Here is a 125658-nt window from a genome sequence, read left to right as displayed (position 1 = left end):
GAGGGGGGGGACAAGGACCCTAAAGCACGGGGCACGGGACGGAGGCACAGTGGGAGTGCGCCCTGAGGTTCAGGATGATCTCTGTCTTTATTTCTTTGGATGTGGGACATGCCGACTGCCTGGAGATGCAGCCAGAATCTTCCGTTGAACCCTCAGTTTGGTCTCAGCAGGGACCTGCACAGACACGGACGGACACTGAACCGGCCTAAAGTCAAGGCTCAACTGGCTCCTTTCAACGCAAAGGAGCCGCGGCTCTACTCCGAGTTCCTCACGGATGCTGAACTTCTCCCCCTATCCTGATGTGTCTATAAATATTATTATTATTATTATTTCCAATAGATAGTGCGACTTGTTGCTGCTCATGGAGGAACTGTTGTGTCTCTGTGAATCATAAATAAGTCACAGAGTGTGGTTTTGACTCTATATGTAAAGTGTCTTCAGATCACTTTTGTTATGATTTGGCATTGTAAATAAAATTCCACTGAATTGAATCGAATGAGCCTCAGTCGTCCTTACTTGAATATGAGAATACAAATATGGGTTGTGTGTGTTGTCTGCGTGGGTTTTCTCCGGGTTCTCCGGTTTCCTCCCACAGTCCAAAGACGTGCAGGTGTTCGGTTCATTGATGACTCTAAATCACCCGTAGGTGTGAATGGTTGTCTGTCTCTGTTCGTCTCTATGTGTCCTGTGATAGACTGGCGTCCTGTCCAGGGTGGACCCCGCCTCACGCCCGATGTCAGCTGGGATCGGCTCCAGCCCCCCCGCGACCCCGACAGGGACAAGAGGCTGAAGATGAATTAATGAATGAATGTTTGCATCGACAAAGAACAAAGAACATGACATAATATAGAGAGTCGTCTCAAGGGCCGTCTTAACCGCAGAGGAGCCAGAGTTATAAACAACCTTATGTTCAAACCCTGGAGACTTGTGCATACGTTCCAGAACGACTGCTTTCACTAAGGTGCCTGATCATATCCAACATAACTCCAACAACTCCAAATTGTAGGCGAGCCAGTTGTATTTCAGCATGTTATTATGATGCCAACATGCTCCGTGCATCAGTCCACAGCTCTTCAGTCGTCTTACGGAGGTCTCATCTGAGCTTTCAGCGTATGGATTTAGCCTGACTTAGTATTCTCAGCCTTTAAGGCTCTTTGCCCGGAGAGTATGATATCCTCTGGCTTCACAGATACACCCGTGAGACTTCCTACCAGAGTACATCACGTCTGCTCTCATTGTTCAGCTCATGTGGTTTTGCAGTTGTACGTACAGACAAATATGAAAAGTCTTCAGTGTGTGTGGTGGGTGATGGCTGGACTGGTGTTGCTAACGCCAGTAGATATCACACAGTTAGGTCATGGTTAGTGTTACACAAAGAGCCTTAAAGGATCAGATTAGTGAGAGAGGATGAATCCACCCAGTGAAGGGTCCCTGAGGTCCACAGAAAGGGGGCGGAGAGTGGAGGTGTCTGTGCAGACGTGTGACGCACCATGTGCACTGTTCTTGTGCTTTGTTAAATGCAAACTGAAGATACTCAAAAGCCTCAGCAGGAGTGGGTGCAAAGCAGTAAATAACAGTATCATCAGCATAGAAATAAACGCTGAGTTTGGTAACTTCTGCCCAAGGCAATTGGTGTAAATAGTAAATAATAGACGGCCCAGAACTGAACCTTGTGGTACCCCTTTGTGGACTTGCAGTAGCTCCAAGATAGCACCCTCTAACTGAAGCTGCGTTCTGTCTTTAAGATAGTTTGCACACCATCTTTAAGTGATGAGCACTATTTAGTCTTCTTCACCCAGACACGTTAGATCAATCACCCGGGCGACAGACGACCAACTGATCTGCAGCCAAGAATAATTTAAGCCTTTAAAGGATTATGTTTAACGCCTCTGGGTTTAGGATTCAAACATGTGTGACTTGGGTGACACCAAGTGGCACAATCATAAAGGACACTGAGCCTCATAGGGCGACCTATGATACCTGTTTCCAGGTTCATACATGTGTTTTATGTTTCTCCTGCATCATGTTCACATGCTTTAATGTCTCATGCTGCTCATGGCTGCTGCACCTGTATTCACCCTCTGTCTGAGATGCTCTTTAGCAGCACCTGTCCCTTTAAGACCCCTCCCACTAAAGCCCGGTCTGCTCTGATTGGTCAGCACTTCCTGGTCTCCATTCTGCTCTTCCGTTATCTGTCTCTGTACAAATGCAGAACTGTCGGCAACTGAGTGTGTAGCGGGATTTTTAAAAGTTAAAAGTTACAAATAAAGTGTTCTTTGTACCCTGCATCTCGGCTGACGAGGCACACCTGCTGCCATTCAATCAGTACCCCCTCAATACACACACCTGGTCTTGGCCCTGCTCCCCTGCCAGAGATTTCCATCTTGTCGGTAGAGCCGACCTTCCTCTCCTAGTGAGTTTTTGCTGCAGTCTTTCCAAATAGTGTTGATGTTTTTCTTTGTGAGCCCTCTCAGTTCTTCGTACCTCGCTGCCTCGTTGCCTGAGTTTGCCCTGAGTTGCCTCGTTGCCTGAGTTTGCCCTGAGTTGCCTCGTTGCCTGAGTTTGCCCTGAGTTGCCTCGTTGCCTGAGTTCGCCCTGAGTTGCCTCGTTGCCTGAGTTCGCCCTGAGTTGCCTCATTGCCTGTGTTCCTGAGTTTGCCCTGAAGTCCGAACCGACTTCCACCTACGACTGGACCAGGACCAGAACCAGGACCAGGCTGGGACTGAACCAGCACTAACCAAGTCCAAACCAACTGCCCACCAATGACTGCCACTCTAACGACGGTCGTTGGCACTTGGAGCAGAAAGGGTTCCAGTGACATCATCGGCCTTGTGAGAGGTTAAATACCTGGATCTCACACCAGTTAGTTGGACCAGTCCCAGCCTGGTCCTGGTCCAGTCCCAGCCCGGTCCTGGTCAGATGTGTACATGAACTGGTGAAGCCTCTTGGATGAGAGGTGAAACGTCTTCCTGACAAATAACCAAGTCCAGTTGCTTTGGACTGAAATTGCTTTGAGGAATCCGACACAGCGTTCACCAGGGGAAGGATCACAACGGTCCGGCGCTGCATGCCTGTCAGCTCTGGGTCTTTATAGTCCTCAGGTGATCAGCGTAACAGGCTGCAGCTGGGTGAGGACACGCCTACCGGACCTGGACAAACTCACACAAGAGGGAGAGAGGAGGGACTGACAGAACCAACTCCTGACTAAAAGTGTGTAAAAAGAAGCGTTGACAATATAATGTCATGACCCTAGGTCATTATTATGTGTGTGTGTGTGTGTGTCTGTCTGTGTGTGTGTGTTAAACATTTTACACTCACTTGTTTTCCAACCTCCTCATTGACTTTTTGAACCTTCTATATTGAGACTTTTGTGCGATCACATCGGATCAAAACGAGACAAACGTCCGTGTTTCCAGAGAACAAAACTTCTCACAAACAACAAAACACGCTGACGAACAAACTCCAGGAAATTCAAATAAAAATAAAACACCAACGCTAAAGTTTAAAGTTCAGTTTATTTATCGAAACAAAAACAAAACAACAAGCACGTCATGAAGAGACTCAAGCAAACAGAGGTACAGATAAAAATAATGTCTTTGAAAAGGTCACTTTCTCTTTTTATTATAAAACCCCAAACATGAATTTAATGAGCCCTCACACACACACGCAGACACACACGCGCACACACACACACCTGTTTAAGCTACACTACTGCGAAACACAGACGAGCAGGTGGTCAAAGCTGCCGTCTGTTAGAAATAATTAGTGTTTGGAGAATTCACCAAAGCCTCTTCCCTTAACAACAGCCTGATATACGTTTCTACTCTTCTACGCTGAGAAACCACACACACACACACACACACACACACACACACACACACACACACACACACACACACACACACACACACACACACACACACACACACACACACACACACACACACACACACACACACACACACACACACACACACACACACACACACACACACACACACACACACACACACACACACACACACACACACACACACACACACACACACACACACTCTCACACACTCTCACACACACTCACTCACACACACTTTGGTCACGATGAGGGGGGATGGCCGTGCTCCAGAGCCGTCGCCTCACGCCTCACACGCGCACATCAACAAACTAAGACACAGAGATCGGAGCGTTCGTTGCAGCGGGACACAAACACGCGCGTCTCGGCCGGTGACGGGAACAAAAATATGCTTTCAAATCTCTCGTTTCTCGTGATCTCTAAAGGATGATTTCTACAATTAACCGGGGAAATAGATGATTACAAGTAATACTTTGTTTAGCGTGTGATTAGCCGCAGCAGAGACTTTATGGCCCCGTGATTGATGAACAACTTAAACATCAGTTAAAGGAGGAAACGGTTTCAGAGTCAACGCCACGACTGATGCGAAGAGAACGTATTCGTGCGACATGAAGCTCGACATGAAGCCGTTTCACATCGAGAAGTTTCCGACGGGAGAGGAATTTAAACTCCTGTGCGACACAGCAAACGTCACGCAGACGGACCATGAAGCAAAAGGGGCTTTATCAGCTGTTTGGTCCACAGTCGACGCACCGGACCGTAAATAACCATCGATATACATTATAATCCAAAGTGGAGGCTCCTGCTTACACACGCTCGAGCTAAAGACGTGAACGAGACTCACTGGAGACATTTGGAGCTCGTTGCTGTATGACTCTGGTCTTTGGTGACACTTAAATTCCTCTCTTAACACGTGAAGAAGCAACAATACCTGAATCTGAACTCTTCGTACAGCACGCGGAGGAGAAAAGCTTCAAAACGCAACGTCTCGGCCGTGACGCAGATGAGCTGTTGACGCCGCCCGAGGCTCCGAACGTCCACGTTGCATTTTGTAGCTTTACCCACGAAGCTCTATAAGCTCTGTTCTAAGAAGACTCGCCCTGCGCGTCGTACGCGTCACAGAGAGAAACAGAGTGATCTGAAAAGGTGGAGGATGGATGAAGTGAGAGAAAGCCGGTTGGGAGACCTGAGGACGTCTCGCACAGCGCTGAAGCGTGGAGGTGAAGAGAGAAAGACCAAAGAGTGAAAGAGTGAAAAATGTCTCCTTCCTCTTATTTGTTCAGCACGGGGACGGGGACAGGGACGCAGCTCGGCTCGTCTCGGCGGAGCGCCATCATTGCCGCACCTCCACGTAGTTGGCGGGGAAAAGGCCGTAGTTGCCTCGGCACACGCCTCGCCACCAGCCCTCGTCGATCATCTCGATGTTGGTGATGATGTCGTCCGGGTCGAAGGAGATCTCGTCGTCACCGGCTGAAACAGGAACACACAGATGAGTGTCAGAGGATCTTAACGGAGCTCAAATCAGAATCAGAAAGTGAATCCCAGGAGTGTTCGATTCATGTGGAATTGAGGCCGGTTGACGGAAATGATCCAGAAGAATATGAACTTCACATTAATGGATATTTTTAAACACTACAGCGACATAGAAGTGCGTATATTCTCTTTAGCAACAGGCCTTTAAGTGCAGCAGCATAAGAGCAGTGACAGGCCGACTCAAAGCAACAAGCTCGTCCAAATCCATCCTTTCTTAAAAGGTGAACACTTGTTTGGCGTCTAGGTAAGAATATAAACACTTTAACATCATCAAAGCTTAGAAAAAATGAAGAAAATAGGTTTTCTTTCACTGAAATACGACAAACAGCATCACTGAATAAAGGCTAAATCAGGGCTATTAGGGCGCACTCATGTCCCAGCTTTGTGTCTCACCTGCTTGGTAGTCGTACAGAGCCACCGCCGTCACACCGACGTCCTCGCCATAATCGTACTGCTGTGCATCTGCGAGAGGAAGAAGATTAGTTAGTGATAGTGAGGAGACTGCAGACGCACTCTGGCTACAAAGATGTTCATGTTTCTCCCCTTTCTGTTTGTGTTCTTGTGTGTGTGTGCATATATGTGTGCACTCAGAGGTAAAACTAGTCTAAGGGCGCCCTCCCACTGTGCGTGCGTCCCGTGCCCCGTGCTTTAGGGTCCTTGTCCCCCCCTCCAGGCCCGTTTGTACTCACACTACCTGGGCCTTTTTTCTATGTCGCAACAGGCGCACAGGAAATTACCTCAGAACCGCCGTAGGCCTCGTGCTCGTACACGCGCGCACGCTCGTGCTCGTACATGTGCAAACGTGCTTTACAAAAGCCCACCTCTCCCAAACGGGCCGTGGACAGCAAGCGTACTGCAGCTAGGCACGATACGGTTGCACTCACACTGGTCAAAGGAACCAGACTTTAGCTGTGAAACCTGTTTGGGCACGGTACGGAGGCACAGTGGGAGTGCGCCCTTAATCCAACAGTCCTGCAAAAAATCCTCCTTCATGAAGGTTGAAACTGTCTCAAACGTGTTGAATCAACTGGAGGCTGCAGTATGAGCTGCTGTTGAACAGTACTGTGTCATACTGACACGTGTTTCTATTATAAGTAGGTTCAATAACTGACGCACCACCTGCCATTAGGACAAGGCAGTCTGAAGTTTGTGGTTCTCTAATGCAGCGCGTGCTCCGCTTAAGTGATTCATCCTAATAAAACATGAATCACGTATAAATGCCAAACATTTGCTTCCATATGACATCCAGGTTTAAGTGAGAGGCTCAGAGTCAGTAATGAAGGAGCGTCACCTCCTGGTGCCGTCTCCGCGGGGGTCTGGTAGAGGTCCTCCTGCGGGGCGTCCTGGTTCTGGGGCTCCACCTCGTACAGCTGCTCGCCGTTCTCCTCTGCTGCATCCTGGGACACTTCCTCCGTCTTCTAACGAGGGACACAAGATCAGTTTAATGACGTCTTCTGCAGAGAGTCAAGCTGAACAGAAGGTGGTTTATCTTTCATGTTAATCAGCTTCTATCTTACTTTAACTAAAGTCAGTACGGAGTTATCTTCAACCTAAAGAAATCAACAAATCTCACCGTTAAAAACTTAAAAACCTAAAAGTTACGAGCGATGCACAGCTCCGCCTTTTCCCTGATAGCAATACCAGAGGTTAGGGGTTGTCTCTGGGTCACAACACAGAGACAGACTGTGACCGTGACTCACCTGGTATGCCGGGGCAGCAGCCGGCTGGACCGGTGGAGTCGGGCTGGGGGTGGGACTGGGACTCGCAGCAGGGACGGGAGACGGGGCTTTGGCCTCCTCTTCGATCTTACGGCGGGCTGCCTCTTGCTCCTGCTTCTCCTTGGCCTGTCGCCGCACTCGCTCCTCCTCCGCCTTCTTCCTGTCCTCCTCCTCCTTCTGCTTGGCGATGTTCTCGAAGCGGGCCTTGATGCTTCCTGTGCTGCTGCCAGCTGATGAGAGAAATGACAGGAATAAAGAAATGACGTGATGAGGTCTTAAAGCTCTGACTCAAACAAAGATGATGATGATGTTGAATGCTCACCGGCCTCCACAGGTTTGGTTTTCTGGTAAGACGGGGCCGGCTTCTCCACGTCCTCAAAAGTCCCTGCGCTCTGTCGCCCAGAGAGACAAAGACGTGACAGTTTTAAAGCTACATTTAAGGCCAACGTGTCGTTCTAGCTCGTCAGGAAGGAGGCTGAAAAAACGCTATAAAGTTAGATACAGTTTTGCAGAGGGATAAAATGTCCTGTCCATTTTCAAAGGTGTCCTCAGACCTCCAGTCTCTGGGTCAAGATGTGTGGATGTAAACGGGTTCTCCGGGTCCAGATGTGTGGATGTAAACGGGTTCTCTGGGTCCAGATGTGTGGATGTAAACGGGTTCTCTGGGTCCAGATGAATGTAAACCTGTTCTCTGGGTCCAGATGTGTGAATGTAAACCTGTTCTCTGGGTCCAGATGAATGTAAACGGGTTCTCTGGGTCCCCACGAGTCTCCTCTTTACAGACACGCCCATGTTCTGCTCCTCCAGACCGTGTTTCTCCTGCAGTACCGGTTCTAAACTGGACTGTTGTAATATTTGTGCACACTGGGGTCCATAAACACGAGACTCTTGTGGACTCATGAGCCCAGTTGTCTTCATGTGTGATGACGTCCGTCCTCAGAGGAGACGTTTCATCGTCTACACTGATCTGCTGCGACCTCGAGGAGAATCACAGCCTCATGAAACTTTACAAACACAAACTGGAGACAGAGGGCGTTCAGAGTCTGGATGGACTTTACCAGGAGAGTCACAATAAGGGCCTTTCTCAACACAAGTGACAAAACACACAATCAACCACAAAGGACCCCAAATCACAGCATAGATCTGACTCCGTGTGTCTTTATGTGGGATTTTAAAACCATTTTTATCGATTGTTGGTGGTGTTTTAGTACCAAAAGGTATCGACCCAAACAATCCTGCAACAACATATGAGACATAAGAGCATCATTGACGCCTAAACATAAATACATATTAATGACTAGAAGTCAACACAGTGTTGAGCTCAAGTTAATCTTCAGGTTCCAGCTTTCAGACGACTTCTACGTGGCATCAACTGTGGAGCTGCTGTCTCTACTTTAACATGTGTGGTAGGTGGAGGACAGGGTGTTCATGTTAAGGGGTTAACACAAACACACACAAACACTGCTTACCTTATCCATGCGGTCATTCTGGACTCCAAATTTCCCTCCAAACCCTTTAGAATAATCTGGAAACAGACAAGAGATAAAAAAAAATGATCAGTTTGGGTTTTAACTGCACGGCCCAACAACAGTCAGCTTCATCAGAACTTGGTTTTCAGACCAGAAACAAGTTTGATTGAACCTCCTCATTTCACTTTACTGTGGTGAAACTATCGGAGACACACAGATTAGAGGCCGGTCTGTAAAAGTTCGGATGAAGCCGACTGCGAGTTGGTGTCACAGGATCAAAGGACGCGTGGATGAGCTCATGCAAACCTGTGGGAAAGGAGAAACAAAAAAAGTGAACGCAGACGGCGACAGACGGGGGAGCGACAGCAGGAGCTTCATGTGAGCCGCACAGTCGGGGTGAAGCATCCGTCTCGGCTGAGATGCACTGAGGCCGTACAACGTCATGCACAGAACGGATGCAGAAGCAAACAGAAAGCATCAGGGTAGAAAGAGCGGGGAGGGGGGGGTGATCGGGGAGGAGGGCCGAGGTGATACACGAGACACGAGCAGGGATGCACGCCGCTGCTTTAATGTAAGGATGGGGAGGACATGCCACAGGAAGACCTCCGCGTTTCTACGTCCAACTCTTGGGCTTGTTTTGCTGGTGATAAAAAAATAAACGTACAATAATAGCGAAAAAAACAAGCCACACCTGAGCAGCACACGCCCGACGAACAACCGCTTCACAGGAAAATGCAAATATTACTAACTGATGGACGGCCATCTTCTTATAAATACTGCGGCGGTTTGAATCCAGCCCCGTGTTTGGCTTCCCTCTCCTCCCTTTAAAATCTGATGGACGGACTTGGCTCAGCGTCCGCGGAGGGAAGCCAAACACCGTTCATCTGAGCACGCTGCCATGACTCAGAGCTGGATTAAATCCTGCAAGATCTGACTTTAAGTGCACAGCTAACATAAGTGAAATAACACCCTGTTTATTTCATATTAAAGGCTCAGTTCACCTAAATAACTAAAAAACCTTCCCCACTTAATCGAATATGATAACTGACTGTGACCTGATCCTATCCGGCCGTTAAGACGCCACATAACACCCTTTCAAAATAAGATTTCCGGGTCCAAGCCTTGTTTTTCTACAACGCTGCAGTGACGAGTTCCCCGTTGTTTGAACAGATCTCATCTTATCTTCAGCCTCTTATCTGGGGTCGGGTCGTGGGGTCAGCAGCTTTAGCAGGGGACCCCAAACTTCCCTTTCCCGGGCCACATTAACCAGCTCTAACTGGGGGATCCTGAGGCGTTCCCAGGCCAGTGTGGAGATCTAATCTCTCCACCTGGTCCTGGGTCTTCCCCGAGGCCTCCTCCCAGCTGGACGTGCCTGGAACACCTCCCTAGGGAGGCGCCCAGGGTTCATCCTTACCAGATGATCCTGAACCACCTCAACTGGCTCCTTTCAACACAAAGGAGCAGCGGCTCTACTCCGAGTTCCTCACGGATGCTGAACTTCTCTCTTAAAAAACATCGTAATTGTCATTTGACGTCTTTCTCATGGATGAAAAAGAGTCTAACTGATGAAAGAGGTGATCGATTGTTCACATGTTCGACCATGTTGTCTGTTTTGTTTGGAGCGTTTGGACCCAGAAATCGTATTTTGAAAATGCGTCAGACTGAACAGCATGATGACGAGCTCATCTACATAGTTCATTCAAACGGGCCGGTGCTGCAGAGGTGGGAGGGTGTGGGACGGTGAGGCGTCATCTGTCAGGAGAGGAACGCGTTACAGCCGTTACTGAGGATGAGAGCACGGTGCCAAAGAAGGAGTGACAAGCCAGGAGGGAGGAGTGCTCTGGCAAAAGGATGGGAGATAATAATAAGGAGGGGTTTTGAAGTGGGGGGTGGGAGGTGGGGGTGATCGGGGGAGTATCTGTGCCTTTCTGGGACTCGTGCTTAGCCAGGCTCTCCTTGTGCTCATAGCCCAGGGCACACTGGTCCTGCTTGTCCACCTGAACCCCATACTGCCCTCCAAACCCACGCTTATAGTCTGCAACATAACACACACACACGGACAAACACACACATATATAAACACACACATTAAAATAGACAAACACACACACATATATAAACACACACATTAAAATAGACAAACACACAGAGACGGGCCTTTCAGGGTTCATTAACACTCAGTACACACCGACATGAAGGAGACACGTTATGGAAACTCAGTACGTTGATAACACACTCCTGTGATTATGGAAACAACACACACTCTCTGCTTACAGCTAGAATCCGTCATCATACAACATTTCTGTCTTTCCGACCTTCACCAAATCATAACAAAAGTGATCTCAGGACACTTTACACATGGAGCAGGTAAAGACCACACTATGACCCATGAGCAGCAACAAGTTGCACTATCTTTAATAATAATTATTATTATTCTAGGTCCTCAAAGCGATTTCAGTCAAAAGCAACTGGACTTGGTTCTTTGTCAGGAAGACGTTTCACCTCTCATCCAAGAGGCTTCATCAGTTCATGTACGCATCTGACCAGGACCAGGACCAGGACCAGGACCAGGACCAGGCTGGGACTGGACCAGGACCAGGACCAGGCTGGGACTGGACCAGGACCAGGACCAGGACCAGGAGCAGGAGCAGGAGCAGGAGCAGGCTGGGACAGGAGCAGGACCAGGCTGGTCAGATGCGTACATGAACTGATGAAGCCTCTTGGATGGGAGGTGAAATAACCAAGTCCAGTTGCTTTTGACTGAAATTGCTTTGGGGAGAACGACGACCTGGACACACGAGAACATTCACAGACTTAATAATTCTACGTATTAATTACAGTATTGAAACGCCACATTATGTTGAAACCCTCACACATCACATCGGGCTACAAACTGCTGTAAATCTTTTCTGCTTGTATTGTAGGATATTAAAATTAGAGCGTATGCTAAAAAAGTAACAAGAAAGTAATTCAGGGTAAATAAATAAGCTTAATAAAGCTGAAATGACTGTTTCACGCCAACAGAACAGAGACTTTGTGTCTCATCTGCAGCGGCCACGTCTCAAATCTTGTCTCTCTCATCTTGTCTCTTCTCAGAGAGGACGAGGCCTTTATCGCTCCAGCTGCAGAAGTTTGAATGCAGGGAGAAGAGTGTGTGAGGCGATCCTTTTCTGCATAATGTGCATAATATTCTGTCTTTTATTCTTATTTTATCTCTTAATCTGTCAGATTAGGAGTTGCAGATCAATGCCGGCCGCACTAAATGTCTAAAAATAGAATAAAAAAGGGTTTTAAGATGCGTTTGATGTTTATAAAGTTGGTTTTACTGCTGCACTCACTATAACTTGCTGTGAATGACGGCAGCCTGACTCGCAAATATAAATCTGAGCTGTGGTTTCACTTCCTCTATCGGAGCCTTTTCTGAGGAAGTCGTCGGCCTTTGAAAGACCACATCCAAAGCCACAATGAAACCACATCAGAGCTGAAGTTCACGACCGAAGAGGAAGCAAAGGTTTCACAGTGAAGACAAAACTGTGCTAAACTCAGAGCAGATACCTCGTAAAGGCTGAGGTCTGGGGGATTTTCCCCACGTTCAAAGCTCCAGCAACAGTCAAACGGAGGGTTTGATGTGCAACTATTTAAACAAGACAAACGTGTGGCTGTCAGCTCCATGTAGAAACAGTTGCTACAGAGGAGCAACTGTTTTCTGTCCGTCCCGTGCCCCGTGCTTTAGGGTCCTTGTCCGTTGTTTGAAATGTCCGCGCATGGTCCCTCCTTCTTTTTTCTACGTCCCAACAGGCGCACAGGAAATGACCTCAGAACCGCCGTAGGCCTCGTGCTCGTACACGTGCGCACGCTCGTACACGTGCAAACGTGCTTTACTAAAGCCCACCTCTCCCAAACGGGCCGTGGACGGCAAGCGGGCCTCAGTTAGGCGTGGTACGGTTGCACTCACACTGGTCAAAGGAACCAGACTTTAGCCGTAAAACCTGTTTAGGGCACGGTACGGAGGCACAGTGTGAGTGCGCCCTAACTTGATACTAAACCTGATATATTTACAACAGAGCCCTTTATCAAACATACATCGAGTAGAGTTTCAACTGGAGATGATTAGTGTTTAGCTGCTGCTGATTTTTCTCCCTGGTTCAGATCATTGAACACTGGAAACGTTGCCTCATAATTGATTTGTCATTATTAGTCTGACAATAATAACAATAATAATCAGACAATCAACAGATAATCATGTAACTGCGTCAGGCTCCTGTTTGGCTGCGTCTCACAGGTGTTAAAGCAGCCTGTAGTGTTTATTTAAACTTAACCTAAACTCCATGTTTTCCCGACAATACGTGCGTAAACTGGAGGTTGATGCCCGATAAAGAAGCTGAATAATTATATTTATTTACATTTTGCAACCTGGGAAATTTGATCCAACAGACTCTCTTCACTTTTGCAGCTGGGAGGCAAAAACACAGGATCACTGAGAAGCTGCAGTTTTTGTTCATGGACATGCTGTATCCTGCACCGTGCATCGACTGTTAAGTTCAACGTCCGTCATTCGGTGCAGCGTTTCCCCCAGAAAGGTTGGACTAAAGTGGTGCTGAGCAAAACTCTGAGGAGCTTAAATTGTCACTACATTGAGAATAGTTGGTCCACCTTAAAGGTCGGTGCAGTGAGCGTCAGCTGAAGTTGTCGTTAGCTTGGGGGCTAACTGCCTTTCCTTTAATGTGCAGGTTGCAGCAAAAGACACTGGGACTAGACTTGGGTCTTGAGGCGTTGACGCGTTTAATCACTGACAAACTGCACACACACGACTCTGCTACATTCACAACATTATCTCACTGGCAATAAGATCCTGGTACCTGTGTATATATATATATATTTATATTATTTTGGACTCAAACAGAGCCGTGTCGCGTAAAACCCACAGAACCCAAATGAGCAGCCGTACCTTTCTGGGACTCGTGCAGCTGCAGTTTCTCCTGGTGGTCCCAGCCCAGCGCAGATTTATCCTGTCTGTCCGTCTGAACGCCAAACTTGCCCCCGAAGCCCTTCACGTAGTCTGCAGAGACAGAACACACGGGGAGAAGCAGACATTAACGCCCCATACAGGTTCATGCACAGAGTTATATCATACAAACATATCAGATGTTTATTATGTAGTGAAGTCAAAATTAACATTTCCTTCTAAGGGCGCACTCCCACTGTTCCTCCGTCCCGTGCCCCGTGCTTTAGGGTCCTTGTCCCCCCCTCCAGGCCCGTTTGTACTCACACTACCTGGGCCTTGGAGAATGCTTCTTGCTGCCTATACGTCATCACGCCGTAACACGTCACACGCATTGATGACGTCATGGCGATGCGTGGCTTTGTTTCCAGATCTTTCCGTAGACCTCGGAGTTTTTGTGCGTCTTGTCGACTGTTTTTGAATCTTTTCATCGACCAAATCTGCAGTAAACACTCCACCTCCGCATCACACCAACGTGAACCTTTCACCGCCATTGTTTGAAATGTCCGCGCATGGTCCCTCCTTCTTTTTTCTACGTCCCAACAGGTGCACAGGAAATGACGTCAGAACTGCCGTAGGCCTCGTGCTCGTACACGTGCGCACGCTCGTGCTCGTACACGTGCAAACGTGCTTTACAAAAGCCCACCTCTCCCAAACGGGCCGTGGACGGCAAGCGTGCCGCTCCTAGACGTGGTACGGTTGCACTCACACTGGTCAAAGGAACCAGACTTTAGCTGTGAAAGTGCTTGGACACGGTACGGAGGCACAGTGGGAGTGCGCCCTAAAACTCCATGAAGTGGAAAGTACTGTTCAGGTTATTTCCTTTTCCTTGTGCCACTTTAAACCCGTCATATTAAATTAAATCAATATTTAGAAACACAATCACAAAGTCATGTGTGCAGCATTAAACACAAAGGCTGGTTTAACCCTGGTGCGTTACAGTCCTGTTATCAGAGCATGTTATCACAGGCGCAAACACAGCCCTGGTGCATTGTGGGGAACTCTTGAGGTCATCAGCCCGTGTCTATACGCTGCAGTCGGGCTAACAGGCGCTAAAGCGTGTGCAGTTTGTCAGACAAGAATCTACAGGCAGAGCTGCTCCACTGTGACGCAGACAAGTCAGGACAAACCTGAGCTCTGATGCAGAGACACATGAGTGAACACACACACACACACACTTTGGAGCGTCTACTTCAACCAGAACGGCATTTCAAACAAACACTGCTCCAGCGGTCGTTTGGGTATTTCTCTGGTTCTTCTGTCGTTTTACATTAAACACTGTAAGAGCCATAACGTCTGACTCCATGTGGGAACAGAGAATCAACTGGCTCAAATGGAAATCACTGCTGATACTGTGCTGAGAACACTCCTGTGGCATTTTCATCACAGAAGCTCCTCGTCCCCGTTAATTTCATTTAATGACAAAATATGTTTCTTAACGACCTTTTTTCCCCATGAAGAGGCGACGCAAACTGTGTTAGTTCACTGTCTGTAATAACAGTGGGACAATCCAGTGTCTGTGGTTAGTTCAAGTGTCTGTGGGACATTCTAGTGTATGTGGTTAGTTCACTGTCTGTAATAACAGTAGGACAGTCCAGTGTCTGTGGTTAGTTCACTGTCTGTAATAAAAGTGGGACAATCCAGTGTCTGTGGTTAGTTCACTGTCTGTAATAACAGCGGGACAATCCAGTGTCTATGGTTAGTCCACTGTCTGTAATAACAGTGGGACAATCCAGTGTCTGTGGTTAGTTCACTGTCTGTAATAACAGTGGGACAATCTAGTGCCTGTGGTTAGTTCACTGTCTGTAATAACAGTGGGACAGTCCAGTGTCTGTGGTTAGTTCAAGTGTCTGTAATAACAGTGGGACAATCCAGTGTCTGTGGTTAGTTCAAGTGTCTGTAATAACAGTGGGACAGTCCAGTGTCTGTGGTTAGTTCAAGTGTCTGTAATAACAGTGGGACAATCCAGTGTCTGTGGTTAGTTCAGTGTCTGTAATAACAGTGGGACCGTCTTGTGTCTGTGGTTAGTTCAAGTGTCTGTAATAACAGTGGGACCGTCTTGTGTCTGTGGTTAGTTCAAGTGTCTGTAATAACAGTGGGACAGTCCAGTGTCTGTGGTTAGTTCACTGTCTGTAATAAAAGTCGGACAATCCAGTGTCTGTGGTTAGTTCACTGTCTGTAATAACAGTAGGACAGTCCAGTGTCTGTGATTCGTTCAAGTGTCTGTGGTTAGTTCAGTGTCTGTAATAACAGTGGGACAATCCAGTGTCTGAGGTTAGTTCAAGTGTCTGTGGTTAGTTCAGTGTCTGTAATAACAGTGGGACAATACAGTGTCTGTGGTTAGTTCAAGTGTCTGTAATAACAGTGGGACAATCTAGTGCCTGTGGTTAGTTCACTGTCTGTAATAACAGTGGGACAGTCCAGTGTCTGTGGTTAGTTCACTGTCTGTAATAACAGCGGGACAATCCAGTGCCCGTGGATAGTTCACTGTCTGTAATAACAGTGGGAAAGTCCAGTGTCTGTGGTTAGTTCAAGTGTCTGTAATAACAGTGGGACAGTCCAGTGTCTGTGGTTAGTTCACTGTCTGTAATAACAATGGGACAATCCAGTATCTGTGGTTAGTTCACTGTCTGTAATAACAGTGGGACAATCCAGTGTCTGTGGTTAGTTCACTGTCTGTAATAACAATGGGACAATCCAGTGTCTGTGGTTAGTTCACTGTCTGTGGTTAGTTCACTGTCTGTAATAACAGTGGGACAATCCAGTGTCTGTGGTTAGTTCACTGTCTGTAATAACAGTGGGACAATCCAGTGTCTGTGGTTAGTTCACTGTCTGTAATAAGAGTGGGAAAGTCCAGTGTCTGTGGTTAGTTCAAGTGTCTGTAATAACAGTGGGACCGTCTTGTGTCTGTGGTTAGTTCAAGTGTCTGTAATAACAGTGGGACAGTCCAGTGTATGTGGTTAGTTCACTGTCTGTAATAACAGTGGGCCAGTCCAGTGCCTGTGGTTAGTTCACTGTCTGAAATAATAGTGGGACAGTCCAGTGTCTGTGGTTAGTTCACTGTCTGTAATAACAGTGGGACAGTCCAGTGTCTGTGGTAAGTTCACTGTCTGTAATAACAGTGGGACAGTCCAGTGTCTGTGGTTAGTTCAAGTGTCTGTAATAACAGTGGGACAGTCCAGTGCCTGTGGTTAGTTCACTGTCTGTAATAACAGTGGGACAGTCCAGTGTCTGTGATTCGTTCAAGTGTCTGTGGTTAGTTCAGTGTCTGTAATAACAGTGGGACAATCCAGTGTCTGTGGTTAGTTCACTGTCTGTAATAACAGTGGGACAATCCAGTGTCTGTGGTTAGTTCACTGTCTGTAATAACAGTGGGACAGTCCAGTGTCTGTGGTTAGTTCAAGTGTCTGTAATAACAGTGGGACATTCCAGTGTCTGTGGTTTATTTGTAGTTAGAATGAATTACCAGAATATTACTAAGACTGCTCATGGTTAAATGGCCGATCTGTTCTTGTTCCTGTGATGGTACCGACCTTTCTGTGACTCGTGCCTCTCCGTTTTGCCCTGGTACTCGAAGCCCACAGCGCTCTTGTCCACCTTGTCGGTCTCGACACCAAACTTGCCTCCAAAGCCTTTGGTATAATCTGCATCAGGAGCCGCAGCAGAGGAGGGGGAGATGAGGGAGAAAATACAGAGTTAGGACAGGAAGAGGTGGAGCAGAGTTAACCCACTAAATGTTTCTCTCCCTGTTAAACTGGTCCTTCAACAAAAAATCAGACTTTCCCAGTGCAGTGTATCTAATGTCTCATGTTACATAACCATAACATAGGGTCTAATATGATGCCTACAAAGCATTCTGAGCATATTTCAGTTGTATATCTGTCATTTTAAGAGGAGAAAGAAGAAGTGAACAGGAAGAAAACTGATAGAGGACATGTTTAAAAGGAGAAAGTAAACCAAATTAAAATATCCCACTCCCCCAGAACACAAGCTGGGTCATGCCCAAACCACAGAGCAGCAACAGACCGGAGGGCGTTGGTGAGTCTGTGCCAATGACCTGAAATCTGAGACGAGGAGGGAGGAACACATTAAAGGAGACAGAGAGGAGATGGACATGTGGACTCCTGTGTCCTTAAAGTCCTCTGAGACTAATAAGAGCGTATTATTTGACACTTGGGAAGACAAACATCACGCTACTGCACATGCGACTGAGAGCTAAAAGGAAAACAAAGCCACTGTTTGCAACATTATATCAGGAAGCGAAGGCTGAAGAATGGAGGAAGGAATGCAAAGTAACATGATTTGTCTGGACCTGCGTGAAGCTGCGCTCACTAAGGAGTCAGGCCAAGTAGTTATCGTGTGTGTGTGTGTGTGTGTGTGTGTTCTCCTTATCTCTCCTGGTTAATGGATTGCCACACGGCAGGAAATCTCGACAAACCTTTCTGGGAATCGTGTTTCTCGGTTTTTCCCTGGTAATCGAAGCCCATTGCGCTCTGGTCCACTCGATCTGCCTGCACGCCGTATCGCCCCCCAAACCCAGTGGTGTAGTCTACACAGCAAAGCGGGGGGGCAAGGGTCAAAGGTCAGGGTGAAGCAGCATGAAGCAGTGGTCACAAAAGCAGCCCAACTCCAAATTCCTCATTACCGTTTACCGGCAGGAGCCTGAGATAGAATCAAAACACTGCAGACATTCACTGCTGTCGTTATCGCACCATCATGTCAGGCTGCTTTTAAATCCACTTCCTTTAAGGAAATACACTTAGAAGTACACTTAGACTGTGTGTGTTGCCCTGTGAAGGATCTGCACTCTTGTTAAACAGACACTACTGAGGAACCCTTGGAGTTGGGCAAATGTTGAACGCAACACAAAGGTGATGACAGTATGCGTTTGATGTGAACGCAGCCTTAAAACACTAAAAGCTAAGAAGCCAGCGTGGACTCCCACAGCACTGGGGGGACTAGAGCACAAGTGCGGAGCGTGGTCGTGGTATCAGTAGCTGCGTTTGGACTCTTATCCAGCACATGGGACCCCAAACATTACAGTGACTGTGAGGTTTAAAGTGTCGAACCCACAGCTCCAGTTACATTTACTTCCTCCCCAGGGGTCAGAAAGGGCTACGATGTCACACTTTAATACCCTTAAAGCTGAAACGTTAAACTTTAAAACTTGTTTCAATTCAATTTCAATGTGCTGGAGTGCAGAGACACAGAGACACAAAAGGTAAATCATGTGTCTGTTTTAACACTTTCAAACTGCAACGTCACTTATAATGGTAAAACAGACAGAAAACCACATTGTGAACACATTTTCAAACACAGAGGGCCTCATTTATCAATCCTGCGTGAAAACGGGCGCAGATCTGAGCGCAGAATTGGTCGTAGGAAAGGACCCACGCGTGATTTATGAAACATTCGTATCGGACTAATTTCAGCGTACGAATGAGCGGACCAGACGTGAGATTGGATCGTAGCTCCCGCTCACGTCCAAATTGATAAACGCCGCACGTTTTTCTGCCGTACGTTCATTTGATAAATGAGGGCCAGCGTGTGTGTGTGTGTGTGTGTGTGTGTGTGTGTGTGCAGTAGGATACTGGCAGGCCACGTCACATGAGCACGTGAAGCAGCAGTAAAATGTGTCTCCTGCAGACGAGTTTGAAAATCTTACGCTGCTGACAAAAACCCGACAGTCTGATGAAACGGGTAAAGACGTATTACTCCCGTCCGTGTCCTGGATACAGCGGCACGTTAAACTGAACTACAGCTGATCTGGGGATGAAGCAGACGAAACAAACAAAACCAACAAAAGTCATGACATCACCTTTCTGCGAAGCATGCTTCTCCGTCTTCCCGGCATACTCAAAGCCAACCGCTGACTGGAAAGACAGAGGAAGAAGCAGCAAAGTGAGCGCTATCACACGGACATGAATATCCTGGTTATGATCACAGCAGGGCAGCGCTGTTATACCTGGTCGACGCGGTCAGCCTGCACTCCAAACTTCCCTCCGAAGCCCTTGGAGGTATCCGTCTGGGAGCAGTGCTTGGACAACTTGCTCTGGTAGTCGTGACCCAGAGCAGACTGAAGGGAAACACGACAAAAAAGACACAATTTCAAAACAGAAAAGTGGAAATAAGGGAGGGTTTGAGGAGGGGAGGGCTCCTGAGAAGAGCAGTACAGCTGGAAACAGAGCCGGGGGTTTGAAGTGGTGACATGTGACTCATCACAGACGAACACAGTGTGGTGTAAACTGTGCTCGCTCATCACATTCACGCTGCAGTGACCGCACGGCCCACAGAGAGCAAAGGTGGGGATGGACGGAGCTGCGTGCCAGGAAAGATTATCGAGTGGGAAAATGGCCACAACTGACTCAGCCTGTACACACGCACACACGCACGCACACACGCACGCACACGCACTGTAGAGGCTCAAAGGACTCGGAGCATTTAGGTTTGTGAAAATTAAAAGGTTGAACATGTAGAAACTCTATTAAAGCTATTTTTTTTAAACAATACACCTGAATTATTCATTCATTCATTACTTCATCTTCATCCGCTTGTCCCTATCTGGGTCGCAGGGGACATTGGGCGTGAGGCGGGGACAGGACGGCAGTCTATCACAGGGCACACAGAGACAGACATCCACGCACACTCACACCTACGGGTGATTTAGAGTCATCAATGAACCGAACACCTGCACGTCTTTGGACTGTGGGAGGAAACCGGAGAACCCGGAGAAAACCCACGCAGACACGGGGACAACATGCAAACTCCACACAGAAGGGCCCCAGCCGGGATTCAAACCAGGAACCCTCTTGCTGTGAGGAGACAGTGCTAACCACCACATCACCGTGCCGGCTAGTCTCAATTAATATTTGAAAAATTTTGATGGGTGTGACAATGACTTTCTGTCCCATTGTGTTTCCATGGCAGCAGACAATAGCATCGAGCGTTGCTCATTGCCAGGGTTGTCTGTTGTTTGGTGCAGCTACTATAGGAGAAACAGCTATGTTTCTCTTTGATGGGTCAGCTGTATCCTGTATGATTCATCACTTGACACGCTCAGCAACAAACCTGGCAACCCGGCTGCTGGGATTCTTTTTGTCGTACGGTCTTGAGACTCTAGGTAGCTGTGTTTCACTCATTCCCCATATTCGACCCTTTAAATGGCCTGTTCACGTCATCAAGAGCCCTCTTTAGCATGAAAAGCTATAAAATGTTGAATATTTTATACAAAACAAGCAGGTTTATATTAAGCCTCAGCTGCAGAAAAGGGCCCAAACTGTTCACATTTAGCCTTTATTTACTTTTCGCAGTTTTTTCGACTGTTTAGCTGTTTTAAAGTCTGCTCCAGCTTCATCTAACAGTTCATCTGTGACTCTCCTGGAGCCTGTTACCTTGTCCATGCGGTCCTGCTGCACTCCAAATTTCCCTCCGTATCCATGCGAGGCCTTGGGCATGGTGTCCAGCTCCTTCTGCTTCAAGCTGGTGTGCTCCGTCGACACCGTCTCACGCAGCCGGTGGATGCTACGCCACGGGAGGAAAGAGTTAGGACGCACATTCAACACTGCGTTTAACACCACACCAAAGATGATTTGCTTCCTCACTCTATGTGCTCCTGATGTCCTGAGCCCGCCACCGTCTTGGCCCCCCACCGCTGCTCTTTCTCCGATACGTCATTCTAAGAAAAACCAGGAAAATCAAAAAAAGTTTAATATGTAAAGGCAAAGAACGGTGATGACAGTGAGGGAGGAAGGAAGGTGTGAATGTACCTCAAAGTCAGGGTCGGTCTCCCAGTCGTCCCCTTCGTCGTTCACAGCCACGCTGACGGACTGTCCTGCTGCTGCCTTCCACATCTTTAGTGCTGAAAAACAACAACGCTTCATTAGAGAAAAACACACTTTCTCAGACAACGAGTCCAGATTCAAAGCTCGAGTCTTTCAGGATACGCTTAAGGATGTTCCACATGTAGGTTTAACATTAAAACATAATGTACAAATAAACAAACGTGTCAGTTATTATTACTGTAATAATTAGTGTTGTATGCACCATAAAAATGTATGTATATAGGCTTTAGGCTGCTCTACACTTTATTGTAGGCTCAGTTCAATATGCAACTGTTCTTTGTCCCAGCAGCTGAGTGAGCGGAGACGGGCAACAACCAGAGTCACTATAGGCCGAGCATTCACTCCATGGACTGAGAGAAAGGAGAGGAACGCCATTCAAACGCACGCCCACATGGCTACGCTGCTCCTTGATGCTAACATCACTTTCATCTGCACTTAGCTGGAACGGCTAATGCTAACGGCTAACGCTAACTGTCAGTCAAACTCCTCTAATCCTTGTTTTTATGCTGTGATTTTCTGGAGGGGACGGGTTCAAACAGGCTCAAACAGACTCCGGTCTCCTGGAGCTACTGGGCCGGGTCTGACCAACCTGGCAACCCCACTGCTGGACTTCTTTTTTGTTGTTGCGACGACGATCTTGAGGCACTTGATTGAGCTTTTCTGCTCATTCTACATATTCAACCTTTAATACTGTAACACACTGCTTTGTTTTACATCACTTTCATCTGCGCTTAGCCGGAACGGCTAACGCTAACGGCTAACGCTAACTGTCAGCCAAACTCCTCTAATCCTTGTTTTGATGTGTGATTTTCTGGAGGGGACGGGTTCAAACAGGCTCAAACAGACTCCGGTCTCCTGGAGCTACTGGGCCAGGTCCGTCCAACCTGGCAACCCCACTGCTGGACTTCTTTTTTGTTGTCGCGACGACGATCTTGAGACACTAGATGGAGCTGTTCTGCTCATTCTCCATATTCAACAGTGTTTGCGTCTGGTTCTGGGTGATCTCAAGTGATCTCTGGCACCGAACTGGAACAAACTAATCCCAATTACTGACTCAGCACAATGTGGGCAAACCAGCATCTGTGTTGAATCAGGAGGCCGCAGGAAACGTGGCTCCGTTCACCTCATTTCAGGGGAAAGAAAGGGAGAAAACGTCCCCCGGACAGGACCAGGAAGCAGCCTGGCGAGTCCCAACTTTAGTTACATGACAGACAGGAGCGTGTGCCACAACACAACCACACCCATCCAAATGTTTGAGTCCCTGTGGTCACCTCAGGGGGAGAGGGGCGCGGTGAGGTGTGGCTGACGGCTGCAGGTCAACCTGGATGACAGGGAGCAGCTGGGAGACTTTAGGTGCATTAAAGCTAGTTAGTTAGCTCGTTAGCTAACGTTAACGTCGGTTAGTTAGCTCCAGTCAAAGTAGGTCACGTATAAAATGACCTCCACGCGCTTATATGGGAGTATAACCCCCCACATTAAATCACAGTTAAATGTGTTTAATGTAGCTCCATGTTCCGGGCAGTGGGAGTCCGTCTGTGGTATTTCCTGTTCCAGTTTCCCACTTAGCTAACATGCTAAAGCTAACGAGCCTTCTGGAATGATTAACTGACTCAGCGCGAGCGAACTTGAGGCGTTTTATTGCGTTCACGTTTAAATATCCTCCAGCTGAAGCGTCATTTAAACTCACCGTCTGTGACAAAAGGTAGCTCCGGCCACGGTCTAGTCCTCCCCGGTGGATGTCGGTCCGTTCACACCTCCGAAGCGCTGATGGAGAGACCGGAGAAACGGTGACTGTCGCTGGGATCCGCTGTTCCGGCTTCTCCCTGTATCCCGAGCTCCAGCCAGGGATGACGTCACGACGGGGCGGGGCGCGTGTATTTTATTTAAATTTATTTTTAATTTATTTTATAAATTGTTTGTTGGCATTGTGTAGTGTGTAACTCTAGATTATGAAAAAAAATGTTTGGATTTAATTTTAAACAAAAAAAAAAAAAAAAAGTACCCCGAGCTCCAGCCCGGGCTGACGTCACGAGGGGGCGGGGCATGTTTGTTTTATTTTAATTGATGTGGTTTGTTGTCATTGTTTAGTGCGTAACTCTGGGACATGTAAGAAAATAAATGTTTAAATTTAATCAATAAAAAAGGGATGACAGGGAGCATATTTTTGGCAAATGCAGTCGTCCATGATGCACGTGATCACCAAAATAAAGTATAGTAAACTGAATCATTTTGGATTCATTACAAACAAACATTACAATTATTGCACAATTTGTCAAAATTATCAATATTTCAAAAATAATGCAATATTCAAATTTGATGCCGGAAATTATTTTCTCTCTCACACACACACACACGTGTGCGTATGTGTGTGCGTGCGCATGTGATGTGTGTGTGTGTGTGCGCGCATATGTAGGTGTGTGTAGGTGTGCGTGTGTGTGTGTGCGTATGTGTATGCTTGTAGGTGTGTGTGTGTGTGTATTATACAGTAACCTCTATAATAATTCTGTCACTTTACTTTTCTGATATTTCATAATTAATGATGTGGAGTAACATGTAGAATATTTCACTCTGAATTTTAGTGTAATACAAATATAAAGTGGCAGAAAATGGAAATACAAAAGTAAATTAAAGTTTGTTAAAAGTTTCTCAAAATCTAAGAACAGTTTTTCACACATCACCCCGCACAACTGTGACATGTCACTGTGTTGGTCTTGAGTGTTAGGTGGTATTCATACAACTGAACTTGTCCAAATTTAAATAAAAGTACTAAAATCTACTCATTAACAGCATTTCCCCTCTTTAAAAAAAGGTTTCAGACTTTCCTTGATTTAGATAACTAGAAGTTGAACAGAGTTAAGTAACGTTTACTTCATTTCCTCACAAATGTTTTGTTTAAAGACAAGAACATTACACTTGATGTTGTTGAGTGACTTGTTCTTGATATTCAGCAGGAACGTTTAAGTGAAACATTGAGTGCATATTGTTACAAGGATTTTATTTAAGGAAATCCTACAAGTTTTTCAGTGCACCAGGACCTATGATGTCACTACAATAAAGGACTGGCCTGGGAACGCCTCAGGATCCCCCAGTTAGAGCTGGTTAATGTGGCCCGGGAAAGGGAAGTTTGGGGTCCCCTGCTAAAGCTGCTGCCCCGGAGGCCCGACCCCGGATAAGAGGCTGAAGATGAGATGAGACTAATCATGTGACCTGTAATCTGAAGTTGAGTGTCCCTCCTTCCTTTCTAACAGGCGTGACTCACACACTGGGTTTGATTAGGTTTTAGAGCTCTCAGCGGTCTCTCACCTTCCTAAATCAGTCCTTTAGTATCTTTTCATACAAGTCTCCATCAGAGATCACTCTGCAGGTTTCCTGTTTACACCACATTAGGAAAATCACTTTTTTTTACTTTAAAACCACCTGAAACTCACCAAACTCTCATCAGGACAATTATTTTTGAGGGCAGCCGGTGGCACAGTGGTTAGAGGGAGGGGTTGCTGGTTCGACCGGTGGCTGGGTCGACCGGTGGCTGGGTCGACCGGTCGCTGTGTCCCTGAATGGAGCGTGGACTGGTGGCTGGAGAGGTGCCAGTTCATCTCCTGGCCACTGCCGAGGTGCTGTTGAGCAAGGCACCAAACCCCCAACTGCTCGGGGCGCTGAGGCATTGGCAGCCCCCTCGCTCTGACATCTCTCCATTAGGTGTGTGCGTATGTGTTTTTGTGTGCATGTGCGTATGTTTGTGCGTGTAGGTGTGAGCGTGTGTGTGTGTATGCGTGTAGGTGTGCGTGCGTGTGTGTATGCGTGTGTGTGTGTGTGTGTGTGTGTGTGTGTGTTACAGTAACCTGTATAATAATTCTGTCACTTTACTTTTCTGATATTTCAGATTTGCTCGTTTATTTTTCAAATGTTTTCTGTTTCATCTTCGTCCTCAAATGTTTGGTTTTTGTCTCGTCTGTTGCAAACGAGGTCGCTCCTCAACATAACCCCCAGTTTAAATAAAGTTTTAAAGTAAATAAATGCATTAAAAACATTGTTTTCATGAGCAATAATCTGGATAATGAATGAATTGTACAAACTAAAGCAGGTCTGGATTCCCTCTGTAATTAACACCATTCAGGAAACTTCTGGGAGCTGATTTGGAAAATACGGAACCCGTAAAATAAAACGTTTACGACAAACGCCGACTCATCAGAGCGATGAACTCGTGGCGCTCATCACGACCTCGTTAAAGGGACAAGACACCAAAAGCATGACATGGCAAAAACAGAGATGATCAAAAGACACGCGTGAAATCTGTCTGTTTTTATCTGCAGTGGAAAATGAGTTTCAGTATTTTATTGAAAGTAAGCAAATAAATAATATTGTGATAAAAATAGTTTATAAGTACTCAGACTGTACATCATTGTTACAGGGTGGGGAGCTGCGACGGGGGAGAGGGGGAACGAAACCAGCAACAGGATTTTGCTTTGTGCAGAAACGACTAAAAATCACAAACAGGAAACAAAAAAAAAGCAGTTCTACGTTTAGCTTTTAATCACACGAAGGGTGAAAGAAACAAAACTCTTCAGTTCCTTCTCCGTCGCCGCCAAAGCCGACGTGGGAACCCGTGTTTGGGGACAAGTCGACGGGACAGACGCAGACGTGAGGAGCGGAGCGAACGGGGGGGGGCGGGGGGGGGCTTCGGCTCGGACAGCACAGCCGATTGAACGCAAACGCGGGCGAGTAATAATAAATAAGAACGAGACGACAGAGAGAGGAGTTAAGAAAACAATAAGGCTTGATATGAAGTCTTCGTACAAAGTGTTTTGTTTTTTTTTAAAAAAGGTGGAGGGGTGGATCGCACCGCCTCGAGGGTTCATCGAGTCACAGCGGGGGGATCGACTGAGGCCTCGGTGAAGTTGGTCCATCGAAGGAGTTTCCACACGTTCAGACTCGTCCGCGAGTCCGTCTGTGTGTGTGTGTGTGTGTGTGTGTCTCCGGAGGTGAGGGAGGTCGTTAAAGGGGCGAGCAGGGGCTGGTAGAGTGTGTGTGTGTGTGTGTGTGTGTCTGTGTCTGTGTGTGTGTGTCTCCAGAGGTGAGGGGGGTCGTTAAAGGGGCGAGCAGGGGCTGGTAGAGTGTGTGTGTGTGTGTGTGTGTGTGTGTGTGTGTGTGTGTCTCCGGAGGTCGTTAAAGGGGCAAGCAGGGGGTGGTAGAGTGTGTGTGTGTCTGTGTGTGTGTCTCCGGTGGTGAGGGAGGTCGTTATAGGGGCGAGCAGGGGCTGGTAGAGTGTGTGTGTGTGTGTGTGTGTGTGTGTGTGTGTGTGTGTGTGTGTGTGTGTGTGTGTGTGTGTGTGTGTGTGTGTCTCCAGAGGTGAGGAGGGTCGTTAAAGGGGCGAGCAGGGGCTGGTAGAGTGTGTGTGTGTCTGTGTGTGAGTCTCCAGAGGGGAGGGGGGTCGTTAAAGGGGCGAACAGGGGCTGGTAGAGTGTGTGTGTGTGTGTGTGTGAAGTTTCTTCATGCAAGGTCAACGAGAGAGAAGCTCTAATTCTGTTTTCACTTGCATCCGAAAGAACAAAGCCCTCTGTGTTTGTTTGTAGTTGTTTTTACTCGTCACGGTTTTTATGGCTTTAATTCTTAAATTCAAGAGTTTCATTTTGGTTTTGCAGATGTGGAAAATAAAGGAAATAAAGGAGAATATACTGTGTGTTTCACATGATGTACGTCGTCACCGTCACCCGGCTTGCCAGCAGTTAGTGTAAAGGTGACGCACGACTCACAGTGTTGAGCAGTTATTGCGCGAAACGGTCCGACAACATCTCCGGCGATCCGTCCGATATTCACGCGTCCGTCGACCTTAAAGAGCCGCGTTCGCACAAAATCACAGGTCATAGGCTACGAAAAGGACGACAGTTAAAAAGGACAGAGGATACGAATTAAGTTATATCAAATATCAAAGTCACTTAAGCTTAAATTGGATGATTAGAAATCAAAGAGGAGGAACAAAAAACATACATCTGGTCAATAGAATCAGGATTATATATATAAAAACAAAGATTAGATAAAATGTCTGTTGGTAGAAATATACAAACTCCAGACAGCTGAAACGTTCAGTTACACACACGTGTCTGAGAGCGGAGCTTAATACGGGCACAGTGGAGAGAAGTGGGTCGATTAAAGGGGATAGAGGCAAGAAAGGATTACACAGTAATTCTAAAATCACTTAAATGTCCCACTGGTTTACATAAATATAATAACAAATGTCGATAAGTCTAAAAAGTCTCCACTGGGGATACTGAGACCGGTGAGCGAGGTCGTTCTCTGTGACGACGACGACAGAACCAGAACATCTTTTTAGTGTCTCTGCGTCGACGTTCTCAGTTCATCATCCGGGTCTTGAACGCAGGGAACTCCCCGTCATCCTCTGACCAGCGGTTACCTATAGAAATAATGAGGATAAACTGAGAAGGGGAAGAGAGAGAGAGAGAGAGAGAGAGAGAGGTGACCGGACACGAGAGGAGGAGCAGGACAGGAGCCGGAGGTGGAGGTGGAGGTGGAGGTGGAGGTGGAGGTGGGGGAGTGGATGGGTGGAGAGAGAGAGAGAGAGAGAGAGAGGCGAACATCATGCGTTATTTAAGCGTTCTGAAGAAGAGAGGAGCGGCTCTGCAGTGAGCTGACGGCACAGGCTGTAGAGAAGAGAGGGACGTGGACGCGCTGACTACCGCTCAAGTTTGGCTTTTGACCCGACCCCCCCCCCCCACCACAGCGACTTCCTGTTTGATCCAATCAGGAAGCTCCGTCAGCGTCAGTTCTCCGAGTGTCCACTAGGGGCAGGTTTGATAACAGAGCAGTTTCTCATTGAGCCCCATGTTAAACAGGCCGTTTTCACAGCATCATTAAACCTGTTTAAGGACAAAAGAACATTCTAGTCTGTGTGTTTAGCTCAGATCTCCATGACAACACTGAGGGGGAGGGGCTAGTTTTTATTTTACTGGAGGTTAAAGTTTATGAGTAATTAGGGGCGTGGCCTCTTGAGTGACAGCTAGCCTCTGGCCCTCACTTCTCCTCGGAGGTAAACGTCAGCCAGATGGACGTACGCCCCTCCCCCCAACGTCACATACATGCCGTTTTTGGTCAGAGGAAATGAGGCTGAGTCAACTTCTGACAAGATGGAGACTCCTGTAGGCGAGGACGATTGGATCAAGTTGAGAGAACGGACCTCGACGGAGACGCTACGTCCATTTTTTACACAGTTTATAATTTTGCGGTGTCCCCATCTTGTTTTTTTTTTTTTTAAACGGACGTGACCATATTTGGACAAGAAAGCGAAACTGAACACTAAAGAGGGAAACTGTGGGTGAGCAGGAAGCTCTGGGTGACACAGAGCCTGTTGAAAGTCGTTTTGCTCTTTAGCGTTACCGGCTAACGTTAGCTCTGTTAGTAAAGCCCCTTTTGCATGGCCTATTTGTTACGGGGCTGTCGCGCCAATGTCTGAACGTGACACACAGCAGTGATGACGAGTCAATCCACAGGAGGGTCAAAATGTGACAAAGCAGTGTCCACCGTCTCTTCCGCTCTCTCGCACGCTGCGGCCCATCGGTCCTTCCTCTGCTGACAGTTGTGCTTCTCTAACATATTAAGTTTGTGGGTCGGAACAGTTTCGAGCGGTTGATTAACGGTGCAGATAGACGCCGACGCCTCCTCCGCAACTGGAACGCCAGTGTTCTGTGGGAAAATCATAACTGGGGCGTTGTTAAGGCGCCACAAAGAGCGGTTGTTCCTTTATTGTGGCGCTGTTGCGGTATCTCTGTGTAAAACGCTGAACTGGAGAAGACTTAAAACTAGAGACTGATACAGAAACTCATTATGTTTACTCAAACGTTTACTGAGGGAATAAATCAAGAGGGAAGTTTAGGGCGCACTCACACTGTTCCTCCGTCCCGTGCCCCGTGCTTTAGGGTCCCTGTCCCCCCCTCCAGGCCCGTTTGTACTCACACTACCTGGGCCTCGGAGAATGCTTCTTGCTGCCTATACGTCATCACGCCGTAACACGTCACACGCATTGATGACGTCATGGCGATGCGTGGCTTTGTTTCCAGATCTTTCCGTAGACCTCAGAGTTTTTGTGCGTCTTGTCGACTGTTTTTGAATCTTTTCATCGACCAAATCTGCAGTAAACACTCCACCTCCGCATCACACCAACGTGAACCTTTCACCGCCATTGTTTGAAATGTCCGCGCATGGTCCCTCCTTCTTTCTATGTCCCAACAGGGACATGCTCGTGCACGTACATGTGCAAACGCGCTTTACAAAAGCCCACCTCTCCCAAACGGGCCGTGGACGGCCAGCTGGACGCAGTTATGCGCGGAGCGGTTGCACTCACACTGGTCAAACGCACTAGGCTTTACCCGTAAAACCTGTTTTGGCCCAGTGTGGAAGGACAGTGTGAGTGCGCTCTTAGGCTCATTTTCTCATTGACTTCTACACAATCACACTTCTTTATGGAGCCAGAGGAGTCTCCCCCTGCTGGACATTAGAGAGAACGCAGCTTTAAGACACTTCACTGCCTTAACTTCTCAGACCCTTCGTCCGTCTCTTTTATACAGCCTGTGGGTAGTAGCCATACTGCATGCTTTGAGTGTACAGTGCTTGAGATCTTACCGTTGTATGTTAACAAGAGTAGGTCCTGACTGTGGCAGTGTCCAGCCTCTGTATAGACTGACTTCCTGTGTTTCCATGTTGCATGTAAAATCACATGCAGAGACATGCCGTTAGTCACAGTAATACATAAACGGCACAGCAGCAAAGCCAATCAAGAAGAATTAAAGAGTACGTGAAGAGTCTGGGCTCAATCAGGGCCCGTCGGAGAAGTTACACACACACACACACACACACACACACACACACGCACACACACAAACACGCGCACACACACATGCACACGCTTCTGGCACTCTTTCCTCTGCTTACCGTCCATCTGGCTCCTCTTTGGCTGCGTGGAGGGGGATGCCGCGCTGTTACCGGTGACTCTGAAGTTGGCGGGCAGGGTGTCGGACGCACCCAAGGACATCCCTCTCATGTCTTTGGGCCTGAACTTCTTCCTCCATGAAGGAGCTCGGCGGAAGTTCTTATCGTCGTCCTGGAAGAGAGGCGGTGTTGAAAACGGAGGGTGGAGAGAACGAGAGAGGTGAGTCAAAGACGAGAGGTCGGTTTCTTATTTAGTTTGTGCTGCTGTGTGTGTAAAGTGTGTTGTGTGTCGGAGTTTGTCACCTCTTCCATTCTCCTGTCCGTGCCCATGGCCAGCAGGCTGTTGTATTCACGCTCAAGAGTTGCTCTGGCCTACGGGACAAGAGGGGGAAACTCTTACTCACTTCAACCATTCAGAGTAATAATCTGGAAGATTATGTCGGGTTGGTGCAAGAGTTCAAGAGTACCTATTGGATAATGTCAGTAGTACCGATTCATGTGGGTCTATATCTAAAATAGTTGCACTCCAAACAAAAGAATTGTTAAATGCAGCGTCTACGGCAGGGCTGGGCAATTCCAGTCCTGGAGAGCCACTGTCCTGACAGTTCACAGTTTGATTATTGTTAGAAAACCTAAAACACGCTGGACAGTGGCTCTCCAGGACCGGACTTGCCCACCCCTGGTCTACGGTATCAAAATAAAGGACGCTGGATCGATCCCAGTAACTTAAGCAGAGGACAGACCTCTCATTATAACCTTAAGAGACTTGAGATGTGCAACAAATCTCTGGGATCCAAAGGGAAGAGATCTTGGAGACTGTATCTTTAAAGTGTAAAGAAAAGACCCCATGGTCTTTTCCATAGAGTCTCCATGGCTTATTTGATGGATTTTCATGCTGAAAAAAGACCATGGGGTCCATTTTCCCTGGACACACACTCAGTAGAGACTGACTTACGTGTTGACTTTGTGCTTCTACCTCAGAGGATGTGACAGAAGTTGGTGAAACAGCCGTGTACCTGTGTGTTCTGCGTGGGGATCTGCAGCAGCAGGGCCAGAGTGTTGTGATCGAAGGTTTCATCCAGGGCGAGCAGCGCTCCATGGACTCCGCTCTCATAAAGGTTACTGCTGTACTCCTTCAGCCCGATGGCCTGAATCCAGCCGATCACTCGCTCATTACTCCACACCAGCACCTCTGCAGTGACGCAAATCCAGCTCGGGTGTCACTCACAGGTATGAAGTTGTGTTTTTTTGTGTCATTAAAAGAAGGATCAGCGGGGAGTGTGTTACCTTGAAGCTCCAGCTGAGACTCTTCCCTTCTCCTCTCCAGCTCCTTCCTGTCGTAGTTGAGCCTCCGCAGAGACATCACTCCACACTGGAAACTGTTCCTGTTGCACACAAACACAAAGACGGTTGTTTCTTTGGATCCCCCTCAGCAAAATCTACCTGTTACATTGATGTATATTCATTCTTTCAGTACATCCCAATGCAGCAGTATGACCCTGAGGGCACGTCCACAACAACGATTTTTTTCTATCCACTCGGCCTCGACTCCTAAACCTCTGCGTCCACAGGAAACCAGGTGCAGCGACTCCAAGCGCTGTAGTACCCGTGCCAGGCCTGGAGGTGGCGCTGTAACTGCCACAGAAATACACCAACAACGGAGAAGAAGAGACGGGGAGACGCTGTGGAGAATCCAAACACCGGAGAGTTTCTCTCCAAATCCTCCTCCATCCTAGAGACAAACGTGTCCCTGGTTCTGGTCTTAGTGGAGACTTTGGTGCTGTTCTGGACTCTGATGCACCCATCACTCTGCAGTTAGTGTCCTCACTGAGCAGAGGGGGCTGCTGGGAGCCCCTTCACTCTGCAGTTAGTGTCCTCACTGAGCAGAGGGGGCTGCTGGGAGCCCCTTCACTCTGCAGTTAGTGTCCTCACTGAGCAGAGGGTGCTGCTGGGAGCCCCTTCACTCTGCAGTTAGTGTCCTCACTGAGCAGAGGGGGCTGCTGGGAGCCCCTTCAGTCTGCAGTTAGTGTCCTCACTGAGCAGAGGGTGCTGCTGGGAGCCCCTTCCCCGTCCCAAAGCACTCCCAGGCGCCACTTTCTCACTACATTTAGAGACTTTTCACAGCTTCTTAGAACTGGATTTAGAAACAGAGCCTAGAGCAGTTTAGCTCCTTATTCAGAGCATCAGGGAAAAGGGAGAAATCTGTGCTGGGCCTCATTCAGTCCCATGCATGTGGCTCAGAGTCCAGTTCAGTCAACAGTCTCTGGGTCCGTCTCTGTCCTCTCACGCAGCAGCACTGTTGTTGTTATGTGACGCTGCGGGGTCGGAGGTCGGAGGTGGGGCCAAGACACCATCCTTTAACAAAGTCTGAGGTTTCACCGTCCAGACCACAACGCCATGGGGGACGTTTTCAAATCTTCACACTCTGGGACCTGGTTTCTAAAGATCCAGTTTTCAGGCTCCGATAACGCCGGCTGCTGTGGACGGTTGACTGAACCAGACTAAAGTTGTGCAGGTACAGGAAACCGCGCCTCCGTGTGGACGGACCCTCGGTCTTTTTGGACGACAATGGAGGTTTATGGCGTAGTCGTTGGTAACGTTCAGTGTTGAGCAGCTAAAAGGACGATCTGAAGCACTCATTTTTCATGTGAAAGAAGAAAATATTAAAGGTTGTTTCATAAATTAAAATAAATAAATAACAACACATCTGTATCTACCCAGAATTTCACAAATGGTGCACCTCGACCTTACCTGTGGAAGCTATCCACCATTTTGAGCTGTCCTCTCAGGTCCTTCTTGGTGAGGTGGTCCAGCATGCGGGCGTCCACCAGGGACTCCATGAAGTAGGAGCGGTACTGAGGCAAACCCAGGCTGGGCAGCCACTCGTTACCGATCCACTCGTGGTTCATGTCTCCGTACGCCAAAGTCTACGGTCAGAGGAGAGGCGGCTTAACAACGATGTGTGAGTGTGCGTTAAAAAAGTAGCAAGTGTTGTTAAAATATAAGGAAGCAGTTCCTACGACCGGACAGTTTTCTGCTCTGAGCTTCTGACTAAACACAGTTCGCTCGCTCATGAGCTTCTCACTGTGTTGATAAAGGTTTGCGTCGTCATGATGGCCGGTGCCAATGAGAGCTGAACCCTTTGTGGTGGTTTCATGGATCATAAGTGGATTAATGGATTTAAGAGTCAGACACACGGCAAAGACTGTTCAGTGAAGTCAATACAGTACATAGACAGCTGTAGCTATAAGTGTGATTATGCAAAATGAATATTACAGTATATATAAAGTTTAATGTTTGTTAGGATAAAACTAAATAATAACTGAAAGTACATAAAGATCATAAACATATTTTTTTACCCGTTATAACTTAAAGCAAATCTTTCAGGGAGCGTAAAAACTTTGACTGGAAGATCCTGATTCACGCAGAAGCTTTGATAAGTGGAACTTTTGTGGCCTTTACCTACTCTGTAAAGTGTCCTGAGATAACTTTTGTTATGATTTGGCACTATAAATAAAATTGAATTGAATTGAAATCACTTTTTGTAACATTAGACACAATTTAATCAAATATCACATCATGCTGAAGGTAGACAGTTTAGATTTAATTCACGTTTTATGCTTTTAATGCATAAGTTACATGTTAGTTATAGTATGTGCACAACTGTTGGTTCACTCTTCTAATGCATCTATTCTCACTGGTTTTAACAGCATCACATTACTCCACTCCTGGCTCGACTCCACTGTGTTCCTGTACGTTTTTAATTGATTTTAATATTTTGCTGATCACTTGTGAAGGTCTAGCCCCAGAACACATCTCAGACATGCTGACCCCATACGAGTGTGCTCGCAGCCTTAGGGTGCACCGACACTGTTCATTAGTACCGTGCCCGTGTTTCACGGCTAAAGTCTGGTTCCTTTGACCAGTGTGAGTGCAACCGTATCGCGTCTAGGAGCCGCACGCTTGCAGGTCACGGCCCGTTTGGGAGAGGTGGGCTTTAGTAAAGCACGTTTGCACGTGAACGAGCACGAGCGTGCGCACGTGTACGAGCACGAGGCCTACAGCGGTTCTGAGGTCATTTCCTGTGCGCCTGTTGGGACGTAGAAAAAAGAAGGAGGGACCATGCGCGGACATTTCAAACAATGGCAGTGAAAGGTTCACGTTGGTGTGATGCGGAGGTGGAGTGTTTACTGCAGATTTGGTCGATGAAAAGATTCAAAAACAGTCGACAAGACGCACAAAAACGCATCGCCATGACGTCATCAATGCGTGTGACGTGTTACGGCGTGATGACGTATAGGCAGCAAGAAGCATTTTCCGAGGCCCAGGTAGTGTGAGTACAAACGGGCCTGGAGGGGGGGACAAGGACCCTAAAGCACGGGGCACGGGACGGAGGCACAGTGGGAGGGCGCCCTTAGATCCGATGGAGCTGCTGCGATGCAAAACTGATTTCAGACAAAGTCATATTGTTTTGTATTAAAACGTTGCCTTTTTAAATCAACACATTTGTTATTGTGGAACCTCACGGTGTGTGGTGCAGACCTTCTTAGTTCCCTACATACAGTATTTTGCCTTTAACAAATATTGCTCCTCCCTGCTTTAGGGTATCATGCAAATTGCACTTAATGTCCACTGTGGCACATCAGAGCAGGTTTAAGAATTATATTGTGGGGTGTAACGTCTGTTTTTAGTGAACATATGACAAAAATAGATTATTTGGATGATTGTTTGGCCCTCAAATGTTTCTGCTTTGAACCAAAGTTACGGGATAAACCTGCACGCCTCAAAAACAGTGATCTGGGAAACTGTGACGTCTCCTCTGTGAGATACTGACTAAGAAGACGGTGTTAAAGAGAGTTGAGACGGTGAGCGTAGGTGGGGTTTGGGGGGTGGAGGGGGTGAGGGGGTGTGCAAACCTGCGCCCAGCTACCCTCGTCATCCTCCTGGTGTTAGCATGGTTAGAGTGAGCATGGTGAGAAGAACAGAGAGGTTAGGGGTTAGTGAGGCAGCAGTGCTGGTTAGAGCAGCTCAACGTGGAAAATATAAACGCAGAAGAAGAACATGCAAAAAAGATTAATGCTAACAAAATGACAACAACAAAACAAAGTGTAGGAGTGGGCGATATGGACCAAATCCTCTGTATTATTGTTATTGTTATGTATTAAATTATCTCCTAAATAAAGAATCCGGCTGTTAAGTCTGACGTAACACCCTTTCAAAATAAGATTTCTGGGTCCAAATGCTCCGTTGAAACAAAACAGACACAAAGTTCAAACATGTGAACCATTACATCACCTCTTTCATCTGTTAAACAACTTTTTAAATGATGAGAAAGAGGTAAAATGACAATTACGTTGTTTTTTAAAAACTCAGATCTGTTCAAACAACGGCGAACATGGTACTGCGGCGTTGTAGAAATAAAAGGCTTGGATCCGGGAATCATATTTTGAAAGGGCGTTACGTCACGACATAACAGCCGAATAGAAACTGTAGAAAAACAGACAAGAATGTTTTTCATATCAAGCAAATTCAAAAGTCACATAAAAATAATCAACTATGGCAGTAAAGCAGATCTGCTCATTGATTTGCAACATAACGGTAAAATACAAGGAAAGGAAATAAAGAAAAACCTACCTCAGTGACAGAGCTGCAACTATTTATTAAATAGTTAAAGTACCGTATTTTCCGCACTCTAAGGCGCACCACATTATAAGGGGCATAGAACAGACGCTACAGTGGAGGCTGGGGTTACGTTCTGCATCCATTAGATGGAGCTGCGCTAAAGGGAACGTCAACACAACAGTCAGGGGAGGTCGTCTTGTTGCTTCCTCCACTTCGGCACCATTGATTGGTTCATGTTCAACTCTCTGGCTGCTGCTCTATTCCCGTGTTCTGCTGCGTGACTAATGGCCTTGAGTGTAAACTCTGCGTCGTAAGCGTGTCTCTTAACAGGAGCCATTTTGGGCTCTTTACACAAACACACACATGGAAATGAAACGGCACGCTTCACACAGTCGTATATCTCAACATGCACCGCGCGTTACTTCTTCTACGGGGAAAATAGAGTCGGCGGCTGCTCACCGTAGTTGGAGACCTGTTGTGGCTCAATATTGGTCCATATATAAGGAGCACCGGATTATAAGGCGCACTGTCGGCTTTTGAGACACATGAAGGTTTTTAAGTGCGGGAAATACGGTATTTTGATCATCTTTGAATCTGTTTAAGTAGTTTCAGCTTCTTAAATGTGAATATTTTCTATTTTTTTCCTGCTCTGTGACAGAAAACTGGATATCTTTGAGTTGTGGACCAAGAAAGACGTTTGAGGACTTTGGGAAACACTGATCCACATTTTTCAACTCATCCCTTAATGGAGAAAATAATCAGCAGGTGAACTGATAATAAAACGTTTACTCTGTAAACATTAAGGCGAAATCTCTGACAGGCAGCAGACAAAAGTATATTGTCTCGTTGTACAGTGTATACCTTCATATCGCCCACCCTAACACACTACACTGCTCTAGAAACAGTTTCTTTATTAAGAAACAAACAGAAAATAAACATTTGAGGGGGCAGTGGGAGGAAGTCCTTCATGCTTACACCCTCTGCTTCTTCTGCCGTCTAGAAAGCTCATTCTGGTCGGTCAAACACTATTTACTCACACAGAAACACACGCACGGACACAAATACACTCACAACACCAACTCATGTTAAAGCAAAGACACAGACACAGTTCGTACGGCCTAAAGGAAGCGAGGGACACTACTCACACCAACGCAGGAGAGACACAAACTACAAACTAACAGAAAGATCGAGGCTTTGTTTCAAGCTGCCTGCTCAGACTCCATGAAACCACATCAATACGACAGTAAATAATATGTATAATATTAAGAAATGCACGCAAAGAGTGAAGCCAGGCAGCTTGGAACGAGCCCCGACCGTCACCACAGGAGCGCGGAGCCACCAGTGTCCAGCCAATCAGGGTAGACTAACCGTGGGAGGTGTGGCTGCCAAACTTTCCATTTCTTCGTGTGTGACCCAAACGTTTCCTGTGGTCTGATCATTTCACACACACCCCCCCGCCCCCGATCACAAGAGAGAGAAGTGTGCACAGAGGGAAGAGTGATGGAGGAGGAGAGAAAGGGAGCGGGATGGAGAGAAAATCAAGAAAAAGGTTTGTTCATTTATTGTTAGCAGAAGAATTCAGTGTAGTCCGATCCCCTCATTAGTGCATGTTAAGTTTATAAGTCGTTAAAATGTTGTCATGCTCGAGAATGTGTAAAGGCAGCGTCAACAAGATATAAGGTCTCACTGTGATGGACACACACTGGGGATAAACGAAGAGCAAAGTACCGTTCTGGAGGTTGGCGGGGCCGACGGGCTGGTGAGGGACATGATCTCCTGGATGGCCAGGCGCAGTTTCAGGCGATGTAGCGGGTTGCTGATTCCGATCTCCCTTTGGATCTCTGTGTCCGACAGCGCCGACATGATGGCGCCGCTCTTCACGTTGGCGCGGCACGCGGCCACGTACCAGGCTGGCATGCCCACCCACAGCTGGGGGCAGGAGAGACAGTGGCGTCAGTTCACCTGGATAAATGCTGAGTCAGGGTTCCAACACATTTTCCGTTTTTAGATTTTAGACTTTTCCAGAATCAGAGGATTTTTCGGTCAATATTTAACACCTGAACACAGATTTTTAGATGCTTATTATGTAAATAAATGGTTTTAAAATCCAACTTTAACACGTATGTTAAATTCTGACTGTATGTCCTTATGTTGCAATGTAATTAAAGACATTTTTAAATACGTGCTGTAGCTCATATAAGTGAACAAACTCACTTATATGTTCAACGCGCAGCATTTTATCCAAGCTAAATGCTAAAAGACTGAAATAATAAGTGAACCTGTAACTCTACAGACAGGAACAGTAGAGATAATGAGGGAGCTCTGACCGCCTTTATCATCAGCTAAAGGAAATTCAAACAATGTTGAAATAATTTTCTAAGGGCGCACTCACACTGTCCATCCGTCCCGTGCCCGAGCACGTTTCACTGCTAAAGTCTGGTTCCTTTGACCAGTGTGAGTACCACGTCTAGCTGCAGCACGCTTGCCGTCCACGGCCGTTTGGGAGAGGTGGGCTTTAGTAAAGCACGTTTGCACATGTACGAGCACGAGCGTGCGCACGTGTACGAGCACGAGGCCTACGGCGGTTCTGAGGTCATTTCCTATGCGCCTGTTGGGACATAGAAAAAAGAAGGAGGGACCATGCGCGGACATTTCAAACAATGGCGGTGAAAGGTTCACGTTGGTGTGATGCGGAGGTGGAGTGTTTACTGCAGATTTGGTCGATGAAAAGATTCAAAAACAGTCGACAAGACGCACAAAAACTCAGAGGTCTACGGAAAGATCTGGAAACAAAGCCACGCATTGCCATGACATCATCAATGCGTGTGACGTGTTACGGCGTGATGACGTATAGGCAGCAAGAAGCATTCTCCGAGGCCCAGGTAGTGTGAGTACAAACGGGCCTGGAGGGGGGGACAAGGACCCTAAAGCACGGGGCACGGGACTTCACGACTGGAAATTTGAAGCCTGGATTGTTTCCCATGTTCTCCAGGATGTGTAGGAACCCTGATGTTACTGGTGTAAACGGTTCTCAGATCAGTCGTGTCCGTGTCCTACCTCGAGCCAGACCACGACAGTCGGTCCGTCCCACTGGGCGAAGGGCAGGCCCTGCATGCGAGCCTCCTCCAGCAACTCGTGCCTGAGACACAAAACATATTAAAACCAAAATGCAAAAAAAAGAGCTGCCTAACACACATAACATCCCCAAAACCCAACAATCCATCCTAAACTCCCCATATGCACCTGGAGCAGATGTGCACACAAAGCCAGAGACAACAGCTGACATGCACACTGAAAACAAAGAGCAGGAGTTTGAGAGAAAACAAAGCAGGTGAAACCCAGAAAGACTCAACAGAGACGTGCTCATCTGGAAAACCTCGACAGAATGGCCTTAGTTAAAAGTAGAATATGTCAAATTATTATATATTTGGTTAAATTGTGTCATTACATTATCTCAAATGTTTCTAACGAACCAGAGAAACGTGTCACTTTGTTCAAGGTAACACTCGTTACATTCAGTCGCCTGTGGGTGGCGTCGTATCCTCATTGTGTTTGTTTGACAGAAGCTTCATGGATTTACCTTTTTTCCTTTTTTAAAGACACATTTTCACTAAACACTTTTTTTTTTCTAACTTTACGCAGGATATTTTGGGATCTGAAGCTATCGGAGAAACAAGCTGAGCAAACTTTAGCTTGAATCGGCCGAACGCCGTCGGAGAAACGCAGATTTTTAACGTGCAAATGCTTTATGGATTTAATCAGCGTGTCCGTTTGTTGCGGAGAGGAGGAGACCTCTGCATTACACTTCTCCTGAACGTCTGGATCTTCCGGTATGAGAGAAACCAGCTGAGTGAACGTCAGCAGCTGCACGTCGTCCAGTACGTCCGTCAGAGAAACGCAGTTCTTTTTCTAACTTCGTTCGGTGTTTCACTATGGGAATCGCCTTGGTGTGACCAACTATGGAAGCTCCAATGACACAACGTCTGTCTGTGACAGACAGGTCAAACTGTGCAGGGGTCACGCCCCCTCATATTACCACAGATGACCGGCCCTTCCTAAATCATTCTCGCTTTCTTCCCGTGAAGAAACTTGGTAAGCTCCCTCAGCTTATCTAGGCTAGCTTGGATATCTGCTCAACTGTTCATAGACGAACCGTAAAGGATAGCGTCGTCGAACGCAGTTCTTGGCGTAAGTCTGGATTTGCTGAGTAAGTACTTCGTAAGAAGTTTACTTGCCGTTACACAGGTTAGTTCGAGCAGTGACCGCGTTAAGGCGAACTGCTCCTTTAGCTGCCCTGTATTTGTTTACCGGAGCGGTTGGTGACAGTGTAACGATAGCATACCCGCCGGCTAACGCGCTACGGCGAGCCGACCGGTCTCGGTTAGCATTAACTTGTTAGCTGAGCCGAATACCGAAAGTTAAGCTAACGTGTTACGACGAGCTTACTCTTACGGTACGCAGGTAGCTCGGGCTAAAACCCCGTCTGCTAGCGCTACTGACCGACAGGCCACCGTGTTACGACGCGGCTTGTACGGCTGACTATTTATACAATATCCCCCTTTCCAGGCACTATGTCTTCGGCTACTACCCCCGCCAAAGGGTCGGAACCGAAGACTAAGGAGGCTGCATCCCGCCTGTGCCCTGCGTCATGCGGGGCGTCTATCTCGGGCAGGGACCCTCACCCGATGTGCATATGCTGCATGGGCGCTAAACACGCTCAGGCATCTTTGGCTGACCCCCAGTCATGCTCTCACTGTGCGTCAATGCCAGAGAAAGTATTGGAAAGGAGGCTGAGAGTGGCTGTGTCCAACAACCAGGACCCCTGTCTGTCAGGAGCCACAACCAGCTCCCATCTGCCGCGAGCCACAACGAGCTGGGCGGACATGATGGACGCTGAATCCCCGGTCATGCCTCCGCTTTTCGAGGAGCTCCTCGAAGTGGGACCGGGCTGTGAGGACGCAGAGGGCGACGCCAACTCTGACATCCTCGGCTTGGACGAAATGGAAGAGGAGGAGGACGACTCCACTTTTCCTGTTCAACAGTCCAGACCCCCCAGTGCGTCCGACGCTGTCCCCACAGTGGACGGCAACCTGTACGAGGTCTGCAGACGGGCCGCAACCAAATTAGGGATTCAGTGGCCCGCAGCCCAGGACGCTGGGGGGGCAGAGAGAGACTTGTATGACGGTAAGAGGCTCCCACCAGCCCAACCGCCATCAAAGCAACTCCTGCCAGCAGTGCCTGCCTGCATGAAAGAAATGAGCAGGTACTGGTCCAGTCCTTTTAAGAGTAAGCTCCCCACCAAAGGCTACTCTAAGCTAGAGATCCATGGAATGGGGGCTCTGGGGCTGGCCGAACCCCCAGTGGTGGAGCCTTCAGTGGCTTATCACCTCCACCCTAACCGTCGCTCTCTCTCAGCTTCATCCAGCATCTCTCTGCCCAGTAAGATGGAGCGCCTCACCGCCTCCACCTTTCAGAGGATGTACAGGTATGCAGCGCAGTCAGTGTGCTCTCTGAATGCTATGACCTTGCTGTCTGCGTACCAGGCGGAAATCCTGGAGGAAATGGGCCAACAGCTGGATGGTGGGGCACCTAACCCAGCCCTCTGGGATGAGATCTGTGTAGTGAATGACCTCATCCTGCGCTCCTCACGTGGCGCAGTACAAGGCTGTGGTCGTGTTATGGGACTGGCAGTCTCAGGTGAGAGAGCCATGTGGCTGAACCACTCAGGCTTGAGTGATGCACAGAAGGCAGAGGTTATGGACGCAGCATACGACCCCACCAAAGGTCTTTTTGGTCCAGCTCTGGAAAAGATGAGGGAAACTAGCACCCTCAGAAAGCAAGAAGGTGAAGCCTTTGACCTCTGCCTGCCCCGGAAACAAATCCCTAACGCCCCCTCTGTTCCAAGGGCGGGCTATGCTGCTGCGGCCGCAGCAGCAAGGGGGAGACAGGGTGGTGCCAGACCACAGAGACAGGCAGCTGGTAAGCAGTCTAACCAACAGCCTCGCTCAGAAAACCCTAGACCATGGGGCAAACACTCATTCGCTGCAGTAGCAGCGAAAAACCGCCCTTCCCACCCCGGGGACGGCAAGAAGAAGCGTCCAGCCTAACGCTTCCTGCTTCTCCCTCTCCCCCTCCTGCAAAAAGGAGGAGGGCAAGGGAGGTGCAACAAAGCCCTGCAGTTTGTTGTTCAGAGACCCTGGTAGGTTCCAGTTCGCCAGGTGCGGTCTCTCATTTTCTCTCCCCTCATGTTCAGGGGGAAGAGACTCAGGGGCAACGAGTAACACAGTGTCACCAAGCACAGCAGTGTTCCAAATTAAAACATGCACTTTCGCAGCCAGGCCCACAGCCAAGGGCGAAGTGCTGTCCCCAAAACAAAACAAAAACAAAAGACTGTCATGGCCTTTTGACCCCCGCAGGGGGAGCTCACGCTCCTCAGGAGGGAGAAATCTCCCTCCGGCTGCCGGGCGTGACGTCACTGCAGTGCGACTACAGGGGCCCACTCCCCGTCCACGCAGACCGCTGGCGCGCATGCGCAGTTCACCCATGGGTCCTGTCCACTATCTCACAAGGGTACAGGCTTCAGTTTGCCATGAAACCACCCAGATTCAACGGTGTGTTAGTTTCAGTGGCCAGGGGAGACTCGGCACGTGTCCTAGAGGACGAAATAACGTCCCTGTTGCACAAACAAGCCATCAGAGCGGTCCCGAGCGCGGAGGCTCAGCAAGGGTTTTACTCCCGTTACTTCCTCATTCCGAAGAAGGGGAGCTCATCCCTCCGTCCCATTCTAGATCTCCGTGTGTTAAACAGACACCTACGGAAATACACATTCAGGATGTTGACACACAGGGTGCTTTGTCGATCTATTCGTCCGGGAGACTGGTTTGTAACGATCGATCTCTCGGACGCGTATTTTCACATAGCCATTTATCCCGCACACAGGAAGTTTCTCAGGTTTGCTTATCAGGGCAAAACCTACGAATACCAAGCAATCCCGTTCGGGCTGTCATTAGCCCCGAGGGTTTTCAGCAAGTGTGTGGAGGCGGCTCTGTCTCCGTTACGGAACAGCGGCATCAGAATATTTTCGTACATAGACGACTATCTGATATGCTCTCACTCCCGAGAGCAGGCAGTCAAAGATTCCGCTACGGTGATAAATCATCTCGTGGATCTGGGGTTCAATATAAACTGGGCAAAGAGCCGAGTGGAACCCATGCAATGTACGGAGTATTTGGGTCTCACTATAAACTCCCTCTCTTACAGAGTCACGCTGTCAGAAGGGAGGTTAGCGTCTATCGCGCAGTGTCTCTCCCTCTTTCAGCGGGGCAAAGTAGTGTCGTTCAGGACGTGCCTGCGCCTGCTCGGTCTCATGGCGTCAACAATATCTGTTGTACATTTGGGGCTTCTGATGATGAGGGATTTTCAGCGCTGGGTCGCAGCGCTGCGCCTGTGCGCACGCCGTCACCTCAGCCGCAGGGTGAAAGTGACGCTGGCGTGTGTGGCGGCTCTCCGCCCGTGGGGGGACTCGACGGCGCTAGCGTCGGGTGTCCCGCTGGGTGCGGTGTCGTCGAGAGTAACCATGACGACAGACGCGTCCCTGTCAGGATGGGGTGCGACAATGCTGGGCAGGGCAGTGAATGGCACATGGAGCCCAAGGCTGGCTCAAGCTCACATAAATCTCCTGGAGCTTTGGGCGGTGTTTTTTGCACTGAAGCATTTTCACCAATTTGCCCAAGGCCGCCATGTCTTGGTGAAAACCGACAACTCCACGGTTGTGGCATACATCAACCGTCAGGGCGGCACTCGCTCTCTGAAGCTGCACAAGTTAGCTCGGGAGATCATACTGTGGAGCAGCACCAGGTTCATGTCCCTTCGAGCAACCCATGTCCCGGGCGTGTTGAACAGGGGTGCAGATCTTCTGTCCCGAGGGAACCCCCTGTACGGAGAATGGACTCTCCACCCACAGGTGGTAGAGCAGCTCTGGCAGAAATTCGGCCAGGCAGCCGTAGATCTCTTCGCCTCGCAGGAAAACGCTCAGTGTCCACTGTTTTTCTCCCTGTCAGACGTAAATGCACCTCTGGGTGTGGACGCTCTGGCCCACCCGTGGCCGAGAGGGCTGCTCTATGCATTCCCCCCCCTCAGCCTGATCTCCCCCACTCTAGCCAGGGTGAGGGAGCAGGGCTTGTCGCTAATCCTGATAGCACCACGATGGTCGTCCAGGCATTGGGTAGCGGAAATAATTCAGCTACTAGCGGGCGAGCCATGGCCTCTCCCCATACGCAGGGACCTTCTGTCCCAGGCACGCGGAGAGATCTACCACCCTCACCCAGATCGTATAGCTCTTTGGGCTTGGCCCGTGAGAGGTGGAACTTGAACATTGCAGGCCTGCCTGCAGAGGTTATTGACACCATTCAGAGTGCAAGGGCCCCGTCCACTCGCTCTCTTTACAGTGGTAAGTGGCGGGTTTTTGAGGAATGGTGCGTCTCTAAACACACCATTCCTTTTCAGTGCTCGGTGGTTGACCTGTTGTGTTTCCTGCAGGAATTAGTAGATAAGGGGAAGGCCTTCTCTACAATTAAAGTATACCTAGCGGCCATCTCAGCTTGTCATGTGGGCTTCGGAGATAAGCCGGTGGGGCAGCATCCTTTAGTTGGTCGCTTCATGAAGGGTGCGCGCCGCAAGCTTCCGGTTTCCAGGCCCCTGGTTCCTTTGTGGGACCTGTCAGTTGTGTTGGATGCCCTCTCTCATCACCCATTTGAGCCCATAGAGGCGGTGGAGATGAAGTTTGTTTCTCTCAAAACAGTGTTGCTCTTAGCTTTGACCACAGCAAAGCGTGTGAGCGATTTGCAGGCTTTTTCCATCCGCCCGTCCTGCCTGCAGTTTGCACCAGGACTCACCAGGGCCTGCATGCGGCCCAATCCAGCATTTGTGCCTAAGGTGGTGGAGTCTGCCTACACATGTCCCACAGTAGAGCTTTCGGCTTTTCATCCTCCTCCCTTTTCCTCAGGTGAGGAGGAGAGGCTTAACACATTATGCCCGGTCCGGGCCCTACATGTGTATGTGAACAGGTCAGCTGGGTTCAGGAGAACGGATCAGCTGTTTGTGTCTTGGGCTACTTCCCATAGAGGAAGGCCATTGTCCCGCCAGAGGCTGTCACACTGGATTGTGGAGGCCATATCTCTGGCTTATGGTTGTAAAGGTCTGCAGCCACCCCAGGGGTTGAGGGCTCACTCTACGAGAGGTGTGGCCACTTCCTGGGCCTTATTCAGAGGAGTGTCTGTAGGGGACATTTGTGCTGCGGCGAGCTGGGCTACGCCTCACACTTTTGTGAAGTTTTACAGGCTGGATGTCACTGGACCTTCTTTGGCACAGGCGGTGCTAAGGGCTAACACGCCAGGGTCCCTGTGATAGTAACTTTCCAGTTCTGCTTTATTATGGCTTCGGGAGATTGGATGCAATACGGGAGGCGTCTATATCTCCCATAGTGAAACACCGAACGAAGTTAGAAAAAGAACTTTGGGTTACTTAACGTAACCTCGGTTCTTTGATAACAGAGTGAGGTGTTTCACCATCATTTCCCTCCTTGCATAGACACGGAAAGAAACCAGTGTTGAATGATTTAGGAAGGGCCGGTCATCTGTGGTAATATGAGGGGGCGTGACCCCTGCACAGTTTGACCTGTCTGTCACAGACAGACGTTGTGTCATTGGAGCTTCCATAGTTGGTCACACCAAGGCGATTCCCATAGTGAAACACCTCACTCTGTTATCAAAGAACCGAGGTTACGTTAAGTAACCCAAAGATTTTTAACGTGTGAATGCTTTATCGTTTTTAATCAGCGTGTCCGTTTGTTTCGAGTGCATTACACTCACGTTAAAAACCTCCTGGACATCTGCATCTAAAGTTATGAGAGAAACAAGCTGAGCAAACATCAGCAGCAGCACGTCCTCCAGTACGTCCGTCAGAGAAACGCAGGTTTTTAAACGAGAAACTGTTCAAGAAACAAATTCGACTCCAGATAAAAAAAACTCCTGAACGATGAACGAATCCTTAACGGGAGAAGCTGACAACAACCACCATGATCCCGCGCTGCTTCGCGTCACCGACTCCATCTTTTGTTATGATTGAGGGCGCACTCACTCTGTCCTTCCGCACCGGGCCAAAACCGGTTTTTCGGGTCAAGCCTAGTGCGTTTGACCAGTGTGAGTCAACCGCTCCACGCATAACTGCGGCCAGCTGGCCGCCCACGGCCCGTCTGAGAGAGGTGGGCTTTAGTAAAGCACGTTTGCACATGTACGAGCACGAGTGTGCGCACGTGTACGAGCACGAGCACGAGGCCTACGATGCATCTGACGTAATTTATGTGCGTCTGTTGGGAAAAAAGAAGGAGGGACCATGCGCGGACATTTCAAACAATGGCACGCATCGCCATGACGTCATCAATGCGTGTGACGTGTTACGGCGTGATGACGTATAGGCAGCAAGAAGCATTCTCCGAGGCCCAGGTAGTGTGAGTACAAACGGGCCTGGAGGGAGGGACAAGGACCCTAAAGCACGGGGCACGGGACGGACGCACAGTGGGAGGGCGCCCTGAGAGACTTTTTGCTGAAACCTTCCCTCCTTTTCAAGCCTGAACTCTCCAGGTTTGACCAGACGGGTGTTTTGTGATGACTGGATTCAGGATTGAGGAGTTTTCTCACAGAACCAGTGCTTCGAGCGTCCACTTGGAAAATGACTTGAAAATGGATGCATTCCTCTACAACTGCAGCGTAACACAACATGCACAGAGGGAAGCACTCAGGGCAGGAACACTTTTTTTGCATGGCTCTAAATTACGTTCATCCATTTCATGCACATTCTCAGTTTGCAATGAGGGGACGATGGCGTGGAACAGAGAATCCCTGGAGGGGTTTGGAAACAGCTTCAGAGTAATTTTGTTCACTAGCAGCAAGTCTGATGCCAACTATAATTATATTATATATAACTGATGCTGTGGCCATGAAAGATCTCCTCCATGTGCCTGAACCTGTTTTCCCTTTTCTCAGCAGGTTGGCGACCAGGCCGACACACCTGCAGTTGATCAACTCCCTGATGCCAACCTGCTCTATCGGGCTGTTAAGTCGTGACGTAACGCCCTTTCAAAATAAGATTTCCGGGTCCAAGCCTCTCCGTGCCTCGGATTTGTACACCGCTGCAGTGCCATGTTCCCCCGTTGTTTGAACAGATCTGAGTTTAAAAAAACGGCATTGTCATTTTACCCCTTTCTCACCGATGAAAAAGACGTCTAACTGACAAAAGAGTTGATCGTAATTGTTCACATGTTCCGCCGTTGTTGTCTGTTTGTTTTACAACGGAGCGTTAGGACCCGTAAATCATATTTTGAAAGGGCGTTACGTCAGACTTAACAACCGGATAAAGCCAGCGAGACCGTTCCCTCAGGAGACACAGACCCACCAGCACCTTTGGTCCCACATTATGATTAGTTAAACTCTTTGTTTTAGTAGTTGCTTTAGTTTTGGCCTGGAGACGGCCGGCAGCCTTCTCTCTTCGTTAGGTTTTTATTTATAATCTGGTTTTGTGAGGTAGGGAGGGGGGCAGCTCCGACCCTTGTCCCTATAAGGCAAGGGTGTCACACTGATCCAGTAAAGAGTCGCTGTGGCTGCAGGTTTTCATTCAACCAATCAAAAACACACCTGGTCCAACAAGTCAACTGTGTGAAGACAGTTCAGGTGATTGAGTCGAGTCAGGTGTGTTTTTGATTGGTTGGGATGAAAACCTGCAGCCACAGCGACTCTTTACTGGATCACTTTGACACCGCTGCTATAAGGGGTGGCCTGCCCCCCCCCTCCATTTTTGCTGAGTTTGGCATCTCCAGGTCCCATTTTGGGTTTGCTGATTTCTTATTTTGGGTAAGATCCTCATTTGTATTTTGCTGGTTTTCCTTCAGGAACGTTTGTTTCCTGTTGGGATGAGTAGTTTAATAAAAAACGTTATAAAAGTTCTGTCTTCTTTGGTGTCCTTCTTTTATGTTTCGGCCTCCAGTTTGAGCCACGGGTCAATTTATTCAATTGTTTGGAGGACAAACAACAGATAGACGGATGCCAAAAAATGAAGAAAGCTGTTTTACTTGGCCACTAGATGGGGCTGTGCCACATATGACTGATAAAGCCTGTCCTTTGTTTGACGGATCTACTGTCACAGAAATGCCCAAAAGCATGTTCTTAACTTACAACTTCACTTTAATTAAATTCTGAGGATATTAAAAATATATTATTATTGTTAATAAACTCACAAAAAGACAACTAACTGGTGTAATTGTTGCAGTTATGTTTGCTGCGAGTGCATAACTTCATGCTCCGAGAGGAAAACTGCGAAAGGGAAAAATGTCACTCACTAAAAACCAGCACACACACATTCCTGTTAGTTAAGCTCCTCTGTGGAAAGCAGGGTAAAGAGCAGCACGGAAAAGCCATCAGACACTCAGAGGGACAGGTGTTTGGGGTCCTCGGGGGTTATGGGCGAGGACACGCGTGAAGCCGAGTGAGGAGAGGAGGTAAAGGCGAAGCAAAAGCAATATGAACCAACTTACCCGGTCTTTGGACTACAGGTGGAATGAGAAGGGGATGATAAAAAAAAAGGAAGAGGGAGGGTGACTGAACAATAAAGAGAAAGAAGGAACTGATACTGATTTAAGAGCCACATCAAAGCAAATCAACACGTGTGGCGTTTGTGATATGTTTGCACAAAATGAAGAACAAAGGAAAACACAGTTGTGGGGGCACGACTGCGGTGGAGTGGACTGGGCGTGTAATGGAGGGAAGATGAGCTGATGGGAGGGAGCGTGAGCCAGGAGGCAGGGGGGTGAGCGTGTGAGCCGGACCTGGACTGCAGCAGGAGCAGCAAACCCACAATAACACTCATGGATATTATTCACATATTATTAAAGGGTAAGCCTGGCAAAAGTGGACGCCGAAAAATGGTCGTTTTCGGGATCAAAAAATACATAAATTAAGCCACAGACACAGTTTTTATCGTTGATCAACCGCGCTGAACGCATCCAAACGTCTTTTTTAACCACAAATATGATCAAAATAACATCACAGCACCAACAACGTCGTTAGGCCCTGGCCACACGGGAACGCGTTTTCCTATAAACGCACATTTTTAATAACGGTTAGGGCGAACATCCACACGCAACCGACGTTATCGGAGCCTGAAAACGGCCTTTTCTGTCACCAGGTCCCAGAGTGGGATGAATGATGGTCTGAATAAGACGCTAAATTGGTCGCAAGAATTAGTAAGACAGTGCCCGCCTGTGAGTGCTTTGGGACGGGGAAGGGGCTCCCAGCAGCCCCCTCTGCTCAGTGAGGACACTAACTGCAGAGTGAAGGGGCTCCCAGCAGCACCCTCTGCTCAGTGAGGACACTAACTGCAGAGTGAAGGGGCTCCCAGCAGCACCCTCTGCTCAGTGAGGACACTAACTGCAGAGTGAAGGGGCTCCCAGCAGCACCCTCTGCTCAGTGAGGACACTAACTGCAGAGTGAAGGGGCTCCCAGCAGCACCCTCTGCTCAGTGAGGACACTAACTGCAGAGTGAAGGGGCTCCCAGCAGCCCCCTCTGCTCAGTGAGGACACTAACTGCAGAGTGAAGGGGCTCCCAGCAGCCCCCTCTGCTCAGTGAGGACACTAACTGCAGAGTGATGGGGCTCCCAGCAGCACCCTCTGCTCAGTGAGGACACTAACTGCAGAGTGAAGGGGCTCCCAGCAGCCCCCTCTGCTCAGTGAGGACACTAACTGCAGAGTGATCGGTGCATCAGAGTCCAGAACAGCACCAAAGTCTCCACTAAGACCAGAACCAGGGACACGTTTGTCTCTAGGATGGAGGAGGATTTCGAGAGGAACTCTCCGGTGTTTGGATTCTCCACAGCGTCTCCCCGTCTCTTCTTCTCCGTTGTTGGTGTGTTTCTGTGGCAGTTACAGCGCCACCTCCAGGCCTGGCATGGGTACTACAGCGTTTTCAAGAACGGAGGGGAAAAATGGTTGTTTTCGATCGTGTGGCCAGGGCCTTAGTCTATTTTAATAAACTCTGTTTTACAAGTCTGTGTGTTACCAGCAGGTCCATGTTGTCGTCCGTACAAGTCAATCATCGAACGCACTGGAGTTCAGTTCAAAGAGGAAAGTTTTGGCGTTTATAATTCCATGGAAATGCTTTAATACTGTTCGGTTTGTAAAGATGTCTGTTGAGTGTTGACACGGAAATGAAAGCAGTATTTTATTGCTGGTTCAGTGGTTTTGGATGCCTTCAGCGCCCCGAGCTAACCAGTGTTAGCCCTTTGGGGCTGTTAGCATCTCTACGGGCATTCTCTATACATTGTTGATCAACAGAAAAAACTGTCTCCGTGGCTTATTTAATATATTTTCATGTCAGCAGAAAGACCATGGGCTCCATTTTTGCCGGGTTAACACTTTAAACACTGTGCATCAGTTTCAGAGTCCTGAATTTAGGGCGGCATCTCATCATCTTTAAACTTTCTCTTGTGTTTAGGAAAACACTTACTTCTTCTGCAGCTTCCTGTTCTTCTCTGCAGGGCCTCCCAGGGTGCCCATTCCTAAGCCGTCTTTAGGAGAGCCCTCTGCCTCGGGGGTGCCGGCTAGGAACATAAACACACACGGTTGAGAGATCCGACAGAGCCAGGAACACGGCAATACATGTAGCATTTATATTTACAAAACCACGGTGGGATATAATCCTGTGCCTGTGGCCTGACCTTGGCTGGGGGAGTCCTTGCCGCCGGGAATGCTGGGTCGGCCCTTCTCCTTCTTCCCAAAGAGGCGTCCGATGGAAGACTTGATGCTCTTCTTCTTGGCTGCTTTGTTGAGGGAGTCCTGGCTGCTGTTACTGCTGCTGGGGTTGCTACCCTGACCGTCCTGCAGGGCGGCCAGACTGTGGGACCAAAGGGTCAGCGATTAAGGACGCACTCACACTGTCCATCCGTACCCTAACAGGTTTTACGGGTAAAGCCTAGTTCGTTTGACAAGTGTGGGTGCAACTGCACCGCGCCTAACTGCGGACAGCTTGACGGCCCAGGTAGTGTGAGTACAAACGGGCCTGGAGGGGGGGACAAGGACCCTAAAGCACGGGGCACGGGACGGAGGCACAGTGGGAGTGCGCCCTAAAACAAGTCAAAACCCAAGAGTCGTCTATGTTTTGGAGATGATTTGGATCGTGGTGTGGATGTTTCTCACCCTCTAATGTCTCTAATGTCCTCCTGGCTGGCAGCATGCCCCGCATCCCTGTTGAGGCGCATGGAGCGTGGAGTGGTGGGGGGTGACGTCTCGCAGCGGATCGTGGCCTTGTCATCCTGAGCAGACTGCGTCACAGCGGGAGAGAGAGGCGCGTTAACGGAGGCACGTCTTTCAGACACGAGGCACAGGAATAAAGACAACAAACACACAGCTGTCGGGTAGGGAGCGGCTTAAAGTTACATGAGACAGTTTTGTGTTTACACTCACACACTGGTCTGAGCCGTCCACACACACTCTGTATGACAGCTGACTTTAACGTTAACGTGTTATATGTTTGACGACTTCGGTGTGAAGGCAAAAACACAGACGTAAAGAATCAGGAACGTTCAGGAAAAGACATCAAAGCACCGAGACGAACTGGTGGCATTACTCGTCAGTTTCACTTTTGATGGATTTCCACTTTATTCTCGATTATCTCGATTTTTTACTTTATTATTATATTAACTATAATAACTTCTGTTGGAAAATCTACCAATTATTTTCCTAATAAATCAGTAAATTGTTGGTCTGTGAAATGTCAGAAAATACACTTTGATGCCTGTTTTAAAAACCAGTTATCAAACAACTTTTCAAATTAATTTTCTCTTGATCAGGAAATTAATCAGTTTTACCAGAATAATAACAGCGCCAAAAAAGACTCTTCAGTGAACCACAAGGGGGAGAATGTGTGAGTGTGTGTGTGTGAGTGTGAGTGTGAGGGTGTGAGTGTGAGAGTGTGAAGGTGAGTGTGAGTGTAAGTGTGTGCGTGTGTGCGTGTGTGTGTGTGTGTGTGTGTGTGTGTGTGTGTGCGTGTGTGAGTGCGAGAGTGTGAGTGCGAGAGTGTGAGTGTGAGTGTGAGAGGGTGTGAGGGTGTGAGGGTGAGAGGGTGTGAGGGTGTGAGGGTGAGAGGGTGAGAGTGCTAGAGTGTGAGGGTGAGTGTGAGAGGGTGTGTGCGTGTGCGAGTGCGAGAGGGTGAGGGTGAGTGCATGTGCATGTGCGCGAGTGCGTGTGCATGTGCGCGAGTGCGAGTGTGTGTGAGTGCGAGTGCGAGTGTGAGAGTGTGAGGGTGAGGGTGAGTGCGAGAGTGTGAGGGTGAGAGTGTGAGTGTGTGTGTGCGCGTGCGAGAGTGTGAGGGTGAGGGTGTGAGTGTGTGTGTGAGAGTGTGAGGGTGAGAGTGTGAGGGTGAGAGCGCGAGTGTGTGTGCGTGTGAGTGTGTGAGTGTGTGAGTGTGAGTGTGTGTGTGTGTGAGTGCAACAGTGTGAGTGTGAGTGTGAGGGTGTGAGTGTGAGTGTATGAGTGTGTGTGTGTGTGTGTGTGCGTGTGTGTGAGTGCGAGTGCAAGAGTAAGAGTGTGAGTGTGTGAGTGTGAGGGTGAGAGGGTGAGGGTGAGGGTGAGAGTGTATGTGTGTGTGATGGGCTGAACTAAAGCTGAACACTGTGGATGACACTTTGGGGGCTTTGGTTTGGGCGATGAGGGGAGTGAAGGTAACAGACACATGGAGCTGACAGAGGCCGGTACAGCAGCGCTCTAGTTTACCTTCCTGCGGTGCTTTCGCAGGTCACTAGGCTGAAGCATGAAGGAGAGAGGAGAAAGAGCCGTTAGTGAGACGCATAACAGAGCAGCGGTGGAACCAAGCCATGCACAAACACACAGGAGCAGGAAATCAGAACAAGATACATTACCGGTTTATACTGGCGCACACGCGCGCGCGCGCGCACACACACACACACACACACACACACACACAGACACACACACACACAAATCGTCAGTGTAATTGTGAGGACGTGCAGTTCTTGGGAAAATAAAGTCTGGAGGAGCAGCACACACCGCAAAACAACCACGCTGCAGATTGGGGTCAGGATGGGAGGGTGGGTGCAGACTAGCTCAAGGACATCAGTGGGATGGAGAGGAATCACAGCCTTCATGAAACCTACGGTCCGTTATTACACACGCAACGCAAAGCTGAAGTTATCTGAGATTACCCGGTGAGAACGCAGAATCAGAATCAGTCAGAGCGAGCATCACCCTGCCAGCTCTCTATAGACCGTTCAGTCTCAGTGAGCCCAATACGAACGGAGAGCTAATGGACGCGTTAATGGTGTTTTAACGACACTGCGGCGTAAAGTGAAGGGAAATCAAACCTCCGACGGGGGAAGAAGAAGTGTGATTTACGCAAAGACGGCAACGAAAATGTCAAAGTGGAGAGACGAAGAGATTCATGAACTTCTGATGGTGAGGGGCAAACAGTGAAATCATCTGACAAATACAAGGAAGGGCAAGTGAATCAGAGCAGTGTCATCCACGTCACGTCCTGCCTCCTGCGCGCTTAACCAGGCGCCCCCCGTCACCAAAACCAAACAGAGAATTAGATCGACTGTATTCCTAATGTCTTCTTTATCCTTCATCCTCAGCAGCTCTGAGTGCAGCCGAAGCTGTCAGCTAAAAAAAGGTAAGAAGACGTCCTTACCAGACAACTAAGGGCGCACTCCCACTGTGCCTCCGTCCCGTGCCCCGTGCTTTAGGGCCCTTGTCCCCCCCTCCAGGCCCGTTTGTACTCACACTACCTGGGCCTCGGAGAATGCTTCTTGCTGCCTATACGTCATCACGCCGTAACACGTCACACACATTGATGACGTCATGGCGATGCGTGGCTTTGTTTCCAGATCTTTCCGTAGACCTCGGAGTTTTTGTGCGTCTTGTCGACTGTTTTTGAATCTTTTCATCGACCAAATCTGCAGTAAACACTCCACCTCCGCATCACACCAACGTGAACCTTTCGCCGCCATTGTTTGAAATGTCCGCGCATGGTCCCTCCTTCTTTTTTCTACGTCCCAACAGGCGCACAGGAAATGACCTCAGAACCGCCGTAGGCCTCGTGCTCGTACACGTGCGCACGCTCGTGCTCGTACATGTGCAAACGTGCTTTACAAAAGCCCACCTCTCCCAGACGGGCCGTGGACGGCAAGCTGGCCGCAGTTATGATCGGAGCGGTTGCACTCACACTGGTCAAACGCACTAGGCTTTAGCTGAAAAACCTGTTTGGGCCCGGTGCGGAAGGACAGTGTGAGTGCGCCCTAACTTGTCTGACAAGAAGAAACTTTAACTTTCAAACAGAGAATTTCCAGTAAGTGAGAAAGCATCGGACCCAGAATCTCCATGTGACCAAAACCGGACCAGTCTTTCCTGACAGTGTACGGGTTCATAAGTGAAGACGACTGTTCTGATTCACAGCAGAGTGTCACCCAAACAAGTTTTATGGGGAAAGTCTAGTGCGTTTGACCAGTGTGAGTGCAACCGCACCGCGCCTAACTACCGCCAGCTTGCCGTCCACGGCCCGTTTGAGAGAGGTGGACTTTTGTAAAGCACGTTTGCACATGTACGAGCACGAGCGTGCGCACAGGTGACAAATGTAGGAGTTCACTTAAACGTTATCTGCTTGGTTTCGCTTCATTTGATCTTACACACTCGGCCGACGGCAGCGCGACACCTGGATTTATGAACCAGAGCTGTTCTCGTCACATTTTCCACTGTGCGCCTAAAAACAGGGGGAGGGTTTCTTCCTTTCCCCGCTGCATTCCTCACAGGCCTGGCGTTAGCAGAGCAAATAAACCATCAGCGTGCCACATTTGTACGGGAGTTTCTTTTGCCCCCCAGGAGAAAATACCTAATCACCCATTTCCTTTCCTCAACTGACACACGGAGGCCAGCGCAGGGAAGAGATTAGTGAGCTATAAAAGGGAAAACAGGAAGAGGGAGTTTATTTAAATCGCCCGAAATGTTGCTTTTCCATTCCTAGACTCTTCTTACTCGGGGCAGTTTGACTCGTTTCACTGATGCTCTAAAGGCGGATGTGATAGTTTCCCAATGCCAGATCACAAACAGAGCTTTGTGAAGGCTCACGGTCGTTTCTCAGGCTTTACATGTCAAAACTGAAAGCAGCACTCCTTTCATGCCTGTAATGTTGTGCAGCCCCTCGTTGGACAAACTCCGTGAACTGTGTACATTCCTCGCTCTCAGCAGAACTGAGCGCCAGAGTTTCACTGCAACAGCTGGATGAGAAAATCACTCAAGGGTTCCTACACATTCTCCAAAGTCAATCGAGCACTTTTAAGAATTTCAAGCAGCATTTTCCAACTTTTTGTGTCAAAAGGGGGAGCCTAAACATTTTTTTCATTCATCTTCAACCTCTTGTCCCTGTCGCGGTCGTGGGGGGCTGGAGCCGATCCCAGCTGACATCGGGCGTGAGGCGGGGTCCACCCTGGACAGGACGCCAGTCTATCACAGGACACATAGAGACGAACAGAGACAGACAACCATTCACACCTACGGGTGATTTAGAGTCATCAATGAACCGAACACCTGCACGTCTTTGGATTGTGGGAGGAAACCGGAGAACCCGGAGAAAACCCACGCAGACACGGGGACAACATGCCAACTCCACACAGAAGGGCCCCAGCCGGGATTTGAACCAGGGACCATCTCGCTGTGACGCGACAGTGCTAACCACCACAACACCGTGTCGCCAGAAACTAAACGTAAAGCACTTTATTGAAAATTCAAGCACTTTGCAAAACCCCAAAACACCACATGTTGTCACTTTGTTCCTCTTTATACGGTGTAGTGAGCAGAGTTGCATAATTACTGTACAACATCACCACACATAGAAGGACAGATCACCCTCCTGTTAAACTGAACTGTGGGTAAAATCAACCACAGCCACAATAGAAAGGTATCCGCGTGCGCAGACGGAGCTGCAGAGGTAACAGGTGAGCAGGAGGAGCTCAGCGGCACAGAAGGGCTGCGGGCTGCTCTCCAGTGTCTAAACCTAAACAACGAGGCTTTGTTCTGCTGGTATTCTGGTCGCCGGACTAAAGGTGTGTCCCGTTAAAGGCATTGTTCAAGTATTTAATAGAATATTGATAAAAGGAAAAGATCTGAGCCTCCGCTGACGGACACCTGGAGTTTTGTTCTTTGGGTTTTACTTTCACACACACAATAAATTGACCACATGATGCCTTTTTTTATATCTTGCTGCAAAATAAAAAAATCCCTGTGAAGCATTTAACTACTTCCACTGCGTAGTCTTTCCCCCGCCGCGCTTTAGAAACGAGGTCCTTCTGCACGACGTCACAGAGCAAAGTGACGCGTGACATTAACGTTTGGCACACAATGGTGGGGAAAACTGTCCCGTGTGTATTTAGAGATATGAAAAGGAAAAAGAACGCAGAGGAAGAGGCCGACTGCACCCACCCGGGGAGGAGAGGAAGGGAGCGGTGGAAAGATCCGCAGGTACCTGGAAGTATGGTGCGTAGCTACAGGCCTGAGGGGGGGCGCTGAAGCCAGCCGCACCATAGGGCAGGTAAGTTACTGTCTGCTGGGAGAGGGAGCGCTGGATGATGCACGGGTCATAGCAATACTGCTACGAGCAAGGGGCAGTTACACACACACACGGTTACACACGCTCATACACACACACACACACACACGATATTAGTACAATAACAACGCTGGTGAGAGGAGAGCATAAACACGAGGGATGCACCGATGGATGTTTAAAATGACTGTTTGGCCGATGCTTTTGGTCGTTGTCGGTTTTGTTTTCGTTGTTATTTATAAGAAAATGAACCGTTTTAAACCTCCTGTTTCCTTCAAATTGTACTAACGATGTTTATCCTTGATCAAAGTTGGTGCTTAAGTTTATATGTCGGGTACTCTCTGTGTGTATTTGTTGACTGCCTAAATTAAACACAGCACCGCAAACACCTTCTTATACGTGTATTTGGAAATATTCAGGAAAAAACCCAAATATCTCACTAATTTACCTAAAATTGGATTGAAGGACATTCGTGTGTGTTTTATAGTAAGTTTATTATTAGTAAGTACAATTTTGTGTTATTTATAATATTTGGAATTAAAGAAATTTCCATTATCAAGCACAGTAGCGTGTATTTCTGTTTGTTTTTATTGTAAAATAGATAAAAATAATAATGATTATATCGTCCAAATGATCAACTTGACCCAAAGGAACGACGCTGTGACACGTTTGTGTTCACGACATGAAAAATATGATCATGTCCATTACAGGTTTTCCCAGTTAAATTAGGAAAAGTCTTTAAATATGAAGCAAAAAAAATGATGTTAAGCATTGAACCAGTGACCCTAAGGAGAACAGGAGGGTTAAAGTCGTTCAGCGCTTCTTTCATTAAACTAAATTTCAAATTCAATCGAACAATTGAAAGAAACAACCTTTAACGTATCTTCCTTTCATGTGGAAAAGATTCTCTCTTTGAAAAATAACTGCTTCAAAAGCTTTTTTAACATAAATTAAACGCACCGGTGAAACACAGATAAACCACACACAGTCATCGGTGACCACCATCTTATTCGCCCGTAGGCTGACGGCCGTCAACAAGGAGACGATCACACCGCTCTATCGATGTTCAGATGATAAACTGGTGCATCCCACATAAATACACAAAACCCACAATGAGAGGCGAAAAGTGTTCAAGCTTATGTGGACGAACAAATGCTCTTTACTACGACCAACACAGAAAAACACAGAATTATATTAATTAATTCTGACTTATTGGACTTGTAATGACAGACATGAGGTCATGAGTGTGGCAGACCGTTACACACAGGGGGCGTTACAAATAAACAACATGAAAATGCTAAATGTTCTCCTGTCCATATTCACACTAGTGATGTGCTCGGGCCGTCACATCGGCTCAACAGTTAACAGCAGTCTAGGGCTTTTATTGTGAAAGGTAAGAAGGGAGGATGTAATATGTGCTGCCCCTGTCAAGGTTGAAAGGAGTGAAGTTCTCCGTCTTGAGTCAGACTACAGACTACTTCTTTATTTCATGGTTCGACATCTAAAATTGTCATTGTACTAAAAAAAATAAATCTGCTGCTTTATCGTTAATATTCACGTTCTGTGTGAAAGTCCTCACGACCACAAGAGTTTTAAAACATAATAAAAGCCCCCGGTGTGTAAAGGCCTAAAATGGTTATTCGGTGCAGTGTGAAAGGAAAGGAGTTTTTTTTTTACCAAGGTCATGACACCCATGCGGTCCAGTTCTCTGTTGGGGCTGCGAGGAACGCGTCTGGGGGTGGAGTGGCCAGAGCCTGGGGGAGAGCCGCCCAGCGAGGAGCCTGCACACAGTGACGGAGGGATGGAGCTCATGGAGCGGAAGCGTCCTCCCAGGCTATCGCCGCTGCCCACCCTGCACTCGATCTCCTCCGCCCGGATGGTTGTGCTCTCCTTCTCCTCCTGGATCATCCTGCAGCGATAGAAGAGAGACGGTGACGTCGAAATAACGACATTTTGATGGAAAAGTACGTGAAGCAGGGTTTGGTGTTCTGTGCACGCTGGTACCTGATTTCATTGTTGATGGCGTCCAGCTGCTCCTGCAGCATTAAGGCGAGGGTCTGCGCGTCAGCCTGACCACCAGGGGACAGCAGGTCCACCGAACTGAATATGGTCTCTCTGTCCTCCTCCAGGTCTGAAGCATCCATGTCACTTTCAAAGGCCTGGGCCACGTTTGCCAGCACGTTGGCCTGTTGCATGCGCTCCCACTCCTGCTCATTCAGAGTCTGCACCTGCATTCATTCAGGTATCAAAGAGGGAAAGGAGAGAGAGAGAGAGATGAGGGAAGGATAAACATAGAAACAAGGTGTAAATCAGATATTGAGAAAAGGGAGAAAAAGATAACAAGGAGGATACAAAATAATAAGAGTTAGCTGGATACTTGGGTATTTGTCATTAATGCATCAAGGAGCCGTCACGGTTATCTCCAGCACACTGACTTACATGTCGCTGATGTCCGGACAGGAAGCAAACAGAGAGAAACGGAGAAGAAGAAAATCATCAAAAAGAACTCAAACAGGTAGAGGAAGGAAAAGAGCACGTGATACAAATAACACGAGGAAGACAACGCAACAATAACACGAAAGAAGCTTCCAGTATTCAAATATTTCAAAGAGGGAAAGATCACAAGAAAACATTTATTGTTACTCAGGGCGCACTCACACTTTCCTTCCGCACCGGGCTAAAACCGTTTTTTTCAGCTAAAGCCTAGTGCGTTTGACCAGTGTGAGTGCAACCGCTCCGCGCATAACTGCAGCCAGCTGGCCGTCCACGGCCCGCCTGAGAGAGGTGGGCTTTTGTAAAGCACGTTTCCACATGTACGAGCACGAGCGTGTACGAGCACGAGGCCTACGGCGGTTCTGAGGTCATTTCCTGTGCGCCTGTTGGGACGTAGAAAAAAGAAGGAGGGACCATGCGCGGACATTTCAAACAATGGCGGTGAAAGGTTCTCGTTGGTGTGATGCGGAGGTGGAGTGTTTACTGCAGATTTGGTCGATGAAAAGATTCAAAAACAGTCGACAAGACGCACAAAAACTCAGAGGTCTACGGAAAGATCTGGAAACAAAGCCACGCATCGCCATGACGTCATCAATGCGTGTGACGTGTTACGGCGTGATGACGTATAGGCAGCAAGAAGCATTCTCCGAGGCCCAGGTAGTGTGAGTACAAACGGGCCTCTCCCAAACGGCCCGTGGACGGCAAGTGTGCTGCTCTTAGACGTGGTATTGTTGCACTCACACTGGTCCAACGAACTAGACTCTACCCGTGAAACGTGCTGGGGCACGTTAAGGATGGACTGAGTGAGTGCGCCCTTAGATTATTGTCAGCAGACAATAAATAACAGCACGTCAGCTGTGAGCTCACCTTGGACGGTTCGTCCCGCAGCGCTGCCATCCGTCCCTTTTGAGGCCGCCTCAGCACAAGAGCGCTGCCATAATGGTCCGAGTTACTGTCCATCATCGAGGACGCCGACACCGGATACCTGAAATCTGGAGTGCTGCCCATCTGAGACCGTCTGGAAAAAAGAATAACATTGAAACAACCCAAAAGACCCTGAGGTTAGAGGGTGAAACTGTGAACTGTGACGGTAGACAGGCTCACCCATGTAGTAAGGAGTTGCTCCTGCTCCTTCCCTGCTCGTTCTCAGCCCTCATGGTCTCAATCTGGATCAGGAGCTGCTCCTACAGGGGGGGACATTTACAGACGTGGTGATCATTTAGTCTGCAGCCACGGTCACTGGAGCATCTGAAATAATGAAAAGGTCCCAGATACAGGGGAAGAGACCTTTATGGACTCCTCACCTTCTCGTGGTGAGACTCCTCAATCAGCTTCTTGGTGTGCTCCAGTTCTCTGATCAGGGCGTTCTGGAGAGACAAGGAACGAGCAATGAACAGTTAGTGATCCACCAACCATCCGTCACAGCCACCCGGTCCTTTCTAGGGCTGTTTTGAACCGCAGTCTTATTCCTACATCTACCCAAGTCACACTCATGTCAAGTCTTAAGTAAGAACAAATTAGAAGATAGATTGAAAAAACGTGGAATATTTAAGGTGGAAATCTTATGTTGCGTGCAGGACTCGGATGTGCCTCAAATAACTCCGGCTTAAACCATCTTTGTGCTGCAGCTCGCTGACATTAGAACATGTCCTCAAATCATTTTTAAGTTAAAATCCCTCGCGCTACTTTTTGTTGACGACGCTGGACGCCTCTATTCTCTCCCAGTTGGGGTTTCCTATGAGAACAGCAGCGTGAGCGAACAGCAGGCAGCAGCGCAAGTGCCCAAGCGTTCACCGCTCCGCCTGCTCTCCGAGAGGTGACTCCGAGCAGCCAATGAGAGGGCAGACACTGAGTTCACCATCAGCACCATGTTGCTTTGACACATTTCTGATTTGAATCTGCTGCACGACACCGATACAGAGGAGTGGCAGTTAAAAATAAGCCGCCTGTTAGAAACCCAGCGTAAATGTCACAAAGTTAACATCAACACAATTTTAATCTACATCACTGCAGGTCTGTTCCGCTTTGAGTCTGGTGTGTACAGAGTGTTTTTACGTTCCCTTTCATATCAGGCAAACCTGCTTTGAAGGGTTGCACCGTGCAGCTGATCCTACCAACAGTCGAGTCTCATGGAAAGTGAGGAGCTAGATACAATTTAGACTTTCCAGGATATAAAGGTCATGTTCCTCCACTTCCAGGTGTTTCCATGAGTGGAAAACTAGCCTCTGAATTTCCAGGCTATCCCGGATATACGTGTTAACCCTAACGCAGTGTCCTCTGCCTCTTTGCTGCGTGTGTTAGTCACCTTATCCTCCAGAGCAGACATCCTCTCTTTCAAGTGAAGCTGGAGTCTCTCGTTGGACTCTGAAAGAAGCTTGTCGACTGTCTCAGACAGACGCTTGTTGTGCTCCTCGTTCATCTTTTCTCGCTGCCGTGCCTAAAGGAAAAAGGAAAAACAGCATTTTTAAAAAGGTGCCTGTTAAAACTGTTGCAAGAGCAGTAAACCCGTAAGGAGGAGGTAATGTGTAGTGACAGCAGACTCCCCGTCTTTCTCACCCTGAGCAGTTCCTGGTTCTTCTCCTCCAGCTGCGCCTCCAGCTGCCTCAGTCTCTCCTCAACATTGCCGTGGCGTTCCTCTGCCTGAGAACAATAAAACACCTTGGTGTCTCAGTATATTCAATCCTCTCCGAGCTAAAGAGCGTCTCTAGTGCTAAGCTTAGATCTCCCACTAGAGGGATTTGCCTCCATCCTGGAGAAGGACCTCGCTGAGACAAGGCCGAAGCTCGGCCCAGTTTGAGATTTCGGGTGCAAAGCCTAAGTCCTTCAAAAGGAGGGGGTCACCCACATCGACAGCCTGGGAAGCAAGCATCTACATACGCCGACTTACAGCTGCATCAGGAGAGGACAGCAAAGCAGCATGACCCAAAGAAAGACTAAAACAAATACAACAGCCGTTAAACCACCACGGTTCTACCAAGGAATCAGAGTGTATGCAGGAATCCTGAAGTGAGACCTTTTTAAGACCCATTTTCTGACCTTTTCCCATTTCTGACGATTTAAACTGCGGTTTAAACTCGTTGCAGTCCAACTTCCTGTCTTAGCCAAGTAGCTTAAAGTGTAATTCTGGCGTAAATCATCCAATGGTCCTTTTTTTGGCACTTACATACATCAAATAGGAGACAGATATTTACAGACAAATCCAGGAGAGGCGCTAACAGCCGGACGTGGCTAACAGGGATTAGCTCGGGGCAGTACGTGAAGGCATTCAAAGGTCTTTTTTAACCACTAATGCTGCTGAAAATAACAGCAGACCTCTGCAGCAGCATGAGAAGAGTCCCTACACACACAACAAAGCACCAATCGGCTCCTTCCTTTGGGATTGACTTTGCTAATCCACTTGAATGGACTTAACTATGAGAGGAGCTGGTACAAGGGCCAGTAGGTAAGTCTTTAAAACACTCTTTTAATAAACTCTGGCTTCACTAACTACGCTGTTGCTGCTTTGTTTTGTGTGTAGGGACTCTTCTCATGCTGCTGCAGAGGTTTGCTGTTATTTTTAGCAGGATTAGTGGTTAAAAAAGACCTTTGAATGCCTTCACCGTACTGCCCAGAGCTAATCACTGTTAGCCACGTCCGACTGTTAGCGACTCTACCGTATTTCTCCATTTATAGTTCATCTCATCTTCATCCACTTATCCGGGGTCGGGTCTCGGGGGCAGCAGCTCCAGCAGGGGACCCCAAACTTCCCTTTCCCGGGCCACATTAACCAGCTCTAACTGGGGGATCCTGAGGCGTTCCCAGGCCAGTGTGGAGATCTAATCTCTCCACCTGGTCCTGGGTCTTCCCCGGGCCTCTTCCAAGCTGGACGTGCCTGGAACACCTCCCTAGGGAGGCGCCCAGGGTTCATCCTTACCAGATGATCCTGAACCACCTCAACTGGCTCCTTTCAACGCAAAGGAGCAGCGGCTCTACTCCGAGTTCCTCACGGATGCTGAACTTCTCCTCCTACGTTTATAGTTCATGCAGGAGAAAAAACTGTCTCGATGGCTTATTTGATGTATGCAAGTGCCGAAATGACCATGGGATGATTTGCACTTTAACACCCCACTATACACATACACCTAAACCATAGATTCATAAATATATATTGAGAAATTTAAGACTTTTTAATGTTTTTTAAGGGCCTCAATAGTTGCTCAAGTGATTTATCAACTCTGAATAATAAATAAAAATGAAATAAAAGGGATTTAAACAACATTTGACCTAATACTTAATTTGCAATTTGAAGACTATAGCCAGCATACAGTCAGTGTAACAGCAGTTTTGATCCGTCTGTTGATGCTTATTCATGTAAGAGCCAAGCGGCTGCTAAACACTTTTCCATGACAGCCTGTTTGGCAGCTCTAATGGGCAGGGTCTCCACAAGTCTGTGAGCAAGTCAGCTGGCACTTCCTGTTTGTGTTAGACAACAAACATTAGGGTTTTTTGTGTTTGAGGGGAAAAAGGGAGAGGTATCGGCATGATCCACACAGCACATGAAGCACAAACACACGGGCCTCAGCTCAATCAGACACCACAGCACTTTGATAAACGCTCTGAGACTGAACTTAACCGGGCGCGTCGTGTGAAAGACAAACTGTAACTGCAGGTAGAAATGTTGATGACGGTGTTCTACAGTTGTTCTTGAAATATAAATAGTGCCGTTTGTTTCTCTTGGCCCGGTTAGGTTCAGTAACAGAGTGGTCCACTATCCCGCAGGTTTAGCTCAGTGAGTGAAGCTGGTCTACCTTCTTCTGAGTCTTAGTGCCTTTAGGGCCACACAGAACACACTAGGGGTTTGACAAGGAGGCGTAAAGGCAGCATGAAGAGCACACAGGAACAGAGCGAGACAGGAAGACATGAGAAAAAAGGAGACAACAGGATTTTAACATGAACTTTACAACAATTAAATATATTGGTTTGAGGGAGAAGATGGACAGAAAGCGGACTTCAAGGACCGCTGTTGCTTTCATTTCTTGGCTTGAAGACAGAACAGGTAGACAAGCACATGACACAGTGTGTTAGAGGAGTAATAACACAATGAAGGTTTCACATTAGACTTTAGAAGATAGACTGAGTGACTGACGATGGAATAAAGAGAGGTTGGAGAAAAGAACGGATGATTTGTGTCAGTTTTTTTGGAACTGCATGGAGACGACATGCGCTGCACACCTGCATTTATCCAGACATTGACGGGCGGGGCTGTATGTGAGAACGCAAGTGTCTCATTCAGTCGGACCAGACATCAAACGAATTTACCCTCCAAGGTTCCTGATTCAAAGACCGTTTCATCTCAGGACGCACTCACACTGTCCATCTGTACCGTGCCCAAACAGGTTTCACGGCTAAAATCTGGTTCCTTTGACCAGTGTGAGTGCAACCGTACCGCGTCTAGCTGCGGCACGCTTGCCGTCCACGGCCCGTTTGGGAGAGGTGGGCTTTAGTAAAGCACGTTTGCACATGTACGAGCACGAGCGTGCGCACGTGTACGAGCACGAGGCCTACGGCGGTTCTGAGGTCGTTTTATGTATTGTAAACATTTGTGGCAATAAACCATTTCTGATTTGGATTCGGATGAATTAGTTATAATAAATAATAATAAATATGTTTTATTAGTGTAATGTGTAATACCTTCAATAAGCGTGTGCATGTTCTCATGTGTCCAGGTCGTCGTTCTCCTCAAAGCAATTTCAGTCCAAAGCAACTGGACTTGGTTATTTGTCAGGAAGACGTTTCACCTCTGATCCAAGAGGCTTCATCAGTTCATGTACACATCTGACCAGGACCAGGACCAGGACCAGGAGCAGGCTGGGACTGGACCAGGACCAGGACCTGGACCAGGACCAGGCTGGGACTGGACCAACTATCTGGTGTGGCGATCCAGGTATTTAACCTCTCACAAGGTCGATGATGTCACTGGAACCCTTTGTGCTCCAAGTGCCAACGACCATCAGTTCGGCTTGGTTAGTGCTCTATTGAGTCTTTACGACCGTCGTTGGCGTCACAGGAGGACATTTGTGAACAGCTGTTCTTTGAGGTTAGATACCTTCAATAACTAAATCTGCACGTCAACTTTCACTGAAGTCTGTAGTGCATCATTAGGCACAGCAGACATGTTGTTGACTTGATCCTCTATACTTTATCCTGTGTCCTGCTACAATCTTATGCATAACACATGTTGTGCAAATACTAAATCAATAAACAAGTAAAAGAACAGCAAGAATTATAGATAACATTATTTATATAAACTCTGATCAACTCTAAACCCAAAGGCTCAGATGAGAATGAGAAAGATCGTTGGGTTAAATTACAGATGTACCGTGAGCCAGTTCCAATACAAATAAGGCGCTCGGTCGCCCGTGGAGGTTCAGCGGCAGCATGCGTCGTCCAGGACAAAGACTCAAACTATAAATGGATAAAAACATGAGCCAAAGCTCTAAAAATAGGCCCCCCTGGATATTTGGAGTAACATAAACAATGGCTTCCTGCACAGCTTCCACGGGGAGCTCCTGGTTGCTACGATGTAAAGGAAATTACCTAATGGCCCTGGGTACACTGTGTGTGCTGGTACCCACTGTGTTTAGTTAGAAGACATGCTATTGTTAGATGATTCATGTTGCTTTTCAGCATGTTTTGAAACGTGTCAATGAAATGCTTGGGGTTTTTAAAGGCACCTGAGTATTTATGAACATTGTAATATGCTCTAAAGGCGGGTTGTGAGAGCAGTGGACAGGTGCTGGTACCTTTGTGAGGGCAGCTACCCTCTGAGCTAGCTCTGCTTCCACCTCCGGCAGAGTCTCTGCCTTGCGGATGGTCTGCTGCAGCTTCTGCTCGGCCAGCTCCAGCTTCTCTTGGAGTTGTCGGTTTCTGTCCTCAGTCTACAACAAACAAACAAACAAACAAACAAACAAAGCAAAAGCAAACATCAGTCATCTGTCATTTAGCAAGCACGCTGGAAGACTCTGCTTCATCCTGGCCTCAAGGTTTACTTTCACCTCCACGAGGTGAAGGGAGAGGCAAGAAATAAGACTTGAGGTCCGGGGCAGAGTGAGAGGGAGACAAAGGGAGGGGGGACGGGTGAGGGTTGGGTGGGCAGGAAGTGAGGAAGAGAGCATTCATAATAACACAAAGACGGACAAAAAGGCCATAAGAAAAGAGGAGAGAGACGTCTCCATCTCAGCGAGGACATGTAAAGAAACAAGCCAGTGTCTTTGAGGCTTCCCATTCACTTCCTGCTGCGCTGGCCACTGTGTGAATACAGCAAGAATTCATTAGCAGGGGTCTGGAAACTGCCAAAGGAGAACTGCAGGCAATTCCTGCCCTCAGACCAACTCTCACACTCAAACACCAGAATCAACACATGCCTCATCAAATCAAGTCAGATTATGATTATGATTTACGTGACTGGGCGTTATTAATCCACTGACAAGGGCTTTGTCCAATACAGTTTGTTTTGGGAATTGATAGGATTTTATTGGTACCGATGCAGGGAACGGTCCGACTCTCCAATCTTTAAGGGCGCACTCACACTGTCCTTCTGTACCGTGTCCCAGGACGTTTCAGGCTAAAGTCTGGTTCCTTTGACCAGTGTGAGTGCAACCATACTGCGTCTAGGAGCGGCACGCTTGCCGTCCACGGCCCGTTTGGGAGAGGTGGGCTTTAGTAAAGCACGTTTGCACATGTACGAGCACGAGCGTGCACACGTGTACGAGCACGAGGCCTACGGCGGTTCTGAGGTAATTTCCTGTGCGCCTGTTGGGACGTAGAAAAAAGAAGGAGGGACCATGCGCGGACATTTCAAACAATGGCGGTGAAAGGTTCACGTTGGTGTGATGCGGAGGTGGAGTGTTTACTGCAGATTTGGTCGATGAAAAGATTCAAAAACAGTCGACAAGACGCACAAAAACTCTGAGGTCTACGGAAAGATCTGGAAACAAAGCCACGCATCGCCATGACGTCATCAATGCGTGTGACGTGTTACGGCGTGATGACGTATAGGCAGCAAGAAGCATTCTCCGAGGCCCAGGTAGTGTGAGTACAAACGGGCCTGGGGCGCGGGGGAGGGTGGGGACAAGTAGTGAGCCCATGTGTGAAAACAGCCGCTTGTTCTCCAGAGTATTGTTGGAGACCGAATGGGCGTGTTGATGACGTTTGTATTATGCGTCAACCAACAGCGGGGACACACAGTGGGAGGGCGTCCTCAGTGATTCCTGATCAATTTTTTGTGTGGGGGGAAAAAAGTCGTACTGAACAGGTTTTCAGCGTTAACTAAACTGTTTCATTATCAGAGTCTGAGCACAGTTAAGAACATTAAATTAGAGAATGTTTGTGTGGTAGAGCGAGTCGGCCAATGTTCAAAGGGTCGGCGGTTCGATCCCCACCCTGCCATGCTTTTGTTATTGTCGTTGCTGTGTCCTTGGGCAAGACACTTCACCCACCTCGCATTGTGTGAATGTGTGTGACTGCTGTATGTTTGAGGAGGTGGTCTGAGGGGCCGTAGGCACTGATTGGCTGCCACGCTTCCGTCAGTCTGCCCCAGGGCAGCTGTGACTACTGCGTAGTTCACCACCACCAAGTGCGTCTGTGTGAATGAACCTGGACTCTGTAAAGCACCTTGAGCACTGAGAAAGACGCTATAGAAATCTAAGCCATAATAATAATAATAGTAATTTAGGTTTTTCATAGAAAGAAAATCTGCTTATGTTACGGCAACTTATGGACCGCTTCGTCATCTCCACGACTCCTTCTTCGGTTTGCACCAGTGTAGACGCAGAGTTTGACGTCATTGTATTGCGATTAAGTAGAAAAAGCACGCCAACTTTAGAAGCAGTCGCAGACAAATCCATGCAGGCTTCAGTAACTCCTAAATCACAGGAGTGTGCTCTGTGATTTAGGAGTTTGAAGTTCTGGAGCGTGGGGCCTACCTGTCTGAAGAGCGACTCCTTGTTGGCCACTTCATTCTCCAGCTTGTCGTTGAGGTCGTGGACGGAGGTGGCCTCCCGCTGAGCTGCCAGGTAGCGCTTCTCCAGGGTGGTGATCCTCTCCTCCATATCTTCCTTCTGAGCCATCGACTAAAAATACACAAGCATTTGCTTTAGTGTCTGTCCTCCGACCTTTGCATCTTCAGATGGAAGGGAGGCGTTTGGGATAATTACACTCACGCAGAAAACAAACCACCGGGGTATTAAACACGTGAGAAGCACAGTTTTACACAAGAGAATTTAAACTAGAAAGATATATGATATGATACTGTAAGCATGGTACTGCAGTGTACATAAACACCATTAAAAACAGCCCCATATGCATGAAAGTGCTGTGATGTTATTAGCTCAAAAGAATGTCCTGAAAATAAAACGATGTGAAACTCATACGTACATATTTCCTACAATCCACTGCAGTTATTTGTTTGTAATTGCACTTATGTCTTAAACAATATAAGGAAACAATGAGCTCCAGTTCACTACTCTGTGCAAAAGATGTTCCGTATTTTCTATGAGGCGCACCTAAAAACCTTCACATGTCTCAAAAGCCGACAGTGCACGGTACGGGCGGACAGTGCGAGTGCGCCCTTAGTGCAACAAAGCAGACTGTTAAGTGTCGTCCAAATGACGTAAATACTGCCGCAACGCTGTTCGCCCGCTGGTTTTTCTACAGAACTGATACAGAAAATATATGAAGGACGTTTTGTATCATTGTGACGATATAATTCTTCCAGCTACGGAAGAAGGAATTGATCTCAAAGCTGACGATATTTGCACTTGGATGTGGAATCATGGGTTATGTAATCATGTAGATGTTAATCCGTTGAACTGTAAATGATGCACCCTTTGATTATAAACCCAAATATGCAATTTTCAAATGACTATCCCTCAGGTATCGTCAATGCAGACATAACTTTGTATCATGACAATCGGACTGAAAGACGATAAATTCTCATACTGAATGGTGAAAACAGTATTTTATTGGATCAAATCTGGGAATATATCTAAAAAGCTGCCCCCTCAGGCTCCTCATAGACCTCCTTACCTCCCTCAGGTCCCTCTGTAGCCGCGTGTTCATGTCTTCGGACTTGATGAGGTCCTTCCGGGCCGTGTCCAGGTCCTCCTCCAGCTCGTTGATTCGTGTAACCATAGCAGCCATGCGCTCCTTCATCTGGCCCAGATCGGTCGTCTGACGGTCCACCACGTCCTGGAGCTCACTGACCTTCCCGAACCCGTGCCCCAAGTCCTCCTCCTGACTCAGCGAACCATCCGAGGAGCGCTGTGGGAGGAGTGACAGTTTTAACAAGTGCACACGAGGTGTACAGAGCACACGTACTCACTTCACGTCAGTTAAATAGAATAGAATAGAAATACTTTATCGATCCCAAGCTGCAGATCGAAGTAAACACAGTTAGTCTGCCGGGAACGTCACATGGAACTGAAGCCCTCCTTTTGTGCACGGAAACTGCTCAAAGTGATCTCATCTCATCTCATCTTCAGCCTCTTATCCGGGGTCGGGTCGCGGGGGCAGCAGCTCCATCAGGGAACCCCAAACTTCCCTTTCCCGGGCCACATTAACCAGCTCCAACTAGGGGATCCTGAGGCGTTCCCAGGCCAGTGTGGAGATCTAATCTCTCCACCTGGTCCTGGGTCTTCCCCGAGGCCTCCTCCCAGCTGGACGTGCCTGGAACACCTCCCTAGGGAGGCGCCCAGGGTTCATCCTTACCAGATGATCCTGAACCACCTCAACTGGCTCCTTTCAACGCAAAGGAGCAGCGGCTCTACTCCGAGTTCCTCACGGATGCTGAACTTCTCCCCCTCTCTCTAAGGGAGACTCCAGACCCCCTCCTGAGGAAACACATTTCACACGCTTGGACCTGGACCTGGTTCTTTGGGTCCTGACCCAGCTTTCATGACCACAGGTGACGGTAGGAACCAGGACTGAGCGGTAGATCCAGAGCTTTACCTTCCTCAGCTAGGTAGATCACATGTGTCACTCTGTTTACCTGTTAGGCAAGTTGTCATTTAAAAAAAGGGATCAAACCTATAACGCATACTAATGATCATGAGACATCACACTGTTCCTCAGGCACTAATTGGCTGATGAACATGTTGTTGTTTTCAGCAGAGACAAACAGAAGAAGCCGTCAGCAGAAACCTGGACTGTTTCCAGCCTGCACACCTTCCCCAGTATCTGCATCTTGTCCGTGCATGTGTGAAGGTGACGTCACGCAGCAAAGCTAATCACTGCGAGCCAAGACCAAGGTTTTGTTTCACAATGAAGAGAAGAAGGAAGGTGAAAGGACTTGCATGAGACTCACTGCTGCACTTAAGAAGGTTCACGCTACGACGTTCACATTAATAATGTAACAATATGTCACAGTCCTAAATTCATTTAATGAATTAGTTAAGATCTAAGGGGAGACTCTGCAAACAGAAACATTGAATTATTTCACGTCCTGTTCATTTTTGAGATGTCTTATTTAAGACTAGTGGAAAGAAAACCACTAAAAACACATTCAGGTGTTTATTTTAATAGAAGAAGAAGAATTACTTTATTTATCCCGCAACGGGAAAATTGAATGTTTTCACTCTTATTATTAATCATGTTACACACACACACACACACACACACACACACACACACACACACACACACACACACACACACACACACACACACACACACACACACACACACACACACACACACACACACACACACACACACACACACACACACACACACACACACACACACACACACACACACACACACACACACACACACACACACACACACACACACACACACACACACACACACACACACACACACACACACACACACACACACAGGACCTATATACATGCAATTAAGGAGAGATGTTAGAGCGAGGGGGCTGCCAGTGACAAGCGCCCCGAGCAGTTGGGGGTTCGGTGCCTTGCTCAACAGCACCTCGGCAGTGCCCAGGAGATGAACTGGCACCTCTCCAGCCACCAGTCCACGCTCCATACATGGTCCACACAGGGACTTGAACCAGCGACCCTACGGTTCCCAGCCAAGTCACCTATGGACTGAGCTGCAATAATGACTCATTTGCATATTTAAAATTGATGTTTTAGGAAACTTGTAATAGAAAAAAAGAATTGTCTGAATGTCAGTGATCCGCTCTGGAGGTTAAACAGTGATATTAGTAAAAGCTGCTCTCTATATTCTGAAGGTTATTACAGAGGGATGTATGATGATGATCATACATCAAATCCTCATTTATAAAACATATGATTCAGAAAAACATGGAGTATTTTCTGATTCATGGAGTAATAAAAAGATATAAATAATATTAAATCTTAAGGGGCCTTCACATGATGAGCTTCATACAAACAACACGTTTTTCCTCCATCTTTCTAGCCGGCTTAATGTCGCTCTCTGGTTGCCTAGGGAACGTAAACGTCCCACTCAAAGCTCCTATCTCATTGGTTGCACCTTTGAAAGGTCAGCGACAACAGGGTCAAAGTTCAACTGATCGATGCGCACCGCTACATTGGGCACTACCGCATCCTCCATAGGAAACGAATGGAACGGCCGGCGCAAAGTGTTTTTACCGCGTATCGTGTGTGGGGGCCTTTGATGTCAGTAATCAGCTGGAGAAGTTTCATGAGTTACACGGTTGACCCTATCCACCTGCAGCGTCTCCTCTGACCAGGCGCTGCGGCCTCGTCAGCCTCCGCTCGGTGTTCACGCACGCAGCAGGGTAACCTCACCTTGCCGTTGGTGCTCGGTGTGTTTTCGGAGTTGTGGTTGACCTCGCTGGTCCCATCTGCCATCCCCCTCTTCTGGCTGCTCTGCTCCCTGAGGTACGCCAACTAGAGGAAACACAAGTCTGTTAACACCTTTCAGAGTCGTTCGTTTGCTGCTGATAAACGGTGATTTTGTTAACCACCAAACCAAGAGCTCGCTTCTTTTTATCATTTGTAAGGTTTTTTTCACCACTTCACACAGAAAGTAGACAGGGACACATAGAAGCATAGCTAGTGCCCAGAGCCTGCAGTTCAAACCGCAACTATTCTGGTTGCAAACTCGCATGAATGTGCTGCAGAGGCCGATGAACTCGATGCCAAATGGACAAACAGGAGGAAAACAAAACAGCAAAAAGCTGCCTCGCCTTAGGAAGTAAGGTTACTAATAAAAGCAGAGTGGCAAGTGGTTGGTTTTATGTGTGTTGGGGTGTGTGTGTGTGTGTGTGTGTGTGTGTGTGTGTGTGTGTGTGTGTGTGTGTGTGTGTGTGTGTGTGTGTGTGTGTGTGTGTGTGTGTGTGTGTGTGTGTGTGTGTGTGGTCCCAGGGTGATTCCCAGGAACAAAAGATGAGTGTAGCATGAAGTGCTGCAGCGTGAAGCAGAGAGGATATCTAGGACACTTCCCCAAGATCCTCTGGGCCTTTTGTCAATCTTACTCCCATTCAACGCACAGTGGACTAAAGACCTCTCTGCATTCATGTGCACGTGTGTGTGTGTGTGTGTGTGTGTGTGTGTGTGTGTGTGTGTGTGTACGGAAGAGCTGTGAATCTCTTCCTCTTAGAGTCAGTGTGGATGCTCAATATGCAAAAAGAAATCCAGAGCACGAGAGATGTCTTCAAGCAGGTCAAAAGTGCAAAATGTCCATCGGTGCCATCAGGAGCAATGCTGCATCGATCGCGTTTGACATATTTTTTGACGGCATTTCCTGGAGTGTAGAAAAATACAGTAACAGGAGTTTTCTTAACAGAAAAGAAAGCAGTGTGACTCCGTGGATCTTCTTAAAACCTGGAGCTTATGTCACTGCACTGGTGTGACCTTTACAGAGTGTGTGTATCGAAGAGGTATTCTCCCACAGGAGTTTGAAAGAGCTTTCATCCCTACATCATGTGTGCCATCAGTTATAGTCACTGCATTTCACAAACATGGTTCGGAAACTAGAGCCACGATTATACTTCGTCTGCAGACTTGTGCTGGTCACACGGACGCACACACGGTTCTGGGGGTTGGTGCCGTCGTCTTTGTAGTCCTCTAAAAATGGCGGATATTCTAGTTTATCACTCTTTGCTCTAACTGTCTATTCAATTTAATACAGTCCTCATTTTCATCTTCTTCTACTTGGTAAACCAGCTACGGGTGCGTACGAGTCCATTCGCCACCGGCTAGACCTGAGTACGGACCGACTGGAGCGTGCACAGCAGGCGTGGTCACAATACGCACGGCCAAGGATGACAACAGTTAAGGCAACCGGGCTGAAGCCGACCTTCGCGGACACGGACACGGACACAGAAAGTTTAATTTCATGAAATACTCCTTTATCAAGTGAATGTAGTTGATTATAGATATTTTGAGCTATAACTTTGAAAGCTTGTATTAGAATTGTTTGGGTTAACTGAATTTCTCTTATTCAGATATTTGAATTAAAACAGTTTGCTTACTTCTTTGTGCGAGAGGGTGAGCTGTTCCTCCAGGGCGCTGCATCTTTCCAAGGCAACGCGTAATCGCTCCCTTACCTTAAAAAAAATAAACATACGTACAACAAAGATAAACAAACCTGCACAACGTCACCATTATTTGCATCTTCATGTTACGCTCAGTGACAGACGCGGTCGTACCTTCTCATCGAGGGCTTTGTGGTGCTCGAAAAGTGACTTCAGGGCTTTGAGGACCTCCACTTCACTTGAGACTCCTGCTGGAGACTGAGCCTGTCTCTTCACCACTGTCATCCTCAGACTGCGCTCATGGCGAGACACCAGGCACTCCAGGTGCTCCAACAGGAGCTGAGGAGGAGGAGGAGGAGAAGGAGAAGGACGAGGAGGAGAAGGAGAAGGAGGAGGAGAAGGAGAAGGAGAAGGAGGAGAAGGAGGAGGAGAAGGAGGAGGAGGAGGAGAAGAAGGAGAAGGAGGAGGAGAAGGGGGAGGAGAAGGAGGAGGAGGAGAAGGAGGAGGAGAAGGAGGAGGAGGAGGAGAAGAAGGAGAAGGAGGAGGAGAAGGGGGAGAAGCAGGAGGAGGAGGAGGAGGAGGAGAAGAAGGAGGAGAAGAAGAATTACTTTTATTTAGCCCGCAAGGGTAAATTCAATTTTTCCACTGTTATTATTCATGACACGCACGCACGCACGCACGCACGCACGCACGCACGCAAACAGGACCTATATACATGCAATTAATGGAGAGATGTCAGAGCGAGGGGGCTGCCAATGGCTCAGCACCCCGAGCAGTTGGGTGTTCGGTGCCTTGCTCAACAGCCCTTCGGCAGTGCCCAGGAGATGAACTGGCACCTCTCCAGCCACCAGTCCACGCTCCATTCATGGTCCACACAGGGACTGAGCTACTGCCGCCCCTGATCAGCAGAACTCAGTACTGATGATCACAAGCACAGAGCATCAACCTTGTTGCACAGAAACGAATCCTGCCCCCATGAATCACCGTACGCGTCCTGTTTATCCACGGCCATTAGAGCTTTGGTGAAACTGGGAGGAGTTTAGAGTCTTGCATCTATGTAGATCTGGTGTTTTTGCATTAATAAGCATGAAGCGTGTGTTTAGGTAGACTGAGGGCGCACTCACGCTGTCCTTCCGCACCGGGCCAAAACAGGTTTTTTGGGTCAAGCCTAGTGCGTTTGACCAGTGTGAGAGCAACCGCTCCGTGCATAACTGCGGCCAGCTTGCCGTCCATGGCCCGTCTGAGAGAGGTGGGCTTTAGTAAAGCACGTCTGCACATGTACGAGCACGAGCGTGCGCAGGTGTACGAGCACGAGGCCTACGGCGGCTCTGAGGTCATTTCCTGTGCGCCTGTTGGGACATAGAAAAAAGAAGGAGGGACCATGCGCGGACATTTCAAACAATGGCGGTGAAAGGTTCACGTTGGTGTGATGCGGAGGTGGAGTGTTTACTGCAGATTTGGTCGATGAAAAGATTCAAAAACAGTCGACAAGACGCACAAAAACTCCGAGGTCTACGGAAAGATCTGGAAACAAAGCCACGCATCGCCATGACGTCATCAATGCGTGTGACTTGTTACGGCGTGATGACGTATAGGCAGCAAGAAGCATTCTCCGAGGCCCAGGTAGTGTGAGTACAAACGGGCCTGGAGGGGGGGACAAGGACCCTAAAGCACGGGGCACGGGACGGAGGCACAGTGGGAGGGCGCCCTGACAGCCATAAAACGTATAGTTTGCAATTTTTCTTATTCTAATTCTCTATTTGCACGTCTGACTTTGAACAATATTTGAAATGACTTATCTTCTGTGACAGACTCAATATTGTTAAATGTTAAAATCAAAATCTCATCAGACACAGTAACTCACTAATAACACACCCGAGGTACAGAGCTGCTCCTCCTCAGCACAAACAGATGTCTGTGATGAAACTTACTGTCAGAGGTTGAAATATTTTGATGATTGAGCAATTTGCAACGCCCTCAACTTGTGACAATGGTTTGGATTATAGGAGACCAACTGATTTGTCAACCAGTGTCATGGCAACCGTCTATACCCAAAACAAGAGCGCGCAGGAATTTTTCAGGGATTGGAAAACCAGCCGAACCTCCTCCATCGGTGGACAGTGGAGGAGGTTTCCTGTTTGACTGTTAGTTTGTCCTAAACGACTCAGAGCAGTGTGTGTGTGTGTGTGTGTGTGTGTGTGTGTGCGTGTGTGTGTAGCAGCAGATTATACTAACTCGTGTGTTGTTTCTCTCCTCCATCATTGAACAGTGGAGGAAGTTTCCTGTTTGACTGTGTAATACTTAGTTTGACATAAAGTCAGTCTGTGTGTGTGTGTGTGTGTGTGTGTGTGTGTGTGTGTGTGTGTGTGTGTGTGTGTGTGTGTGTGTGTGTGTGTGTGTGTGTGTGTGTGTGTGTGTGTGCGTGTATGCGTACGTGCGTGCGTGGCAGATGATTATACTAACTTGTGTTGTTTCTCTCCTCCATCATTGAACAGCGGAGGAAGTTTCCTGTTTGACTGTGTAATACTTAGTTTGAGATAAAGTATCTGCCTGTGTGTGTGTGTGTGTGTGTGTGTGTGTGTGTATTTGCGCGTGTGTGTGTGTGTGCGTGTGCGTGTGCGTGTGCGTGCCTAGCAGCAGATTATACTAACCCGTGTGTTGTTTCTCTCCGCCTTCAGCTCTGCGATCTCCTCCTCCTTCTCCAGAAGCTGCTCCCGACACACGTTCACCTCCTTTGTTAGTGCAGCAAACTCCTAGAAGAGAAAAACAAATACGGTTACATGTAGCTACTGCTTGCTGAACTCAGTTTATATTTATTATGGCTTTAGAAAGATACAAACTGTTGTTAACATGAAGCCAGGGAACTTCAATATTTAGAGTTTAAACTTTAATAGAGTGTAAAATACTTTTGAAATCCACTGCAGCAATCAAACATCTGTCTCTTGGAGTACTGCAAACACGTTACTGGTCACCTTGGGTAGCACCCGTATTTGTTTTGCCTTTGCAATGTAAGTGTTGGGTTTCTTGAAGAGCCAGCAGCACGGTGCAACTCCACCGCCGCGGCTCTACCACATGCACCGCACACTAAACACCTCCTCACATCTCATCCTAAAGTGGAGCAAGTCTGGGCTTAAAATGGAGGACACTGTTTTGGCTTATGATCAGATAAATATAGCAAAAGTTAAATAGGGATGAGAATCCAGAACTGGTAACAAATCAGAATCGTACAGTTGTAAAACAACGACTAAAACTCATTCTGCTGTAAACTTGCAACAAGGAGGAGGAGCCACGGGCAAGAGGAAGAAAGGTGAAGTTACACAGTTAAAGAGAACAACGGTGCTGCTGTAATGTGTATATAATGATTGTTTCTAAAGAACAAAATTACAGTAAAAGAGAATCAGGAAGAAGAATCTAAGGGCGCACTCACACTGTCCTTCCGCACCGGGCCAAAACAGGTTTTGCGGGTAAAGCCTAGTGCGTTTGACCAGTGTGAGTGCAACCGCTACACGTCTAGCTGCAGCCAGCTGGCCGTCCACGGCCCGTTTGGGAGAGGTGGGCTTTAGTAAAGCACGTTTGCACATGTACGAGCACGAGCGTGCGCACGTGTACGAGCACGAGCGTGCGCACGTGTACGAGCACAAGGCCTACGGCGGTTCTGAGGTCATTTCCTGTGCGCCTGTTGGGACATAGAAAAAAGAAGGAGGGACCATGCGCGGACATTTCAAACAATGGCGGTGAAAGGTTCACGTTGGTGTGATGCGGAGGTGGAGTGTTTACTGCAGATTTGGTCGATGAAAAGATTCAAAAACAGTCGACAAGACGCACAAAAACTCTGAGGTCTACGGAAAGATCTGGAAACAAAGCCACGCATCGCCATGACGTCATCAATGCGTGTGACGTGTTACGGCGTGATGACGTATAGGCAGCAAGAAGCATTCTCCGAGGCCCAGGTAGTGTGAGTACAAACGGGCCTGGAGGGGGGGGCAAGGACCCTAAAGCCCGGGGCACGGTGCGGAAAGACAGTGTGAGTGCGCCCTAAGTGATAAACAGAATTGGAAATGGTATAAACACGACATATTATCAATTACATTCCTTAAAAGGAACATCTGGGTCGAGCTGACGGACGGCTGACAGTCACCCACCACTGGGTCATGGGACATCATGGGTATTTTTACAGTGCATGCAACACGCTCATTCTGGCGTAAAAGGTAGGTATGGCTCCTTCAGTGTGTTTTGTGACCATCTGAATTGATCAGTTTCTGACTCCGCAAACAGACAGGACACAGTCAATCATTTAAACCTACAGTACCTCTACAGCAGATGACCTCTTGCTGTCTGAAAGTGCCTCAGATCCTTTACACTTTACCATCTGCAGTGATATTCTATTAGAGGTCCTCTCTTACTTGCTAAATGCATCAACACACCAAGCCGACTTTGAAGAGATAGTGGTGAAGGAGACCAACTCAGGTCGCCCGTGTCTCATCCAAAAAGCGCAGCTAGAACAAACCGCACAGACTCCAGCACCAGAGAACACCCGACGAGGGTCAACTGGTGACCGCGGCCTCGGCTTGGTGCGTCCCTGCCTAAAGAGTTAATAATGCAGACCACGCGAGCTTAACACAGACGTTGGTCATGAGAACGACAACATCCACACATCAGAGAGTAGCAAACTTACAGCGACAGGGTTTGATGTTAAAACGGAAGAAGAGAAACAAGGTGAAGCCCGTCTGAGAAAGAGGGAAATGAGGATTACACGGCCACTCTTTGAGCAGACTTGTTCTAATATACCTCACATCTTTCTCAGGCTCTCTTCAGACTAATGCAGTTGTGCGCACACACACACACACACACACACACACACACACACACACACACATTTTTAGGGATTACATGCATGGTTGGACCTAAAGAATGTGCCATCCTGATTTTTTGCCCTGCAAAAACTAGCACAGGCACCCTGAGTAGTGAGGCCTCCTTGCTGTGTTTCAAATGAGGTGTGTGTGTGTGTGCGTGTGTGTGTCAGTGTGTGTGTGTGTGTGCAGAGGCTTGGGGAGGAGGGGGTTGCTGGAACTGATCCTGCTTTTCAGTCACTACCACAACTATTCTCCCTTCCCTTCGCTGCAGCCTCGGAGCTTTTCCAGCGACTGGCACAGATTCGGCTTCACCAGAGGAGCAGAGTTTGCTATTGGCTACGACCACGGCCCTCCACTCTCCGTTAGCCAATGAGAGGCCCTCGGAGGCGGGCCCCGGGGGTAATTACAGAGCGGCTTACTTCCTACATTCCAGAGCAGGAGCTGAGGCCGAGTCGTGCAGCGACCTTAAGGTTTCTCCGTACTTCCATGACCCTCTTCTTTCACTTCCACCTTCCTTAACTCATCATTTACACGACATATCGTACTGAGTACAATACAAATGGGAAGGTTTGGTTCCTGATTGTAAACTTGTTTGGTGGAAGTGCAGTTTAACGGTTTCAGTCCAGGACATTAGGCCAGAGACGTCCTCCCATAACACGGACATTAGACGCTGCTTTACAACGCATAAGAGTTCATTCTCAGCACTGTGACTCCATCTTAGCTGTTGCACGTAATGTAGAATACATTTATTTAGACATATATTCATCTATTGTTATTGTGGACTGTTATATTTTCTTTATATGTTCTATCAAAGTGGAGAATATTCCCCCAGGGCACAATTAAGGGCGCCCTCCCACTGTGCCTCCGTCCTGTGCCCCGTGCTTTAGGGTCCTTGTCCCCCCCTCCAGGCCCGTTTGTACTCACACTACCTGGGCCTCGGAGAATGCTTCTTGCTGCCTATACGTCATCACGCCGTAACACGTCACACGCATTGATGACGTCATGGCGATGCGTGGCTTTGTTTCCAGATCTTTCCGTAGACCTCGGAGTTTTTGTGCGTCTTGTCGACTGTTTTTGAATCTTTTCATCGACCAAATCTGCAGTAAACACTCCACCTCCACATCACACCAACGTGAACCTTTCACCGCCATTGTTTGAAATGTCCGCGCATGGTCCCTCCTTCTTTTTTCTACGTCCCAACAGGCGCACAGGAAATGACCTAAGAACCGCTGTAGGTGCTCATACACGTGCAAACACGCTTTTCAAAAGCCCACCTGTCCCAAACGGGCCGTGGACGGCAAGCGTGCGGCAACTAGGCGCGGAGCGGTTGCACTCACACTGGTCAAAGGAACTAGACTTCTTCCTGTAAAACCTGTTTTGGCCTGGTACGGAAGGGCAGTGTGAGTGCGCCCTTAGACAAAGTCATGTTTTTAGCAATTTCATATTTGGGATGATGCATAAAATAACAACTACTACCCTGCATATATTACTGCCCTCGATCCTGAAGAAAAGTGTAGACGTTGAGCTTTAAAATGTGAGTGTTCATTTCCCAAATGTACGTATGCAGATTGAATAGAGCAGAGTCATAAGCTCGTATACATGCGAGTTCGGCCGCGGGCATTAAAGCCTGATCCCACTTCTCCCTGCAGGAGGGTAAACTGGTGTACGGCTCAGGGAGTGGAGCTGCTGGTTAGACGTGGACTGAGCTGCTCTGTAAGCCTCAGAACAGGGGAGGAGATTAAGAGGGGTACGCGGAAATGTGTGCCAACCTATTAAAGGAACAGCGCACCAAAACAGAGGAACGCACACAGGCTTTTCAGGGATATCCTACTGTCCTTCAGCCTCCAGGACAAGAATATCAGGCATAGATAGATATATATATATATGTTAGAATAAAATGATGGAAGAACTGTTAACAAATGATAATCGTACAGTTGTGAAACAATGACTAAAACTCATTCTGCTGTAAACCTGCAATAAGGAGGAGGAGCCACGGTCAAGAGGAAGTTACACAGTTAAAGAGAACAACGGTGCATTTGACCAGTGTGAGTGCAACCACTCCGCACCTAGCTGCGGCACGCTTGTCGTCCACAGCCCGTTTGGGAGAGGTGGGCTTTTGTAAAGCACGTTTGCACGTGTACGAGCACGAGCGTGCGCACGTGTACGAGCCCGGGGCCTACGGCGGTTCTGAGGTCATTTCCTGTGCGCCTGTTGGGACGTAGAAAAAAGAAGGAGGGACCATGCGCTGACATTTAAAACAATGGCGGCGAAAGGTTCACGTTGGTGTGATGCGGAGGTGGAGTGTTTACTGCAGATTTGGTCGATGAAAAGATTCAAAAACAGTCGACAAGACGCACAAAAACTCCGAGGTCTACGGAAAGATCTGGAAACAAAGCCACGCATCGCCATGACGTCATCAATGCGTGTGACGTGTTACGGCGTGATGACGTATAGGCAGCAAGAAGCATTCTCCGAGGCCCAGGAAGTGTGAGTACAAACGGGCCTTGAGGGGGGGACAAGGACCCTAAAGCCCGGGGCGCGTTGCGGAAGGACAGTGTGAGTGCGCCCTTAATCTTTGCAGCTCAATCTGCAAGAGAAGAAACAGACTTTGCTGTAAAAGGGAAGGAGAGCAGGAAACAGCTCCTCTCTGTTGTGTCAATACTGAAGGACAGGAATGTGAAACTAACTCCAAATGCGGGCAAACCAAATCTGATTTTGTGCATTTGTCTCCCGTCCCTATAGGCTGCAGTGTTGTGTTTTTAGTACTGCAGCTCTTTATATCAACACATTTTGTTTTAGACTCATTTTGACAGAAAGTACCGGTGCATTTCACAGATTCTTAAAATTCTGCGACACATCGGAGCACGGCGACTGATGAAAAGGTGTGAGAACGAGCTCTCCGTCGTCACAGCGCGCTGGATTTGGAGCTGAGATGGGAACCAATGGGCCTGCCTGCCTCCTACATAATGACTTTAGCCGCTCTTAAAAGCTTATATGGCATGTGCTGAAACCTGACACTGCGCTGAGGGCATCTGGTCTTCTAGAGGAACGACTCACCGTCAAAAACTAATTAGACGCTACAATGGCTCCTATTCAGAGCTGCTTTACCCGCCCGCCCAAACACACGCAGACGGGGAGGAAAAGCCAATCGAATGGAGCTGACGGAGAAACTACAGTGCACCGTTTTCCCCTCACTTCATTGAGATTCTTGCATCACTTTGTGTTTGTGATTGTATCAGAAGTCTGAAATGACTTCCTTCCTGTGCAGCCCGACACATGCAGTCCTAAGTGCTCCATCGCTTCTCATGCACATATGAATGTTATTAATGTACAGATTATTCGCACTACGCCCGACAAACATCCTCATAACGATTATTCCGTCAAACAACGTACATTAGAGGTCGTTTGAGTTCAGCATGATGCATATTTAATAGAGGCAACGTCTCACTCAGCACTACAGTAGTTTGCTTGGTTAATATTCAGTGCAACAAAAGAAGAGCATCATGAGATGATCAGGAGCTCGTCACGCTTTAAAGACAGATTACATGATGACGGGCCGTACGGACAATAACAGCTCTACTTGCATAAAACAGACGGACGTATTTTGGTTCAGTATCATTGACAATATTTACATTCTAGACATCTTTCTTGGGATATTCTGCCAACCTGGCAACCCCTTTTAATAGGGCGCCCTCCCACTGTGCGTCCGCCCCATGCCCCGTGCTTTAGGGTCCTTGTCCCCCCCTCCAGGCCCGTTTGTACTCACACTACCTGGGCCTCGGAGAATGCTTCTTGCTGCCTATACGCCATCACACGCCACACGCATTGATGACGTCATGGCGATGCGTGGCTTTGTTTCCAGATCTTTCCGTAGACCTCTGAGTTTTTGTGCGTCTTGTCGACTGTTTTTGAATCTTTTCATCGACCAAATCTGCAGTAAACACTCCACCTCCGCATCACACCAACGTGAACCTTTCGCCGCCATTGTTTGAAATGTCCGCGCATAAAATGACGTCAGAGCCGCCGTAGGCCTCGTGCTCGTACACGTGCGCACGCTCGTGCTCGTACATGTGCAAACGAGCTTTACAAAAGCCCACCTCTCCCAAACGGGCCGTGGCCGGCAAGCGTGCCGCAGCTAGGCGCAGTACATTTGCACTCACACTGGTCAAAGGAACCAGACTTTACCCGTGAAACGTGTTTGGGCACGGGAAGCGCCCATAGTTAGAGTTGAGCCCTGTAACTGTAAACATTTAAAAAGCAAAGAAAATTACTTTTATTCTCAGCAATTCTTTTACTTACTTAACTTACTAATTTAATATTAAATATTTGCACCTGTTGTATCTTAACCAGACATATTACCTTGCAACCACATCTACCTAACCTTCAGCAGTAACTACAGCTTCCTGTTAGCCCCGTCACTTATGCCACTCCTCGTTGTTAAAGTGCACAAAGATCATACATACTTCGAGGACGAACAGCCACAGTGAGCTAATGTATGAGAGATGGATGAGAGATATACTGCAGAAGCCCTCACTGCAGCTCGGACAACCGTCATAACTTCACATGTGTGCAGCAGCTGTGGGTAACAAGGTAGCTTAGGGAGTCCACGTGCAGCTTTTAGAAAAGGCACAATCAGTACCGTATTCTCCGCACTATAAGTTTCACCTAAAAACCTTCAAATGTCTCAAAAGCCGACAGTGCTCCTTATAACCCGGTGCTCCTTATATATGGACCAATATTGAGCCACAACAGGTCTCCAACTACGGTGAGCAGCCGCCGACTCTATTTTCCCCCGTAGAAGAAGTAACGCGCGGTGCATGTTGAGATATGCGACTGCGCGAAGCGTGCCGTTTCATTTCCATGTGTGTGTTTGTGTAAAGAGCCCAAAATGGCTCCTGTTAAGAGACACACTTACGACGCAGAGTTTACACTCAAGGCCATTAGTCACGCAGTAGAACACGGGAACAGAGCAGCAGCCAGAGAGTTTAACATGAACCAATCAATGGTGCCGAAGTGGAGGAAGCAACAAGACGACCTGCGCCAAGTAAAGAAAAATAAACAGAGTTTTAGGGTCTGCTCACACTGTCCTCCCGGACCACGACCCAGACTTCAGGGTACTTGTCCCCCCTCCCTCTCCCCCCCGCGCCCCAGCCCCGTTTGTACTCACACTGCCAGGGCCAGCCAATGCTTCTTGCTGTCCATACACCATCACGCCGTAACACGTCACATGCATTGATCGCGTGTGTGTGGCTTTGTTTACAAATCTTTCCGTAGACCTCGGAGTTTTTGTGCGTCTTGTCGACTGTTTTTGAATCTTTTCATCGACCAAATCTGCAGTAAACACTCCACCTCCGCATCAGACCAACGTGAACCTTTCACCGCCATTGTTGTTGTTGTTAAATGTCCGCGCATGGTCCGTCCTTCTATTTACATGTCCGAACAGGCGGACATAACGCTACTGCCGTACGGCTCGTGCTCGTACATGTGCAAACGGCTCCGCTAAAGCCCACCTCTTTCAAGCGGACCGTGGACGGTCCGCTGGCCGCGGTTGAGCGCGGAGCGGGTGCACTCACATGGCTTAAAGGTACTAGGCTTTAGCTGAAAAAACGGTTTTGGCCGCGGCCAAAAGGACAGTGTGATCACGCCCTTAGAGGGAACAGAGCGAGACGGCTGCAGCTGGAGGACAAACTCCAACAGTGGGTTGTTGAACAGAGAGCAGCAAGTAGAAGTGTCCGTACAATCACTATTGGACTGAAGGCAACAGCGCTAGCACGCCAACTAAACATCAATGAATTTAGAGGCGGTCCTTAACGTAACCCCAGCCTCGACTGTAGCGTCTGTTCCATGCGCCTTATAATGCGGAAAATACGGTAATAGGAGTCTTGGTAATATTGTGCATGTGAGGCATTTCACTAAATCATATTGAGTTATCTGAAAACATTAGCGTCAGACATCAAACAGGAGTTCTCTTTCATCGTAAAACACACAAAATGAGAATGGACAGTTTGTGACGCTTGTACGGGAGCACGGCCTTCACTTCCCCGTCTTGTGTCGTGTGTTACTGATTCAGCTCACATTTGGCAAAAGGCAACACTGTCACTTTCATGTCACTGTGTGGAACAAGTCAGTCTTTGTGTCTCTGTCTTACCACCGTGCACTCTCAATTCATGCCATTGTGCCGCGGACCAGAATACAGAATTTGGTCACTTGTAAACTGCCAAGTTGCACTCATGATTTTGTTTTAAATGACACAACAGCAAGATCAAATTTTGACTTGACAAACACACAGAAGTCACGTTTAACCGAATATTTGCCAAACTTTTGCTTCTTACTGGGTGCGAGTTTCAAATCTTGCACAAGGTTAAGGTTCTCCTCAGGAAGCACGTTTAAGGCTCAAGAACTGAGGGACTTCCCATCTTGACTTTCATTTAAAAGGAAAAGGATCTGCAGAAAACGCACTGTGCTGGCCAATCAAATACACACAAGGACTCAAGGGCGCACTCACACTGTCCATCTGTCCCGTTCCCTCCTTCACCCCGTGCTTTAGGGTCCTTGTCCCCCCTCCAGGCCCATTTTAATCACACTATCTGGGCCTCGGCGAATGCTTCCTGCTGCCTATACGTCACGGTAGTGGACAGTGTGCGTGTGCCCTTATAGTCTTATTAAACCGCTGTGTAGTGCCTGGTGTATCTTTACATTACATAACATTTATTTGGCAGATTTTAAAGACATTAAGTGTTCATTTGGTGGCATTGAGGGTCGACTTGGAGTATAAAAGGTCGATTTCCAGCCTCCTGACTGTAGTCGGTCCAGTGTGGGACCAGAACAGAGACAGATGAGCAGCTACGGGGTCGTCGGAGCTGCCGTGCAGCCGTGCAGTCGGGGGATCCATTACTCAAACCAGCCTTCTTGGATCGTATTTCATCGTCTCACCGGTACCTGAGGCAACATCTCCCGGTGGTTTTAAATGCAGTGGACCCTTTGAGCATAAACATGAGCATTTTCGAACGGTAGCGTCTAGGACATGACATCCCCAGTGTACAGCGTCTGGCCCACAGTAAGCTGCTGGACTGTTGTGCAACAAGTATCTGTCAATTCTACGCAGAAAGACAGTTAAGCTACGCAGCTACTGACACAGGATGTCACATTATTATTATTATTATCGTGGGGTATCCGTCTCTGTTAGACATAGAACAATGTGAAAGTTTTATTTCATGATTATCCTGGTCAAAACGAGCGCACGTGTACGAGCATGAGCGTGCGCACGTGTACGAGCACGAGGCCTACGGCGGTTCTGAGGTCATTTCCTGTGCGCCTGTTGGGACGTAGAAAAAAGAAGGAGGGACCATGCGCGGACTTTTAAAACAATGGCGGTGAAAGGTTCACGTTGGTGTGATGCGGAGGTGGAGTGTTTACTGCAGATTTGGTCGATGAAAAGATTCAAAAACAGTCGACAAGACGCACAAAAACTCTGAGGTCTACGGAAAGATCTGGAAACAAAGCCACGCATCGCCATGACGTCATCAATGCGTGTGACGTATAGGCAGCGTGATGACGTATAGGCAGCAAGAAGCATTCTCCGAGGCCCAGGTAGTGTGAGTACAAACGGGCCTGGAGGGGGGGACAAGGACCCTAAAGCACAGGGCGCGGTGCGGAAGGACAGTGTGAGTGCGCCCTAAGGGAGACTTCAGTGTGTTTGATGGTGCCATCTGGGATTGGTTGGCACTTTTCTTTAAATGTACTTTTTCTACAAAGCGAGGAGTCGGGAGAAGCCGGCGGTTGCTCGGTGTGTCACTGCAGGTTTACCAGTGCAGGGAGAAGAACGTGTGTGGGAAACCTATGAATGAAGCAACATAAGACATGAAGCTAACCACTTCTTTCTCTTTTACTGCTCCAACAACCTTCAGAGCCATTTGTAGAAAACAGCTGTAAACTCACTGGCATCAGACACAAACACACACCCAGTGAAGCCCACTTCAGAGAAAACTATTATAAGCCTCGGCTGACACAGAAGCACAGAATCTGACTTAACCGCAACATATGGGCCCCGAAATTGGACAAGTAAAAAAAAAAACCCATCAGTGCGCGCATTCAAACTGGTGTCAATCAGCTTTTCACAAGATGACATTTGACCGTGGGAGCTTCGGAGCAATTTGGCCTGCACGCAGAACACATAGAAGAGAGAAGGAAAACAAAAAAAGGACAAATAAAAACCATCCGACAGGCGCCGCCGGAGTTTGGAGAAGCTGTTGACGTGTGAGCAAGCTGCCCAGGAATGTTTGTGCATTCCTGTGAAGGGTACTCGCACAGGGAGGGAGGGAACGAGACAAGAACGGCAACTCCCCTTCACCTACTCCGGCCTGAAGACCTCTTGTCTCTCTCTGTCCAACACAATAATTCAAGACGGCATCGGTTTCATTCATCTCAGGCAGCATTCACACAGGAGCCGATGCATCGAGAGCATGTGGGTTTACGCTGCCGCAAGTGTACAAACGCCCACACGGTTGTTCTGCTGCCTCTGGTACAAAGAGGTATTTACTTAATGGTTTTTACAGTTCTGTGTGGTTTTCACCTGTTGGAAGACTGCATAGCTACACATACAGAAAAAGTGCATGTATTTTGGATGCAATGTGTTTTTTTGAAATGCATAATTGATGACTTTAAATCACCCGTAGGTGTGAATGGTTGTCTGTCTCTGTTCGTCTCTATGTGTCCTGTGATAGACTGGCGTCCTGTCCAGGGTGGACCCCGCCTCACGCCTGATGTCAGCTGGGATCGGCTCCAGCCCCCCCGCGACCCCGACAGGGACAAGAGGCTGAAGATGAATGAATGAATGATAATGTCTGCTACTCTTTTGCCCAGATGATGATGCAGAGATCCATGTTTGCTCTTCCAATAATAAACAACAAATACACTCAATGCAAGACATTTTCCATTTTGAAGCAGAATTTTGTAAGAAGAGCTTTTAGTGATTACAACCTGAAACTAATCAGAAATGTTTAAATGTGCATTCTGTGAGAATTCTTCCATTTTAAATAATCATAATAAACATGTGAAGTCACAAAGTAATTAATCAATTAGTGGGTTGAAGTGAAAATATCCAAAAAAGGTGTTTTGGATTGGAAATCTGCGAGTAAAGAGTAACACCTGATTACAGCAAACAAAGTGCTTCTACTTTTTAACAGCTGGATTTTTCTGCCTTCCAGGTACAAATCCCAGGAGGCTTTGCAGACAGCCTGCTGATTGATTAGCTGACACCGCCGCAGCATAAGCAGCAGCGTGCATGCACACATACAGACACCAAAAAGTGTCACCAAAACATATTTAAAAAATGGTGAAACATGTTCTGCTGTGTGTTTATTTCATTGACTAAATACTTTCTAGTAAGCTTCATCTTTTGTTCAGAATCAGCTCCTTATCACAGGAAACCGACGCAACTTCCTCCTCCTTCATCCTCAGCTCCACAGTGCTTTACACAGTCGGACGCTCAGCTTCACTGACGTCAGCGTGGAAGCGTAGAGCGGGTTGTTCATCCGCAGAGAAACTAGACGCTCATTGGATAAATGCTGGGCTTTGTCCCGCCCATCGGACGCTCAGTGTCTCTGGAGGTCTATGGGGCAGTGGACTGGCCCGTACGCTCGCCTTCTTTCCTTTTTTGATTGACAGCTAAATGAGCAAATCAGCGATGTTGAAAATAAACATCCGGCGGAGCATTTTCCAAGTTTTTCATTCGGTTGTTCTGAACTGACCCGGAGACTTTACCGACCCCCAGAGACTTTGTCTTTGTTAAAAAACGACCAGCGTTGTGTTTGGCGAGCACACTCACAGGCGCTCACACTTCACAGTAGCCTGGCGCAGCAGCTCCAGCTGGGCCGAGGCCGTTTAAGCAGCCTAGCTCTGCTGCCATTGACAGGACACTGTTCAAGTCCCTGGAAAAGACGCCGAGTTGGTACGACGAGGTCACAGATCATTTTCTTAAAAAGGAACGAAGGGAAGAATTTAACTTATAAATAATCAAACGCGTTTATGATGTAGGCCAGAAAAATTAGCTTCCACTGCAGCTGCCACTGCTACAGACACACACAGTAAAAACCTTTAGTCTGACTGGAGCCTCGGGGGTTTCTATGGTGAACAAAGGAAAAGATAAGAAGAATTTATTGAGTGTAAGATGAAATATAGACTGAAGTACATTTACGTAAGAATTACTGAGATTTCAATACTTGATCAAACAAAACAGGCACCACTGTAGTCTGTAGTTACTGTCTTTTGTAAGTCAAAATACTCTTTAATGAATCTGTTAAATAAAAACTTAAAGCTTAAAGATTAAAGCAAAGCAGTAAAACAAAAACAAATGGATGTTTTTACAGGATTACAGCGTTTATATCTGCCTGACTCCTTTAATCAGGGCTTCACATTAACTTCCTTAATAAAAAGGATTCCAGACTGATACAATTTATTTGAAAATAAAAAGTACACTAGTTTTTTTAATTAAAGAATTTGTAATTATGTATTCTTTAAACTCATTTAAACTTTAAGGAGCCAAATGCGAACAAGCAGTGACCTCGTCAGGGACGCTACAGCAACCATTAAACTTGTTTATTGGCAAAAGACGACCAATTAAAACTAAAACATAATCAAGTTCACGGGAGCTACTGGCTGTTCTGGCATCTGCAGGTTATCAGCAAACATAAAATTACTACATACATTTTACAGTTTGCACACATTTACTTTTTGTTGCACATGTACGCACTGTCGAAAGCTGCTTATATATATTTGACAGATCAAAATGATCAGTCTGTTACAGAGGTCGATAAACTGGCAACCTTAGAGTTGAATGTGTGTTTGAACATTTGAGAAATAATTAATAATAATGTTTTATTTTCCATAGCATGACATGTGTTACAGCCTACCTGCCTACTTCCTGGTTCTGCCGGTGATTTGATAGGTGCGGCGTCTGGCAATCTCCTCCAACCACCTACCACCTTCCAGACCGTCCCTCTGCTTAAATAGTCGCCCTCGCTGTGATTTGGCCCTTTGTCTTTGACCAACTGGTCTGGGGTGTGTGTGTGTGCATGTGCGTGTGCGTGTGCGTGATCTCTGAACTTGCGGTAAGGAAATTGGGCGAGGTTTTAGTGGAGGTTTACAGAGACCAACCTGACACCTGTAGCATCTTGATGTTAGAGAGACAGGTTTGAGAGGGTGCTGCTTATTTAGTATTTTCTGATTATTGTTGACGTTGAGTCGTTATTTTTGGAACTGGCTCGTAGTCATCTCTCATTTTGGAGAGATCTCATCTCATCTCATCTTCAGCCTCTGATCCTGGATCGGGTCTCGGGGGCAGCAGCTCCAGCAGGGGACCCCAAACTTCCCTTTCCCGGGCCACATTAACCAGCTCTAACTGGGGGATCCTGAGGCGTTCCCAGGCCAGTGTGGAGATCTAATCTCTCCACCTGGTCCTGGGTCTTCCCCGAGGCCTCCTCCCAGCTGGACGTGCCTGGAACACCTCCCTAGGGAGGCGCCCAGGGGGCATCCTTAGACCTCTTTAAGTTATATTTATGTCTTTGAGTTGAGCAGCATCCATCGTGCCCTTGTCCCTGTTCTTTTCTTGAAACGTGCAAATAAATAACTTGTTATTTTACCAAAAACATTCTGGTTTATGTTGCTTCCCTTTTCCCCATGAGCCGGGTCGTAACACATGCAAACATTGTTTAAGCTGCTCGACTCCAATGCTGCATTAATTCAACATCCAATCCATAACCACAATCACTTCTATGGCTGCTAATGCAATGCTTTACTTCTATATGTTTATCTGCATATATATATTTACTCTGCACTACGTTAAGTGTCCACTGAGTGGATCAGCGTCTGAATGTTTTGACTCTGGACGTAGTTTTCCTGGCTGTACAACAAAGAGCTGCAGAGAAAGGACTTGGCCTCCCACAAGCGTGTTATACAGCAGTTCTTGCCATCTGATGTTCCAGGAAAGTTGGGATGCTATCAGTTAGAGAGAGCCCTGTGCAGTCTGCTCTGCTTTTTATATGCAGAGCCACTATACATCATCTACAGACCTCCCTGCTCTCACCACTGTGATCCATCATCTGTCGCTCACAGTCTGCACGCTTCACAGTTCTCTCGCTCATGTAATAAAATGTCAAACAAACAGGGAAAATAACCTGCATGTTTACTTTATACACTCGATGCATATTCAACAGGAACCACAACAACGCTTAACTGATTACCAGCCTCTTATGCATCATTAAAAACTGGAAACCTAATCCCTTTGTTTTAAACAGAAGACCACGGAGGGTAGAAACATGAGTCCTGCAGGCAGATGGGCAAAGTCGGGATCAGGACTCCCTCCACATCATGTTGTGCAAAAAGTAGAAATAGAAGCACAGCTAACTGAGGGGCTTAATGCATATTAAATATGCACAACAGGGCTGAAAGTAAGGTTGTCACAATACCAGAATTTTAAACTTTTATACGATACCAGTACAAAAAACGATACTCGATACGTCTTTCAATACCAAGGCAACACAAAAAAATGCATTAACCACCTGCACACAGCGCTGGCACAGAAAAAGTACATTCCTGATGGCTGAAGGGAACTTTACAACAGTTTAATTTTCTCTGAGGTGCACCTGAATACAACATAAACTCCCTAAAGCAGGATAATTTAACAGTTCTGTCACGGAAGTCATGGTCACGCAGAGGGTGAAGCTGCAGGAACTGGTAGGCTAACGTTAGCTATGTCGTTAGCTATGTCGTTAGCTATGTCGTTAGCTATGTCGTTAGCTATGTCGTTAGCTATGTCGTTAGCTATGTCGTTAGCTATGTCGTTAGCTATGTCGTTAGCTATGTCGTTGATGTTTTTGTTATAGCTTAGATTGTATAATTGTAAACATGTGGTATCGAAAAAGTATCTAGGCATCGATACTTTTGAAAACCTTAGCTGAAATATATTTGAAAAGCGAGGTTGCAGAGGTTTGGCAAGAGACGTCGCAATAATGTAACACTTTACACAGTAGCTCCATTTGGAAAGAAAAATCGCAAACCTTAAGTTTTCTGGACATTAATAGTTGGCCGTATGTGTGAGCACAAATATCTGATTCAGTCAGACCAGACAGAACAGATTGTATCCTGCCAGCTCCCCAACAAACCTCCAACGGTGAATAGGAAGAAGAAAGGTGATTTACACAAAGACGGAAACAAAAATGTCAAACTGGAGAGACGACCAAAATCAGGAACTTCGGTCAGTAAAGACTTTAGCCAGAATCATCAGACACATTTTAAGAACAACTAGAGACTTGGTTGTTTTTTGACCAAATGAAGAACCAGCCCCATCCTCGCAATGTCTTACCACCTGCACGTTCTACCCATGCCTAAACCAAAAAGACTTAGGGCGTACTCACACTGTCCGTCCGTCCGTCCCGTGCCCTAGGCTTTAGGGTCCTTGTCCCCCCCTCCCTCTCCCCCCGCTTGCCGGCCCGTTTGTACTCACACTGCCTGGGCCTCGGAGAATGCTTCTTGCTGCCTATACGTCATCACGCCGTAACACGTCACACGCATTGATGACGTCATGGCGATGCGTGGCTTTGTTTCCAGATCTTTCCGTAGACCTCAGAGTTTTTGTGCGTCTTGTCGACTGTTTTTGAATCTTTTCATCGACCAAATCTGCAGTAAACACTCCACCTCCGCATCACACCAACGTGAACCTTTCGCCATTGTTTGAAATGTCCGTGCATGGTCCCTCCTTCTTTTTTCTACGTCCCAACAGGCGCACAGGAAATGACCTCAGAACCGCCGTAGGCCTCGTGCTCGTACACGTGCGCATGCTCGTACACGTGCGCACGCTCGTGCTCGTACATGTGCAAACGTGCTTTACAAAAGCCCACCTCTCCCAAACGGGCCGTGGACGGGAAGTGTGCCGCTCCTAGGCGCGGTGCAGTTGCACTCACACTGGTCAAACGCACTAGATTTTAGCCGTAAAACCTGTTTGGGCACGGGACGGAAGGACAGCGTGAGTGCGCCCTCAGTCCAGTAAGTAAGACCACATTTCAGTCGGACCGTCTCTGTTGTGTACTGCATGTGTGAAGGAGAAACTCCAGACCAGACATTGTTGGAGGTTCAAATGTGAGAACAACGTGCTACTGCAGCTGATTGTTTTTTCTATCTTTTGTTTTTTCTTTGAAAGGTGAAAACGGTCTCTCTTACCTGTGGCAGAGCGGTGTTAAGTTGTCGCTGCAGTGAGTCCCTTTCATGGCTCACTTCGTGCAGTTTGCCCTGAGTCAAGCCCAGATTCTCCTGCGTCTCCCTCAGAGTCTCAAGAAGACGATCCCGCTCCTCCAGCATGGACACCATCAGCGACTCAAAGTGGCCTTCTGAGTCCGACTGTAGTGGGGAGCCGGAGCCCCGTCTGCCACTGCCGCCTCCCCCGCCGGGCCCTTCGGACTCACTGATGGTGGGCATCACCTCGCACATCATCTAAAACGAGTTAGAAGGGAGACACGAATTATTAGGGCAAGAAGGGTTATGGAGTATAATGCTGTCAGCACAGGCGGGTAGTCAAGTGCATCGTTTTGGTATAAAGACTCTTTACAGTGATGTCCAAAGATCTTCTTCCTGAAGAACGTTTTACCTAGTCTGGAACCTCTCCGGTCATTTTCGATTTCCATGGGACATTATCAACGGTGCAGACCAAACCGTCTCTGCACGCAATTAGACAATCCAACAACCAATCAGAACAGCCAACTGTGACCTGCAACTAATCACAGTAATGCAACGGCGCAGCGCGGAACAGCTCACGCAATTTGAGGCAGTGCTAAGACTTGGACTTCTATTTATTGATCCTTTTGGGATGAACTCCCACAACGAAATTGAGTTTCCAGCAGCTTACACAAACAAAGATACAGTGTAAGATAAACAATAAACTCTTAGCTAAATAAATATGAAGTAGAGATGTGAATACAGGTCAAATAAAATTCACGGAAAATGAAATTTAGATAAGAAATCAGATAAGTTCGGTGTAGAGAAAGTGTATAAGATAGATGCACATGTAAGTTGAGGCAGTGTTTGGTCCGTTTTGAAGCAAATCTGTCTGAACGGGAGAGGGGCCTGACATACCTGCAGAGCAAATGTGCATGAGCCTGGCAGATTCGTCTGGTTCCCAGGCTACACTTTACAAATAGATGTTTCAAAGGTAATAGTTGTTAAACACCTAAATATATCCACTGTACGAGTGGCCGCAAAAAGGACCCCTATCAAACCCAAAAGACACTTTTATCTCCTGCAATTTATGCCCAATATTCAATGGTGTAAAAGTCAGATCACAGATTAGTTTGACTCTAAAACAGGAGTAGTTCTTCTGAGTACTTTCAATTGGTTGGAAATGAAATTCCCTAATGTTTTTGGTTCCTTCTATTGAAATACCACAACAACGAACACCTGTAAGGGTAGAAGGATGGAGGGAAAATGTAATGATGACAAGGTTACACAGTCTTGCCATCAAAATAATTGTACATTTAAATATATAGCTCACGAGGCAGGATGAAACACTGGTGCTCAGGTGGTTTTATAATTGGTTTAAGTTTTAAAGCAGACCCCCGTCTTGACGGATTTGAGATAAGTGCCTCTGTGGAGTGATTTTATCAGCATACACCAAAGCATCTGCCTTTACGACAGCAGGGAAAACAGAGAACCTGCTTACTGCTCTTTATAATGTTTAACCACGACTGGAATATAAAGCTACTTCCCCAAAGGAAACAGTCCAAGTTTGACCTACTGGTAAGAAAATAACAGAGTCTCAAATCAACTACAGTAAACTAAGAGCGCTGTGTTATCCGAAGCGTGTTGCATCCAACAACAGCTGGAGAATTAAAGCTACTCTCCGCACCGAGGAGCTTAGGTCCGTGGACAGACTGCGAGACAAAAAGCCAAGAGTCATGTGAGCTGGATTTAACATACCTACAAGGAACAACAACCTACAAACTGGAACTTAGTAGTGGCAGCCGGAGCTACCCCTTCATCTCATTCAGCGTCGCCTCAGATGCCCAAAGCCATTTGCTTTCAGAAACCACTGCGTTCGGTTCAGCGCACCGACACTCGACTGTATCTTCCAGCAAACTGTGCTCAGGATGCTGGACTTTACCTGTTACATGTGCGTTAACCTGATAAAAACACGTCATGATGATTAACTCAGACTGTGAATTGAATGGTTCACATCTTAAACACTATTTCTGGTGGAAGGAGGCATATTTCACCTTATTTAAAAAGAGGTAAAAAAAAATACAAAACCTTCAATCCATATTGAGGTCAAGCCACTGGGGCTCAACAATGTTTATGAGGGGGAGGGTCACACACAGCATCCGTGGAAGTGGAGTGACAGATGGTAGGGCCAGTGTAACTCAGCACAGACGTCACTTTACGTCAAAAAGTAAAAAGAGGACCATAAAACCAGGATCTGGAGGCAGTGGGGACTTAAAACCTCTTCCATCAGGGGCGATTTTTGCACGATGACAGAAGACTGAAAGCTCCACAACAATTGCATTTACACGTATAAAACTATTTATATGTAACTTGACATTATGGCATTCTGTGGTTCCTGTAAAGGGGAATAAAAGTATGATAATAAAGCAACATATGCCAAACACTGGAGTGCATGTAGAGTTAAATCCGTGTTATTCACTGTGATGCAGGCTGAAAATATGTGTTGACACAAAACAAAAACCACTTCTTAATGTGTTTATTGTTCACATGCATCTCACCTTTGAAGACTATCTTTATTCCAACTTGTCCTTGTAATCCAGGGTATTTATGAGGTCCAGGTACTCCAAATGTTTGCTGCACGGTTGTCAAACTTCACAGATATCCAGGGTCATTGGTGATGTAATCCCCACTCATGTGATGCATTAAGGCTTTAAAAATCGCGTCTTCTCAGTGAAAAATATAGATTATTTCCTAAAGGCCTCACAGCGAAACCCACATCAAGTGAGCAGGGGGCAGTGTTATCCAAGTTTGGCCGGCTAACTCCACGTTAGCACGCTAGCATTAAAGTAAGCGGATGATTCGATTATTGCATATGTAGATGTGGAAGTAAAGTGTTTTATCTTTGCTTTTCTGCACTAAAACACACCCGTAATAACACCTCACACACACGTTAGGCATGTGATGGTGCCGTTAGGTGACGTGGAAACAGCTGTAGCCGTGCTAAGCTAATGTGAAGCAGAATTCTTTGGCTTGAAGTCAGTTTAAAGTTAGCCACCGTTAGCTGCTAACTAGCCTGCTAGGTGGCTAACGCTCGCTAGTTGCATATAACTAACTTAGCTACGATAACGTCACGTAATGACACGCTCTATTCTGTATAAAAGTAGACAACATGATCTATATCTCGTGGCTTTGTATCTTACATTATCCAAAAATACTAAAAACGAGTCAGAAAGCTTTAAAAATGATTAAATCTATCAAGTTAGCACACCGGCTAACGCTAGCTTCCCGTTAGCTTCCCGTCGCGTCACCAATCATCAACGGCTCGACTCGGAAACTTCCAGCGGACATTGAACGTCAGCGACGGTTGGACGCGGTGTGAAAACTCCCAAAAAACACCAAATAAAAACTGTATATTCCCTTCGTGTGCGTCCTCCGCGGTTTCTGGAGTTCTCTTCGGTATTTCCAACCCCGAAAAAGCTCCGTGAATCCGGTCCTTCCCTGTCGCCACTGCCTGCCAGCCTCGGCAGTCGGGACAGCCAATGGAGGGCTCTGAGTCGGTCCTCCGGTTCGTCTCCACTGAAGGGGAAGAGCGCTGCTTCTCCCCGGGCTGGCGACAGGAGGAGCCGGTGTGGGGCCGTGTTCAGCCCCCCTGCAGTGAAATGCACCCCCAAGCATTAAAGGGGATAATCAAAAGGCTGTTGTTTCCACCTATAACAGTAGTTTATACACAGGTGTATATACTGTATATTTATACACAGATAACCACATTAAAAACACACCTTTGAACCTGTGAATTGGAAGAAAAGCTGGGATTATATTTAGGAAACACTGAGTCAAACACATTCAACTTGCTCTAAAGATCCATTTCATTCATTTTGTGGGTTACCTGTATGTATATATATATTTATATACCTGTATATAAACTATAAACTATAAACTATAAACTCTGTAAAGTGTCCTGAGATAACTTTGGTTAGGATTTGACACTATAAATAGATTAGTATAATGAATATGCTATACACACAGGTGTATATATATATATATTTATACACAGGTAACCACATTAAAAACACACCTTTGAACCTGTGAATTGGAAGAAAAGCTGGGATTATATTTAAATCAAATACATTAAACTTGCTCAAAAGATTTAATTTATTCATGTTGTAATTAAGGCTGCAGTTTATTTCCCCAGAACATATAAAAATTATCCAAGTTTGTGATTTTAAACTCTTTAAAATAGTTTAAAGACTGTAAGTAACTGATGTTCTGACCGTTGTGGCTTACCTGTGTATGAATATATATTTATATCACACACAGGTATGTATATATATACTTGTGTGTATATATAAACTACTCCTATAGGTGGAAACAATATCCTTCTGATCCAGAATATCACCTTTAATGTGAGGGGGTGCATTTCACTGCAGGGGGGCTGAATACGATGGGACCAGCGCTCCCCGGTGTTGTGCACGCCCTCACATTAAAGGTGATGTTCTGGATCAGAGGACTGTTGTTTCCATCTATAGGAGCAGTTTATACACAGGTGTATATACTGTATATTTATACACAGATAACCACATTAAAAACACACCTTTGAACCTGTGAATTGGAAGAAAAGCTGGGATTATATTTAGGAAACACTGAGTCAAACACATTCAACTTGCTCTAAAGATCCATTTAGTAATTAAGGCTGCAGTTTATTTCCCCAGAACATATAAAAATTATCCAACTTTGTGATTTTACACTCTTAAAAATAGTTTAAACACTGTAAGGAACCAATGTTCTGACCGTTGTGGCTTACCTGTGTATAACTACATATATATATATATATATATATATATATATATATATATATATATATATATATATGTACACACACACACACACAGGTATGCATATATATACTTGTGTATATATATATAAACTACTCCTATAGGTGGAAACAACAGCCTTCTGATCCAGAATATCACCTTTAATGTGAGGGGGTGCATTTCACTGCAGGGGGGCTGAATACGATGGGACCAGCGCTCCCCGGTGAAATGCACCCCCTCACATTAAAGGTGATGTTCTGGATCAGAGGGCTGTTGTTTCCATCTATAACAGTAGTTTATACACAGGTGTATATACTGTATATTTATACACAGGTAACCACATTAAAAACACACTTTTGAACCTGTGAATTGGAAGAAAAGCTGGGATTATATTTAAGTCAAACACATTCAACTTGCTCTAAAGATCCATTTAATTCATGTTGTAATTATGGCTGCAGTTTATTTCCACAGAACACACAAAAAGGTGTTGTTTTGTGTTCACTATTGTCCAAGTTTGTGATTTTAAACTCTATAAAATAGTTTAAAGACTGTAAGTAACACATGTTCTGACCGTTGTGGCTTACCTGTATGTATATATATATATATACATACACACAGGTATGTATATATATACTTGTGTATATATATAAACTGCTCCTATAGGTGGAAACAACAGCCTTCTGATCCAGAATATCACCTAAAATGCGAGGGGGTGCATTTCACGGCAGGGGGGCTGAATACGGCACAACCCAGTATTATTTTTTATAGATATATATATATAATATATAATACAGTATGTATTATATACTGTAAAATCAAGGGAAAGCATCTCTCAGTCCTTATGCAACAAACAGCTGGAATAAACTTCCTGAAGATGTGAGACTTTCACTCTGACCACTTTTAAAACTAGACTGAACACTTTTATGTTCACCTCAGCTTTCTGCTAAATCTTTGCACTTTTAACGTCTGCACTGTTTTTATTATTGTCTGTGTTTTTATTCCTGTGATGCATTTGAATTCATGACATGTTGCTGTGAAGCACTTTGAGTCTGCCTTGTGTATGAAAAGTTGCCTTGCCTATATATTATATATTCTGGATCAGAAGGCTGTTGTTTCCACCTATAGGAGTAGTTTATATACAGGTGTGTGTATATATATATATATATATATATATATATTTACAGGTAAGCCACAACGGTCAGAACATGTGATACTCACTCTTTAAACTATTTTAAAGAGTTTAAAATCCCAAACTTGGATAATAGTGAACACAAAACAACACCTTTTTGTGTGTTCTGTGTAAATAAACTGCAGCTATAATTACAACATGAATGAAATGGATCTTTAGAGCAAGTTGAATGTGTTTGACTCAGTGTTTCCTAAATATAATCCCAGCTTTTCTTCCAATTCACAGGTTCAAAGGTGTGTTTTTAATGTGGTTACCTGTGTATAAATAAACAGTATATACACCTGTGTATAAACTGCTCCTATAGGTGGAAACAACAGCCTTCTGATCCAGAATATCACCTTTAATGTGAGGGGGTGCGTTTCACTGCAGGGGGGCTGAATACGGCACCACACCTGTCCTGTGGGGACACCATAAACTGCGTAATGAATATAAATATATATATATAAATATAAATATAAATATAAATATATATTATGATGGTCTTTCTAATCAGCAACCATGAGCAAATTCAAACAACAGTACACACAGATGGTGTTTACGAGGTGCAGGGAGGAAGAGGGGGACGACAAACACCAGGGGTCTCACTTTTATCCAGACTTGTCATTTATTTCTTTTTACACGAGCGGTTATTGTTGTTTGTTGGTTGTTGTTTGTTTTGTTGAGCGTATTAAAAAAACAGAAAGTAAACAGGATACACAGGAAGTAAGAAACAGTGCGTATTGTTGTATATTGTATAAACCTACGCTTAACCACGATGTCTGCTGCACTCTGTCACACTTAGTTCATTGTTTGATTTATCTGACGTTAGCTTTATTTTGTTTGATTTATGTTTTTATGCTTATTGTTACTCGGATCCTTTCCCACCTTTGTATTGAAACTGTTGCAAAATCATTTCCCTCGGGATAAATAAATAAAGCTTCTTGAATCTTGAATCTTGAATCTTGAAAAACCTACAGTATAGGTACTAAGTGTAGAAGAGTATGAATGAATAAGCTGATGCTTCTTCCTGCTCCTTTACAAACATACAAAGGGTTTGAATGACTCCTGCTTCAAGTGTCATTTAGTGCCAAATCCTAACAAAGTTATCTCAGGACACTTTACAGAGTAGGTAAAGACCACACTCTATGACTTATTTATGATTTACAGAGACCCAACAATTCCCCCGTAGAGTACGGTGGCGTTGAAAACCTTCACTATAACAGACAGGAACGTCAGACAGACCCAGCTCTGTGGAGGACGCACATCTGTCTGCACCGGAGAGAGGAAGAGAAGGAGAGAGAGAGAGACAAGACGGACAGATGGACAGAGAGAGACAAAGACAGAGACGCACATCTGTCTCGACCCTTATATGTTTGTACTTTGTCTTCTACTTATTTATGTATCTTGTTTTTGCACCTTATGTTATTTTTTATTTTTTTCCACCACTGAAACACAATTTACTTCCTCTATGTACTGTATTTATTATATTCTCTATTATATACAATAACAATAATAATAATAATAATATAAATCAAGATATTCACAAAAACACAATGTTGTAGTTTTGTATAGGCCTGCGTATTGCATTATAGATATAACAACAATAATATATATATAGTATCATTTCATTCATTCATTCATTCATTCATCTTCAACTGCTTATCCCGGGGTCGGGGTCGTGGGGGGCTGGAGCCGATCCCAGCTGACATCGGGCGTGAGGCGGGGTCCACCCTGGACAGGACGCCAGTCTATCACAGGACACATAGAGACGCACAGAGACAGACAACCATTCACACCTACGGGTGATTTAGAGTCATCACTGAACCCAACACCTGCACGTCTTTGGACTGGGGGAGGAAACCGGAGAACCCGGAGAAAACCCACGCAGACACAGGGACAACATGCACACTCCACACAGACTATCAGCATAAAGTAAAATTCTACTTTCCTTTTGCATTAACATGTAAACAACTGTTTTAATTTTTAATTTTAAACCCTTCAGTTTTTAGCATTTCTCTATTTTGACCTACATTCAGCAGCTGCAGGTGAAACAGTTGATGCAGGATTAATAATAAAGAGAACAGCTGCTCCATCTTGTGGCGTAACACAGAAGATGCTGAACACGGGCCGAACGACCCAAAAGGTAACTTTACATGGTAAAGCATCAGCGAGGAAAGGTCAGAACTGGACAAAGATGTTGTATTTGGAGGTAAAACTCTACAACTTACACTCACAGGCGGCTTTATTCCAGATTTATGGATATTTAAATCATATTCAATTCATATTCGATCTGCAGAAGAGAACAATGTTGGGATTTTGTATAGACCTGTGTATTGTATAGATAATAAATATATATAATAAAGAGAGAAGCACAGTTTGGATTTGATCTGAAATCTCAAACGAGGGAAGGTGTCGCTGTGAAGAACGCACTTCCTGTTTTCCTACCTGGGCTTCCGGCGCTCTCTGCGGATCTCTTTAAGCGCAGGGGACCCTGGGAAACAAAGTGCCTCTCGCTCTGAATGGCGGCCTCTCTCTTTCCGCTGTGATGACTGTGACTGATGCATCCCTGCGAGCACCTGCTGCCGGGGCTGTTCGCTTCACACATCGGGACTGGACCAGCACTAACTAAGTCCAGACCTACTTCCACCAACGACTGGACCAGGACCAGGACCAGGACCAGGACCAGGCTGGGACTGGACCAGCACTAACCAGGTCCAAACCTACTTCCACCAACGACTGCCACTCTAACGTTGGTTGTTGGCACTTGGAGCACAAAGGGTTCCAGTGACGTCATCGGGCTTGTGAGAGGTTAAATACTTGGATCTCCACACCAGTTAGTTGGACCAGTCCTGGCCTGCTCCTGGTCCAGGTCCTAGTCCAGCCCCAGCCCCAGCCCCAGCCTGGTCCTGGTTCTGGTCCAGTCCCAGCCTGGTCCTGGTCCTGGTCCTGGTCCTGCTCAGTTGCGTACATGAACTGATGAAGCCTCTTGGATGAGAGGTGAAACGTCTTCCGAGATAAATAACCAAGTCCAGTTGCTTTTGACTGAAATTGCCTTGGGGACCTAATACGGGACCTTTAACTGAAACTCCTCAGCGCCCGTTAAAGTCGTCCTGCAGCTCGGCCTGATTCTGCCCGACTCGCTGTTTTAAAGACTTCCCAGTCTGTTCTTGTTCGACAGATTTAGATCATACAAAAGGTTCAAACTGATTCAATGAAACGTCAAAAAAAGGAGGGATATTAAAATAGTTGTTTTATTTTGGAAAGGTTCCATCAACACCAGCACCTTTAATAACTTCACGTGTGTGTGTGTGTGTGTGTGTGTGTGTGTGTGTGTGTGTGTGTGTGTGTGTGTGTGTGTGTGTGTGTGTGTGTGTGTGTGTGTGTGTGTGTGTGTGTGTGTGTGTGTGTGTGTGTGTGTGTGTGTGTGTGTGTGTGTGTGTGTGTGTGAGAGAGAAGGAGCATTAAAGAGGACAAAATCATACAAATGTGTAAAAGAATATATGTTTTATTGATCTATGAAGCAGGTTTCATCACTGATTTGGGATAAATAAGCACTGTTTGTGTTAAAAAGGAGAACAAATAAAGAAAAACGTTTTTTTCAGGGTAAATTTGACATTAATACATAAGAGTAGAATCATTTGTAAGTGTGTTGATCAGTATAAAACATTTCTTATTGTGTTTATTAAGGTTAATTCATTTAAACAGGCCCTTTATTAGATGCATGAAATCAACATGTGACAGCAAAACATATCAAAATTGTTCATTAATAGCGTAAAAATCTAAATTATCATTGTTTTGTCCTTAATAACAAAAGTGCATGTTCAGTTTGCTGCCGTGGAGAAAGACAGAACCCACGAAGAGTTCACAGATAAATGTTTTTTCTTTGTGTATCACTTAAAAAACAATTGGTCCATTATTATTAAAACAGCAGGAAAATGATTTAATGGTTAATTAATTGATTAACAGATTAATTGTTGCGGCTCTAAAGTTCATTGATTTTACCAAGATCAGCATTCGTGTGACATTTTCTTTGGCATTCAGAGCTGCGGTTTATTTATTTTAAGTATATATTCATTCATTATTTTCAATTTGATTCACTTAATTAATTACTTTATCATTATCATTCATTCATTCATGTTCAACCGCTTATCCCGGGGTCGCGAGGCGGGGTGGTCCACCCTGGACAGGACGCCAGTCTATCACAGGACACATAGAGACGAACAGAGACAGACAACCATTCACACCTACGGGTGATTTAGAGTCATCAATGAACCCAACACCTGCACGTCTTTGGACTGTGGGAGGAAACCGGAGAACCCGGAGAAAACCCACGCAGACACGGGGACAACATGCAAACTCCACACAGAAGGGCCCCAGCAGGGACTCAAACCAGGAACCTTCTCACTGTGAGGCGACAGTGCTAACCACCATCATCATCAGCATTATTTTATTCATTCTATTTATACATTTTAATCTATTCTATACATTTTTTCCTTTAGTTTTCCTGGGGCTGTCTTACCCGTGTGCCCGTCAGGTCGTGGGGTCGGAGGAGGCGGCAAAATAAGTTGAATCCTTTTATTCAGGGTTTCGTTTTCAGGGTGATGACGTCGGAAATATGACGACAGACGTTCAATTTAACGTCATTTAAAACCTTCAATAGAAGCTTTGAATGTCGGACGAGAGGCGATTGGGGACCGCCAATGTGGTCAAATGTGACTGATCCAGAGATGTTCTCCCGTCTTAACTCTCAAACGTGGGCAGCTGTTGGTATTTGACCCTTGACCCTTTGGTTTTGTACAGGACCACTGCACCGATCATGCCGACAGCTGCGAGAAGACATCCAGCGACGAACGCCAGGTTCAGATTCAGACTGACCGCTGGAGAGAAGAGAGAAGCACAGTTTGGATTTGAGCTGAAGTCTCAAACGAGGCAAGGTGTCGCTGTGAAGAACACACTTCCTGTTTCCGTACCTGGGCTTCCGGCGCTCTCTGCGGATCTCTTTAAGCGCAGAGGACCCTGGGAAACAAAGTGCCTCTCGCTCTGAATGGCGGCCTCTCTCTTTCGGCTGTGATGACTGTGACTGATGCATCCCTGCGAGCACCTGCTGCCGGGGCTGTTTGCTTCACACATCAGGACCGAACAGCTGATGTACACCTGAACGCAGCAGAACACGCTGTCATTAGAGCGGCTGTCGTCTCCTCTAGAGGGCAAATATCCGCGCTATTCATTTCTAAAGCTCAAGAAGTTGAATTCACGCAGAGTTTATCTGATTCACGATGTGAAATAATCTTTTATACTTTTATAAAACAGAGGAACTAAATCTCGAGACTTAAGTCAGCATCATCAAAAAAGACAACGCAGCATGAAGCGTGAATGCAATTTCCGTGATGATATTCCTATGTACCTGTCCACCCAATCAAATGAGCGTTAGATAACACTTGTTTAGAATGAAAAAGAAACTTAGGGCGCACTCACACTGTGCCTCCGTACCGTGCCCAAGCTCGTTTCACGGCTAAAGTCTAGTTCCTTTGAGAGTGTGAGTGCAACCGTACCACGCCTAGGAGCCGTACAGTTGCCGTCCACGGCCCGTTTGGGAGAGGTGGGCTTTAGTAAAGCACGTTTGCACGTGTACGAGCACAAGGCCTACGGCGGTTCTGAGGTCACTTCCTGTGCGCCTGTTGGGACGTAGAAAAAAGAAGGAGGGACCATGCGCGGACATTTCAAACAATGGCGGTGAAAGGTTCACGTTGGTGTGATGTGGAGGTGGAGTGTTTACTGCAGATTTGGTCGATGAAAAGATTCAAAAACAGTCGACAAGACGCACAAAAACTCAGAGGTCTACGGAAAGATCTGGAAACAAAGCCACGCATCGCCATGACGTCATCAATGCGTGTGACGTGTTACGGCGTGATGACTTATAGGCAGCAAGAAGCATTCTCCGAGGCCCAGGTAGTGTGAGTACAAACGGGCCTGGAGGGGGGGACAAGGACCCTAAAGCACGGGGCACGGGACGGAGGCACAGTGGGAGTGTGCCCTAAGAATCGGACCTATTCCTTGAAGCATTTACAGATATCACTGAGGCGTTTAAAGTCCCTCATCCGTTCTTTACCTGGTCGTGCAAGCCGATGAACTTGAAGGCCTCCATGCTGAACTCGAAGTTTCTCCCATGGGAGGGGGAATGGATCTGAACAGTCGGGTCGACTTTACACCTAACCAGAGCGAAACAACACAAACATCCTCTGTAAGTCTTTGCCTCACAGTGGGTGTTATCATAGTGGCAGAGGTTGTTCTGTATTGACATGATGAGATAAGGAGCACAGGTTGTCCTAGAGACTGCTCTCACATCCTGACATCATGCTGCGATGACGAGCCTCTAAGGTAACAGCAGGTGATCATCTGCAAAAGTGTTTCTCAAATGGGTTTTTTTTTTTTTGGATCACTGCAGCAATTCATGAGCTCTTTTTTAAATGTTAATTAAAAATGATCAGTCCTGCCTAAAATAACTATAGGATAATAAGTACAATAGAAAAATGTAAATGTAAAATAGAGGCAAATTGTGTCAAAATAGAAAGGAAAATGAGTCAGAATAGATGCAAAAGGACTAAAAATAGGAGCAAAATAACTACAAATAAAAGCAAAATAACCAAAATTAGATGCAAAATGACTAAAACTAGAAGCAAAATAACCAAAAGTAGATGCAAATTGTGTCAAGATAGAAGGAAAATGAGACAAAATAGATGCAAAACGACTAAAAATATAAACAAAATCACTAAAAATAGATGCAAAATGACTAAAAATAGGAGCAAGATAACGAAAAATAGATGCAAAATGACTAAAAATAGATGCAAAATGACTAAAAATAGATGCAAAATGACTAAAAATAGAAGCAAAATGAGTCAGAATAGATGCAAAATGTCTAATAGAAGCAAAATAACCAAAAATAGATGCAAAATGACTAAGAATAGATGCAAAATGAGTCAGAATAGATGCAAAATGACTAAGAATAGATGCAAAATGAGTCAGAATAGATGCAAAATGAGTCAGAATAGATGCAAAATGACTAAAAATAGATGCAAAATGAGTCAGAATAGATGCAAAATGACTAAAAATAGATGCAAAATGAGTCAGAATAGATGCAAAATGAGTCAGAATAGATGCAAAATGACTAAAAGTAGAAGCAAAATAACCAAAAATAGATGCAAAATGACTAAAAATAGAAGCAAAATGACCAAAAATAGATGCAAAATTAGTAATTGCCATAGCAGAATTTATAATTTCACTACTAAGCCAGTTTTGAAAAAGAGTTTACCATGAATTTAGAGATGGAGCATATTAAGTGTTACAAAGTCCTTTTGAAAAATACTTAATTTGGGTTCTTTACTGAAAATAGTTTGAGAACCTCTGAAGGTAAAACTCTCAAACCTCTACATAAATACTGTAATACCCCCTGTTGCCACTGGGTGGTGTACTCATGCTTACCCATTTTCAATGATGGAGTAGGTCGGCCGGTAGTTTGGGTTGTCGTAAGGTGCAGCTCGGCAGGACTCCACAAACAGCTCGGTGTTGTTGAGGGTGGAGGTCGCCTCTATCTCCATGTAAATCCTGCTCCCTACGTCGTACTCCAGAGGGTACGAGTTCGGATTGATCATGGTCCTGAACTGGTTGTTGGGAAAGAATTCAAACTGGTAGGTGAACGTGCCGAGGCCTTTCTCCCACACCGTGACCAGCGGCCTGTGCGCCGTGAAGCTCAGCGTCGCGTTGCCATGTTTGGAGTACTGGCAGTCGAACTTCACCTCCACCTGGTGTCGCCTGGTGATCAGGTCGTGCCTGTTGTCCACCGTGGTGATTTCGTTTTTGAAATACAGATATTCATCGTCTTCCTGCAGAGGTGAAAGGTTTGGTATTCAGTCCTCACACACACCAATAACTGAGAGAGAGCACGCCAGGTGATGAAACGCCGCCTTTCTTCTGACGACTCAAGGTGCTTTCACAGTGTTTGTCACATTCACACTGACGGCAGTCGACATCTACACACCATCTAATCTGATCATTCACACACATTCACACACCCATGCGCAGCACGAGGAGCAATTCGGGGTTCAGTGTCTTGCCCAAGGACACTTCAACATGTGGGGATCGAACCGCCAATCTCTAGAATGGAGGATGACCCACTCACACACTGAGCCACAGTACAAATAACTACAAAAAGTAACGCGCTGTCATTTCTGTGTAATCCACATATTTATTACTGTAGGGACATAAGATCGCAAACAGGCTGTTCTCGTGCAGTTATCGTACATATAACAACAACGAATGCACAGTAAATCCTGTGTATCCGACCATTTATTGTGTGTGTATTCCCCACTGTGAAAGAACGTGATGTAGTAGACAGCAAGACTTTAAGCCAGGGGAGCGGGGTTCAACCCATCCCCGGCCTTTTTGCAAGTAAGGATGAACCCTGGGCGCCTCCCTAGGGAGGTGTTCCAGGCACGTCCAGCTGGGAGGAGGCCTCGGGGAAGACCCAGGACCAGGTGGAGAGATTAGATCTCCACACTGGCCTGAGAACGCCTCAGGATCCCCCAGTTAGAGCTGGTTAATGTGGCCCGGGAAAGGGAAGTTTGGGGTCCCCTGCTAAAGCTGCTGCCCCCGCGACCCGACCCCGGATAAGCGGCTGAAGATGAGATGAGATTACCAAGTGTTTTTCATGCCGAACCCTAACCGTCACCTTTTGTCGGCTTAAATCGGTCACAGAACGCTGTTTTTTGTGTGTTGTTGCACTTCCTGTTTGGCTTTGCAGTCAGGAAGTCGTGTTTTTTCGTACACATTTCTCACAGGATTTGGTTCAGGACCTGCTCATACCTTAAGAACATGTTGCGGGAGTATGGTCAGGGGGGTGAGGGGGTCCTCAAACACAGGACTTCCCTGGACAGGAACCACAACCTTTCTTCTAAACCGGTATTTTCTTAAAGATTTTCTGTTTTTTTTTTGTTAAAGAGGATGAGACACAGCAAAGGGCCGCAGGTCGGATTCAAACTCTGGTCGCTGCCTCGGACTAACTGGGACGGGAACTCCACCCAGAGCCAGAGGACGCCCCAGTTGTTCTGGTTCTTAATCCCTGACCGTCACTTCTTTTCGGCCCACTCGTGTGTGATATTTCCTAAGCCATCATACGAACCCGGCGATGAGAGTACGTCGTGAGAAGGTTACCTCGAGCTGAGTGCCACAGGCGTTGAGTGGGATGACAGCGATGACGTGAGTGCTGTTGGAGTGTCTCCGCAGGCTGCAGACCGTGTTGCTGGGGTCATTGAGACGCAAGTGATCCTCCTGGAGTCCAGGGAATGAAGATTTATCCATCTCCACTGTCATCGTGGACTCCCCGCAGATCACATGGGCTTCAACTAGAAGACGAGACGGACATATATTTAATAATGATGCGGGGAACGACATATTTTTAATTATATTTTATGCAAACATTGATCCGTGCAGTTGTTATTTTATAGTCGCAGCCGAGTGTGAAACGGCTGGGATGAGGATCGGCACCTCTAACTCTGAGGCCATGGCTCTCAACAGGAAACCGGCGGATTGTTACCCCAGGTAGGGAATGAGTCCTGACCCCAAGTGAAGGAGTTCAAGTACCTCGGGATCTTGTTCACGAGTGAGGGGACGATGGAGCGTGAGTTTGGCCGGAGAATCGGAGCAGCGGGGGCGGAGCTGCAGTCGCTCTACCTCACCGTTGTGACCAAAAGAGAGCTGAGGAAGACAAAGCTCTGGATCTACCCTCAGTCCTGGTTCCTACCCTCACCTGTGGTCATGAAAGCTGGGTCAGGACCCAAAGAACCAGGTCCAGGTCCAAGCGTGTGAAATGTGTTTCCTCAGGAGGGGGTCTGGAGTCTCCCTTAGAGAGAGGGGGAGAAGTTCAGCATCCGTGAGGAACTCGGAGTAGAGCCGCTGCTCCTTTGTGTTGAAAGGAGCCAGTTGAGGTGGTTCAGGATCATCTGGTAAGGATGAACCCTGGGCGCCTCCCTAGGGAGGTGTTCCAGGCACGTCCAGCTGGGAGGAGGCCTCGGGGAAGACCCAGGACCAGGTGGAGAGATTAGATCTCCACACTGGCCTGGGAACGCCTCGGGATCCCCCAGTTAGAGCTGGTTAATGTGGCCCGGGAAAGGGAAGTTTGGGGTCCCCTGCAAGAGCTGCTCGAGACCCGATCCAGGATAAGAGGCTGAAGATGAGATGATGTTGAAATGTATGTCGTGTGATACTAAAGGTGTTTTCATGAATTCACGTTTTGTCCGTAAAAAAAATTAGAACTCCGTGGTTCAGGTTTTAGAGGGTTAACGCAGCATTCAGCATGTGGGGGAAATACACAGCATTACATTAAAGTGAACTAAACTATTTCCACTCACTTTGCTGTTTCTGGACCTCAACGACAACACACCTCATCTCCGACTGATAGATGCCAGACCTGCAAGACATCAGTGAACAGTGAGGCCGATTTACCAATGTTAACATCATTAGTGTGTGAGTTTTTTTGTCTCCTAATTACAAATAAACATTAAAAAGTGAACACGTTAGGTCACTTTACCCACAGTTCCACTTTTGTTTTAAGGTAAAGTGATATGCCAGTGTGTGATTTGTTGACATCTCTGTCTTTTATATATATACTTTAAGTGAAACGTATTTTCCCGACCCTCCCAAAAAAGTAGTTTAAAAAACTGAGCATAGTTTGAGGTTGAAAATGCAGATGGTACCAGCCTTTAAGTTCTCTAAGGGCGCACTCACACTGTCCTTCCGCACCGGGCCAAACAGGTTTTAAGGGTAAAGCCTAGTACGTTTGACCAGTGTGAGTGCAACCGCTCCGCACCTAGGAGCGGTACGCTTGCCGTCCACGGCCCGTTTGGGAGAGGTGGGCTTTAGTAAAGCACGTTTGCACATGTACGAGAACGAGCGTGCGCACGTGTACGAGCACGAGGCCTACGGTGGTTCTGAGGTCATTTCCTGTGTGCCTGTTGGGACGTAGAAAAAAGAAGGAGGGACCATGCGCGGACATTTCAAACAATGGCGGTGAAAGGTTCACGTTGGTGTGATGCGGAGGTGGAGTGTTTACTGCAGATTTGGTCGAAGAAAAGATTCAAAAACAGTCGACAAGACGCACAAAAACTCCGAGGTCTACGGAAAGATCTGGAAACAAAGCCACGCATCGCCATGACGTCATCAATGCGTGTGACGTGTTACGGCGTGATGACGTATAGGCAGCAAGAAGCATTCTCCGAGGCCCAGGTAGTGTGAGTACAAACGGGCCTGGAGGGGGGGACAAGGACCCTAAAGCACGGGGCACGGGACGGAGGCACAGTGGGAGGGCGCCCTAAGTTTTGACACACATCGGCTTCAGACTTCACAATCAATCCTGGACACATCTAAATCAGACTAAAACAACAATGGATTGAACAAAAACCTTTAAATATTTTACGCTGGAACAATAACAAGGCACAAACAGATCAATAACAAACAGCCAAACTGAGATAACAAGTATGATAAACAGGTAATGTTAATAACTGGGTATTATTTTCAAATATGAAATATTTAACGTTCTTAAATTTCTCTCCGGCTCAAAGAAATGTTACTTACTGTGAAGATGGGGTGGGGTGGTAGTGGTAGTGGTAGTAGTGACTCCATGTGGTTTGAGGGGTGGTTGTGGGAGCGTACCTACAAATGTGTAAAATCACGGTTACACACACACAGACACACCAAGCCCCCGCCTCAGCCAAACTGAAACTTTTACACATGTAGTTCTTTTACACATTGTTCTGAAACATATCCGGTGAGTTTTGCAATGAAACTTTAATGTAACGTTAAACTGAAATGAAGATGCTGTAGTGCCCTCTAGTGGTCGATTTGAATGAACAGGTTTCAGGTTCATATGTGGATCAATCCCCAACCGAAGCGACTTCCTGTTTGATCCAATCAGGAAGCTCCGTCAGCGTCAGTTCTCTGAGTGTCCACTAGGGGCAGGTTTCATAACAGAGCAGTTTCTCATTGAGCCCCATGTTAAACAGGCCGTTTACACAGCATCATTAAACCTGTTTAAGGACAAAAGAACATTCTAGTCTGTGTGTTTAGCTCAGATCTCCATGACAACACTGAGGGGGAGGGGCTAGTTTTTATTTTATTGGAGGTTAAAGTTTATGAATAATTAGGGGCGTGGCCTCTTGCGTGACAGCTAGCCTCTGGCCCTTACTTCTCCTCGGAGGTAAACGTCAGCCAGATGGAGGTACGCCCCTCCCCCCAACGTCACATACATGCCCTTTTTTGGTCAGAGGAAATGAGGCCAAGTCAATGGAGACTCCCGTAGGCGAGGACAATTGGATCAAGTTGAGAGAACGGACTTCGACGGAGACGCTACGTCTGTTATTTTACAGTCTATGACACACACACACACACACACACACACACACACACACACACACACACACACACACACACACACACACACACACACACACACACACACACACACACACACACACACACACACACACACACACACACACACACACACACACACACACACACACACACACACACACACACACACACTAAATAGAATGGCTTACCAGTCCATTGACTCAACAGCGAAGCAGATGGGGAAATAATCTCCAAGGTCTTCTGCCGTTGGCGTCCACCTGATGACGAAGTCTCCATGTGTGGTCCTGTGCTTGCTGATATGCAGAGGCCCGCTGATGATCATATCCTGAATTCTGTGTGAAATCAAAACAAGGAAAAACCAGACATTTCCTCCTTATTGCTGATGTTATCGTACTCGAGACAGGCCTAACTGATCACACTGGTTCTCACTTACGTTGAGTATGCAGCTTGTGCCTTCACTCTGATCTCCAGTTCTTTGTTGACCTCTGCACGGATGAGTTCCCCATTTCCAGGTGTTGGGGACAAAAACTTTGGCAAGTAGAGCCCCTCCTGACATGAGGGAGCAGGGGGGTCCACTGGAGTTTAAAAAAAAGAAAGCACATAAAGTAAGAAAACTGCCACTTTGATGCTGTTTCCAGACAGTTTATTTTTTTTGTGTAACAACAATTAACAGAGAAATCCAGGAGAGTCCCTAACAGCTGGACGTGGCTAACAGTGATTAGCTCGGGGCAGCAGGGTGAAGGCATTCAAAGGTCTTTTTTAACCACTAATGCTGCTGAAAATAACAGCAAACCTCTGCAGCAGCATGAGAAGAGTCCCTATACACAAAACAAAGCACCAATGGGCTCCTTCCTTTGGGATTGACTTTGGTAATCCACTTAGGTAAGTTGGTAAGATCTTTCAAAACACTCTTTTAATGAACTCTGGGTTCGATGCAATGTTGGTGCTTTGTTTTATGTGTTACTAATGATTATGTTTAACTACTGATTAATGTGTCAACTCATTTCTCAATTTCTCAATTAGTTGTTTAGTCTGTAAAATGTCAGAAAATGGTGAAAAACATGGATCAGTGTTTCCCGAAGTCCAAGACGATGCCCTCAAATGTCTGGTCAAACTTGGAGCCCTGACCTTTATATTTCTAAAAAAAACGTGTGTAACGTCACACGTGGAGGTGTGGTCGGAGCTTCAACATGCATGAACGTCTCAACCAATGAAGAAACAGGAAATCATCATTAAAATTTGCTCAGATAATAACGAGGACAAGTTAAACCTGACTCACCGAGTACGGAGAACTGCAAAGGCAGTCTGCTGAGAGGTTTAGTGGTGGGGCGCAGTGGTGCGGTGTATGGTGTAGTAGGTGGTGGAGGGGTTGTAGTACGCTGCCACCACCACCATGGGGTTGCCGCCGGTGCTGTAGTTGGACGCCACCACCACCATGGAGCTGTGGTTGGTGCTGCAGTTGTGGTTGTTGCTGCAGTAGTTGTTGGTGCTGCTGTTGTGGTTGGTGCTGTAGTTGTGGTGGTTGATTGCCACCACCACCACCATGGGATTGTGGTTGGTGCTGCAGTTGGACGCCACCACCACCATGGGGTTGTGGTTGGTGCTGCAGTTGTGGTTGTTGCTGCAGTAGTGGTTGGTGCTGCAGTAGTGGTTGGTGCTGCACTTGTGGTGGTTGATTGCCACCACCACCACCATGGGATTGTGGTTGGTGCTGCAGTTGGACGCCACCACCACCATGGGGTTGTGGTTGGTGCTGCAGTTGTGGTTGTTGCTGCAGTAGTTGTTGGTGCTGCTGTTGTGGTTGGTGCTGTAGTTGTACGCCACCACCACCACCATGGGGTTGAGGATGGTGCTGCAGTTGTGGTTGGTGCTGGTGTAGTATAAAACCACCACCATGGGTCGTAGGGTGGGGTTGGGGGTGTGGTTGTGGTTGGTGCTGGTGTAGTATAAAACCACCACCATGGGTTGTAGGCTGGGGTTGGGGTTGGGGGTGTGGTTGTGGCTGGTGTAGTATAGAGCCACCACCATGGGTCGTAGGCTGGGGGTGTGGTTGGGGGTGGGGGTGTGGTTGGGGTTGTAGCTGGTGTAGAATAAAACCACCACCATGGGTCGTAGGCTGGGGTTTGGGGTGGGGGTGTGGTAGGGGGTGGGGGTGTGGTTGTGGTTGTGGCTGGTGTAGTATAAAACCACCACCATGGGTCGTAGGCTGGGGTTGGGGTTGTGGTTTGGGGTGGGGTTGGTGCTGCAGGTGTAGAATAAAACCACCACCATGGGTCGTAGGCTGGGGTTGTGGTTTGGGGTGGGGTTGGTGCTGCAGGTGAAGGATAAAACCACCACCATGGGTCGTAGGTTGGGGTTGGGGATGGTGGTGTATTATACCACCACCAATTCCATGAGGATGTGGTAGTTGGTGGACTTGCTGGATATTGGATAAATCTCTTTCCCCTTATTGTCAGTGGAGCCCTTTGAGCTGTGGATCCATCAGAGTAGGACAGAGAGATGTACGTTCGTGGGTAGTCCTCCACCGCCAACTCAAATGCATAAACGTTGGGGTGGGCATAGGAGTAGCGGTAGCGTAATGTGCAAGAGTCCTATCAGTGGGAACATTTGGTCGTCAAGTGAGGCAAAGCATCAGTCAGGTATTTTACAAGTACAACAGATTTTCAACCAACCTGATCTAAAGAAAAGCCTGAAGGTCGTTCACACATGCCGCCGCACTCTCCACCTCTGGATGTCCCATATCGGCATCGAACTCTGTCGCCATCCGGGTCAAAGGACATCAGCTTGTAGTCCCGTGGGCAGTTCTGGGGAACTCTTGAATAGACACGCGACATTAGTTACTAACAGTCTTCTGCAAAAGGACGATCCTTTACACAAAAGGACCAAATCACCAGTGACATGCTGGCTCATTAAATGTAACCGTTTACCTGTGATTTATAATGAAGAGAGGGGGAAACAAGTTTTCCCCAAGCGTTAGATCGTCAGTGCTTGTAGATTGCACATGGTATTTTTTGTACTACCACCAGGGGGCGGCCAAGTACATTTTCCGAAGGTTAGCCAAAACCTTTCATGCAAAACTGAAGGGGCAACACGTTCACATACATAGACCCCTCCCAAAACGGCATCTATCATATGTAACATTGTCAAACGGCCCCACAGTGGCCATTTTAAACACCTCACCTCATCGCAGTGGCAGTTTTACCGTAACAGTTGCAGATTTAAACATATTAATTCTTGGTTAGGGTTAGCAAAAGATCATGGATTGGCTCAAAAGGACTCAGTGATGTAACTACGTCATGTACGTAACAAGAAGATTGAACGTGCTCCAGGTGCATCGCTTTGCACAAAATCATCCCAGGGTCCTGGAGAGTCGCTAACAGCCGGACGTGGCTAACAGTCATTAGCTCGGGGCAGCACGGTGAAGGCATTCAAAGGTCTTTTTTAACCACTAATGCTGCTGAAAATAACAGCAAACCTCTGCAGCAGCGTGAGAAGAGTCCCTACACACAAAACAAAGCACCAATGGGCTCCTTCCTTTGGGAGTGACTTTGGTAATCCACTTTAAAATGTCAGAAAATGGTGAAAAACGTGGATCAGTGTGTCCCGAAGCCCAAGACGACGCCCTCAAATGTCTGGTCAAACGTGGAGCCCTGACCTTAATATTTCTAATAAAAAACGTTACACACGTGGAGGTGTGGTCAGAGCTGCAACATGCATGAACGTCTCAACCAATGAAGGTGGTGCAGAAACAGGTTTCTTTTGTTAGTGTGGACTGACTGACTGGGGTTGTGGTTGGTGCTGTAGTTGGACGCCACCACCACCATGGGGTTGTGGTTGGTGCTGTAGTTGGACGCCACCACCACCATACGTATGTTAACTGTTATTACAAAGGCAATGCCCTTGTGAACCGTTTCAGTTCGAAATACAAGTTTTGATACATTTTTTAGGGACTAAATGCATCCAAGGACTTTTACCTAGTACTCAGCCAAACCAAGACAATACATGAAATGGTCATTTTGATGCTTAAACCTAACCGTCGCCTTTTGTTTCAACCGCGGGACAAACACAGATGTCAATCACGATGTTTCACCACATTTTAATAGTATCAATAACGAATTAAAAGCAAACTTACCAGAATAAAGAACACTTAAAAACAAACATCAGTGTGGTAAAAACAACCTTAAATGACAGAAACCCTCTTTGAGAAAAGCGCGGTACATCAAAGGACTTACCGTAGGAAAGGTAGAATGGCAACGTCCGGGGATCTGTTGGGGTTTCCAGTGTCAGATCTTGATCCCAAATCCACTTGAGTCGCTAGTCTCCAATTACCAGCCCAGTTGCGTGTTGGGATCCAACAGCAGCTAGCTGCCCTGTAACGCGTGGAAACAGTGAATGAGCCATTAACAAATTCCTAAACACACGTTCGAACCAGCAGCAACGATGTTGATTTAAGTGAAAAGAAGAGCTCACCTCAGTTGAAAAGGTTTGTCAGTCCGGACGGTTCTGGTACTGACTGTTTCAGTCTCACACCATTGGTTGTTGGATCGTGGTGCATTGAAGCTCCTGTCAAGTACGCCTCTGTCATTTCTGGTAACATTGCCACAGTCGCCGTTGTAACAGTACCACCAGTGGGAGTACTGACACCCATCGAAGGTCGCCCTGTTGCGAAAGTCCACCTGAGGAAAAAGATCACAGTTAGAGATCGTTGCACAACTGAAACTAAGGACGTTTTGATTTCCATTAAAGAAGTAATCAAGATATCACGGTCGCAGGTCCAAGCGTGTGAAATGTGTTTCCTCAGGAGGGGGGCTGGAGTCTCCCTTAGAGAGAGGGGGAGAAGTTCAGCATCCGTGAGGAACTCGGAGTAGAGCCGCTGCTCCTTTGAGTTGAAAGGAGCCAGTTGGAGTTGGACTTAAATACCTTTCTAGTCTTCTGACTACACAAGGTGCTTTCACAGTGTTTGTCACATTCACACAGACATTCACACTGATGGCAGTGGACATCTACAGACCATCTAATCTAACCATTCACACCACATTCACACACCCATGCGCAGCACGAGGAGCAATTCGGGGTTCAGTGTCTTGCCCAAGGACACTTCGACATGTGGACTCGGGGAGGTGGGGATCAAACCCCCAATCTTTCAAATGGAGGACGACCCACTCTTCCACCTAGCGACAGTCGCCCCCAGTTGAGGTGGTTCAGGATCATCTGGTAAGGATGAACCCTAGGCGCCTCCCTAGGGAGGTGTTCCAGGCACGTCCAGCTGGGAGGAGGCCTCGGGGAAGACCCAGGACCAGGTGGAGAGATTAGATCTCCACCTGGTAAGTTAAATATATTTGGAAGGTACAATATTTGTAATAAACTGAAACTAAAATGTTCCATATTCTCCCAGAAATATTCAGATTATAACGCGTCGTCTCTAATGCGTGATGGAAAGTCGCCCCTCTCACCTGAAACGTGCCGTCAGGGTTCCTCCCTTTGTAGCTGAAGGTCACGGTTCCTCCGTAGTGATGCGATGCAGACGCCAGTGAGACCAGGAGCAGCTGAAGCACCAGTGCCAGCGTGGAAGCCATGATGCCTCGACCTCACCTCTGCCCTGAGAGTCTGTGCCGCTCTCATCCACCTGCAGCATCCTTATATGCACTGACAGGCGGGCACGGGGCGGCCCTGCCAGCCTTAACGGTATGCTCAGTATGTTAAAGAACAATACACTGGCTGCAGAACTGGTTTCAGGGAACAAAACATTTTTGGATGTGGTAAACGCCTCATTTGAAACACCTACAATAAAAACAAGGAGCTCAATAACGAAACCGAACTCTTGTATGAGGAGGAATGCGTGCGGGCAGCGTGCAGACATCCTGACCTCACTGCAAATGCTGGGAAATGAAACTTATGATCACCATCATTGACACGTAGGACCGTTTTAAACTGATGTGGTTGCATCAAATAAAGGATTTTGCATACATCCACATTTCTTTACACCGTGCTGAGGAGCTGAATGCTGGGAAATGTAAAAAAAATAAAAATAATAATATGCTCAGATCATCATAAGGACAAGTTAAACCTGACTCACCGAGTACGGAGAACTGCAAAGGCAGTCTGCTGAGAGTGCTAGTGGTGGGGCGCAGTGGTGCGGTGTATGGAGTAGTAGGTGGTGGAGGGGTTGTAGTACGCTGCCACCACCACCATGGGGTTCCCGCCGGTGCTGTAGTTGGACGCCACCACCACCATGGGGCTGTGGTTGGTGCTGCAGTTGGAGGCCACCACAACCATGGGGTCGTGGTTGGTGCTGTAGTTGGACGCCACCACCACCATGGGGTTGTGGTTGGTGCTGTAGTTGGACGCCACCACCACCATGGGGTTGTGGTTGGTGCTGTAGTTGGAAGCCACCACCACCATGGGGTTGTGGTTGGTGCTGTAGTTGGATGCCACCACCACCATGGGGTTGTGGCAGGTGCTGTAGTTGGACGCCACCACCACCATGGGGTTGTGGTTGGTGCTGTAGTTGGACGCCACCACCACCATGGGGTTGTGGCCGGTGCTGTAGTTGGAAGCCACCACCACCATGGGGTTGTGGTTGGTGCTGTAGTTGGACGCCACCACCACCATGGGGCTGTGGTTGGTGCTGTAGTTGGACGCCACCACCACCATGGGGTCGTGGCAGGTGCTGTAGTTGGAAGCCACCACCACCATGGGGTCGTGGCTGGTGCTGTAGTTGGACGCCACCACCACCATGGGGTCGTGGCTGGTGCTGTAGTTGGAAGCCACCACCACCATGGGGTCGTGGTTGGTGCTGTAGTTGGACGCCACCACCACCATGGGGTCGTGGCTGGTGCTGTAGTTGGACGCCACCACCACCATGGGGTCGTGGCTGGTGCTGTAGTTGGACGCCACCACCACCATGGGGTCGTGGCTGGTGCTGTAGTTGGACGCCACCACCACCATGGGGCTGTGGTTGGTGCTGTAGTAGTGGTTGTTGCTACAGTAGTGGTTGGTGCTGCACATGTGGTGGTTGATAGGTAAGGTCAGGTCAGGTCTGTAAACTCTGTGCATTGTCACTGCTGTAGGTTAAAGTTGTTCAGCCCTCAGGGGCCCTCGGGGGGCCCTCCACTGGCCCGGGGCCCTAAACAGTTCCCTGCCTTGCCTGGCGCCCCTGTACAGAGCGACAGCAGGGACTAATCCGTGATGTGAGGCGGTCGGTTACAGACGTGGGAATCAAATCTCACTAACAACATTGGAACTCTTACAGCAGCTGCTTCTTAGGCTTCCATAGGTGACTCGGCTGGTAACCAGAGGGTCGCAGGTTCGAGTCCCTGTGTGGACCGTGAATGGAGCGTGGACTGGTGGCTGGAGAGGTGCCAGTTCATCTCCTGGGCACTGCCGAGGTGCTGTTGAGCAAGGCACCGAACCCCCAACTACTCGGGGCACCAGCCCCCTCGCTCTGAAATCTCTCCATTAATTGCATGTTTATAGGTCCTCTTTGTGCATGTGTGTGTATTTCGGGCCTGTGTGTGTGTGTGTGTGTGTGTGTGTGTGTGTGTGTGTGTGTGTGTGTGTGTGTGTGTGTGTGTGTGTGTGTGTAACCTGTATAATTATAACAACAGAGTGAAACAATTTAATTTTCCCTTGCAGGTAAATAAAAGGAATTCTTCTTCTTCTTCTGTGTGAGTGTCTCTGTGTGTGTGTGTGCGTGTGTGTGTGTGTGTGTGTGTGTGTGAGTGTGTGTGTGTGTGTGTGTGTGTGTGTGTAACCTGAATAATAATAATAATAACAGTGAAAAAATTGAATTTTCCCCTTGCTGGATTAATAAAGTAATAATTCTTCTTCTTCAAATACATGTGTACCAGCATGTTTTGGGGGTTCAGGTGAGAAACTTTAGTGAATTAAACCTATTTTTCATGCAACAGTAACAACTACATCAGTCCAATGGCATTCAGGACAATAACAAAGCTTTCTCTTCCTGTAACAACCAGCTTTTCTGCATCTCTCGTCACATAATAGAATCACTTTATCGTGGAGTGGAAATCAGTTTCCTCTTAAATCGATACGGTTTTCTGTCTGATGAAGAAATTCACCATATTCTGTCCAGTGCATCTCCTCTCATCTTCAGTCTCTTATCCGGGGTCGGGTCTCGGGGGCAGCAGCTTTAGCAGGGGACCCCAAACTTCACTTTCCCGGGCCACATTAACCAGCTCTAACTGGGGGATCCTGAGGCGTTCCCAGGCCAGTGTGGAGATCTAATCTCTCCACCTGGTCCTGGGTCTTCCCCGAGGCCTCCTCCCAGCTGGACGTGCCTGGAACACCTCCCTAGGGAGGCGTCATGGGTTCACCTAATTACAAAAAGTAATGCGCTGTATTTTTGTGTAATCCTCACGTTTATTACTGTAGAAATTACGGCCAGAGCAAAAAAGAGGATGCGGCGATGCAGGAGAAGAGCGCTAAACTCATAGATGAATGGACGATGGACACAGTCCTGCCAACTTCAGTTTGTTTCAGAACAATGGACTGGCTGCAGAACGGGTTTCAGGGAACAAACAAACAAGATTAAAAACATTTTATGTGGTAAACTCCTCGTTCGAAATACCTTCAATAAGGGCGCACTCACACTGTCCCTCCGTACCGTGCCGTAACAGGTTTTACGGGTAAAGTCTGGTTCCTTTGATCAGTGCGAGTGCGACCGTACCGCGCCTAGTAGCGGCACGCTACCGTCCACGGCCCGTGTACGAGCACGAGCGTGCGCACGTGTACGAGCACGAGGCCTACGGCGGTTCTGAGGTCATTTCCTGTGCGCCTGTTGGGACATAGAAAAAAGAAGGAGGGACCATGCGCGGACATTTCAAACAATGGCGGTGAAAGGTTCACGTTGGTGTGATGCGGAGGTGGAGTGTTTACTGCAGATTTGGTCGATGAAAAGATTCAAAAACAGTCGACAAGACGCACAAAAACTCCGAGGTCTACGGAAAGATCTGGAAACAAAGCCACGCATCGCCATGACGTCATCAATGCGTGTGACATGTTACGGCGTGATGACGTATAGGCAGCAAGAAGCATTCTCCGAGGCCCAGGTAGTGTGAGTACAAACGGGCCTGGAGGGGGGGACAAGGACCCTAAAGCACGGGGCACGGTGCAGAGGCACAGTGGGAGTGCGCCCTAATACCAGATAATAATCCATTGCACCTTTTGTTGCCTGAATGTTACGCCTCCTTTTGTAGTATAAAAATATCTTTGGCCTTATTCCTTTAATGTCATTGCACAACACTGTACAATTCAATCCTGACCTAAATTAAACAGCCATTTACGGGAAATGCCGCCTCCATAAACCAGTTCATACCAAAAGGTACGAACTGGTTTATGTTGACACGTAAACGCTTCGCACTCATTCTCAAACCTGGCAGCTGGCAAGGTTTAGTTTATTTTTAAGGTTTAAAAAAATCTAAAACAACAATGACTAATGCGATGAGAACAGAGTAAACACATGTAGGTGTGTGAGCCGTGTGTTTGGACTGCACTCAGCAGCCAATCACAATCAAGTGCCTTACACACACACACACACACACACACACACACACACACACACACACACACACACACACACACACACACACACACACACACACACACACACACACACACACACACACACACACACACACACACACACACACACACACACACACACACACACACACAGGACCTATATACATGCAATTAATGGAGAGATGTCAGAGCAAGGGGGCTGCCAATGAATCGGCGCCCAGAGCAGTTGGGGGTTCGGTGCCTTGCTCCACAGCACCTCGGTAGTGCCCAGGAGATGAACTGGCACCTCTCCAGCCACCAGTCCATGCTCCATTCATGGTCCACACAGGGACTCGAACCGTTCTCCCAGTGTATTGCACGCCTGTGACCCACCAGTCCTGAATTGAGTCCTGCCACCTTCAGAAGTTTTTCCGATGACTCAGCGATAGTTGATCCACTTACCAATAACACACAGGTGTTTGCAGTGATCTCCTGCACAGACGCCGTTAACAGGTCGTAAAGTATAAAGTGTGGTGTGGTTGATGTGGTTGATGTAGAGATGCACGTACCAGATCCTGTGACTCTTGCTTCTCTGTTGCCGCCCCGGTGAGAACTGTTTACCTGTGTCACCCCTTCCTGTCACCTTCGACCCCTTTCATACCACCCTGTGCTCCCAGAGAGCGCCACCATGTGTCCAAAAATAGTAGTGCACTAAATGATAACATGCCAACCGTGAACTTAAAATATCAGAATCAGAAAACCTTTAATGTCCGGCAGACGGGGACATTCGAGTCTGACAAAATAAGATAAAAAATAAACAATAAAGTTAAATTAAAAAAGGGAAGAAAATAGAAATAGACATATATACTTTTTCAAATGATATAGGATCATTAATGATGTTCTTGTTTTCGCATCACAGCGAGAAGGTTCCTGGTTAGAATCCCTGCTGGGGCCCTTCTGTGCTGAGTTTGCATGTTGTCCCTGTGTCTGCGTGGGTTTTCTCCGGGTTCTCCGGTTTCCTCCCACAGTCCAAAGACGTGCAGGTGTTGGGTTCATTGATGACGGGTGGACCCCGCCTCACGCCCGATGTCAGCTGGGATCGGCTCCAGCCCCCCGCGACCCCGACAGGGACAAGAGGTTGAAGATGAATGAATGAATGAAGGTTGTTTTAGTGGACCAGCCCCCTGTCACAAAGGACCCGTGCCCCTGGGCCTGTCAACTTCTCTGGGGAAACTCTGACTTCACCACCAGAGGCCGCTGTTGCTGCGAAGCGCCTTTGTTGGAAGCGCGGCGTCACTGCCCGAGCTGCCGTACGCGATGCGTTGGAAGTGAGAACGGCTGCATGACTTGCCTACTTGAACTGGAACTGGAACACCTTCTTTGTTTGTCTTTCTCGCTCGGTTGGTTACGGGGATTTGCAGTTCAGTGGTTATTCTTCAGAGGTGAAACGCAGGGTTTCAGGTATCAAAGCTAATCACGCTTCACCGATCGCGCTAAATCTACAAGGAAGTAAATGCACACACACCCCTGAGTCTAATACGCTTATCGCTGTCTCGTTTTGCATGAATGAATGGATGTTTTGTGAAGCCTGAACACACACGATGATCTGGATTTACTGTAAGAAGGGAGAGGCCAGGTAATGGTCCAGTTCACCTGCATATCTGAGGACGCTTTCACAACCGAAAGGGAAACCAAAGAGACTCCATTCCCATCTAAAGATCAGTGTTTTATTATATTTAAGGATGTGCGGTCGTTTCAAAAAGACGAGGGTCGATAAAAAGATTCATACACACTGAGTCCTCTGAAGCGTACCCCGTACTGTAACGTTAGAGTCCCAGTGTTTTAACCCGCTCTGTGTCTGATGCCACACCTCATTATGATTATCATCTGAACAAAGGTCGTCCATGGTGACCCTAAACTCTTTCAAGACGATCAGTCAATCATTTTCTCAGTTAATCGATTCGTTGTTTGCTCTATAAAATGTCAGAAAATGTTGAAAAATGTGTCCCAAAGTTCAAGATGGCGTCCAAGATGGCGTCCTGAAATGTCTCGTTTAGTCCACGGCCCAAAGATCTTCAGTTCACTGTCACAGAAACTAGAAAATATTCACATTTAAGGAGCTGAAATCAGAGAATTTGGACTCTTGTGCCTTAAAAAATGACTCAAAACAATCAATTGATTATGACAATAGTCAGTAATTCATTCAACATGTGACAACGAATCAATAAATTGACCTTAACCATTTGAGGTCAACGCCCGGACACAGACAACGTCTCCTGGGTGAAAGTGTTTCCATACTGTGGGGAACCCAACATGCCAACAAGCCCCAGGTGGGTTTTCTGGGTTTTCTTTGCCTGTCCTTTTTATTTTTTTACTTAATCTTCTTGTTCTTTCAACATGTGCTAAACAAATAAATCAGTCAAATCTCAATCAGCGTCTGGTGTGTGTTTAACCCAACCATGCACCGCTACCTCCTCCCTGAGCTGAGCTAGGGGCTCGCTACACTGTGGCCAGGGAGAGCTGAAAATGTTTCATATCAATATTTGTGTTTCGCAGATTCAAGAGAAATCCATGGGCATGACCGAAAGAACGAGGTCGCAGCTACAAGCGTGTGAAATGGGTTTCCTCAGGAGGGGGTCTGGAGTCTCCCTTAGAGAGAGGGGGAGAAGTTCAGCATCCGTGAGGAACTCGGAGTAGAGCCGCCGCTCCTTTGTGTTGAAAGGAGCCAGTTGAGGTGGTTCAGGATCATCTGGTAAGGATGAACCCTGGGCGCCTCCCTAGGGAGGTGTTCCAGGCACGTCCAGCTGGGAGGAGGCCTCGGGGAAGACCCAGGACCAGGTGGAGAGATTAGATCTCCACACTGGCCTGGGAACGCCTCAGGATCCCCCAGTTAGAGCTGGTTAATGTGGCCCGGGAAAGGGAAGTTTGGGGTCCCCTGCTAAAGCTGCTGCCCCTGAGACCTGATCCAGGATCAGAGGCTGAAGATGAGGTGAGATGGGATTCAAGAGAAAAAGATGATAGCAGCTGAATCCTCATTCACAGAACAACCTCTGTAAATCGACCGCTGTGAGCTGCAATGCAACATGTCAACAGAGTCCTCTGACCGCTGCGACACACCGACCTACGTGACACAGACTGTATTCGTGCCTGTAACACAAGAACACGCCTCCGCGCAGCAGAAGGACGAGCAGCATTTACAGTAAGTGATGGAGCTGGTTCGCTGCCAGCTCTGAACAATAGCAGTTCCAGTAATTCAGCATTCAGAGTTGTGACACACATATTGTTGATTTTGAGTGTGAATTATATAACAGGAAGATCGGAACAAGTAATATGACTCAACAAGAGGCACCAGTGCCAATTTACAGAACATCATTGTAGCTATTAGCCCAGATTCTGGGTCGTAAGCCTTTCTGTTTTTAACGTAAATTCATGTTTCATTCATTCATCTTCAGCCTCTTGTCCCTGTCGGGGTCGCGGGGGCCTGGAGCCGATCCCAGCTGACATCGGGCGTGAGGCGGGGTCCACCCTGGACAGGACGCCAGTCTATCACAGGACACATAGAGACGAACAGAGACACACAACCATTCACACCTACGGGTGATTTAGAGTCATCAATGAACCGAACACCTGCACGTCTTTGGACTGTGGGAGGAAACCGGAGAACCCGGAGAAAACCCACGCAGACACGGGGAGAACATGCAAACTCCACACAGAAGGGCCCCAGCTGGGATTCAAACCAGCAACTCTCTCGCTGTGAGGCAACAGTGCTAACCACCACACCACAACAAGAGGACAAAGGGAAGGAAAAAAGTCTAAAAAATACAAACTCATCATCGACATTCAGTCTGTGAAGAAGAATGAAAAGCTGAATAGAGTCTGGAGAGCAGGAAACGATCCTGTGAGAACTCTGAGAACTCCACACGTTGGTTTTACAGATGAGAGAAACTGAAGCAAACGTCACTTTCAGTATTTCAGGACGTCCGTCGGGGCTTTGATGACTTGCTTTACCATGTGACTCCTCACATTAAGCGTGGGAGCTCGCACAGAGCGCCGGTCAGTGAGGCCGAGCGACCAGCGGCCACGTTTCTGTGTCCGGTGCCCGACACTGCCCCCACGGTGTCCGGTGGTACTGCAACGTTTCCTCTGTATTCACAAGCTTGCAGGGTACGTGCAGAAATACGGCGAATTGCACGCGGAGCACAAACAAAAGGCTCCGTCCGTATCCGTATGTTTATCAAACGTAGAGCATAAATGACCCTTAACGGGACGACTGAATATGTGCCTACGACCACCCTGCGATAGACTGGCGTCCTGTCCAGGGTGGACCCCGCCTCACACTCAAGAGACAGGGGACAAGAGGCTGAAGATGAATGAATGAATGACCAAATCACAGCTGTGATTAAATTCACTACGTCACTCTTTCTGGTGTGATATTACATAATTATTAGCATTATTTTATGGCCTGTGAGAGATACAACACATATATTTTTGTTAATAATAATAATAATAATAGTTTTTTGGCATCCTTATATGGCTGGTGCAGGTTGTTTCCTCGTATTGTTTCAACATGTGACAACAATTTGACTCTTTTATTGCCTCATAAAAATGTTTTTAATGTAACGTAAATAAACAATAACGCTGTGAAGAGACTCTTTAACTTTAAGAGACGCTGTAACTTTGCAACAACCTGAGCAGAGAAAACAACTGAGTTCCTGTCTCACGGTGGAAATGTACAAGTTAGTGTGGTTGTGTTAACGCTGCGATCACCGTGTACCGAGATGTGAAATGTGTGTTCTTTAATTAAAAAGCTTTAACAAGAGCTCATTGTTTAGAAAGATTCAGGAAAGAACAGCTGACAGCTAAAGAAAACAAATGAAGGGATGATGAAACCTCAGCCGTGTTCTTCAGACGAACAATGAGGTAAAACAACACTCCTCATTGTTTCTGTCACTGATCATAAAATAATAATAAACCAGCAGAGAATGCACTCAACAAGTAAGTCTCACACACACACACACACACACACACACACACACACACACACACACACACACACACACACACACACACACACACA

At 47.2% G+C, this 125658-nt stretch overlaps 3 protein-coding genes across 4 annotated transcripts; all 3 read right to left on the bottom strand.

The window, feature by feature from the left end:
* Positions 1–3974: 3974 nt before the first annotated feature.
* On the bottom strand, positions 3975–23245 carry cttn (cortactin). 2 transcript variants are annotated; one of them, XM_083916522.1, is made up of 16 exons: positions 23104–23245; positions 21342–21433; positions 21177–21250; positions 20967–21096; positions 19541–19651; positions 19394–19448; positions 18014–18124; positions 17109–17219; positions 13522–13632; positions 10498–10608; positions 8574–8629; positions 7427–7496; positions 7087–7334; positions 6678–6804; positions 5780–5848; positions 3975–5323 (listed from the first exon to the last, which is right to left on the bottom strand). In XM_083916522.1, exons 2-16 carry the CDS (start codon positions 21423–21425, stop codon positions 5187–5189), a joined length of 1605 nt encoding a protein of 534 aa, XP_083772648.1. In that variant the 5' UTR covers positions 21426–21433; positions 23104–23245; the 3' UTR covers positions 3975–5186. The 2 variants fall into 2 exon arrangements, with proteins under 2 accessions (XP_083772648.1, XP_083772649.1); XM_083916523.1 differs by lacking the exon at positions 10498–10608 and having other exon boundaries at positions 3976–5323.
* A 3305-nt stretch (positions 23246–26550) lies between these two features.
* ppfia1 (PTPRF interacting protein alpha 1) lies at positions 26551–96219 on the bottom strand. The gene is made up of 28 exons (XM_083911662.1): positions 95219–96219; positions 92670–92939; positions 76254–76355; positions 73777–73941; positions 73600–73674; positions 71912–72013; positions 69192–69425; positions 68090–68236; positions 65909–66043; positions 61683–61766; positions 61432–61563; positions 60431–60493; positions 60231–60310; positions 59994–60144; positions 58638–58861; positions 58311–58542; positions 51218–51342; positions 50740–50915; positions 50529–50622; positions 39033–39114; positions 37704–37904; positions 33105–33280; positions 31641–31738; positions 31370–31545; positions 30657–30725; positions 30357–30525; positions 30048–30112; positions 26551–27847 (listed from the first exon to the last, which is right to left on the bottom strand). Exons 2-27 carry the CDS (start codon positions 92937–92939, stop codon positions 30057–30059), a joined length of 3618 nt encoding a protein of 1205 aa, XP_083767788.1. The 5' UTR covers positions 95219–96219; the 3' UTR covers positions 26551–27847; positions 30048–30056.
* Positions 96220–102126: 5907 nt separating this feature from the next.
* Positions 102127–116662, bottom strand: LOC310958994 (uncharacterized protein). Its single transcript, XM_083930159.1, has 14 exons — positions 116516–116662; positions 115533–115738; positions 115295–115432; positions 113735–113876; positions 112342–113653; positions 111496–111637; positions 111251–111394; positions 110265–110342; positions 109043–109101; positions 107847–108037; positions 106119–106519; positions 104749–104848; positions 103610–103793; positions 102127–103516 (listed from the first exon to the last, which is right to left on the bottom strand). Exons 1-14 carry the CDS (start codon positions 116636–116638, stop codon positions 103380–103382), a joined length of 3357 nt encoding a protein of 1118 aa, XP_083786285.1. The 5' UTR covers positions 116639–116662; the 3' UTR covers positions 102127–103379.
* Between the last annotated feature and the right edge of the window lie 8996 nt (positions 116663–125658).

This window comes from Echiichthys vipera (genome assembly GCF_963691815.1).
Source record: "Echiichthys vipera genome assembly, chromosome: 1".
Classification (NCBI taxonomy): domain Eukaryota; kingdom Metazoa; phylum Chordata; class Actinopteri; order Perciformes; family Trachinidae; genus Echiichthys; species Echiichthys vipera.
Note: the sequence above shows the minus strand (reverse complement) of the source record. Positions and strands in the feature narration are given on the sequence as shown.

Excerpts from the sequence above, each read along its gene's own strand:
- cttn (XM_083916522.1), bottom strand. The coding sequence starts at position 21,425 with ATGTGGAAGGCAGCAGCAGGACAGTCCGTCAGCGTGGCTGTGAACGAC. Across the intron at positions 13,633-17,108 it reads GAGGCACGAGTCACAGAAAG|ACTACGTGAAGGGCTTCGGG; the intron begins GTCGGTACCATC and ends CTGTCTCTGCAG. Across the intron at positions 10,609-13,521 it reads GCTGCACGAGTCCCAGAAAG|ACTATAAGCGTGGGTTTGGA; the intron begins GTACGGCTGCTC and ends GTTATGTTGCAG.
- ppfia1 (XM_083911662.1), bottom strand. The coding sequence starts at position 92,939 with ATGATGTGCGAGGTGATGCCCACCATCAGTGAGTCCGAAGGGCCCGGC. Across the intron at positions 72,014-73,599 it reads TCACCCTCTCGCACAAAGAA|TTGGCGTACCTCAGGGAGCA; the intron begins GTAAGCAAACTG and ends TGTTTCCTCTAG. Across the intron at positions 30,526-30,656 it reads CGGACAGGAGAATGGAAGAG|GACGACGATAAGAACTTCCG; the intron begins GTGACAAACTCC and ends CCTCTCTTCCAG.
- LOC310958994 (XM_083930159.1), bottom strand. The coding sequence starts at position 116,638 with ATGGCTTCCACGCTGGCACTGGTGCTTCAGCTGCTCCTGGTCTCACTG. Across the intron at positions 111,638-112,341 it reads TTTGCAGTTCTCCGTACTCG|TGGACCCCCCTGCTCCCTCA; the intron begins GTGAGTCAGGTT and ends TTTAAACTCCAG. Across the intron at positions 104,849-106,118 it reads TACTCCATCATTGAAAATGG|GTGTAAAGTCGACCCGACTG; the intron begins GTAAGCATGAGT and ends CGCTCTGGTTAG.